Genomic DNA, 138,983 nt, shown 5'->3' on the forward strand with positions numbered 1-138,983 from the left:
GTTCTATACTACAGCCCAGTGCAGTGAATAATGAGACAACTAACATAGCAGGAGGTCCCTATGGGTCACACACACACACACACACACACACACACACACACACACACACACACCAACCTATTGAAAGTACACGTGTCCACCCTTCCGTTATTAGTTTATAAAAAAGCCATAAAAATGCAAAAGCATGTCATAAAATACAAAAACACAACAGAAGAACAGATTATATGTCTGTATTTATTTTCATCAGAACACAATTTTAATCATTGTAGCATTAGTTTTCATACTTTTCGAAAAGATCATGACTCGTGTTTTTATAAATCATTTCATCAAAGTTGTTTGTAAAAAAATTAAAGAAGTTACTTGAACTAAAGCATCTATAATATTACAATATACTGGTAGTATAATAGTAATCATAATAATCATAATCGCAATGATACTTCTATATGACTTTGAACCTTTTTCATTTCTATAATCATAAATCTTTCGCCTCCACACACACACACGCACATACACATACACACACACATACACACACACACCCACACACACAGAGCCTCGACCTTTCACAATGAGGCTGCGAAGCCGAGGACGAGTCTATTGGTTTCGACCTCACCACATTCTCTTTTAACATGAATGATTTCAGACGCTCCAAATAAAAGAAAAATAATTAGAAGAAGAAGAAGAAAGTAACCGCATGACATCAACTTAAAATACACAAGGGGGAAAACCTGGATGCAAAGACACACGCCGTTCAGCATACTAACGTATTTACAACCAAAAAGAGGAATGGGCTTCTGCATAGATCCACAGGATGGAGAACGGAACTATTGGGGGGACAGAGAGAGGCTGGGAGGAGGGGGGGGGGGCGGAGACCAATAGCTGTGTACAGACCATTGGTGGTGGGTGCACCGGGGGAGGGGGGGGAGGGGCAAGAGGCATTCATAGTCTATATGTGCAGGGGAAACATATTAAATTAGCTTTAGTAGCTTGGTGTGTTATTGAATGTGACAGACCACCGTAGACGGGATTTAGACTCGATCTATCGGACCCCACAGCATTTCCTCTCAGTATGTTGCAGTAAAAAAGTGAGAAACCAAAACACACTTTAAAAAAAACCGAGAACCACCACAGCAGAGTGAGCTGCCGTGTGCATGCAAGGTGCATCCTCGGGTGTCAACATGTCTGCAGGGGCATGGTGGACAACACATACGTGCACACATGCGACCACAGTGAGGATGGAGGTCTGCAGGTGGAGCAGACGGGGTTCATCGTGCATGAACTGGTGACACGATAACATGAAGTCACATGTGTGTGTTGGATCCACCGAGGCCAACGCGTGTTCATGGTGAAGGCTGTTTGAGGAGATGGATTCTCTCTGTTGCTGACATTGCACATTCCTCGCACCCTGTTTGCCTCCAGTTGCCATCATTAAAAGTAGTGCGTCATATCAAATTTGTATTGGGCTTATTTGACTCAAAACAAGGTGTGCGTTGGAACCAGTTTCAGGTCGTTGTCAACATTCTGTGCACCATCTAATTTTAGACAATTGTGGAGGGAATATTCAAGAAGGTGAGTGCAGGTGGAACAATAGATCCACCCCATGTCTGTTATGACACAGTTGTTACATATTGCACGGTACAATGGTTCCATACTACAGCCCAGTGCAGTGAATAATGAGACAACTAACATAGCAGGAGGTCCCTATGGGTCACACACACATACACACACACACACATACACACACACACACACACACACACACACACACACACACACACACACACACACACACACACATGCCCATCACGTTCTCTTCTAGAGCTCAGCCTTCCTGACTCCTCTGTATATGACAGTCCTTGTGTGGTAGGTCGTCAGCAGCAGTCACAAAATAAAAGAATACAAATATCTCCATCTACTGGTGGCCTATGGAATAGCAGCATTGTTCTATATGACTGTGGTCATCCCAGATGGGCATGGGTGCACTGTGCTCAATGAGTAGTTATGTATTTCATGCAAGCAGGAATGGTCAAACTGAATGGGGGGGGGGGGGCAGGTATCAAACAGAACATGTGTCAAAATAAGCCAATATACTGGTTATATAGACATGGTTTGAATAAAGATGGATTTTTAAATCCTCATATAAGCTGTATAATAACATTCTTGACATCAGATATCTTATTGGACATCTCATTTAAGTTATCAACATACTTGAGCCTGGGAAAAAAAATGCATTCAACAGCATCTGTTCGTCTTCGAATACCTGATCTCACAGCCTGGTTCGTCGAATAGACAAAAGACAATGTAGAAACCATAGAAGAAGTCAGCCCTTAAGGTCACACCATTCCTTTCTGTTCACACACCGGTCAACGTATACAGAATAAACATGAGTGTCAGCTGACTTGGATGATTCTCAGGTTATGCCATTCCCTCAAACAGTGACACGCTCCTCTCTCTGGAGGTGTCCATGTTACTGCTCTCTAGCATCACCCAGTGGAAGTCATCAGTACTGCAGGTACGTGAGTTCAGAAAGAAACAGGAAATGAGCCATGTTGTTCCCCTTAATTGTCAGCTAACAATTTGGATGCTCATGTCGTCGAGTGTGTCTGACTGTGTAGAAGGTAATGTTTGTACTGTTTATCTTAATAAGCCCTTTACTTAATGAGACATTAGTTTGATGTTTTGAGGAGAAAGGTACAAGGACAGGGGGCATGCTACAGGAGCTGATTTGGGATCAGAAGTGGAGTGCGGAGTGGTGCTGAGGACAATAAACAAAAGAGGCGGTCGTCACCTTGCAGAGAGCCTCCACATGCAGTTCATGAACATTGACTCCATGTTTCAATTCAATAGAAACAAACTGATATTCAAACTAATTGTGTCTGTGTTGGTGATATGTAGATTCTTTGGAGCTCGGGGGAGGGGAGGGTGTAGTTGGTGGACAGGGTTTTTCTTTCTTCTTCACGCTAACTTTACTTTCCAGGTCACACCTAAAGTCCTTAAAAGTCTTTAAAGGTAAGATCCAGCCATCGTGTTTCCTGTGAGTAAAAAGGCCTGAGGTTTCAATGACTCTGATGAAGACGTCGGTATCGATTCAAGGGCAAGCTGTCAATTGATTTTATTTCTCTCAAGAAGTGATGATGGAATAACATGATTTATACTTGAACAGCATGGAGAGGGAAACATAACCAAGGTCCTTGAGGCGGAGGAGGCAAAGGAACCTTGCCGGCATTATTTTTGTGACTGGATAGTACCTTTAAAAACCTAAAATGACAGAAGCTTATTTATCTGGAACCACAACAACACATTGTGAGTGCAATAATCCTGATGTCAGCATCGTTGCTAGAATGTGACCACAATCTGAAGAGGGGTTCGGTAAAACATCTGGAACATATCATCTTTGGTTAAGACGAGCTTAACACAGTTTCAAGTTTAGTTCTATGAGATAAAATGATCCGATCTGGGCTTTCTTGAACTTGCATTGATTAACAAAGTTGCTAACATGTGGCTAACTCTGAAATCACTGATCAGAAGATCTATTGCAAAATGTTCACGCTACTGCCTGCAGACCTTAGATAGCTGACAGGTATAAACAAGTGCTTATTCAGACAGGTATACTCATTTAGTGTTATTAAAAAAGAAATTAAGATTTCCTGACCCTCCTAATTTTTTTCTCTCGGTGTGTTAAGAAAAGAAATTCTACAGGTTTGTTTGTTAAGTCAAATTATTTGGATTTCAAACCTTTACAATTCTAATTATTGTTTTTAAAATATGATATTGTAATATCTAATTATTTTTTTATAATATATTGTTCATTTGTCTCGGCCATAGGGTTTCTCTTCAATTTACAGGGTTATTCTGGTTTAGTCCAGCTTGAGTCTTATAGCTAAACCAACCGTGTTATTAATTATACATTTGACTCAACAAGCTGAGATCAGGCGACACGTCAACTTTGAAATCCAAGGGCAAAAAAATCAAGCCACATATTAAATATATATTATAAACAAGCTATAATTTGTTGCCATCTCGCTAAATCATTGTGTGTGTGCACCCAACATGTTTATAATAATCCCACCAGCCTTTATTTCATCTGCTATATAAGTTTTAAACATATCCCACCTATGTCTTCATTTCCATTCCCAGATTGACAGCCTGGTGCCTTGAAACTATAAAAAGAGGTCCTAAGTTGTAATACAATTTAAATACCCATGTGGTGATATGGGAGGAATGCTGCCTGATGGTTCCCGCCGTGTTTCACAGTTTAGCCTGCAGGTGTACGCTGTTTACTGAGAGTCATTACAGAAAGGTGTTGATCCTGGAAAACAGATTATCTCACACAACAAAGTGTTGGAACAACTATAAACGTGTGTTGACCACAGAGCTTGTTATGGATATCAGAACCACATTCAAAACCCAGGGTAGTTTTAATAGAAGTGTGTGTGTGTGTGTGGCCAACATGGCGGAGCAAAGTGACATTTGGGGGCGGGGAGGGGAGGGAGGGGAGGGAGGGGGGGGAGGGGCTCCATAGAAACATCATCGCTGCACCTGCCGGTGAGCTCGACTTTTAAGGTAACAGACACTCATCCTCTCTCACACACGCACACATGCACGAACACGCACACACGCAAGCTCGCACACATACAGTACATTCAGAAAGACAAACCATCGCGTGCACTCACACACACACACATACAGGTACGCGCGCAACCATGCAGCTCATTTTTCGACACGTCCTCTTATTTAGGGAACACATTTTCTTCCTGTGTGAGAGAACCAGAAACACAAAGGATGGACATCAGAAATATGATTGTGTTATTCCATAGTCAGCCAGTGCAACAGAAACCATTAATTTTGAACACAGTGTAAAAAAAGCGCAGTGAGAGAAAAACCCGCCACGGGGAAGCCGACCTCCCCCCTCAACAAAGGCTGTGGCATTGTCCCCTTTCTATTTCAGGGACGGGAGGAGTCCCTTAGGATGTCTGTTTGTTTACTTATTTATTTGTTTTGATTGATTTGTGTGTCTTTCGTCTCAAAGCGTCCCACATTTCCCATTTATGCGTTGCAGAATATCCACAGGCGCACAGCTCCCGCCGTTCGCTAAAAACCGTGGCTGTATTATTCCACACCGGTTGCCATGGCGAGGGAATCCCCCAACCCAACAACCTCACCTCCTACTACTCCTCCTCCTCCTCCTCCTCCACCTCCTGGCAGCTCTCTCACTCCTCGTTGGCAGGACTCTCCTCCAGAGGTGTGATGGCGGGGAGGCCCAGTCCTGTTGCATTGTGGGATGCAGTGAGGCTGGCAACAGTGTGTAGGAGGACGAGGACCAGCAGGCAGAGTTTGAGCCGGCTGTTACACAGTCTGCAGGCCGCCGAGGAGCTGAGGGAGGTGCGGTGCTGGCACGGCGCATGAGTTCTTTTCAGGGTCCCCCGGGATCGGTTGTCCACTTTCACGTCCCACCGCACATCACAGCACTCTGCATTTGGGTCAACTCCTGATGGATAGTCCTCCAGCAGCCCTGGGGGGGGGGGACATAAACAGTGAGCTGACACTCTCTTAAAGAAGATGCTGCAGGTCGCATGTTTTATAGATCATGTACTTGCATTCTGTCACAAAAAGAGCATTGCTGCTTTGAGAACTACAAGACATGAAATACAACAACAACAACAACGGACCTCAGTCAGAATACATTTTTATGAACTTGATGTTCCTTGAGATTAATATCAGAAAACAGAGGCCAAGTCACTGCACTTCAATGTAAGGAAACACGAGCAGATGCACATCTTTTAGTGTGTACTGTCTCTTTAAGAAGTGTTTCGTCTGAAGCTCTGTCTGGGTTTTGTTTGATTTTCAGTGTTTCTTCATTTGTTTGTGTTTTATGTATTTGCAGTTGCGAGCTGAAACAATTATTTGAGTAATTAACTTACAGAAAAGGAATAGAATCAAACAGTTTTGTTTATCAAACGTCACTTTTCAAACACAAACGCAAAACTTTGATTCGCAAATATAATTATATTAAGTATTCTATTATTGTAAAATAAACGTCTTTGGTTTTTGAACCACTGTTCAGACAAATATTCTGACATTTTATAGACAACATTAGTATATGATTAGTTGGTATTTTTTATAATAATAATGATTGTTAGATATAGCCTTTTTACAATACAATAAATGTAAGGGATGAGAATTATTTAATTTCCTTCATTTATTGTGTGCAGTGCTGTATTGATTGTGTGATTTATTTATTCTACATGCTGCTGCAACCCTAAAGTCTCTTTTCTGCTCTACACAGCAACATTATTTCCATTACTGAATACTTATAGGCCTCCAGATACACTATAGAAGTGCTTTTGATGTTTGAATTTCGTTTACAAATTGTCCAAAAATATACCGGATTTTCTAAATTTCTTTAAGAAACACGACGACACGAAATACCGATTAAAGATAAATTCAGTATAACAAAACGCATGATGTGTCTATTGCACTGACATAAGGACTGAAATCACTCTACACTGCCATTATAAGCAATGGGGTTTGTCACAGTCGGTGTCAAGCTCATGTAAATAAGCGCGTGCCCACTCAGCACAGTTTGACTGTGAACACTTAAACTGTGACAAGAGGAGCCACGTCATTACAGTCATATTGTGACATCTGCATTTAGACTCTTAGAGGGACCGTGTTTGCAGAGACACAATACACATAAATGCAGAGGTGAAAGACGCAACCTGCGAGGGCGGCCATCACTCTTCTCATATCACTCGTTTACTTTATACTAGTGCTGTGAAAAATAACGCGTTAACGCGTTATGATTAAATTACAGGATTAATTAGTTGGTTTTTTTAACGCATTTAACGCATGCGCAGAATGAGCTTCCAATATACCTATTCAATCTGAACTATTTCCCGCTCTAATGCAGACGGTCGTGCTGTTCATCGGTAATGATCCTTCCGCAGGTTCACCTACGGAAACCTTGTTACGACTTTTACTTCCTCTAGATCAGGGGTGCTCAATACGTCGATCGCGGCGACCTACCAGTCGATCGCGGCGTAGTGTTGGTAGATCGCATGACATTAAAAAAAAAAGTGGCCCGCCCCCCTGAAATCTCCACCCGCACGTCTTTGTTCTTTTATTAAACTAAACAGCCGTCTGTTGTTGATCGTGTCTCCACAGCAGCATGTCATTTCTGTCTCTACGTGTCGCGTTCACACTTCTCGGCTCTCCGTCTCGCACGCCGCAGAGCTGTGTGCGCGCATCGGGACGGAGCAAAGAAAAAGTCATTCCCCTCGGAACACAAAGACTTTGGTTCCCCGGACGCTGCCCGGCGGGTCATAGGAATAACGCCGCCGGATCGCTAGTTGGCATCGTTTATGGTCAGAACTACGACGGTATCTGATTGTCTTCGAACCTCCGACTTTTGTTCTTGATTAATGAAAACATTCTTGACAAATGCTTTCGCTTCCGTCCGTCTTGCACCGGTCCAAGAATTTCACCTCCTGCGGCACAATCCGAATGTCCCCGGCCGTCCCTTAAATCATCAGTTAATGGTTGACAAAAAAGAGAAACATGTTCTGTTTAAACATTCTGTTTAGGATGAAGATATATTAATGTTCCATATGGAAGAGAACTGCTAAATAACTGCTGAGTTGCAGCACCATTGTTTATTTTTTTATGAATAAAAAAAGAATGTATAAATGTATATATCCGTCTTTTGTCATAAATCTTTATGTTCTCACAAAAATATACCGAGAATATCGGTAATATGTGATTAATCATGATTAATCCACAGACACCTGTGATTAATTTGATTAAAATGTTTAATCGTTTCACAGCCCTACTTTATACCCAAACACTTGATTAGTGTCGCGTACACACAGCAGCATGTACACTGAGACATGGCTAGAGCTTACTACTCGATACAAAGTGCTTCCAGAGTTAGGCCATATTCTACATTTCCCATATTGACTGATCCAAATAACTAAATATGATCTGTGTAGGAAGTCAAAGTTTCTTTAGTTACGACGGACATGGGCGCTGTAGTTTATTTTGCCTTGATCAGAAGGATGGATGCCCCCTTGTTGCCATACATTTCATTACACAGCGGATTTTTATTATTATCGACAGCTGAAAACAGTCCCTGACAACAAATGTGCTCATCGCTCCATTAGAGTAACATTACGTGTTGCACCCGATGCTCAAAGTGAACACCAGGGGGCAGCATCAACATGTGATGGAAGTGTAACTTTGCATTCATCATCTAATCCCCCGCACACACACACACACACTCACGCATCTTCCATGTATGTGGAGACAAAAACCTGGTCCTGACATGGATAAGCATTTATTAGGATTTAATGTGTGTGTGTGTGTGTGTGCGTGTGTGTGTGTGTTTATGGCTGGAGATAAGCACATTCAGTAACAATAACACCGCTATTAGCTGTTCAGTGAAGACAGAACATGCAGACGTATTGTGGCAGCCCACCAGTGGACAGATGTGCTCGGTGCTGTGAGTAATTGGCAGAGTTTGTTGTGATGGCGTATCATCGCCCTGTTTGTCTGGTGAACAGAACATCCCGTAACTGGAGAGTCAAGTGTTTACTGTGCGACCACCGCAGGTTGCGTGTCCTATTGCGATCCTCACGATTCACTCCTGTACAATAAGTCACTCGGACCAAGAGCATGGCCGACTGTGCACTCGGTCAAATAAAACTAGGTCACGCATAGCTACCAATCTCAGGATTATTCCTCAAATAGTCCACAAAGCACTTTTCTCCAGCTCCTCGGCGGAGCTGTGTCGTACACTGGGCAGCTGTATGTACCGAGGGCAATCTTTAACAAATAAAAGGTCACGAGACTAAAAGGCCAACAGAAGAAAGCACAATCTATAGAATGATTTGTTGTGTGTGTACCTGTACATATAAAACTGGGGCTGCCTCCATAAATGAGATCATCATTGTCGGGCAGGACGAAGGGGCACCGCTGCTGCACCTCCAGGCAGTACTGACCACAGGGGATTCGCTTGCTGCAGTGCATTTGGGTGGTCTGGAAGTGCTGAGAACACAGCCAGGGCTTATAAACCATCTAGGATAGAGAGACAGAGGGGAGGGGACAGGGGAGGGAGAGAAGACAGGTGGAGATGGGGGGGGGGGGGGGCAGAGAGAGGAAATCAATGAGTTAGGGAGGGTTGCATTGGATGAAACGCATGTCCACTCACGCGCATCATCGATGACCTCCACAGCTATTGATTCGCACTCAGCCGACTCATCCTGCTGGTCCTCGTAGCCACTGGTTAATGAACGTGGCGGTTGCCGGGCAGTCATCACTTTGTTAGTCAACATACGGTGTTACGCAACATCCTCTGAAGGACCACGGAGCGTCAATGTGATCCTCAAATACACAGATGTTTCATTAATAATTGATGATTCACAATGTGGAATGTATAAAGGAAATGTATTCGTACTCCCACCACTGGCATCGATCTCAGATTAATGCAGGATGAGCACTAGTTGCAAAACAGTTTTTCGGAAACTATTTTTTTATTTGATTATTTATAATGCGAATGACACAAAGTTGTCTGTATAGAAACTGAGCAAAGTCCATCCACTGAAAGAGACCATGAGATTGTTTGTGGTTGAAAAGTTTGGAAGAAGTTAGTAAGTGTCAAGTATCAAAACACGGAATTTGGAAGACATATTAATACAATATCAAAGGTATAAACAGTATCTGATGCAAACACAGCAGGACACATATATATATATATTTTTGGAATTATCGTCATTCCACTATAACATTTAATAACACAAACATTGGTGTTGTGTTAAAACAAATGGCCTATTATATGTGAGATGAGCTCAGATACACAGTACGTGGTTAGAACAGTTGTTATGTAATGTGGAGTTTGTTTGTGGTAATTTATCCAAACGTTCTCACCCATCTTCTCAACTCTACAAGTGCACAAGTGGGGACAAATCATTTACTTAGCACTTCATTTGCCTCCTCTCATTTGATAATCTTGCCGCCTCATGCGGTGTAATCACCTGCAGTGATCTGCTGGTGTTTCCCGTGAAACACTCCGGGGACGGTGGGGCCGGCGAGCACCTGCTACGAGCTCGTCATTTTTTTTAAACACACAACCACAGATCATATCGTTCCTCCATAGATCCTTACTGTGCACTAGGGATGGGCATCGAGAACCGGTTCTGTTTTAGAACCGGTTCCCAGTGAACCGATTGTTTGGGATCGTCAGCCAAATTCTTTAACGGTTCTGCTAACGGTCCTCTGTGGCGTTGCGCATGCCCACATTTTTTTCAGACTGCAGCAAACATGGCAACTAGGCAGAAGCGTTCTAAAGTTTGGCTCTATTTCACAAGACAAAATGACAACTACGCCACTTGTAACGTGTGTAAAAAGTCTATTTCGTCGAAGGGAGGAAATACAACAAATATGAATAATCATTTGAACACAGCATGGAATTAAATTACAGGAATGTCGTGTTCGACGCAGCAGCAGCTCAGCTAACGTCGGCGCTTCATCTCTTTCTGTCCAAGGTAAACTCCTCAAAAGTGATCACAACCACTCACTGTGTGAAGCCATTTGCCTTTATTGTGTGGAGTCGATCAAGTTATCTTCTGTCCCTTCGTTTGAAGCATACATTTGAGCTCCGGCATTGGTCTCCCATTATTGATCACTTCACGTTTGGATTGAAAGTCCAGTTTTGAGAAATGTTTGATCGTAACGGTGTTAATTATCGGAGGGCGTGTGTTATCAGCAAATGTTCGCGTTATCGTGTTAACCCATTATTAAACTGAGCATATCGATTTTTAATCCATTATTAAATTTAGCATATAGCTACGCTAGCTTAGCTATAGAATCTTCTATTTTCAGCCCCCTACATTGAGGCAGAGGTCGTGTTTGCCTCCCCTCTTAATGTGGCTTTATGTCAGCTCAGCAAATTCAGCGATTTTGTTAGTGCCATTTGTTTCATTGTGTAAACCAGCTTTCACTATATAAATAATCTCCATTGCCATCCAATTTATCTGATGAGGTTCAGAGTCAGACCGGTTCAGAGGCTGGTCGTCTGTCTGGGTCACAGGCTACAGCACGTCTTGTACACCTCGTCATATCTTTGTGTTCAGGCATCCTCCACCCCATCTGAGAGAGTGTTCTCCACGGCTGGAGACACAATAAGTCCTGAGAGATCGCGTATCCTCCCGGAGAAAGCAGACATGCTTATTTTTCTGCACAAGAATTGTTGATGATCCATACAATTGATGGTTGCACACTTGGTATTTGCCACTGCTAGTTTCATTTTTCGCAGCTCAGTTCATATACCCTTTAAAAAAAGGAAGGAGCACTGTAATTTCTCGGAACATGTTTAAATTAAACAGAATACATTTTATTTAAGTTATGTAAGTTTTATTTTAAGTTCAAGAGGAATATGTATAAATGTTTTTGGTTATTTAAAAAAATGTAAATGTGTATGTATACATACTGTATATGGTGTGTGCAGCATTATAGAAAATTATATAAAAGAAAATTAATGTAAATAAACCCGTTTGTGCTCTTTTTTTCACCCCTTGCCCAATAAGAATCGATAAAAGAATCGATAAGGAATCGAATCGATAAGCAGGAATCGATAAGGCATCGGAATCGTTAAAATCTTATCAATTCTCATCCCTACTGTGCACGTTGCTATTATGGCTGTGAGACAGAAATAAAAAATAGCAATGTGGGAATCATGTGGATGACACGCGCATATTTACTGAAGAAAATCCCTGAATGCATCAAAGAGGAAATATACACCTGGGCACACAATTATTTTTGGCAAAAACATACGAATCAAACAAGCAGAGTGACGAAAATAGACTTCATGGATGTGCAGTATACAATGTTTTTCAATTCAGACAAGATGTAAGTACAAGAGAGGAGAGTGTGAGAACAAATACTGATGGTAGAAACATTTCATTAAAGGGTGAATAACAGACACGGCATGCTATGCTTTTGTGATAACAGAGCTAGTGTTGATAATGGTGTGTGGACTTCATCAAACATCATATTAGTGGACTTATTATTTAAATAGATGCCATCGTTTTCTTTTGCATGACTATTTTTGGCATATTCTAAGTCAGGGGTGTCTCATGTTCACCGTGGTGTGATGATTCAGTTTAGTTATGGTTTTGTTGTGTGCCTTTTTGTGTTTTTCTTCTGTCTCCTCCTCCCTTCTCTGTTTTCCTCTGCAGGCCTGGTGTGTGACAGGGAGTTGGCTGGCTCCTCCCAGCAGCAAGCGAGGCACACCTGTTTCCACTCACCTAATCACCTGTGTATAAAGGCCCAGTCCTCTTGCCACTTCCCTGCCAGATAATTCCTTGTGTTCGACCCTACGGTGTGTCTCGCTGCTATCCTGGATTTGTGCCTCCTGTCTCTGACGTCTCCGTGCCAGCCAGCTTCCTGCCTCCACTGCCTTTTTTCTTTGCCTCTGCTTATCTAAGAATAAACTTTTTGCTTTTGATCATCTCTCTAAGTCTTTTGCTTTGGGGTCCAGTATCTCTAGGGCGTAACAGAATTATCTGGCCACAGTATGGACCCCGCAGAGACTGAGAGAATTAAGCAGGCTCTTTCCTCACAAGGAGCTCGTGTGGGGCAGCACGAACGAGCTCTGCAAGGAATCATGGAATCCCTCCAGAACCTTGATGCCGGTGTAACTCAGCTCAGCAGCCGCCTGACCCAGTTTTCCACCCAGCTCAACGTTCTGACGGCTCCAGCTCCTGCTTCACCGCCTCCAGCTCCAGAGATTCAAGTCATTCATCCCGGCCAACCCCGTGAACCATTCATCCCCACCCCTGTGAGGTATTCAGGTGATTCAGGGACATGCAGTCAGTTTCTTCACCAGTGCTCCCTAGTCTTTGATCAGCAGCCTTTAACTTACTCCTCTGACAAGACTAGGATAGCTTTCGTTATGAGTTTGTTATCGGGTAAAGCGTCTGCATGGGCGGTGGTCATAGCCAAGGGTAATCCAGCTATCTATAACTCCTTTCCTGTGTTTGAGACCGAAATGCTTAACGTTTTTGACCACCCGCTTCAGGGTAAGGAGGCAAGTAATCGACTCCTTTCTTTACATCAGGGTTCAGAGTCAGTCTCTACATACTCCATTGATTTCCGCATTCTTGCAGCAGAGAGCGGGTGGGGTGAGGCGGCTCTACAGACAGTTTTTTCCCGTGGATTAAACGAGGAGTTAAAGGACGAGCTAGCTGCTCGAGATGAGACCTCGTCCCTTGAGGAATTAATGTCTTTAGCCATTCGCTTAGATAATCGCCTTCGTGAGAGGCGTAGGGAGAGAACAGGCAAGCAGAGATTCCCTCTCCCCTTTTCCCAACCCAAGTCACCACGTCCGGCTGGACAGTCTGCACCTCCTAACCCACGCCTGGAGCCGTTTCCCTACCGGGACCCACTTCCATCAGCCTCCTCATCTCTAAGCCCAGAGGAGCCTATGCAGCTTGGGAGAATGAGGCTCTCACCTGCCGAACGTGAACGCCGCTTCCTCCAGAAGCTCTGCATATACTGTGGCCAGGCTGGCCACATTCGAGCCAACTGTTCCGTCCTGCCAAAAGAGCAGGCTCATCAGCCAGGGGAGAGGCGCTGGTGAGCCATACATCCGTCTCCCCTGCCCTCGTTAATCGCCTCCAGTTAAAGGGTACTGTTTCCTGTGCACAAGTTTCCCTTCCCCTCCAAGTCTTAGTGGATTCAGGGGCTGACGAGAACTTTATTGACTCTGATGTTGTTTTCCAGTCAAATCTTCCCTCAGAACCCCTTCCCGAGCCCAAGGACATTTTTTCTCTTGATGGTAGACTTCTAGCCCGTGTAACTCACCGTACTGCCCCAGTGTCACTGTTACTCTCAGGTAATCATCATGAGACCATTTCCCTTTATCTCATTCCCTCACCCCTTGCTCCGCTTGTGTTAGGTCTCCCCTGGCTTAAACTCCACAACCCACACATAGACTGGACCACCTTATCCATCATCAATTGGAGTTTGTTCTGCCACTCTCACTGTTTGCACTCTGCCATACCCACCACTGTTACTTCCAAACCTGTTCCCCCTAAGCCTGTTGACCTCACGTCAGTTCCCTCGGAGTATCATGACCTCCAGGAGGTTTTCAGCAAGGATCGTGCCCTGTCTCTACCACCTCACCGACCTTATGACTGTGGCATTGACTTGCTCCCCGGTGCTCCCTTGCCTTCGAGCAGACTATATAATATCTCCAGGCCTGAAAGGGAAGCCATGGAGACTTATATCACTGACTCTGTTGCTACTGGTCTCATTCGCCCTTCTCGCTCTCCATTGGGGGCAGGGTTTTTTTTTGTTGCCAAGAAGGATAAGACTCTACGCCCCTGTATTGATTTCAGGGGCTTGAATGACATCACAGTGAAGAATAAATATCCTCTCCCGCTCATAGATTCAGCTTTTGGTTGCTTCCATCAAGCCACCATCTTCTCAAAGTTGGACCTCCGAAATGCCTACCACCTAGTAAGGATAAGGGAGGGAGACGAGTGGAAGACTGCATTTAAGACTCCCCTGGGACATTTTGAGTATCTTGTTATGCCTTTTGGGTTAACTAACGCCCCTGCTGTGTTTCAGGCACTCATTAATGATGTCCTTCGTGATATGCTTAACAGATTTGTCTTTGTTTATCTTGATGATATCCTCATTTCTCTCGTGACCCCAAGAACATGTCCAACACACGAGGTTGGTGCTGCAGAGACTGCTAGAAAACAGACTTTATGTGAAGGCTGAGAAGTGTGCATTTCATGTTTCCTCTGTTTCATTCCTGGGTTTTGTGGTCGAGAAGGGCAGGTCAGAGCCGACCCTGCCAAAGTCATGGCAGTGGCCGAATGGCCCACTCCTACAACGAGAAAGCAACTCCAAAGGTTCCTTGGTTTTGCCAATTTTACCGCAGGTTTATTCGTGACTATAGTCGAGCAGCCGCCCACTCACCAAGCTCACCTCAGTTAAAGTTCCCTTTGTGTGGTCATCTGCAGCTGAGGCTGCTTTTGCTAGGTTGAAGTGTTTGTTTTCCTCTGCTCCTGTGTTGTCTCATCCTGATTCTTCAGCTCCTTTCGTAGTCGTAGTGGATGCCTCCGACACTGGTGTCGGGCAGTCCTCTCCCAGCGCTCAGCCTCCGACCAGAAGTTGCATCCCTGCGCCTTCTTTTCCCGCCGGCTCTCCCCGGCAGAAAGGAACTATGATGTGGGCAACCGGGAGCTGCTGGCAGTAGTCTTAGCCCTACAGGAATGGAGGCACTGGCTGGAGGGCACGACTCACCCGTTTGTGGTATGGACTGACCACAGAAACTTATCGTATCTCCGTTCTGCTCGTAGGCTCAACTCTCGCCAGGCTCGGTGGGCGCTTTTTCTGGGCCGGTTCAGCTTCACCCTCACCTATCGGCCAGGCTCACGGAACGTCAAGGCGGATGCCCTGTCACGTCAGTTCGCTCCTCCGGTTGAGGAGTCCTCCTGTGTGGTGGGAGCAGCCAGGTGGGAAGTTGAGAGGGTGGTCCAGGAGGCACAAGAGGACCATCCAGCTCCTGAGGATTGTCCACCGGGTCGGATGTTCGTTCCACCGCACGCCAGATCTTCAGTGCTCCAGTGGGGACATGATGCTAAGATAGCTTGCCATCCAGGAGCACTTCGGACTCTAGGCCTCCTCCAGCAACGCTTCTGGTGGCCCTCCATGTCCTCTGACACCAAGGAGTATGTCGCCGCCTGCTCCGTCTGCGCCCGCAGTAAGGCATCCCACCGCGCCCCTGCTGGCCTTCTCAGTTTCTTCGCATTCCTCATCGGCCTTGGTCTCACATCGCCATGGACTTCGTGACGGGTCTTCCCCCATCGGAGGGTAATACAGTTATCCTGACTATTGTTGACCGCTTTTCCAAGGCCGCACATTTCATTCCCCTGCCTAAATTACCTTCTGCTCTGGAGACTGCTACACTAGTCACCCAGCATGTTTTTAGATTGCATGGCATTCCTCAGGACATTGTTTCAGACAGGGGTCCGCAATTTACCTCTCGAGTTTGGAAGGCTTTTTGCCAGGCGTTGGGGGCGTCGGCCAGTCTGTCATCAGGTTACCACCCGCAGACCAATGGCCAGACTGAGCGTGCTAATCAGGACCTGGAGGCAGCCCTTCGCTGTGTCTCTTCTCGCCATCCAGTCTCCTGGGCCTCCCACCTGCCTTGGGTTGAATATGCCCACAACTCCCTGGTTTGCTCCGCCACAGGTATGTCTCCATTCATGGCTTCTGTGGGGTTCCAACCCCCTCTCTTCCCCACCCAGGAGAGGGATGTGGCAGTTCCCTCAGTGCAGGGGCATCTTCGGCGTGCCCGCAGAGTCTGGCATGAAGCCCGGGCAGCTCTCACTCGCACTGCTGCTCGCAACCAAAGACTTGCAGACCGCCATCGCACTCCAGCCCCGGACTACCAGCCCGGCCAGAAGGTCTGGTTGTCCTCCAGTGATCTTCCACTCCAGACTGAGTCCCGCAAACTGGCACCCAGGTACATTGGGCCGTTTGTGATTGAACGGATTATTAATCCCGCTGTGGTTAGGCTCAAGCTGCCTGCTGGCTTGAAGGTCCACCCATCATTCCATGTTTCACTGCTCAAACCAGTTTCCTCCAGTCCTCTGAGTCCTCCGGCCGAGCCCCCTCCTCCCCCCCGGATTATTGACAATCACCCTGCTTTCACCGTCCAGCGGTTGTTGGATGTGCGTAGGCGAGGCCGGGGGTTCCAGTACTTGGTGGATTGGGAGGGATACGGGCTAGAGGAGCGTTCGTGGATCTCCCGCTCCCTTATTTTGGACCCTGATCTCCTTAGGGACTTTTATATTAGGTACCCGGACAAGCCTGGTAGGACGCCAGGAGGCGTCCGTTGAGGGGGGGGTACTGTGATGATTCAGTTTAGTTATGGTTCTGTTGTGTGCCTTTTTGTGTTTCTCTTCTGTCTCCTCCTCCCTTCTCTGTTTTCCTCTGCAGGCCTGGTGTGTGACAGGGAGTTGGCTGGCTCCTCCCAGCAGCAAGCGAGGCACACCTGTTTCCACTCACCTAATCACCTGTGTATAAAGGCCCAGTCCTCTTGCCACTTCCCTGCCAGATAATTCCTTGTGTTCGACCCTACGGTGTGTCTCGCTGCTATCCTGGATTTGTGCCTCCTGTCTCTGACGTCTCCGTGCCAGCCAGCTTCCTGCCTCCACTGCCTTTTTTCTTTGCCTCTGCTTATCTAAGAATAAACTTTTTGCTTTTGATCATCTCTCTAAGTCTTTTGCTTTGGGGTCCAGTATCTCTAGGGCGTAACACGTGGGCCACGTCAGCATCACGGCCGCCCTCAAAGGGTTGTAACTGAAAAACTCACTAACATATTGTTAAATTGCTCTCTTTGCATTTGATTATTGTTTATTTGAGTGTCAAAATATTGTACATAAAAAATGTCTCCAATATTATAACATAAATGACCCCTGTGGTCTAAGCCCTCTCACATTGTGTCTGCTCTGTAATATGACATTGGTAATCTAACTGTATCATTTTACAAATAATTCCTCATATAAATACGGAAAATTTAAAATTCAATGAGTCAAACGTAATGCAATATATTTGGAAACTATTCTTAGTCATGGTCTTCGATATATAATTGCCCATCTTGTCCGGGCATATTACTGTAAGTTAACGTGACCTGAAATAACAAACAAGTTAAACAATTTGCATTACTGTCACAATCATTTACCAAAATGTGTACGACTGAACACGTGCACACACGGACATTCTGCACACAGACGCTGTACAGTAAATTGCTGTGCGCTAATAATCAGATTTCCAGATGAAGATACGGTTGGTTCCCGTGGAGACCACACATACACACACACACACAGTGCCATTCTCTCTAATCTACCGCTGCATGAATGTCACAAAAGGAAATGTTTCCGCATTACCTAATGTCACATCTTGTACATCCAGCATTAGATTAATACGTCTAAATGACGTGTGTGTCGATGTGCGTCGGTGAATCAAAGTGTGTGTGTATGTGTGACATTCTGACATAAGTTTTTTGTCAGTGCTCCATTAGAACGGCTTTTACAGGGAATATGGCAGAAGAGGTTTTTAATGTCGTCATTGTCAATCGTCGTTTTGTGCTTTTTTTTTTTAAAGTATTGCTTCAGGCACCGGTATCGTTTTAAAAGTACCTAGCATCGGTATCGGGAAGAAAAAAAAAACGATACCCATCCCTAGTCCTCCTGCACCCGGTGTTTGGACGACTTCTCAGCATGTGCTTGTCAGTAAAGGGGACACGAAGACAAACTAGGTGAAATTCAGCAACGTGTCACATTGCACCAACAATGTCACATGCAATGAGTGTCAAGGAGTGTCAGTTTAGCTATTCATCAGACATTTCCCCAGCGAAGCAGAATCTCAGAAAACAATGTGAGCGTCAAGGTCTGACCGATTATTGGCACCGAGGCTCAGACAAAAACAATGAAAAATGTAAAACACTGAATAATAAACGACGTCACAACTGAAGAGATTATCTTTAAGCGGCCCCGTAGCGACGCCTCGATCTCCGACATCAGGTTCACATCAGAATTCAAGTCGGTGTTGTTTGATGCTAATGCTTATTTACAAGGACAAATAACTACAGCAGGTTGAATCAAGGGGACACAGAGACCATGTGACGGCAACGACACAGGCCGGGCGTGTCCTGTGAGCTTCTGTAGCGGCCTTTAGCTCATTTGCATTGTTGGGTCTGGTGTCTTTCAGCTTCTTCTTCATAATACCCCACAAATTCTCTATGGGGTTCAGGTCAGGGGAATTGGCAGGCCAATCGAGGACAGTAATGCCATGGTCAGTACACCAGTTACTGGTGGTTTTGGCACTGTGGGCAGGTGCCAGATCATGCTGGAAAATGAAATCCTCATCTCCATAGAGCTTTTCAGCAGAGTGCTCTAAAATCTCTTGGTACACAGCTGCATTTACTCTGGACTTGATGAAACACAGTGGACCAACACCAGCAGCTGACATGGCTCCCCAAACCATCACTGACTGAAGAAGAAGCTGAAAGACACCAGACCCAACAATGCAAATGAGCTAAAGGCCGCTATTGAAGCATCCTGGGCATCCATAAACCCTCAGCAATGCCACAGGCTGATTGCCTCCATGCCACGCCGCATTGATGCAGTAATCCGTGCAAAAGGATTCCCAACCAAGTACTGAGTGCATTAATGGACATTTTCAAATGTTTGATTTTGTTTTGCTGTTATAAATCTTTTTTTTTACTTGGTCTGAGGAAATATTCAAATTTTATGAGATAGGATTTTAGAGTTTTCTTAAGCTGTAAGCCATAATCAGCAATATTAAAAGAATAAAAGGCTTGCAATATTTCAGTTGATTTGTAATGAATCCAGAATGCATGACATTTTTGTTTTTTTAATTGCATTACAGAAAATAAAGAACTTTATCACAATATTCTAATTTTCTGAGACAGTCCTGTAGATGCTTGAGTTCAGTTGCAATATCTCTGCACAGTGCAGAGATATCTAGAGGCAGCGTGAACGCAATCAAAGTCAATGGGAAGAAGACACTGGAGATAAACAGGCGCAGATAGGACAGATGGTTGAGGCACTTTCGGTGAAAACACATCTGCTCAAGTTTAAAATGACTATAACAACTTGAGTGAATATTTGAGGCGGTCTGAGTTGCATAAAGAGAGATATTCACGGATAGGAGAAGGAATGTGTCCGCTCAGCACAATCCCACCGTCGGTGCTTGTTGTAACAGGAGAAGTGAAGTTGGGAAACGGGTCCATTGTTTGTGGCTGGAATACTAAAAAACACTCCTGTAGTCATTTTTTATTTAAATGTGAAAATTTGAAAAAAAATGTTTTTCAAATATAAAAAGCAAACTTTCTGCCTGCTTTTTAAATAGAAAAATAATAATACTACAAACCAATCTGCAACTCGTTAATGGATGGTATTTTTCTATTTAAATATGTTTTATTTCTTATTTTATTTTACATTTATTTAACCAGGAAATGCCTCATTGAGATTAAAAATCTCCTTTACAAGAGAGTCCTGCATGGTCGAGAGAGCAGCAGCAGCACATTACACAAAGTTTCAGACAATACAACATAAAACAGTGACAGACAATATAAAGAAAAAAGAAAGATAAGTCATCATAACCCAGTTCACACAGGTGCACACACCTCAGTCAAAGAACACATCTACAACCAGATGAACCTGCCTCCAACTCTTTTAATCTATTTTTAAAAACATCTAAAGAGAACCGGTTCCCGTGGACCCAGATCAGTCTGCAGCAAAACCTCTTTTTCCCATTTCTAGACGGACGTGAGGGACGGAGAGCAAGAGGAGGCCTTGTGCATCGGTCACAGAGCGAAGACGGTAGCTACATCCCGCTCCCCTCCCTGCTCTCCACTGGTTTGCTTGCCTGTTGTTGCCTTGAGTTGAGTCTCAGCTGTCCTCTGGATTGGATTATCTCACAACGATTAGTCTAATCAGGTTGTAATTGATGGAAGGCCCTCTCCCGCCCTGTGGTATTGGTTCTAAGTGGCCTCGGATGGCCCTGCCGTGTCAGAGCCTCATCTTTAATGTTGTGGTTGTGGCGAAAGCTGCTGACAGAAAGCTGAGGGAGCAGGTAGCAACACACCAGATGACTGCAACTCTTTTCCTCTTCAACAGGCGGTGCAGTAGAGCAGCGCTACAGAGAGGCACAGACACACCAACACATGCAGAGTCTCATGAGCCGCCTTGTCAATTACATGAACATAGCCATTCACCGCTCCACTGCGTTGAGGCGATCCGCTATTCTTATTTAAATGTGATCCTCGGCTTAAACAATGGACCAGGGCAAGTGTACAGCACGATAGCCTGGGATTAGCATACATTTAAATAGTGTCACAAAATTGGGAAAAATCTGTGAATTCAGGTTAAGCCACATTGTCTTTTGCTTTTTACCTATTTTCACAGGAATGTACTCCTAGATTTAGTCTGAGAGCATTTCATGATGTGAGATGTACTTCACGGTCGACAAGCACAGAGAAGTGTATTCTATGTTAAACACTACCAATGGTTATAAGAGAGAATCCTTTTGGATCAGCTGAGATGAGCAGTCCATTCAAGCAGTCCAAGATGTAAGGGGTCAGATAGAGGTCATGCTTTAGTAGGAGCCAGCATGTAAACTATCACTATAATTCCTACGGCAGCAGTAGCTGCAATACCCCGAGGGATTTCCACTACAAGATGGGTGGGCTGAAGGGTCAAATTGCAAAGGTTACACCAAATATAATCGAGAAAAAACAGCATCCACACTCACATATGTAAACAAACGAGTGTGCGTGACTAAACGCGCCAGTGAGTCGAAGAATTTAATCAAGCGTGAAACTCAAACGGGAAGAAATACAAACCGCTGGTCGCTGCGAGGAAAGCGCATGTATAATAAATGTAATATCATCGCAGGAGTACCTTGCTGACCGGGGAGATAACGCTCCATTGGCGGTCATGTTGTTATGCGCCATGCCTTTTATGTCCGGCTATAACATGCATGTGAGTGTGTCGATGAGCTCGGGGCGACCCGCACCTGACGAGCATAAAAACACCGTCAACTGCAGATGTTTAAGAGAAAATGTAACGTGAGCTTCATGATCTAAGGCACATGTGTCAAACACAAGGCCCGTGGCCCGATTCTGGCACGCCACGTCATTTTATGTGGCCCCCTGACGATTTGAAAGAAAATATGATCACCTTTTCTTTAAGAAATTGAAGAAAAATATCCTGGGCTTTTATTTTGAAGGTTTCAAATAAAATGGATTTACGTTATAATCTTAGAAAAATGTTCTTATTTATTTCTACACTCAAATAAACAACAATCAGATGCAAAGTGAGTTATTTAACATTTAATATGTTCGGCAGTAGTTTATACGTTTATATGTTTCAGCTACACCGGCCCTTTAAGAGGGCAGCCATGAGGCTGATGTGGCCCATGGTGAACATGAGTTTGACACCCCTGATCTAAGGTTTAGCCGAGGTGGTGAGGGGAGCCAATGAGGAAACAAAAAGGACCGACAAGACTGCAGGCAATATTACTACTGGGTAGCAAATATACAGAAAATAATATACTGGATCAAGCTCCCTCAAGTTAGTTGGTGCCTAAATGAAGCTAAATCTTGCCCGTCATCTTCTCTTCTAGCATTGGTAACCTCTAGACTACCATTCTCCCCCAAAAATATTCATCCAACCCGATAGCAATCACAACATTAAAAATTCTGGCACAGTTTTGTACAAAATTTGGCTTCACAGATCTATCTACTGTAACCCCTATTCATGATAATCACCTCTTTCCCCCAGCCAGACTGGACTATGCATTCTCGCTATGGCATAACAATGGCAGGTTTACAGTCATTAGTCAACGATAACCGACCAACTTGATCACATGTTAGGTGGACTTTATGACTGATATGTTCATGAATCTGCAGCCTCTGATATGATTGTTATTGCTGGAATAGTGTCTGTCGGGATCGTCTGGTATGAACATGAATGATTTCAGCAAATCGATGTCTTTTCTATGGGTAATGTCCCTCTGTCCACCTGTCTTACTCCATGTCCCGTGAACGCTCTGTGGACATTCGGAAAACCACATCCTGCCCCGTGTTCTGCTGGGAGAGCGACGCTCTGAAAGAACACCTCGTAAACGTTGAGAAGTAAACGCTCCGCTAACGTTCTGGAAACAACGACCTGCCTGTGAACGTTGGGGAAACCATAGGTGAGAACAGTGGATGTAATATTACCTCATATTTTATGGGAACCAAAGAGGTCCGGGAGGCTGGCCTCACGCACCGGATCCAGTAGATGAGAGATATCTCAAATCAACTAAACGTCAACTGAAACTAAAACTACAAAAGGTTCTTGGATTTGGTAACTTCACAATCAAAGTTAACGCGAATCGCAAGTCCCCATCAAGTATTATCCAGGAAACATTGTTTTAATGTTAGCTCTGCTAACGTGGCTCAAAGGTAATGTTGAGAGAGTTAAAACAAAGTTATGAATATAACCTCAACATTGATAGACAGTTGGTTCCATGCAAATTAAGAGTTCATAATAATAATAATAATAAACATAGAACGTGTTTATGACAAGAAGAAGTGCTTGTCTTCACTCCTTTCAGAATATGTCAAGACACATCTATAAAGCCATCATTACATTATATTAAAGGTCATTTAGCAGATGCTTTTATCCAAAGTGACGAATAATAAGTGAATTAAACCACGAGTACTAACTCAGAACAACAAGAATCAAGAAAGTAACATTTCTACAAGAAAGCCAAACTACAAAAATACCATAAGTAATACCATAAGTAATACTATAAATAATATAAGTAATACTATAAGTAATACTATAAGTAATACCATAAGTAATACTATAAGTGCCATTCAAGTGTCACTGAAGTGCTCATCTGTTGTCATAAGTCCAGACAGGCCCAGGCAACATGGCGTTGGCGTGTGTGACAGCAACACGGAGCACTAACCACCACTCAGACTTTCACACTCTGTGGTGTTGGCACTCTAAATCCTAAAACCTCTTCTCTGTAAAAAAAAAATAATAATAATACATAGCGAAGCTACAACAATGAGCAATTAGGGATGTGAGGCTGGTGATGGATGAAGAAAGAACACATATTCTCCAGGGAGCACATACAAACACACAACATGTGCCCTTCAACTCCTTCTGTTGATCGATCGCGGTTATCTGGATGTAATCCATCGACTGTAATTCATTAGTCAAAGATAGTTATCGGCAAGATGGAGCCAGTGTGAGCGAGAGCGGTGATTCAACAGCCACTGCAGTCGCACAGCCTGCCGTTAGCGTCACCGGGCCACGCTCGTTTTTCTGCATGTGCGTGCACCTGCTGTTCGTCTCGCTCTGCCTCCGCCGGGCCACGCTCCTGCACCGCAGCCACGGAAACCCCGTTTAACGCCGTGAGTTATCAAAGCGCCGGACGACTGTGCAGCCGAAACGGCACGATTTCACGGGGAATTCCCCCGACCCCATCCCGCTTGTCTCCCTCTGCAGTGTGTACTGCAGCAGTTGGATGAGAAATGGCCCAGAAGGGGGGGGGGGGGATCGACAGACACAAACACATCGTAGCTGACGGGAAACTGACGTCGTTCCTTTGGGGTATTTTTAGAACAACTCAGGTCAAACAAAAAGTGCCTCGTCAGCAATGCGTCTGAGGAGTTCAATTTGGAATAGCATTATCCCACAAAGGAGGAGCCGACTCAAGGGCACTGCTGCATGCTACGTTGATGTGTGTGTGTGTGTGTGTGTGTGTGTTTATGTGTGCACACGCTCACACAGATGTACAGTAGGGACACACACAGACACACACATGGAACTCGGGCTCTCTGCAGTTTGAATCAGCATCTAACCTGGAGCTTACAGAGCATGGGCACGGATCAAAATAAGCTCTCCATTGAAATGTTCCCGATGGCTCAGGGGCTCCACCCAGAGAGGTTAGTCGTGTCTGTTTTGACTTCAAGGAATCAATAACCTGAGTCCCAACCCCCAAATCCCTCAGTGTGCCTTCTCTTGTCACTCTGCCTCCACCTTCCCTCTCACTCCCAGCTTCACTGGCTTCTCTGGCATCTGCTAAAAGATCCCTGATCTCCTCTTCTTCACACATTCCTCTTCATCCGGGGAACATTTGCATACCCTGAGACAACGCGTGTGACTCTTTCTAGCAACAACAGCACAACAGCACATACAGGTATAGAGCTTTTCTTCTCTGCCATTCACACCTCTTGTTTTACTCGAAGCGTTCCCTCTTTTTCACGTTCTCTCCGATGTTTTCTCATTTTTGTCTCTCGCTCATACGGAGCGGGAGAGTGAGACGGGATGTGGCCAAGTGTTTTGAAATGCAGGACAAGATGAGAAAGGAATGGTAGAATCCAATAGGGTCACATTGTCTGGGCCAGGCCTGAGAGTCAGCTGCTTCGCTGAATAAAAACTACAGGCAAGGAGTCTGAGTCCGATATATTCAACCGGGCCACATTCCGTCCGCGTGCTTCGATATGACAGAGAAAAAGAAAGGAAGTCAGAGAGAGCGAGAGAGAAATGGGGAGATGCAAACATTGGTGTGTCGTGTCCCCCCCCCCCCCCTCCCTATCTCGGGACTGCTGTGCGCGAGACTGCAGATAGATTCTGAAGTTCTCATGTATGTCTTAATGATCGGGTTAGTATGCAGCTTGTGCTCTGCAATGCTGCGCTTAGACAGAAAGCAAGATCACAGAGGCACACACGCGTATACATGGGCGGCGGGCGCTCCAACACACACACACACACACACACACACACACACACTGCTAGATGAAAGGATTATAACAGCGATCTAATGCATGCAGTGGCACATATGTAAATGTCTGTTTCAGTGGAACCAGAGAGTACACTTGGTATTTTAGCATTAAGTCATATTTCAGGGGGATTACTGCAGTATATTTTGGACTAAGGGGAAAGTACAAGACATACGTACGGACGGCCTGAGAGTGAAATCGAAGAGCGCGTGGAGGTAAGAGAGAAGGCGGAAGACATGTTATATGACACCATGGGTGGTTAATGCTAGAAAGGCCAGGTTAAGTGTCCCTTTACTAAACAGCCGTATCATTTGAATATGTCATGGAGGACAATTGCTAGCTTGCTTGTGTATTAATGTGACTGCTGCTGCAGCTCTGTATCATGAGTTTGCGAGCGGAGGAGAGCCGAGCGGAGCAGCCCCCACACTGCTGGAAGGCCGACTGCAGGGAACAGCATCACATTTGCAATGAATTCTAATGACGGCGTGGAGAACATTATCATGGTCGAGTTCAGCGTGTGTGGCCTGATGCACCTCAGTGCAGACGCAGTGTGTCTCCATGACCACCATGGGAGGAAAACACGGAAAGCACAAACAAGCTGCCCTCCTCTCGACCTCCTTTTGTTTCATCGTGGAGGTCTGCATCGTGGTCCATGCCTGCTGCCAACTATTCAAACACTCTGTCACACTCATTGAATGTGTTTATGTAACTCTTCTGGTCACATGACGTCTATTCTTCTGTCCATCCTGGAGAGGGATCCTCCTCTGTTGCTCTCCTGAAGGTTTCTTCACTTTTTTTTCCCGTGAAAGGTTTTTTTCTATTTCTTGGGAGTTGTTCTTGATCCGATGTGAGGTCCAAGGTCAGGGATGTCGTACGTGTACAGATTGTAAAGCAAATTTGAGGCAAATTTGTAATGTGTGACATTGGGCTACATAAAATAAACTGAATTGAATGAAAAGCAAACCTTTGACAATCGCACAAAGTATCAGAGCATTTGCTAAAGCCCTCCCACCAAGGAACCCTCGTCCAATCATAGCTGAGCAACTGGAATAGGCACGTTAGGCCTGCCAAGCTTTTGGTTTCTAGGATTAAGTGTATCAGCTCTGCCCTTTGACCTTAGCAGTTAACCCCTCAGCATTTGATGGGCAGTGGGCTGCTGTACATCTGAGTTCAGTGTCTCACTCGAGGACGCCTTAGCATGCAGGCAGCAGCAGCCAGGATCCATCCACACACACTCTCTGGTTCAATGCACTGACCTACAGCTGACCTCTTGACCTCTATTAGATTCGGGGAGGATCACCAAAATGACAGATGTAGGTCGTTGGTCCGAAAAGCCTTTTCTCATGCAAATTGAACATTTAGTTTCGAGCTTACATCTAATATATTGTGTTGCTTGAACAAGTATTTTGGTATTTCTGTATCTTAGCAACACATGTTAACAATATTAAAGCGAGCCGGACTAACAAGCTGCACCTTTATCTCTGTGTTTTACGCTTGATTTATCCCCGGAAGACACGTTTGACATGGAACTGGTGTGCTTTAGTCTTTTTGCATCATCACACAACACATGGTTAACATAGCCTGGTTCTAATTTTCATATTCAGCTAGAAAACATTACAATGAGGGGTCCTTGAGGAGTGTACTGTGTGTCGCTAGTTGGTGTTTAGGTGTTAATGCAAGCGTGACTGCAGTTATCATCACAACTGGCAAAATCAACAGTCATCTTAAACTATTTATTCTATGATCCGGGACCTATTATCACAAAAATAGCCTCCTACTAAATGTTGAGTGCTAAATGTACAACCGGTGGTAAACTGCAGCCTTGCCAGCAGTAACGGCAGTAATAAGGCAAATGCCGTATTTCGTGGTCAAAACAACAACTGAAAAACGGGATGAGAAGCAGTGCAATATGTTATTTTCCCAAAACAGAGATTTTAAAGATCAATCCGGATAAATCAACACGTCGAGGGTTGATCACCTGTCTCTGCAGAACAGCAGGAAATTATCAAACAAAAAGCTAAAATATCTGACTGATGAATATATCCAAGCTGCGTATGCACAGAAATTCATAAGTCTCCTATGAGTGTGGAGCATATGTTCAGACCAACCAATGACAGGTCCGTTCATCTAAGTTATATACCCCCTGACAAAGAGCTGTGGAGCAAACATGGCCGCGTCCCAATACCTGCTGGCTTATTACAACTCAAGGGTCCACTCAAACCACCTCTCCTGTCGTCTCACGTCACCTCCACCGTGTTATGTAACCGAATACATATTTCACACTCGCATACAGGGAAAAAGTGAGATAATGTGCGAGGGTGAAAGAGAACGGCGCGCTGTGCCGTTTCAAGGCTTCTTTCGTCACATCCAATATTTATCTGACGGCATTGGCTGTAATTCCATCGGGCTGTGATAACAAAATGGACTATCTAATAGCGTCATTGGCTGGGAAAAAGCGAGCCCGTGGGCCCGGCTCACTGCTGCTTAGGGGAGTTGATGTCGGAGAGGAGGAGAGGAGAGGAGACGAGAGGAGAGGAATTTTGGGGCCGCGGCAGTTTCCCATAATAGTAACACTGCAATAGCTATGATCACTATGATGTGTGTGCAGTTTCAGGTTCTACATAAATGGGGGCGAGTGGAGCATGCGTGTAGCGTGTGTGTGTGTGTGTGTGTGTGCATTTGGCTCTTCATAATCCAGATATTTTCCACTCTGCTGCCTCTATTGTGAGGAGGAGAGAACACAGGAACTCTTGGTGCACTCTGCTCCATTTCCAAACACAAGCTCCTCATAACAAAGCCTAATACTGCACTTCAGCCTCATTGAGTATATGTGTCCTCTTCACCGCTAATCACTGTCACCCACTCGGAGAGGGCTTTGCTTCATGAGGAATGTTCTTCTCACCAAATGTCTGCAGTGATAAAAGTGCACAGCAATAATAGATACCCCCATATCTGGCTTCAATAATTGATGCGTATCATGCCCGCGGTTCAAGGTCCGCTCAGCTGGACATTTGAGCTCAGGGCCCCGTCACATGAATCATCCAAGAATAAGGGTTTGTGGCGAGCTGACGTGGGATAACCAGTCAGCTCATGTGGCTGTGTTCATTTCAGAATGAGCTGAAATATTCTGCATTTCTATTATTATTATTATTATGTATCCTACTTGAGAGCAAAGCCCTTAAATGCCTTTGTCTGTCTCTGCTTTCTGACTCACTGTGTCTGCAGCTCTAAGCCCTCAAGTCCATTGATCTCTACCGTGTGTGAAACGGCATACACTTTCATTACAAAATATGAACACAGCAAATGTTATACAAGCAAAAGTAAATACTGCCGGGGACTATTTTCAGCTGCACGAGTATGTACGCACTGTTCTGTGTGTAAAATGGATATAAAATACACAACAGTGCCCAGATTCTGAAGGAAGATGTCACCCAGAGCAACGTTGTAAACGATCAGGCTTTGGAAACTACTCATGAGTACCATTTACACGATGCACCTTATTTCTCATTCACACTGGCCTGTTGATGGGTCAATCACAGCAAGCATTTGTTTGCTCCAAATGTGGGGTTTTGTATAAAAGCAATTATTTATGTCACTTTGATCTAGTTGAGTTAATATGTTGAGTGTTTAGCACCAATTATAAATCTCTCTCATTCCAGTAACCTCCCAGTGTTGCACTCATTGCTTTTACCTGTTTTATTTCTCACCTCGGCTATTCTTCCGCCCTCTTATCATATATCGATTACATTTTTCTTCCCCATTTGCCATCTATTTGATGTGGTTTTACTCATTCGCTCCCTCTAACTTCTCACTCGGTACAATCCTACAAATAACAGGGAGCATAAGAATGATAGATTATTGTGCTGCGGAATCTGACACGTGGAGACAGTTTGCTGAGTCGTGACAATGTGTTTCGTGAAATAGAAAAATTTGCAGCGTGTTACCGACGAGTCACAATCTCCAATAAGTCTGTTCTATTCGATTATGTAGATGAGTGTGTACGAGTGTACACACACTGTGTCCGCCGCTAAACTGGTGAGCTTGTGGAGGACAGTAATCAACGGCTTCTGCATACGGAACAACGCTGCATTTGCTGCTGTTGGCACAAAGAGTGTGCTGACCTTCTCCAGGTCATTTTCTGGCAGCTACAAGTCTTGCCCTTCGAGATCCTTCCTGACAACAACCAATCATGGGTAATATACTCAGTCCTCGAAACATCCCTCTACAAACACACAAAGCCCGCTCTCCTCTCCACTCCTGGTGTCTTTGGACTATCCGAGGAGCTCACATGCTCAACATTTGCATTTAAATTGAAAACAGGGCAAGTAATTCCTTAATTCCCTGAGAATCCGAGGTTCCAGGTGACCCCACTCCAGTGTCCTCCCACACGTATCGACAAGAACAGAACAATCATTTCCTGGATACCACTGTGTGCTCGACACCTCCTCTTCCTCCCCCACATACGATGCACAAAAGGGTGTACATGCAAGTGCACTCGTGTACACACGTGAATACAAAGACGGAAACACGCTCGTCAGCCAGCGTCAGAGGAGCTTGTGAGAGGACGTGTGTGTGTGTGTGTGTGTGTGTGTGTGTGTGTGTGTGTGTGTGTGTGCACGGTGACTCCTGTACTGCTGTGAGCTCTTTGCTTTCTTAGTGATGAGTCTGTTATGAGGACACACTCTGTCTGCTGCGTTCCATCGACCGGAGGAATAATGCTTAGGAAGACACACTTAACCAAATGTAGGGAGTCCCTTTCTCCTGAATGGATTGAATCACAGAGCTACTACTTTTAAAAGTGTGCTGTATCCTCATTTAAAATGTTTCATAAGCAGCTTGCATTTATTTTTGCCTGACACCTGTTTACTGATGGATCCAAGGGAAGACTGTAAGCAATTGCTTTTTTTGCATGTGTCATTTTTAATGCGGTGCACTGCACAGAGGAGATGTGCAGTGTCAGCAGTGTCGTCGCCTGTGTTTCAACCCTGTTCCAAGCAGAAATTGTTTGCCCCCACTGACTGAAATCCAGGAGCATTTAAAAATAAACTTTTTGAAACTTGTGAAATAACAGTTTACCTTTGTTCAAAAATAATAAATATTCTTATTTAGGAATACGATATATGAGCAATTGTCATACACATGGCAATAATAAGACTATTGGGCAGTAGTCTAAGATTCAAAGTGTTTTCTTATTTTTTTTAAACAAAAAAAACCCAGAAAACATAAATCAGACAACCATATTACATTTTTAAACAACTATTAACAATTATAACTTATTTTAGTTTTTTTAAAATTAGAAATTATATTTATTGATTTTGTTGTTGTGTCCCTACTTAGTTCAGATAAGACACATAAAACAAAAACAAAATGCTATTAAATTATCATAATAATTAGAGGAAGTTATGGGAGCATTTTTGCCCCTCTCCTCGTAAAATCAGGGGCACAATTATATTTCTTAGGGGCAGTTTTTCCCTTTTCCCTCGTATATTTCTAACCCTGTCTTTAGTTGTACCCTTTCAAACTGGCCACATCAGGATGTGTCACGACCCGCTGGTGTCACTTTAGGGTAACGACAACTACTTGGTTGTGCTTTGGGTTCAAATGAGTACATTTCAAGTCATTTTTGACACCATGGGAATGAAACATCAAGCATCGCATGGTAGGAAACGTAGAGCAACATAGCATACGTCCCCTTCAAAGGCATACTCAGAGCCTTTGGGTGGATGCTGGGTTGGTGATGGAGGCTTTCAAGTGCTGTATGAACAGTAGCAGTGGCTCTGGGTAAAGGACACTTCCATTATCAAAAGTGGGCCTCGGGTATATGTGAACTAGCTCGCAGGCTTTGCAAAATTTGAGCATAATATTGCATTTCAGCAATTGCATAATACCTACCCAATTATTGATCGCGCTCAATTTAATATCTCGCGATCATATTGAGTTACGGTTTTTCTTCAGTCCGTTCTGATTTTTGTAATTACCTTCGCATTGAAAATGCGGAAGGTAATGTTTTGATCGCCGTGTATTTATTTATTTATTTGTATGCGTGTTCCTCGCATAACTCAAAAAGTATTAAACCGAATCGCATGAAATTTGGTGGGATGATCGGTTATTATCCGGGGACCATTTGATTAGATTTTGGGATCAAGGTCAAGGTCATGAAAAGGTCAAAATCTTCTTTTTACCATAGTGCGGTCAATTTTTATCCAATTGGCATGCTACTAATGCCAAAATGTTCATAATTCAATGCCCAATCTTGTGATATGCGAAGGTATGCGCTCTACCGAGTGCCCCTTCTAGATTCAGTCTAGAATTGTGTGAATCTGTGACCTAAATGTCTGATATCTGGTGGACAGCCAAGCAGGTCTATGTATGTCTATGTTATGGTGCTGAATCCGGCTAAGAGCAACCACACCTTGCTGTCACATGACACACCAGAAACACAGGGCCTCAGGTGCACCAGGGCCTGACATGTTCCACAGCATACAAGCAGTCTTTGCCAGTGGCAGCTTGATGGCATTCCAGTGGATTGTGTCATCTGTGCGTGTCTGGCTCCCTTCACCATATGTGCAACTTAAAAACTGAGCAAATTATTATTATTAAGTGCCTGCAAACTCTCTCAACCTATATGTGAAAGATCAATTTAAAAAAAGAAGAATACGCAGCACGTGAGCCTTTTCCTAAGGACTATAAAAGATGCAGCGATGACTAACATGTATGATAATGGGACAAACAAGCATGTCTCCAGTGGATTCACTCTAATCCACATTATTGGGTTTAATATTATGACTTTGTTCTGCCAGTTTACAGCCATGTTTTAATGTCTCCATCATCGAAATGAGGTCCCCTGAATCCCCGCTCAGCTAAATGTCATCAGCATGCGTATGCGGTAGCCACAGACCTCCAGTAAGTGGCTCCTGCCTCTAAGCCCTGAATGAAAAGGGTCCTGCCTTAATATGCGAAGTAAAGATGAACACCCCAGTGCTCCTGTGGCCTGTATCAATTATTAATAAAAGAGCTCAGAGGGTCACTCTGTGGAGTACTGATCAATGCTGAATCGCTTAATGTAGCTGTGTGTGTGTGTGTGTGTGTGCAAGTAGAATATACACTTTTATTAATCCCCAAGGGGAAATTAGTTCTCTGCATTTAACCCATCCTTAGTTATTATAAGCAGTGGGCTGTGTGTGTGTGGGGTTCAGTGCCTTGCTCAAGGACACTTGACTGCAACTGATGGGGAGAGGCGGAATCGAACCCAACCCTGGCAGGCAGGGGGCGGCCCTCTTACCCCACTGAGCTAAAGCCTCTAAGTATGTCAGTGTAGGTGTGTGTACATGCTAACGTGTCAATAAAAAAAGGCTTTTTCAGATTTGTTTACTTGACAGATGAGTGCTTCATCGATGATGAGGAGGATGATGATGTAGTAGCGTTTGTGTGTGTGTGTGCGTGTGTGCAAGTATGTAAGTGTAGGTGTGTGTGTGCATGTTAAAACGTGTCAATAAAAAAAGGCTTTTTCAGATTTGTTTACTTGACAGATGAGTGCTTCATCGATAAAATGATGATGATGATGATGATAATGAAGAAGAAGAATATGATGATGCTGATAATGATGATGAAAATAAAGGTGGCATGCCAAAAGAGATGGTGCATACACATGTAACAGACGTCGATTAGCCTTACAATGCAAACAAAATACAGCTTCAGAATCTTGATGAGATGTAAACATTATATTAAATTAGTCGGGCTGTGAATCTTGTAACCTGAGGTCATTTTTTGGGGGGGTTATTGCGGGATTGCTAATATTCTAATATTGCAGACTCAGTATTTTTCATTTTAACAACTTTTTGGATGAACTCAGTTGTGAAATGGAATGCACTGTCCCCATCGTGTGTCTTCCTGTCCAAAGGTCTGGAGGGCTTCCATCAAGACCTCCACCATGAAGCATAATGTTTCCCTCGGGACAAAGGCAACATTTACTTTTTTTTTTGTTGCTTCTACTAAATCATGACTCTTTTTTTGTCTTTATTTGGATGGACCCACAAAGAAAAAGACACACCTGGGGACAAAGTCGCGAGTATTCAGTTTGGAAGATGTTACTAAATGTAAGAGTACAATGTCCTTGATTGAGGTGGTTTTGGTATCATGATCACACAATGATAGTAACTGCAGCTCTTGAATTGTCCCTTTGGGTTCTCACAGTACGATATAAACAAGTATGTTGTGTGTTGTGTATTTTCTTCAGTCAATCATTGCAATACAATACAATATTATTCTATATAATATACAAAACAGAAAGACTGAAACGGTATAGGTAGAGGCAATACAATGCTTATATAGTCCTATCCTAAATTAATATAATCAAATAAATCAGAAAATTAATATAAAATAGAGAAAAATAATAAAGAAAATAAAAAATAATATTTCTACATACATCTTCCATTTACATACATTTCAATCACATTTATAATCCTCAAATATTTTTTAATAAATAATCCCTTTGAAAAACCAAATAAGTATTAAGTCAGGTAGCAAAGAGGGGTTTCCTCAGGTAACTCAAAGGAACCAACTCCATGTCTCCCCAAGGATACCTGAGACACCAACTTTGGACTGTTAAGATGTCATGTGAATGAGAAGAGGATCGGAATGCAGCATGGTCAAAATCAATAAACCCATGGGTGTTTTTTGCTGACTAAGAGACCAGCTGCCGAGAAGACATCTCTCGGGCCAAACATCCAAACACAACCTGCCCGTTCATTTTCTGAATGTGATCTGCTGCTGGAACTGTTTGTAAATGTTAGCTCCGGTAGCAGCTTATCACTCCCTTGGCACAGATAAACAAGCCAACATCACCAGCTACATCGCTCATATCTCCTGGAGGTGTTCAAACCAGGTCTGTGTATATATTAGTGTGTAATGATTATGAGTCCTACTTCCCTTTTCAGTCCTGTCCAATTCATCTTGTTAATTTATGTACATATTTTTATTTCCCAGTTTTTTTTCCTCCTCCTTATAACCCTCTTCATTATTTCAAATGATTTATTTCCTCGGGTCAAAATACACACAAAGGAAACTGTTTGAATTATTATCCCCTGTGTAGAAGAATACATTTACATTGTTACCTGTGTGTCTTATCTTACGCACTGAGATAAACACGCAGCCATCGTAGATGCTGGGCCATGATGTAACCAGTGGGTTTCCTGTTGTTTGGTACCTCGGCCCGTGCCACTGCCCTCGTTTTATTGTATCTTTGGCACAGCTACAAAATCACTAGTATCAGTGTGAATGTGCCTTGATTGGTAAAGTATTTGTTTACTACATCAGTTCCTGAGGTCTGAGGAGATTCCGCTATCTAAACGATATCCTTCTTTTTTTTAATTATGGCAACAATCTTCACAAAAAAATGTCAGTTTCCTCTTAAAAATGTATTTCAACCAATTTACATGAAGCTAAAAAAGATTTGACATTAGAAGGTGTGAAGCAAATATACTACTTTATGTATGTATATATATATATATATATGTGTATATATATATGTGTGTATATATAAATATATATATATTAGGGCTGTCAGCGTTAACGCGTTAATCTATGCGATTAATTTGGCCTCGTTAACGCACTAAAATATTTTAACGCAACTTTGTTTACTTCCGGTGTTCGTTGAAGTTTTTACACTCAAACCGAGTGTCAACCCGCGGCAGTACGGTTTAACACTGTTTCCGTTTTTAAAACAATTATTTCTCCGCGAAAATAAGGAGCATAAATCAGTTTAAACTCGTGGTTGAATCAGTCGGGTTTCCTCCTGCTCCTCCTTCCTCCCGTCTCCCCCTCTGATACACAGAGGAACGTGTCGGGTGACGCGGCGCGGAAAGAACTCGTCACACGAAACCTTCACCGTGATTGGTCAATCCGTTTGTCTGTCAACATTTTGGGGAAAAAACAACCAATGAACACTCAGTAAATCACAAAGGACCTACCACCTCACAGGTAAGGCTCTATAGCAGCCTGTCAGTCAGAGAGCAGAGAACACGGAACCAGGACAACTGAGCCTCATTGAATAGAGCTGAGATTGTTCTGGAATGTTTGATGTATAACACGTGGGGGTGTGTCATATGCAAACGCCTTTAAAAGGTGGATTTAATTTTTTGTGTAAAATGTATAAAATGCCCCCAGCCTCCAGAGGGTTAACGTGACATATGTGAATGTCAGTCAGTTCCCAAGGCCACTGGTTCTGCTGTTGTTCAGTGTTAAAGATGACAGGACCAATGGGGTCTCAATATACTTCTTTTTTTTTTACTAATCTGATGTTTCACTGAAGAAACAATTTATCATCCACAATATTAAATACCTCGCTGGCACTTTATAGGTAGGAGCCTCTTTGAAACACAGCTCTGTGTGAAGTTTGGTCTTTAAAAAGAATGAACTTTGAACTTTTAATTGCGATTAATCGCGATTAATGAATTTCAAAATGTGCGATAAATTAGTTAATTTTTTTTAATCGATTGACTGCCCTAATATATATATATATATGTGTATATATATGTATATATATATATGTGTGTATATATATGTATATATATACATATATATATAAATATACATACTGTATATATGTATATATAATGTTGTTGCCACCTCAGACAAACGGTTGTGGGTCAGCTGCTGCTTGTTTATCTCGGTGCTACAGGTGTCGTAAGAAAAGACACGCAGGTAGCAATGTAAATGAATTCTTCTTACAACACAGAATATACTGTATATATATACAGGACTGTCTCAGAAAATTAGAATATTGTGATAAAGTTCTTTATTTTCTGTAATGCAATTAAAAAAACAAAAATGTCATGCATTCTGGATTCATTACAAATCAACTGAAATATTGCAAGCCTTTTATTTTTTTAAATATTGCTGATTATGGCTTACAGTTTAAGAAAACTCTAAAATCCTATCTCATAAAATTTTAATATTTCCTCAGACCAAGTAAAAAAAAGATTTATAACAGCTGAGTGTTTGTCAAGGCTCAGGAAACCCTTGCAGGTGTTTCGAGTTAATTAGACAATTCAAGTGATTTGTTTAATACCCTACTAGTATACTTTTTCATGATATTCTAATATTTAGAGATAGGATATTTGAGTTTTCTTAAGCTGTAAGCCATAATCAGCAATAAATCAGAATAAAAGGCTTGCAATATTTCAGTTGATTTGTAATGAATCCAGAATGCATGACATTTTTGTTTTTTTAATTGCATTACAGAAAATAAAGAACTTCATCACAATATTCTAATTTTCTGAGACAGTCCCGTATATATATATATATATATATATATATATATTCATGTTTTTCATAAGTTGACACAATACATGAACTAAATCCGGTAAAGCAACAACAGATTGTACCCAGCATACACAGGGCTGACTGTATTCAGTACTGCGTGTTCCAAATGTAAGGAAACCTCTCCAGTGGTTTAATGGCACTCAAAACACGCAAAACCATTATGAGAACACGTCCAAAGATTTACTGCAAACCTTTAGAGAACTGACATGTTTTCAGGAATCAGAAATCAGAATCATGTATTAGCTACGTGTGTTAGACACACAAAGAATTTGACTTGGCGGCTGGTGTGAACTCATTAGACAGACAAATAAAACAACAACCATCAAAAACAATCAACAGTCAACATATAAGATAAAATAAACCAAATAAATCTGTTCATGAGGGTCAGTGGGGGACTGGGGCTCTGTTCATGAAGGTCAGTGGGGGTCAGTAGGGGTCAGTGAGGGGTCAGTGGGGGACCCGGGCTCTGTCCATGAGGGTCAGTGGGGGACCAGAGCTCTGTCCATGAGGGTCAGTGGGCGGAGGTCTTGGAACCAGCAGCATGGCGCCAACGAGCAACAAAGCAACGTTCCACAAGTTATTTTCAACAGAAGCTAGTGGCATGAAGGGCCACACTGAGGCCCTCGTGATGGGCGTGACATGCTACAAAACAAGGCCGCCGCTCTCTACTTTTTCACAGCACTCCAAAGACGTAAAGAAGCGTCAACACATTGTGTCTTAGTTTCATCCTGTTGGTCGGATCCCACTGCGACTAAAATGGAAAAAAAACGACGTAAATGACCTCTTGAGCAACACCTCAATGGCAACTTTCCCACAATGTCGCAGGTAGCTCCGCCCCTTTTACCACCTGTGTTGCTCGTGGTGTGAACACAGCATCCATTGTAATCACCGAGTTCACCTGAGGTTTCATGAAGCACCACCACCAGGTCGACACATCCGGCTCAGCTGTGCTTTGATTGTAGTGCCAATTATTAAATATTAGCATACTAATGTTCTAAACTAAGAAAGGTTTTAGTGACACCAAGCTCTGCCTTCAGTTTGTTGAAGGAGAGACCGACATTGTGATTAACTGCTGTATTAATAAATCAGGTCACATAAATAGGGTCAGCGCAGCTCATCGATGCATCCTTCAAATACTGTTCGGTACAATCATTGATATTTGTGCCCATGCCTGTTTTAATGTGTGCGTTTACTTGCTGTGTTCCAGAGCTGAGAATGAGTGTAATACGTCTGATGCTTTGTGGAGAGGGAGGGGGAGAGAGAGAGAGAGGAGAGAGGGGGAGAGAGAGAGAGGAGAGAGAGCGAGAGAGAGGGAGAGAGAGAGAGAGAGAGAGAGGAGAGAGAGAGAGAGAGAGGGAGAGAGAGATAGAGAGAGAGAGAGGGGAGAGAGAGCGAGAGAGAGGGGGGGAGAGAGAGATAGAGAGAGAGGGAGAGGGGGGGAGAGAGAGAGGGACAGCTATGAGACAAGAATGTCAATATACCCAAAGAGCGTTGCCTGGAATACCTAAACGTGGTAGCAAGTAAAGACACAGTAGGACAGTCTCAGCCTTGAGGTGTGTGTGTGTGTGTATGGCAGCAGCATATTGTCTGTATGTGTGTGTGTGTGTGTGTGTGTGTGTGTGTGTGTGTGTGTGTGTGTCAACAGCTACCGGCACTGACGGCACTTCTCAGACACACAAGACGGTGGAGTGGCATTCAACACTCTCCCAGTAACTGGCAAGGTCAACTCACAATAATTTCCTTGTCATCGAAAAGGTAATAGATTAAAATTGCAAGACAGCAGCAGGTCACATGACCAGTAAATACAATCAATACACTGACACACACACACACACACACACACCAAAACACACGTGTGCAGCACTTGTGCAGTGACTGAGTGAGGGTGACAGATGGTGACTCATATCCCACTTTGGATTGCCAGCACTACATTTCCCATGAGGCCACTCGTAACGCCTGCTGTCAGAGGCAATGTTCTTCCTGTTTTTCTGTGATTGGAGTGCCGCCTCACGGGAAAAGGTCAGATGTCAAAGCAAGACAGGGTGACCACCAGCGACACGTCACCGAGGACGATTACAAATAGCATCAATTAGTTGTATTCATGTGAAGGCCAGACGGCAGACGGTATGTTTGAAATGAAGTGGTCTAATGAATGTGTCTGACTGCCTCAAGTCGTTCCCATGCTTTCGTTTCTTACATCGCCCTCAATGACTTCCAGTAACCTCAAAAGAGAACGGGCCAGCGTGTCCCACTTTGCTGCCGTGAGCTTGATGTCACACACAGACGATGGTTTCACATGTTCATCAGGTATTTATTATTTAGATGTACCTTTGTTTGTGAGTCAAGGCCTTTGTTCACAGGATGTCTTGTTGATGTTCTGAGGCAGCTGACCCCTGTCCCAGTTCCAGCCGGTAACTTTAAGGAACGTGGAGGTTTCTTGCTGATGTCTCCCCCCTCGTCACTCTCGTTATTTTGCCAAAGCATCCCGGTCCTCGCTCTACGGTCTCCTCTCTACCGGTTAATACTGGACCAGCACAAGGCCGCTGTGTCTATCTATGGGTTCTTGAACCTCATCTCAGGGAGAGAGCTGTGTGTGCCCTTTAACCCTTGTGTTGCCTTAGGGTCATTTTGACCCGAATCAATATTACACCCTCCCCCCGCTTTAGGATTAATTTGACCCCATTCAATGTTTAATGTCGGTGTTCTTTCGGTAGTCAACAAACAAACATAAAGTGCCTCACACTTAAACTTGGAAAACAATATTAATTCTAATAATTTTCTGGAGGTTTTAATTGCTGGCGTCAAATTGAACCCAAAGGGTAAAATATGTTAGTAAATATAAAGGTAACAGGAGGGTGAAACATTGAATCGGGTCAAAATGACCCAAAGGCGGGGGGAGGGTGTAATATTGATTCGGGTCAAAATGACCCTAAGGCAACACAAGGGTTAAGTCATCTTTGTAGATGTAATTTAAGCCTAATATAACACAACGGAAAAGTTTAACACACGCTATATATATATGTTGTGGAAGCAATTTGAAACATTTTATCCACCACACAGCAGAGAGATTAGTGAGACTTTAGAGGCCTTTTCCCTCTTGGACCTTCAGATATCATATGAGCAGAACCAACCCAGTTAAACTGTCATTTATTCCGATGGGAAGTGCAAAATACATCTAATTTGTGAATGGTTCATTATCATGGACTCTTGTTGCCGTCTCTGTTGTTCTGTGTTTTAATTGTCTCAAAAGTATTTATTATTATTTTATTTGTTAAATTGTTTTGCTCTCCTGAAGGGTTCTTCCCTTTTTCCCCGTGAAAGTTTTTTTCTATTTCTTCAGGTCAAAGGTCAGGGAAGTCGTATGTGTACACATTGTAAAGCCCTCTGAGGCACATTAGTCATTTGTGATATTGAGCTATACAAAATAGACTGAATTGAATTGAAAGAAATCAAATTATTAAAGTTTGAGATTAACAGAGTAATTGATGAATTGTTGCCCACTTGACAGCTGTGAGTTCTAACAACAGTCATGATTTACTCACGATTACCATCCTTATCTTTAAATAGTACTGTTCATGACATATACGTGTTGTTGAGTCTGTACCCTGATGTAAAGGCGTCCATCACAAGTCACTTTGCCACTTTCATAAGTAAAACGGTTTGTGTAAAAATTAGGATCCTGTAAGTCATAATTATGAGATACTATCTCATAGTTATGACTCACCGTCTCATAATTATGAGATGCTATCTCATAATAATGAGATACTATCTCATTATTTTGAAACAATTCCTAATTATGAGATGCTAAGTTACAGAATCCTAATTTTTTTCTCACAGTGGCGGCAATGGGCTTCATATATATACATATTTGGTCCAGTCCTACAGTTTTACAATCTTTTATAACCTGTCTTTTCACTTCACTATCCTACTTTATTATGTCACAACACAGTTGTTTGCTGTACGAGTTGAAAATCAAGTCCAACATATGTGATGTCATCTACATTTTGCCCATTATGAGTGAGAGCAGAAGGTAGGAATGTTGCCATTGACTGTTACTTTAACAGTTTTACAACGTGACGGCTGAATGACTCTTGAGTCTTATTTAATGTTCTCTGATGGAGTCATACCGGCATGTCGGTTATGGAGAAGCTCACGGCGGGCTGAAAGGTCTTTCTAGACGCCGTTGCTTAGAGCTATTGTACATGTCCCTTGAAGTGAGAGCAGCATTGATTCACCAGGAGCATGAAGAAAGTGTGTGTGCTTGTGAATGTGTGTGTGTGTGTATATGTGTCAAATGTGTCTAGAGGGACAGACATAGGCTACCCTCAACCTCAGAGCTGCCAGATACCGTGAGCGCTGACATCATCCGCCTCCCTCCGTGAAGGAAAGAGAGCCGAGTGTATGCACGTTACATTTCTAGCTGTTTTAAACTTAGCGCATGCTTTATATTTTTTACATTTGGCCTTTTTCCAGGCGATCAACTGAAACGTCGAAGGGCGGCAGAGCAAACAGGAAGCAGTTGTATATCACCCGGCATGAATAGGGAAGTTTCCATGACAACCAGCAGACCTAGTTCCACCAGAGGTGAAAAGTGTTTTCCACGGTTACACTTCTCTGTAAAGGGACGAATTTAGAATCTATTAGAGTGTTTAATAGTATGGAGACTAAATATTCACATTAATATAGCATAGCACATTTCCAGTGTTGTGGTCTTGTGAGGGAATAGCTACCAAACGACAATGTCAAAATAATATGCAACAAAGTGATTGTATAGAGAATCATCACCAGACATCAACATTTGACATACGGCCTTATCGTGCATGTCATAAGCACCTCAACACAGAACATGTGATTATTCAGACAGTAAATGTATGCAAGCACGCCGTGGCAGCCACACAACTGGATCGTCCTGCAATCTGAGTGAAGTTTGAAAAGGATTCGGAGAAGACGGGTTTCACTTAAAAGCAAACAATTAAATTACGACGGAAGATTCCCGAACAGGTTGACAGACTTGTGCAGATTTGTGCCGTTGAGACATGAGCCATGTGCCAAGTCGACAGTTTTCCAATAATGTGCATGCCCTATTCCACTGATCATGTGATGGTGACATTGACAGTAGAGCTAAACCAGGGGTCACCAACCTTTTTGACAATTTTTTAAACCCTAGATTTCCATTGTTTGAGAGCGAATTTCAGGGTATTTTATGCTCATTTGGACTTTCTCACTGAGATAAAGATGAACTAGTTCAGTGTCTAATATCATTCAATGGAGAAAAATATTACACTCATTAACAACTACTGACATTCTGTAACTACCTGGACAGTTCACTCCGTGCATCATCTACTTTGAGCTCACCTCATTGGCTGTAATCCTGGCTGTCTTGGAGAAAGACTTTACTTGCAGAGTGAGAAAGCCAGCACAACAGCCTCCCCAAGGTCCTAGTGCCTTTAAAAACAATTTTATTTATGGAGCTGAATGTTGACTATTTTTAGAACATGCCCTGCGGGCGACTCGCGTGGTCCCTGCGGGCGCCCAGGTGCCCTCAGGCACCGTGTTGTACCTCTGAGCTAAACAACGCAGGTTTGAAAATAGTGAAATCATTGGAAATGTTTCATGAAGAATGAAAAGCATTCAAGGCGGTTGTGAGGCCGATATAATGCTCTTAAAATCACCCAAAACAACACAAATAGAAAACCATGCAAGTCAAGACCTACAGGTTTGACTTTCAAAGAGGATTTTTAAAGAGGATTAGCAATAAAACACCAACTCTGTATCCAGGAAGCACAGACCAATGCCACATGCTGGCGATCATGTTAAATGGAACAGTAAATGAGGCACATTTTTCATTAAATATAAAAAAATGAAAAACCCATTATAGCACATGTGGTATCCTCTGCTCGGTTTTCCTTATTTAAACCGTTTTGTTGTTGTTGTTTTTTGATTCTTCAATTGTGTTAAGATTCCTAAGAAAATATATTAGTTTTATACAATGTTAGGATATTAACTGCTGACAATAAACACTGTAAACTGTATTTTTAAAGCTGCGACATGGCTTCAGGATGAGCAGTGTGTAGGGTGCGGTGCACGGGTTGAAATAGGTTGAATTACATCAGATCGAATGAGTCAGCGCTGACACTGAAGCGCACATGTGTGCCCGTACAGTAGCTCTCACTGATAAATGAACAGAGGGCTATTTATGAACATGTGATCAATCAGCTTATTAGGCTGATCTGATAACATGACTCCGCTAAAACACAAGTCCACACACACACACACACACACACACAAACACACACAATGCTGGTGAGGCTCTCTCCAGCATTCTCCTCTCAGATCAGTCTTCTTGATTCTTCTCCTGCAGCCTCTTTTAATAACATGTGATCAATCAGCTTATTAGGCTGATCTGATAATATGGCTCCTCTGAAACACAAGTCCACACACACACACACACACACACACAAACACACACACATACACAATGCTGGTGAGGCTCTCTCCAGCATTCTCCTCTCAGATCAGTCTTGATTCTTCTCGTGCAGCCTCCTTTAATACCAGTTCACAAACTGAGCCCAATCAAATGCAACATAGCATTATCTCATCCCCCCCCCCCCCTGTGTGTGTGTGTGTGTGTGTGTCTTCAGGGGGAAGAGAGAGAGAGAGATATTGAGAGCAAAAAGGAGTGCCAGGCTTGTGTGCCGACATAATACAAAATATTTTCACAACCTTTTTTTCCCGTTTGCTGGAGATATGGAGAGAATTGTGGCTGTTTCTCTTCTTCTAGACCAGGGTTTGGGCCCCGATGTTAAATCCCTTTTTTAAAACTTTTTTTCATATACATGCCTTTATTAAAAATGTATGCAGCGGGCTACGTTGGAAAATTCACGTCAAGGTTTATTACGTAAATATCTTCAAGTGATGTCACTGACTCACAGATTGCTCAGGTACACTATAGGCCAACGGCGCATGAAGACTAGCACTGTGTTTATGACCGGCAGAGTTTCAGCAGTATGGTTGAATTAGGCGTATTCTAGCACTGTTGTGACTTAATAGTTGGCTTTTTTTCCGAATAAAGACTGAACATTTACATGATCGGACTGGAGGTGAAATACTTCCCCCTATTGCTTTGAAGCATGTGGCTAATAATAGCATTTAGACTGTCTTTTGATGGCTATAAACCATATATGGAGAGACAAAACAAGTACAGAGAGAGAGAGAGAGAGAGAGAGAGAGAGATGGGTTGCTACATATGAATACTGAAGGCACATCGGTTCAGTCTTTAGCAGGATATGTGTCTTTGTGACATGAACCTAGATAACTGTTGAGACCAAAGGGATTTGAAACAACCCATACCTAAACGTATTGTTATAATATCCATTGATTTGATGCAAGCTTCATTTTGGGTCACAATAAGGCAGCTGCTTTCAGTTTGAAATCTCTAAAAACTTGCTGTGCACAACACTAAACAACAGACGGACGCCATGCTGGACTAGTAGGATAATATAGTGGAGTATTCAGCGGCTAAAGATCCATATTATTTTCTCAGGGGTTGGTGAAGGCCACTCCAGAACTTAAAGGAGAGAGGAAATTGGACTTGCAGAACAAAGATCTTCTGATTAATATTCTCAAAGTCCAAACTACCACAACAGTGGTGAAGCGCCGATCCGCCCGACCCGTAAAAATCATACGCAAATCCCGTTTTTTTCTTAACGGGATGAGATCATTCTGCTTGTGTCTGTGTGAAGTCGGCGACTGACAGCAAGGCACGCCATAATGGCATTTGAATTGATAACGCATCATCTCACACCACGAGCACAACCTTTTTGAACACTTCAAGACTAATTGAATTAGCTCTGAAAATGATTCGTTTGTTTGCAGCAAAAAACACACAAACTCAAATCAGCTGCACAGACAAACACACACTCATCCGAGTGCACACAGGTGCTCAAACCGGTAACTGATTGAATTTGCGGCAGCCTGAGCGTGGAGAGTGGAGCCCAGAGAGCATCCATGGCTCGGTTTAGAGGTCCCCCAGGACTATTAAATCAGCCCAGAGTACATCAGGAAGTCATCGCCATAGCGACGGGGAAAGAGAAGGAGTTTTATTTACAGTAGGCCCACACCAAATGCTCTCAACACATTCCACTAGCATGACCAGTCACACACATTATGACACACACACACATGCACAAAGACACACATGCTGGACCTTTCTGCTTTCTCTTTAATGTTGCGGATGCTGGGTCCTGTTCACCGGCAGAGCTCCGGGGTTAGAGGTCAGGAGAGCATGGCTCAGCTCCAAAGGAAGGCCAAGACCTTGTTTTACTGAGGAGGACAAACTAAATGGTCTATTTCATGGCCTCCGTCGTGCAACAAGGGTCGAGGCCATGTTGGTAATGTGTCCTGTCTAACAAAAGATGAGGGTGCACCGACTTTATTTTATGGGTCTTTTACACAACAGCAACGTATTGTTGTGGAATTTGACGTGCAGCCATCGTCATAGTTTTTTTCAACCTATCCAGAGGTGAGCTATTTTTATTTTTTTTCATGTATAATTGTGACTAAACCAGCTGCATCAGATTCAGGAGAGAAAAGCACAGATCAGCCAACCTCCTTCAACTTTTCAAGCCTATCCAAAGAGGTGTGACCATTTCAATGTCAAGCATTTTACTTTGAAAAGCACACAAGTCAGAGCCAAGAACCACAATCTCACAGGTTCATAAAAGTTTTCGGCAGGCTCCGTCTTTCGGGCGGTTAAGTTCCTGCAGTGGAAAAAATAAAATAAAAAAAGCCATGATGTCCCCCGCGGTAGATGTCTGTGTAGAATCGTTGCTGACAGGAGGAATATCAGCCTGCATCCGCCCTGAAGTCAGCCCACACCTGAGCACAGTGAATGAAGCCCTGCAGTGTTTACACAGGGAGAGAAAGAGAGGGGGCGAGGAGGGGGGGACGGAGAGAGGGAGGAGGGAGGACTCCAGATCACTGAATGTGTAGGACAGGAGATGTTAAGTTGGAGGTGGAAATAACTGGTGCAATGCAGGTGAGTGAAGAAGAGGTTTCGCGGGGGGGTCGAGGGGAGTCAGAGAAAGGCCTCTGCAGTGTTTTTCTATGGAGAACATCAATCCAGAGTCCACTTGGTGGGTACTCTCTGCCTCTAGATGGCAATGGGAGATTAGAAGGACACGAGCGGGCCCTGCAGCACTGGACGCTAACTGCACAATGCAACATTCCTCATTCTTATTACTGACCCTGTGTGTGCATTGCAGTAAATACAAGTATCTTGTAATCCGTCCCTTAATCAGCCCGGCAGTTGTATGCAAGTACTGTGACATCTACTGGACTGTGGCAAGGGGAGGGAAACAGGTGATGGAGCTCCTTTCTCATCCATATGTCACCACGCAGTTTACAAATCATTGTGCGGTTGGGTTTTGCTTATGAGGTATATTTTCAGTTTTCAACTGTTTCTGCTGTAATGACCCTCTGACTCCTCCCTCCTCCCTCCTCCTGAGACCGAGCTGCAGCCTCTAGATTCACATTACGATTGATACGGTACAGCCTCTTTACACGGAAGCTATATATCTCAAATGTGACACATAGAAAAGTCCACTCCAGCTGTCCAATGCAGAGCATCATCTTTTAAAATATATATCTTTATTTAAAGGGGACCATGCACAGTTAAATAATAAATGCACTTTACCACCTCGTAGCTTCAGCTAATTTGCATCTGTAGTCCTTTGAAAAAGGATTCATTACCAGCATTACTCACAATTCTCCAAACATTGGTCCGATATCTATTTACCTCCGTGTATTTTGTGTATACTCGTGTTCCCTTCCCGCCGTGCTGTTTGGTTTGCCTCCCATTAAAATGTTGACAGACAGTGGATGCTCCATGCTGTGGAGATGCAGAGAGCGTGGGAGTACATGCCTGCATCCTCACATTTAATTATCATGGAGAATGCATCTCAAAGAATCGATATACAGTTTCAAGCACAATGTATCCTCTTTGATGATTGTTTATTTTAATTTTTACTGTTAAAAGACATTTATTAATCCTTGTTGTGGACTGTGATTTTTGTGTGCATTTCCAATAAATTGAATTCTAAAACACAGATATAATATGAATGAGTCCATTTAACCAAATGTATTTTACCTTTTGTTTCTGATTTTTATTGTGTTTAATATAGAGAGATATACTGTATATATACTGTATGCATACATATATATATACTGTATATATGAATGTATATATATAATAATAATTATATAATACATTAATTGTCACATTAAACTGCAGTGTATAATGATTAAATACTCACACCAAACATCTGTCTGTTAGTGGCTGACTCAGCTCACACATATAGTGCGTCTCCCTGCTCCTCTTCATCTCCCACTCTGCAGATTAACTGAAGCTTCTTCTTTTTTTTAACCTGTGCCTCCTCTGTCCTTTGCCTCTGTTCTGTTTCTGCTCTCCTTCTCTCCTCTCTCAAAATCTCATTTCTGTTTATCTCATTCTCTTAATAAACAGCACAAATAAACAATAACAAATGTACTGCCCCAGGAAAAAAGTATAGCATCTAAATTCTATAATTCATTATTATTTCTAGCCAGCATGTCAGGTTCACGTGAACGGTGGCTAAATGAAGCCCTAGCCCTAGGAAAGACAAAAGCTCCTCAACCATGAGGCTTATATTCACGTATCAGCTCTCCTTTAGACGATAAGAAACTTAAGAATATAAATCCAGTGTAAGTAAACCCATTTGTTTGAGTAAATGAAGATTTAATGAAGACTAAATAAGATGTGTATCTTGCCTTGTATATAATTTAAATTTCAAAGGCAAATCACCTTTACAACCAAAACAATGATGCACCTGAATGTCCTGATTTACACCATTTATGATCCATATTTTGTTCATGTTGATTGTTTAGTGGGAGTTTTATTTACAAACACTATTAATATCCATATAGACAGGTTTTTAAAAAAAAACAGAGACAAATTATCTCAAGGAGGATTACAAAGTGAAATGTAAACCTTTATGAAAGATAAAAATTGACTGATTGTGTGATGAATATTGTTGTTTTATAAAGGTTTAGTTTCTCTTTTGAACTCATACAAACCCAACTGTATGGACTGATCTGACAAAAGAAGAATCCCCTCTACAAAACATTGACTCATGCTCACTATTGCGTGGTGTCTTCAACCGATATTATTTGTAATGAAAATTCAATGACAACGTTACAGCAGTGATCTCAAAAGGAGGAGAGAGCTTACATGCAATATATATGTCTACTAAAGATGGCGCGGCTGTGTCCAGACGCCGTCGAGGTAGCTCCGCGGAGATTGTGCTTTTTTTTTTTTTTTTTTTTTTTTTTTTTTTTTTTCACACAACACATCGGCATCGACTAACACCACCACAGCACACTTTTTTACACAAAACTTTAAACAAAAAAAGGGTTTTTGTTTTTCCATCGATCAGCGTGGCGGCGGCGGCAGAGATGCGAACAACAAACAACAGTGGACAACAGGGCCGCTACTACGGGGCGGAGGCGAGGAAAGACAGCGGAAGAACGGACTGAGAGAGAGCAGTTCCCCACACCCACCTCTGCTGCCAGCATCCTTCTTGCATAACGTCCAGTCTCTGGAAAAAGATGATGATGATGTTGGAAATCCAGATCCAACGGGACATGAGGGATTGTAATATTTTTCTGACTGAAAACATGGTGAACTGAACTGCCTGGTGCCGGTATATTCTGCCCGAGGTCCAGTCCTTCTGTTTGTCTGGTAGATCTAAAGAGTCTCTCTAAACGTGGAGGAGGGGTTTGCTTCTGTTGAACAACAATGAAACAGAACCCAAGAACATTAAGACTTCCTCTCGCCTCTCGTTTCAACCTGGAACATCATGCCGTCTCTCATACCCTCCATACTACCCTCCGGTCATCACCACAACCGTCTACATACCACCACAATACCCACCACAAGGACACCGGCGGACCTGGCCACCATAGGACATCAGAACGAATATCCGGCATCAGGCGACAAGTATCCCAGCGCGGCTTTGGTGGCTAAAAATAAAAATAAGAATTTTCACAAAAACATTAGCTACGCGGGCTCACCAGAAAGAACGTTGGCTACCAGCTATAACCATTCAAGGCATTCAAGAGGCCATTCTCTCCTCTCTCTCTCCTCCTCCTCCTCCATTCCCATGCGCCATTTTCTGCTTCGGGATACTTCTGCATCTGCGGGAAGCGGTAGTTTTCTGGTGCGTGAAGCCGGTGGTCTCAAGTGGAAGCTGAGCTGGGGAGCTGAGGCGCGTGGTCAGTAATCTCGGACATGATCCAGTGATCCAAGCGCGTCGCCGGTTCTTGAGCGTTGTTCAGCCTCACGTAGCAATGCATCGTCTCTAACCAAAGCCGGACACCTTCCGCCCCATAAAAAAAAAAAGTGGCGTCCGATGAATCATCCGTGACGCCTGTGATCCCAGTGACTTGTGCCGGTGCCTCGTTCCGTCCGGCTCGGGCAACGGCGCGCGGCTCAAGTGGACTGAGGAGCGGTGAAGGAGGCCATGAGAGAGGAGGAGGAGGAGAGAGTGGAATCACAGATGGGAACAGCAGATGGAGAGGCCTATGGTAGGGCGCCTAACTATCACAAGACGACAGAGCAGCCCTATCGCAGCAGACCCCTAGCAACCATCCCCCGGCTTATCACTAGCGGACGACTTATTTAGCAACAACAGCGTCAAGCTAGGCAACAGCTTAGCGACAGCTCCTAACAACAACATTACAGTTGAGAAGGCAGAGTTCTACCGCCGAGGGACAAGCACACTCTCTGAAGGGCCGTCTGTGAGGAGGGAGAGGTGAGGTGTGGTGGTGGAACTGGCAACAGGTGCAGGCATATCTGGGCGCTCTCTGAACTGACCCCAAGTTCAGCTAGCTCCAGCATATTCTGGCTCCAGTCCGCTCCTGAACCTGCCCCCTGAGATCCACCTGCTTCCCCTGTCCCCCACAATGAAATGCCATGAGTATGCCCTCGCCAGTGACCATGAGCCTCACCACCTCACCTCGTGGCACATGCTGAGTCACTGAATGCCATGATGATCTCGCCTTCCTCCTTCCTCCACACGACCTAACCTCCTGCTTGCTGATAAACGATCATGCAGTGATGCTGTCTCCCCTTCCTCCCACCCACCTCTCTCTGGCTGTCCAGAGGGGGCAGCTGTGAGACAATGTTCGTCAGCCTTGGGAACACTTTCACCACTCAAGCCCCTCAGACTGGCCGACAGCTGATTGAGTTGGGACCTCCTGGACCCCTGTGTGGCTGGGCCAGACACCCTGAGGCCAGGCTCCACAGTGGTGCAGGTGGTTCCCACCACCAAATCCCCCTCACCCTGAACACAGGATCCCCCCCCCACATCAGTCCCAGCACCCCCCCTACCCCTCCTGTACACACACACTGTGGCCAGGTTCAGCTCAACACCATCATCAAGTTTTGGGGGACACACAGGTGGGTGGATGACAGAGGGACACAACTGACTCTGCTGCCTACTGGAGACAGGTGGCTGATGGCCTGGTCTGAGGACAACAGCCTCATCATGAATGATGCATGAAAAACGAAGGCTGCATGATTGGGTGGACTTTGGGGGCAACAACAGGGGGGCGTGGGACGCAGAGGACTGGTCTCTGGGAGGGCACTGAGGGTGTGGAGAGGCTGGATAGGAAGGATCACACATCAGAGATCTGACATGGTCATGGACAACAGACACTCCAGGGAGAGAGAGCAGTGCAGCGCCCCTACTCTGGGGCAGCACTTCCAAAAGGATCCTCAGTCCCAGAGGCTCCCTCCTACTCTGGGAGGGTGGAGGAGGCCTGACCAGAAGCATCACAGCCTGGTTTGGCAACTGCTCCAGGAGTTGCAGAGAGCTGGCAGAAGGCTAGCTGAGGAGCTGTGTGAGCTCCTGGCCCACCTGCAGGACTGGACAGCACTAGTGCAGGACTAGAAGGTGCAGGAGATGAAGGGGGCGGACCACAGGCCCCAACAACACTGTTTCAGCTGAAGCAGTCAGGCAAGGAAGGCGTCACGCACCAGGCAAGAGAGACGACAGAAGAGAAGAACTGAGACTCTTGACAGAACCCATTTCTTTCCCTCACCACCTCTGACTCCACACTGACCTCCTGGCTCCCACACACACTTACTGTAAATATTGTGTTTTTTTTTTATGTAAAATGTGTGTTTGTGTTGCACATTCCTGCTCCTGCTGAGCATTGCCACTTTCATTTCACACCACTGTGTGTGTGTGTATGTATAAAACATCTCTCTCCTCATCAGCAGAGCTCCGCCTCTCCTCGCCTCTCGAGCTCGCTCATCCCACTCATGCCACGTTCTCCCCATCGCCAACACATGGGCAGTTGTCCTTCTCCTAACTGAATTATCAGTTATCCATAGTAATTATTGGGTGGAGCTGCACTGGCTTATGACTGGTGTGTGTGTGTGTGGGGGGGTGGGGGGGGGGCATGAGTCAGTAATCAGTACAACAGAGGGCTGGAGGGAGCCAGTCTTTTCTCAGCCAAATAACAACACTGTCAGGTCATCATTATCTTCTGAAATAATCCCAGTTACTGTACCAACTGACACACACACACACAAACACACACACACACACACACACAAACACACAGATAGACAGCAATGTATGCAGTCCTTTAAAGAAATGGGAATTTCATCAGTAGACAAACTATATGTATTGTAAAGCAGCAGGTATGCAAGAATATTTGCACACACACACACCTACAGTAGATCACACGTAGTACCTGGAAGTAACGGACTGATCTATTTATAAAAAGAAGGATCAACGTGAGTTATCACTCAGGGTTATTTTCTGATACCCTGAGGCTTCCTTCATGCCATAAAGACAATAAGTATCCCTGAGTCATAACTGGCTCGAACCAGGAGTGTAGGAGTGAGCGCTGCTAAAAACAGCAGCAACAACACCTTGATCTGAGGGTGAAAGCTACTGAATGCTAATGTCCCAACGTGAAACGGTTTCTGCTCAGGGAAACGTTGCCGGTCGAGACTGCACACTTGAGTAGAAATGCATGTGAAGTGCATAATGGGGCTCAAGTTCACGCTGTTGCAGCCATTTAAAATGTTGAAGGTGTGATGCATATGAAAGTGTTGCCTGGGATACTGTAACAGTATGGTAGCCTGGTTGCATAATGCCCTCAAATCTCACAGGAACCATGCTTTGCCTTTTCCTTTGACTGCAGCGACGCTTCAGGCTCACAACCAATGCATGGGAATTCAGAAAATGAGAATATGTGTGGAGGCCAGTCGTACGCCTCCTCATAAGCCATATTAGGTTGCAGAAATTCGTTCACACAATCAAATCATGTACATCACAGGCGTTAAACACAAGGCCCGTGGGCCGGATCTGACCCGCGACATCATTTTATGTGGCCCCTGACGGCTTGGAAGACATAAGATCACCTTTTCTTCAAGAAATTGAAGAATATCCCGTGCTTTTATTTTGAAGGTTTGAAATTAAATGGATTCTTGTTATAATATTAGAAACATTTTCTCATGTACAATATTTCTCCACTCAAATAAATAATTAAATGCAAAGAGAGTTATTTGACAATAAGTTTGAGTAGTTTATACAGTTGCACCGGCCCTTTAAGAGGCAGCCATGATGCTGATGTGGCCCACGGTGGAAATGAGTTTGACACCCCTGATGTACACTGTTGGGTTTTGTTGGATGCACTTTTAGATAAAATTAATTTTATCCATGTTTTTTTTTTAATTCAAACTATTCGGAAGTCAAATATTTAATTTCTTCTGTAATTTTTTTTTACTGTGGCACATTTATATCCTTTTGTGTTCAAGTCTGTAAAACACAAAGACTGATTGCACATTTAAGATGAGATATATGATATAATTATGTTATCTTAATAATGTGCTTTCTTTGTTATGACACTGGTATTTGCATTAAACAAGCAAAATACTTTAAAAAATGTTGCAATGATGATTATTATTTTGTAACCATAGGGGGGTGTTACTAAAACCTTTTTATTCATGAAGAGAAATCACAAACCACAGCAAGCTCATAGAGACAGAAAACCCCCCAAGGTTGTAAATATAAAATCCATTATGATACATAACCTTCGATTCAACACAGGTCTTTTTTTCTGAGGAGGCCATTTATTTTTGAATTAATTACTCATATTCTTCAGACCTCGATTAATACTAGATTGTGGGGTAACGATTGAGTACACATACACGTTGCCCTCGGGCTTATCTCATATGTCTTGTAATTATAATGAAGACCTTGGTCCCTGCATTCTTTGTTTTTTTTCTTCTTCTGGTCTTGAGTTGGAGAATGAGGTTTTTCTGTTGCCCTCTGGGTTGATGAGCTCATTAAACCATCAATCACAGCTCATGTGTATTAGTCTCTCTCTGCTGTGTGGAAAACTTTGTTCATGGACCGGCAAGTTGCCAGAGCACAGGGGACTCGCAAGAGAAAGCTCTTCATCTGTGTTACTATATTTGTGGTGTGTGTGTGTGTGTGTGTGTGTGTAATAATAATAATAATACATTTATTTTATAAGGCGCCTTTCAAGGCACTCAAGGTCGCCGTACAACACATTAAAACAGTTACAGTTAAGACAACCGGAGAGCAGCGGCAGCTAAACACGCCAGCGTTCACTCCCGGAAGAGACGTAAAGGATGAAAGTTACAGCACAACATGAGGGTAGAGAGGCGAGGAGAAACACCCCTCAGACTAAGCTCCTATAGGAGGACAGCGTGTGTGAATGCATATCAGTGTGTTGAAAGTTTGTGTGTGAGTGGCCTGTGTTGTCGTCTTCCCCCAGGCCACAATCAGACAGTTCTCAGTTCGCAAGATGGTCGTTGCCATGGAGACAGCCTTGAAAAGGTCCCGTGAATAGTCAACAGTCCACAGGTGTCTGTGGAGAGGGGGGAGGGAATGCGAGAGATTCTCACTTTAGCGAATTTCAGGGGAGTTGTTGTTCCAGTAACGGACCCAAGGCCGAGCTGGTTGAGGGAGCCGAAAGGAGATCAGATTGGGATTGTTTGGTCGTGTAAGTAGCTGCATTCAATTTGCGCAACTACTATCCCACCATTTTCATCCCATTTTCCAATAGGTTTTCAAATCGATTCGGGCAGCCTTACCGGGCTTTTAACAGCTGTCACTGTTTCATTAGTTTCCCGATGAGCCAGGGCAGCGCCAAATCCAAACAACAGAAATCCTGTAATCATAGTTCCGAATAGGTAGATGTCTTCAACGTCCTCCACGGAAAGGGCCGCTAGGCACACGACCCGCCAACGCTCTCACGCGTCCATCGTGTAACCAGCTGCCCACTGTCCCAGCAGGACAGACAGGTTCCCCCGAACCCGAGCTTCTCGTGGAGAAGATGGTTTCAATTGCGTTGAGAGTCCAGTTGATCAAATCCATGCTTTTTAGTTCGAAGAGCGATGCGGAGAGAGTCTCTCAAGCAGGCACGTGCACAGATAGAGCCCTAGTGGTGCTCAAGCACCAGCCCTTTTGCCCTGGATGAGTAAAGTGCCCTTTTTGCTGGAGCCCACTTTTTCATTCATCAATATTTAAGAATAAAAGTTACTCTCTCTGTCATCAAGTCCCCCTAAATGTGTTTTAATATCCGACGGGGCATTTATTTGAGTTCTTGTGAGAATTTCGCCCCGACATGCTCAGCGACGCTCACGAGCCCCCCCCCCGCCCGTCTCCCCCGCCCCTCTCCCCCCGCCGTGCCCCTCCCTCCTCCTCCTCCTCCTCCTCCTCCTCCTCCTCGTCCACTTCCTCCTCCGCGCAGTGCTCCTCGCGCTACTAAACGGCTGCACCTCCTTCTCCTCTGACCCGCAGCATCAGACCAACAGGTCCTGACGGTGTTTGTCCCCTGACGTTTTGTGATAAATCAACCACAACATTAGCGCTGCTGAAAACATGACATCACAACTGATCCGACGTTTCCTAAAAAAATAAACAAACAAAAACTCACGAAATCCGTGATTTCAAAGTCTTGTCCAGCTGTTTACTGACGTTAGTTATGTTTAGAGAACAGAGAGAGGAAGAGAGAGAAGAGAGAGAGGGAGAGAGAGGAGAGAGAGAAGAGAGAGAGAAAAGAGCGAGAGAGAGAGAGAGAAGAGAAGAGAGAGAGATAATTCTTATTCCGTTCTATTTAACGGGCTAGTCTAGGATTTGCGTGGTCAGACTGAAAAAAATAATCATACGGCCTCTCTTGTTCAGAGGGCCGGGCCAAATGTGGAGGCGGGCCGTATCCGGCCCACGGGCCTTAGTTTGAGGACCACTGCTCTTGGCTGTTGATGTCTATCAATATCGCTCATTTTGAAAATGACGTCAGAGGGCGATACAGATCCGTATCAGACCAAGAGGGCGATACGTGGCTGGCATGACGACCCATGAGTCAATCAGAACGCTTGTACTGTTGTTGCTATATAATAATTCATCTTTATTCAGAAATAAAATGAAAGCTAGTGGTCTGATGCTGCCAGAGGAAACGCAGGTAGAGGACAGCTTCATCAGTGTATTGCTGCTCATGCTTCAACTCTTTCAGATTTTTTTTTTGGCATTGGGTGCCCTTTTTTTTGGTTTGAGCACCTGCCCCCCAAAATGTCTGTGCACGTGCCTGCTCTCAAGTATAAGACAAGACAAGACATGACGATAGGAGCCAAGCAGGGAAGGTCATGGGGAGGAGAGGGAGAGAAAAATGCGACCGCCTTCGGAGAGAGCCGAACGAGAGAGTGTGTGTGTGTACGTGTGTGTGTGTAATTATTAGTTTCCAGGACGTTTTGCAGAAAAATATGCCAATAAAAACACTCATCACCTGGAGGAAGACCTGTCTACCTGCGCACACCCACCAAGAGCTCCTTATTCCAACAACACACACACACACACACACACACACACACTCCATTGTGATAACTATGACTCAACGAGACATCTGTATCTTTTTTTGGACGCAGAGTGACACTCGCATCACAACATGCTCGTTAAAAAGAGAAGACACATTCTCACCTCTGTTTTAACGAAGATCCTGAAAAAGCAACAAAACTTAATTAAGAATTGGCAATTGTTCAACAGCAAAGTCTTTTTTTAGCAACCGCTCATCAAAAACTAAATCTCTCTCTCCAAATGTTCCTCTCTCTCTCTCAGTGCTGCTCTCTAGAAGCCTGAGGTAACTTGTGGCATTTCTATGGTTTCTCTCCGAGGGAATCAGAGTCTTTCCCTAAATGCTGCCCTTGTGCTCTTGATTGTTCTCATCTCATGTCCTCACTTCTCTTCCCTTACTTGGGTTTTCTGGCCATATTTTGGGCAGAAAACGTACAGCTTGACAGACAAAGTTGGATCAGCGTTAACTTTTTCTTTATCATGTATTACTGATTTAAGCTTTGACTGCGTTTTGAATGCTAGGAGACGGCACAACAGTGTTTTGTGCTCATTATTAAGGTGGAGGAACACCTATGTGTATGTATATTATGATATTATTATGATTTGGATACACCTTAGCCTTCCAGTTTAGATGTATGTACTATGGGAGACGTCCTCAGAACTCCCATCATGGTGGGGCACTGCTTTTAAGGAGATGGTGTGACTGATACCAGACTGTAACCACACTCACGCACGTCTTCTGACAATATAATAAAGGATTACATCATATTCCCGATCCGTCCATGTTTGCCTGAGTGTGTGCTGCATGTTTACTGCACCTCAAGTCTAAATACCTTTAACTTCACCTTTCTGAATCCTCATCCTAATCCCCCTCGGGCGAGAACTACTCTACTCACGCTACTGTATTTGTTTTGAAGTGGAGGCCATCGGAAATAGGCCGGAACAGTAAGTGATGACTGCGCCGGCCACAATGACACCCAGGAGCCTAGAGCTACGGCACACTCCCTCACAACGGAGCACAGTCTCTAATTAACTAATGAAATATTAAGCACCTCTTCATTCTCCTTCTATTCTGTCTGCTCCCTTGGACACTTTTCTTTCCATGCTTCTCATTACCCATCCTGCTCACCCCATTTTTCACAGATGTTACCTTGTCCTTATATGCTGTAGCCTCTGCAAAACGGGGCAGAGTTAGAAGTTGTTCATGTGTATGACGGGTTCCCATTTTCCAGGATATTGATTTAACATAATCATTATTCAGATGGAATAAATCATGACATTTAATAATGAGAGGGAGCCGTATGAGGAACAAATAAATGACTCTCTTTCTATATAGCATATGAACAGCTACTTCCAATGCAGGCCGATCCAATGTTAGGCTCCTGTTGTACAAGAGTGTGTGAGTCTGTGTGAGTCTGTGTGTGTCTGTGTGTGTGTGTGTGTGTTTGCAGGAAGGTATGTGAATTTTTTCTTTCTTCAATGTCATGAAACACAATAAAAAAGACAAGAAAAATGACACAATAAGAGTCGCATAAAGTAGACACACACACACACACACACGCACACATACACACACTAAACAACAGCCACTTGGTTCATGCGCTGCTGTGATATTGGCAGCTCGGCTCGGTGCCTATCAATAAAGCTCTGGAACAGGCCAGAGGCCCAGGACCCCACACTGTTCTCCCAGGTGCCTGATCTATATTAAGGTGGGTTTCCAGACCAGCTGAGCAGGGGGTGCACAGCGAGGGGGGGGCGGTGAGACGGCCTGAACAGTAGTTGGCTACCACCTGCCATGACTCTCTCCTAAAGAAAAGCACTTATTAGCCAAATACAAAAGAGCAAGCCGTTTCACACAAACAGTCCAAAAATGTTACTTCTAGTGACCGAGGCTCGGCTGAGGGAGGAGGGAGCATAACAAAAGCAGAACCTCTTGCATGCCCTTTCATCTACTCATGTGTATTAGCGAAACACTATATTTAAACACCGTTTTTTTTATTATGTCGAAATTATTTTGGCAAAGAGATTGCCATCTTAAGCCCTGCAACCCCCAAATTCCGGGCCTGTGGGGCTTAAGAGATTCCTCTTAAGACGTTATACCTGCATCTTGGGTACCATTATGCACTAGTTTGGACTGGGACATACAATACAAAAATTATATTTCCGTATCTTAATATCAGGATCAAACTAGCTTTACTATCATTATTTCTGGTTGGTGATTTTTAAGACCTATCAAGGGATTTTTAATGACTCCCAGCAGAGTATCCCTTAATCAAACTGCAGGTCAAGCTTCAGAAGGCTTCTTACAGTTGTAAAGTGCAAAAACATCTTTCAACCCACTGGCTTGCTTAACAAAAATGTAAAGGAGAAGGGAAACAGTGATGTACACATCTTTGTACCATACATAACTTGACAAACTGCCTGTTTCCAGTGCTGCAGAGTGACATTTGGTCCTTTTCTGCCTTACAGCTTACTGAGTATATCCTCCCGAGTATCAAGGTATCACTGGAATATTCAGCAGAGGCTTCGTCACCTGATATACTCGGTGTCCTGAGAAGTAGCGCAGTGCCCGTGTATTGTGTTGTTCTCACTCGGGGCCTCATACGTCACGCTTACTCGACGCAGACTCGAGAAGACGGGGAAGAGAAAAACGCAAAAACATGCCGGTCTTCTCCGAATAAAAAGGGAAGACAAGGTGACAAAGAGGATGAATCATTTGAGGATAAGTGTGGTCGGTGCGGCCCTGTTTGAACCAACCGATTCCGCCGGCGCTCTTCAAAGGTTTGTTTACAAAACTGAGTGTCAGCGTGAGATGAATGGGGGACGGGCCGCACGGCTCCAACTACTCAGCAAGGTCACCGGCTTCACTGTGTCCTGCTGCTGTGTGGGAAACTGAGCGTGGTTGCAATTGTTATTGACCAAGTTCTTTAATAGAAAACTCAAAGTTTGTTTGGCTGCACTCTAAACAGATGCACCAATTGTATGTGTGGTGATTTAGATGCTCAGGGAGCTGCTATTGCAGGGGTTAAACCACACTGCAGCGACTAACCAGGAATATTAATATGTTTTTGTTGCCTCTTAATGGCCATGCAAATCCATTTCTGTACCTGACAGGACTGATTCATTAACTTGTGCCCACAGTTTGAAAAGGTGGCCTGTGGTTTTAACTTTAGGCTCCGTCCTTTGCTGAACTCTGTGGGCAATACCTTCCTCCAATCCAGCGTCGGAAATACAGGAGGGCAAAGGGCAAAACTGCACAAAAGAAATATGATTTTGCCCCTGATATCACAAGGAGAGGGGCAAACAAATGCCCCCATAAGTTCGATAATTTAGTAGCATTTTGTTTTTGTTCTGTGTGTCCTATCTGTATTGACTGTACGTAGATACATAAAGATTATTATTATTTTTAAATGAGTCATAATTGTTAATACTTGTTTTTTTTTGAATTAATAAAAATAAATAACCACAAAGAAATAAGAATAAAATTGAATATGATTGTCTGATTTATGTTTTCTGTTTGTTATTTTGTTTAAAAAATCTAAGAAAACACTTTGAATCTGTAGACTACTGCCTAATAGTCTTATTATTGACATTTTTGTGACAATTGCTCAAAGACTGTAAGCTTAATTACGTATATTTATTATTTTTGAACAACGGTTAAATATTATTCCACAAGTTTCGAAAAGTGCCCCCAATTTCTTTTGAAATGCCCCTGGATTTCAGTCAGAGGGGGAAGAAACTGCCCCTAAAAAATATGTAATTTTACTACCCTGCTCCAATCACAAGCATGCATTCGCCCACTGAAAATCTCCGTCAGCCTGACCGGCCAATCAGGAACTTCGTCAGTGCCCACGTGTCCTGCCCTCATCTCCACGGCCGGTTATTGTTCTTCTATTTTTTTACATTTTTACTCTGACATTTATCTTAACCCTTGTGTTGCCTTAGGGTCATTTTGACCGATCAAATATACACCCCTCCCTTAGCATTATTTTAACATTCAATGTTTTATGTTAATTGTTCTTTGTTCTTCAAACAACAAACAACACAAATAAAGTGCTCACAATTAAAAACAAAAAAATTAATATTTAATAATAATTTTTTTTTTTTTTTAATTGCTGGAAAAATTGAACCCAAAAAAAATAAAAATATAAAAAAAAATAAAGGAGGAAACATTGAATCGGGTCAAAGTGACCCAAAAGGGGGAGGGAGGGGGGATATTGTTCGGGTAAAACCCTAAAAAAAACACAAGGGTTAAGTGAGAAAATGTTTCACAGCAGTGATCAAATACAGGTTAGCACCGAACGAGTATAATTATAGTCATTGTTTTATTTATATCATAAGAATTATGGAGAACCAAAGGGGTGTAAATGGCCTGCGTTTATGGAGCGCTCATCTTAACAACCACTCAAAGCACTTTACACCACAAACCAGCATTCACCCGTTCACATACACATTCATACACAGAGGTTACCATAAAGGGACAATAAACATTCACACACCCTCTCAGATTACACTCTTGCACAAGGACTCTGACATGCATGGGTCAGGGATCGAACCATCGAGCCTCCGATTTATGCACCACCACTTTACCTTCTGAGGAATCTAATGGGTTTGCTTATTATTTTTGCCCAACCTGGCCACCTAGGGTAAATGTTAAATCAGCTTTAATCCACCAAAAACTACAGCGTAAAGTGAACAAAGGGACTATCATTTGAAAACCTGAAAAACATCTTAAAAAACACAAGCCGTAAAGTCTACATTACTCAGTCTTCAGACACAAGGTGCTTCATTATGACTGTTTGAGGCACTTGGTCCTGTGAGAGATTAAAATGATGATAATAAACCCGAAAGGATTTAAGATTTGATTCAGACAAAACTCAGCTGAGATTAGCATAAAATAGTTTAAAACCAATGCCAATCGTGCTTGTTCAGCAAGGCCCATGAAGGACTCTCTCCTCCTCTCTTCCTCATTCAGGGACACCTGGGAAGGGAAAATAATCTACCTTTCATCACCAGAGGTTGATAACATCTGGCCACGCTGACACCAGACTAAACATACGCAGGTGCACAGCTGATATTGACTCTCTTTCCCTCTGTCTGTGAGTGTGCAAGGCAACGAACCAAAGCACACACACACACACACACACACACACACACACAGGCCCTATGGGCAAACCTCTGACAGCTAAGGGGGAAACCTTACAGTAGCTGCCGTGTGATTTGTAACCATATAGCTGCTCTCATCTAATCTTTTATAGAAATGTCGGCATACACTCTATAAAAGTAAAACCTTTAATCTACTATTGATGCTGCAATATTTGCAGTTGCTCTGAAATATTCTCTGTTAGGTTTACGTACGTTAAAACCTTTAACATTTAAGATGTACAAAAAGCTTCATACGTCGATGCCCGACTATGTCCAGGCAGACACGTTAGAAAATATTGAAATGGTATTAGGACTATGCATTCTTGGCAGATTACCTTGAAATATCAATATGCACAGTGTGTCAAATTATCAGAAGAGCGTTGAAACTGTCACTTGTCAGTTGAACAACATGCATGGTATCAGAATAGTGAATGCAATATGTATAGTTTAACAATGATTGTTGAATTTAGTAGTTTGGTTTGTCCCGACATTGGAAATAATTGATACCTTTTGTCGAGATCCGGAGTTTGTGTCTTATTTCCTGTCTTATTTTGAAGTCCCTGTCTCTCGAGTCATGTTTCTCTGCATTTCCTGTCCCTGTGCTTGTCTGCCCTGTTCCTGATTGGTTCCCCCTATGTGATTGCTAGCCCCGCCCTCATTGTGTCCACCTGTGTCTCGTTCCCCGGTGTCCAATCACCTGCACCTCCCTGTGTATTTAAACCCTGTTTTGATCATTCACTGGTGCTTCATCGTACTGTTTAATTCGTGTTTGACCTGGTTTGAGTAAAATATTAAATGTTCAGTGGAAAGTTGTTTGCACGTTGGTCCTATATCTCTCTCTCTGGCTACGACAGCCATCCTGACACCTTTTTCTCAACCTTTACCTGCAGTATGTCTTCATTATGTAACATTCATCCAGTATCTTGCATCCATTTAACTTGTTATATATATTTTTCCTTCTCCCTTCACTTCAAGCACACAATGAAAAGACTTAGATTTTAAATCCGTTCTTTGTTTCTGTCTCATAATTCCTCGTTCATGAGGCACAAAGTGAACTAAAGTAATGTGTGGAGTTCACTGCATACAAATGAGGCTGTCGAGGGTTCACTCAAGGTAATGCAAATTGAGCTGAAGACACATTCTGTATGACTCGCATTGTGAAATACAACAATAGAAAGATTTGTCACTGAAACATGGGTTCACATCACATCTATGAAGAGAACAAAATCATTGTGTGGTTACTTCAGTCAGACACAGACTAAAATTGTCTGGTTGACAGACAGTTGCTCTTCAAGTTTCTAGAGACCACCCAGTGCCTAACCCCTCTCATTATGAAAGTGCAATCTGTTAAACTGAATTTACAAACATGCATACATCATGGAGCAGTGCAGGAATACTTAGAAAGAAGGAATACATTTTGTTATGTAGAATATGAACATTATCCACCAAATACAACACGGTAAAAGACATGATGTGTGCTGTAGTTTGAATACCCTTCAGCCTGGATGGTCATTGGTTGATATGTACTGTAGGAAATCCCTTGTCAATCCACTGTTAAAGAAGGTTTTATGCCTTCAACTATATTTCAATCAGGAGAGACGGGTATTTAGAGTTGAACAATCATTTATTACAAAAAAATATTGCAATAGTGCAAAGTCTTTTTTGGCGATTGGACTCAAAACCTGTAGGATAACCAGGGGTAGGAGCTGCTGATATCTGCAGGCAGAACCCCCATGGAGTCCACACTGGACATGGGGTGTCGAAGAAGAGTTGCCACCACCTGGAGGAGGAGGAGCCTGGGGGTCGAAATGGTCGAAATGACGAAAGCTGAAACGACAACAGCAGCAAGAGAACACAACTTTAAAGTGTACCAACGACTCTGGTGATAAACATCCAACTGGGCTGGTCTAAAAATGGTTGGTTCATTCATCGGCCGCCAATCTCATAATGGAGTAATCGCTGCAAGACTTTGTGAAATGAACAGCTGCATCCACTGTCTTTCCTGTGAATTTTTTTTCGCTATACATTGGGACGCTCGCCTCGCTCTCAAAACATCGACATCGGCCGAAATGTGTATTACTCCTGAACCAGAAAGCCACCTGTGCTCAAACTAGTGGTGAAATGCAGAGTAAACATTGTTCACATGCTCCATATGTGTATGCTTGAATTATTAAAGTATTGGAGGAAGAAGTACAACATGCTGTATTCCCTTGAAGAATACGGTTGGTAAAGAAAGGCCTGGAAAGACCATTTTTAATTTTTCATTCCTTTTATACATTAAATATTGACGAAACTGATATTAAACTCACTGAAAGCGAATGTTCAACCAAATGCCCTTGTATGGCAGGATTAAGTGTTCCATCCTGAATGCATTAACCTTTACTAATTAAGCAAAAGTTTTGCAGTGGTCCATTTATAGAACCACTCTGAATGGATTAGCTTAAAGATGGCTGGTTAAAATTGTAATCAGGCAGTGAGAAAGCATATGTTTAATGAAGTCGGTCCAACGTCTTACTTTCTATGGTAATAACACATCTTGCTTCATACATATACTCCATAGAACGTAACATATTTGAATATATATGTGGCAGATTGTGCATATGTATATATTGAAAAATATATATATTTCAAAATCATGAAGAAAACATTCAATAGAATAATAATAAATGAGTTACATCAAATTACAGTTGTACTAAACAAGCGATAAGTGATACAGTTCAGTTTGATACAACGTTGGGGGGACTGCATGGTGGTGTAATGGTTAGCACTGTCAGCTCACAGCAATGGGGGGCCGGGGGTTTGATCCCCGATCCCGGGCGGTCCTTCTGTGTGCACGTTCTCCACGTGCACAGCGTTCCCTCCGGGCTCTAAATTGCCCGTGGGTGAATGTGAGTGTGAATGCTTGTCTGTCTCTATATGGGCCCTGCTTTAGCAACCCTAGATAGGATAAGCGGTATGGATTATGGAATGGAGAAAAAAAACTATGTTTGTATTATCTATGCCATTAGGATCTAAAAAAATATAGAACATGGACACACCACCGGTGAGATCACATTTGTGTGTGTGTGTGTGTGTGTGTGTGTGTGCATGAGCAGTGATCACCGCTTCCACTCAGAGAATTCACACAGTGAACATGTGGTACCAAATATGTCTTGTGCATGTGACAAAGTAATTAATAAGAATAATAGTAATAGTCATAAGACACCTCATGTTATTCGGTGGTAATAAAAGTATATTGAGAAAGAGCCTATCAATAATGCATTAACCTATTAAATTATTACATATTTCTCTCTCTCTTACATGATAGCACATTAGCAACTTTTTAGGGACAAAAGTATCATTATTGGTGATCATGGCCTTGGTCTAGGATCAAAACCTATTGTTGTTGTATTGTTCCACCCCAATAAGATGTTCCTGAACATATTGTAGTGTAGAGGTCCTGTTTATTTTAGCTACTGTTTTCCCTTGTGTTATAAAAGTGGTAAATGAAATGAAATGGGAAGTATGGGAACAAACACTGTTAGCAGTACAAATGAGCATGCTTAAGTAGAACTGTACATTGCTGAAGTAGCAATCTGCTGCTGTAACAAGAGCAGCACTCAGCAGGTGAGCATAGTAAACATACTCTGCATGACTAAGTGAACCTGCTATTTACCTTGAAAGCAGGAGAATACACTCATTGAATATCATTATTAAGCTTGCTGTAGATAATAATTCTCTCTATTTGATGACTGGATCAGGCTGTTTTTATTTCATAGAGGGGGAAGTCGAGTCTGCAGCTCAAAGTATTAGTAGGCATCTTTATATGTTAGTAAAGTTGAACTGCAGCGCAGCACTTTATCTCCAATTTCTGACATCACTTTAACTTTCTGCACCCCTTCTTTAACCCTTGTGTTGCCTTCGGGTCATTTTGACCCGATTCAATATTTAACCTCCTCGCCGCCTTCCAATTTGACCCATTCAATGTTGTTTTCGTGTTTTGTTCTCGAGTCAATTTAATAGCTGGGGTCATATGACCTCAAGGGTAAAAATATGTTAGTAAATATAAAGGTAACAGGAGGGTGAAACATTGAATCGGGTCGAATTGACCCGAAGGCAACACAAGGGTTAATCTCTGTCGAAACTCTCTTACTCACACACACAAGTCAAGCCCAGCTACTGACGATAAAGCAGATGTTTGTCAACTTGGTATTTTACAGCAGAGTTGCCATTGCAGCGAAGATGCTGCAAATTGCAAATCATAAACTCCAGTTCCTACAGAATTCTTTTTTACTGCTGTAGCCAAGCAGACAATATCCCACTGCAGGTGCAAATGTTCACTACCCGAGCTTCAGGGTTTGTCTCAGCCCCTGACCCCTCTTTATTTACTAGATTTGCCTTATGCATGGGAAAAAATGAATACGGAATTAGGAGAAAAAAATCCAAACATCTGTTTAAAATCTGAGGCTATCAATAGAGAAACCTGGCTGCTCGCTACAACGCTAACCCTCCGTCCAAACACAGACAGCTGGAACTGATTCACAGCTGGTGAAATAGTTCCCACTACAACGCTCTTACACAGCAGAGCATGCTAGATGGCCTTAAATCACCAACAATAGGCACAACGTTTGTGCATAGCAAAAATTATTGTTAGCATGCTAGCGTTAGCATGCTAGCGTAAGCCTCTCCCCCATGACAAATGACGGGCAGCTTGCTTGTGCGTTAGCATTCAAGAGAAAGCAAGGATGCTAAGTGTTAGACACTAACACTTAGCATCCTTGCTTTCTTGCCCCGGCTAGCCTCTAACAGGCTAGCAGTTAGAGGCTAGCAGTTAGAGGCTAGCAGTTAGAGGCTAGCCGGGGTGCGTGAAATCGGACAGAACCGCCCACATCCTCGCTTGACTCACTTCTCTCTCGCTCTGGTTCTTTTACTTTAGATGCCTACTGCAAACAAGTCCGACTAACTTGGTGCAGAGCGCTCACAGCCATGCTTACTCAAGGAATGAGTAAAGAGACAGATATCTGGGTGACGAAGGAAAATAAGTGAACGAGGCTGCACATCCAGTATCTGAGGTTAGGCCTACGATAGGGAGACCTTGTGTTGTTGTGGCATCCACTCAGTAAACCGGTCTACACCACATCTTTTACTCAAATCCAGCCCGTTTCCTGTTACCATGGCGACATATCTCTTCCTTCTTCCCAAATATTCCTTCTTACCACCTCTTCTTTCTCATTCATCTTGTCTTAAGCTACATCAAATTGTGTCTATCAAGAGTAGGCCTACAATTAAGTTATTTCATAACAAGGTGGTGCGGCAAGAAATCATTCATCTCCTCCACTCAATCACATGACAGTATTATTCTCCAACTTTTTAATCGTGCATATGCTAATAAACAAAGCACTTGTGTACTGTTGTCATCAGATTTGATGAAAACAGCAGCCAAGAAAAGAGAATGAGAAGAGTGGGTGCAATAAATCACATGTAATGTTAGCTTAAAGCGCTTTTACTTTCTCTTTTACATGCATCCACACCCACACACCCACACACACACACACACATATATAGACGTACACACACGCAGGCATGGTGGGTAGATTTTGCTGCAGTGGATGTGTCATTGGTGTCTTCACAGTGACATCGGTGCTGGTGCTAATGAGAACTTCAATGTCACCCACACACAGACAGACTCCTGGCAGACAGATTCGAACTGTGATTACACTGAGCCCAAAGAACACATACACACAGAAAGAGACACACAATACACACCACGCAATGCCCAGATTACACTCACACACATGTCGACAAACTAACATAGTTGGGGTTGAAATTTCCTACTGTTGCACTGGGCAGTTAGTGCAGCTTGAAGAGTGAGAGACACATGCAAATAAAGAAAGAGAGATAGATAAACCCAGGCAGGCAAAAGAGATGGCAGACAACAATGTGAAGGTTCTGACGGTTTTCAGCAATGGTATGACTGATGTCATCGGGCAGATCGGGCATTGGCTGTTCCACATGCTTCATTTAGAGTGGAAGGCCAATCTAGGCTTGCACTTCCTGGATGCACTTCACCAAATGTATTTTAATGTGAATTCAGTTGTAGGAATTTTCTAAGAAACCAGAAGCGTTGACAATGTCTTCGGCAGTTAGCTTATATTACTGTTGGGACTTCACCATGCAGGTGGAACAAAGACAAAGGCCTCGATGGAAAAACAATACGAATGCTTCATTAGACAAGGCCCGCGAGAACCCCATGGGTCCCAGTGTCAAACGGATGCTTTGCCCAGTGCTGCCACACTTTAACCTGCAGAAAGAAGGAATTCAAGTTGACATTTGTTTTGTTTTTCCCGCCGTCAGACGAGAATCAGCACGCCGCTTAGCCTGAAGGTCCTGAGCTCTCTCTCTTTTTGTCTCCATCCCCTCTTCTACACATACACTCACACAGACTCCCCTCACCACGCTGCAGATTGCTTTGAGGTAGGATGCTTGTAATTGTATAATAGATGTTTGTTGATTTCTAATATTATTTTTATTTGATAAGTATAGTTAAAGATGAATAAACTCTGTTATATTTTAATAAGATAACAGCTGGTAGTTAGAGGCCGTGCTCAGAATGAGCCCTTCACTGTTCACAATGAATGTGGAATAGTACCTTGACTATTGATATTGTTAAATTTTCAACAGTTTGGTTATTGCTTCCTGAATACAGGGTGGTGTCCCGTAATTATGATTATAAAATCATAATATTCCTATTGATATTAATAATGTTACCGCTATCAATAATGACATTTTCATACTTGCTAATAACCAAACTTGCTCCTACCAAATATTTAGCCCATATAGTTTTTTTTAATGGTATCATTCTTGTATTCATTTTGAAAATGTGCATGATAAGATAAGATAAGATATGCTTTATTGTCCTGCTAGGAAATCTGTCTTGAGCTCCAAGCCGCTGCATCAAACAATGCGCGTGCCAGAGCCTCGAGCTAACCGGCATGGCACGCTCACCTCCACCAGAATCCACGAAATCCACGTGCCGACTATGTTGACGAGGCAAGTAGAAGCTCGGATCAAACAGGCAGAGTTCATTCTCTGCTCAGGTAGACTATATCTTTACATTGTACATAGTTGTTGGCTACTGTATTAATGCTCTGAACTTCTAGAATCTGCAAAGAATTACTGGAGAAGCAACATTTTTTTTAACACATCAGTTTTGGTCTGGTAAAAAAAAGAAAAAATCGAGCCACAGTCACCAAAGTGGTTTGGGGAAGAGATGTAGAAGCTGTAATTATGTCATTACGCTGAGGGAAGTCTTCTCTGTGTGGTCACAGAATACATTGAGCCAGCACCAGCTCTGATCCCCTCTGCTCACAGCAGCAGCGCTAACTGTCAGGCCGCTGTCTGTTCACGACAGTTACTCAGCAGCACGAGCTCTGGGGTTTTGGGAGTGACCTTTTCAAAACACAAAAAAACCACAAAATTGTACGGAATGGGTCAAAGAGCGTGTGTTTGTACCTGCTGCTGCAAAGGAGCAGTACTCCCCAGGTAACTGGCTCACTGCCTACAGCAGGGCTCTCAAGTGTCACGCATTGAGCGTGACACTCACGCATTTCGGTCTTAAGTCACGCACTCCCGCCACACATCGTATTTCTCACGCTGAAAAAAACTCTCGGCTATTTAATGTTTTAATGTGCCGCAGCGCGCAAACATGAGCCGCGCTGCCCTCACCGTGGAGGAATCAAGCGCTCCCCTGGAGTTCTGCCGTGAGGAGCCACTTATCAGCCAATCAAAAAAAAGAAATGGGCTACACAATAGCCAATCAGAAAAAACCCTGTATCTGTTGTATCTGGGTAAGATTTAATCCAGCAACCAATGAAAATAAAGCATCCTGGAATTGCGCGCAACTGACTGATATCCGAAAATTTCGTTCTGCAGAGGGGGGGGGGGGGGGTGATGGAAATGTCACTCTTGCCTGTCTTCAAAACTTGAGAGCCCTGCTACAGTAGTAACCATGTGTTATCATCACCAAAGCAACCACACTATTGTTGTGTGTTACAGTTCTTTACATTACACAAACACCTGTTTGGGACTGGAACATCCGCTGTGTGGGAGTCACAGTGCCAGTGAATCAGAGTTTAGAGAAGCGTTAGCAGCTCTGGCCTCGTCTGGTTTGGGGATGTTTACACACCATGACCTCGCAGCCAAACCTGTGATAGAGAATGTTACTCAATATAAACTTATTTTCTCTTAAAAGTAAAGCATACGGTTTCAACATAGGAGCAGAAATCCTACTGCTCTACTGTCTTGCATGGCCACGGATGTTTTTCAATAGTAATCAATCAAACCATCCAATTGAACCGCCAACATTGTATTTATAATTGCACTGATACAGTAATACTGTTCTATAATGTAAGAGCACCACCCTGCAAAACGTCAACAATGCTGCTGATTTATTTCCATGTCTTTTACATCTAAGAGCATCAGCTGCTGGGGATGCTGATGTTGTACCCAGGCCCTCTGTTCGGGATCTGACCCTCATCGTCCCCTATCAATCAATCACCATCATTTCCGAGGCCAGAGTTGCGCTACCACCATCTGTGTGCCTTGACTGGAAACATTAATCTTGGATGGGGGCGGGGGGGGGGGGGGCTTGTAAGATCAAGCAATATATTCCCCATCACCAGACCTGCCCCTGAGTGTTCACTCTCCTTCTACATGTGGGCACTTCCTCTCCAAGCATCATCAGTATTATTTAGTTGTCAATCTCGAGGCCCACCCCCTCTCTTTTTGTCTCGTCTTTCCACCTCATGCCTTCCTTTCTCCTGACGACTCCACCTCTCAATCAATCCCATCCAAAGCGTCACCTCCGCTTTCAAATGGGAAATCAATAAGTCAGTTTGTGAAAGACGCCCTTACTCTCTCTCTCTCTCTCTCTCTCTCTCACTCACCCTTTTCACCTTCTCACTCACACAGTCACACAAGCACAGTCATGTATATGCCTTTCCTTATATCCCACCAACACTACTTACACACAAAAAAGATAATTAAACCCTGAACGTTTAAAATGTGGAAGATCTGTCTGATGAGGTCACATCTCCTTTCCATCCTTTCCTATTCAAAGACACGGTACTGCTGTGAGACCGTGGGAGCGATGGCACATTATGTTTAAGTGCTGCAATGTCGACGACAACAGACTGACACCACGGGCATGAGGACACTGAGATGAAAATATGAAGTGAGGACAATCACATTTTAAAATGTGACCAATACTTCGTCGATTCCCATGAATACGCTATGGGAAGCTGTGATCTGCAGTTTAACAGAAGTTGTACTCTAAGCCAGATGTACAATCATCAAACAATCTTCTAAGTCCTCATCCTAACAGTCGTTTTTCTCTTAAAAGTTAAAACATATAGTTTGGAAACTCTTTCAATTCAGTATAACTTTCTATCGAGAAAATAATCTTCAGCAAGTGACACAAAGGAGAGATTTATGCTTCTCGGATAAAGAGTGAGTCTGGTTCCCATCTCTGGTAAGGAGCGACACGTGGAGACCGAGAGCAGCTAAAGAGCAGCTTTAACTCAGATTAGTACCGTAACGTTGATTGCAAGTCTTGCATTCATAAAAGTAGGCCAACAAATAATAAATTAGCCATTATAACCATTTTTAAGCTAGCTCGTAGCTAGCGCTAGTGACTGGGGGGGGTGCTAGTGACTATTTTTTTGCTCCGTCCCGATGCGTGCAGACCGGCGTCGGAGCTCTGCAGCGACCGCGATCGACCTATCGATCGGCGTATTGAGCACCCCTGCATTCAAGCATTAAATAGCCGAGAGCTTTTTTCAGCGTGAGAAATACAATGTGTGGCGGGAGTGCGTGAGTTAAGACCGAAATGCGTGAGTCTCACGCTCAATGCGTGAGACTTGAGAGCCCTGCATTTTAAAAGTACCGGTTTAGCATCGGTATCGGAAAGAAAAAAAACGATACCCGTCCATAGTCACAAAGCCAGTTAAGGGTCAATGTTGTCCTCATTTTGAAAAATGACCTCCCCTGACCTTTCTGTTTTAAATTTCAGTTCAACGTAGGCCTAAGACTTTTTAAAAGTTGCACAATTAAGTTCTTCAATCTTTTCAATTGAATTGACCCCTTTCATGTTGAGGTTAGTTGGGGCTTTTCAGACACCTCGGAGGTCTCCACAGGGATTTCCGTCCCTAACCGAATCGTATGCTCTCTAAAGTGCACTGCCCTGTAACAGTGGAAGCCACCGTAAGAGTGCTAAAAGAGTGCTATGAAGGGGTAGCGTGACATGTAGCCACCTTGATGAAAACGGAGAGAGGAATGCAATGAGGATTACACCGGGGATATGATATCTACAGCAAAACACATGCACGCCCTCCAGGTGAGAGCAATGCAAACATTGCAAACAGTGGCAGTCTGGACCCTATAAAAAGCCTAATTTTATGTAAAGCTCATCCCTTCTATCTCAGTACTCAATGGCTGCTGTCTCAGTTGTGGGAGTCTGGTCACATGGTACTGCAACACTGGGGAGAATTTGTGATGTGGCACATGAATTTCGACATATGTGCATGATACATCGAACCGAATGACACACTTCTGAACAAATGGTTTCTGGGTGAAATCTCGCGCGACTTAAATTGACATGACGTTCCAATATCTGCACAGTACAAGGCATCAACTTTGAGGTGGGCTGTTGAGTCCTTTTTTCATTTACTGTTGAGTGCCTGTGATGTTTGTGGAAATATACTGATAAGAGGAAATGAAGGGGTTGACATTTTTATATGTTTACAAAAAAAAGGTACAACAGTGTCACAGGGGTGTGGGAGCGAGGGAAGAAGTGCTCCACTTCCTTCTCTGTGCTTTTAAAAAGTCAATGAAGGATGAATAATTTACAGGGAATCAGTCAAGGGCTGCTATACCAAAGAGACAAAGCAGGACAGGACTAAAGCACCATGAATGGCCGTTCCAAGCGGGTTCAAAGGATGGAATAAAAAATAATTAAAAAAGAAGGATGAAGCTTACAACGGTGGGAAAAACGGAGTAATAGAATGACGGATGAGTGACACAGCGGCAGATGACGAACGGCAGACGGAGGGGCTGAGGACAAATAGACAAAACGGTTTTAGACTTCGGCAGGTGGAAAACCACTAACCCCTCCGCCATCCATCCTTCCACTTCCAAACCACTGCGAAGAGATAAGACCCTCATCATCAAGTCAAACTCTCCTCCATTCCTCTTATGTCTTGCTTTTTTCCCTTCCACCATGTTGTGTTCCCATCAATTCTCTCCCTCTCTCTCCCTCCCTCTTCCCCTCTCCCTCTCTCCCTCCCTCTCCTTCTCTCTCTCTCTCTCCCTCTCTCTGCACCTCCGCGCCACATCCACAATCAAATTACTGTCAGACTGGAGGAGGTGTGGGGGTGAGAACACGACTTGCTGAGCTTCAGCCCACTCATAAAATGGGCCCACCTGACACTGTATAGGTTCCACATACTTTGAGCCTGCACCCCGCACAAGGAAAGGAACCTCAGGTGAGGCGGTTGCCAGGTGCTGCTGGAATAATGATGTGAATAATAATCAGCCTCTTTGGCTTGATAATGAGGGCTTTGAGGAGGACAACACAAACTCATTTGCATTTGTTTTAATGGAGGCATTAAGTGTAATATTGCCTCAGTGCTAAAAAAGAGTTTGCTTCATTATTGCTTCATGTAATTCTCATCTAACTCTCGGCAAGAAGCAAACATCCTCAAAACTATTCCTCTGAGACGACTTTCAATCTTCATTCATTAATGCCAAAAAGCTGATGGAAACGACTACAGCGTCCCCCCTACGCCGCGCACTCAAGCACGCAAACACGCGCCGCCCTCACTCAACAGATTCACTCACACTCATCCATTGAAAACACAAGCCTGATTCAAAGGATTAGGTAGGACCAGGTGCTTAAAATAAATTGTTTGTACAACACCCAGAAAAAATACAGTATGTCAGGAGATGTGACACGAGCCCGTCATGCTGCACACATCATGGGGGGATTCCCCATGGACCCATTCATTTGTCAGTCCCCCCCCCTGCCTCTCTCCCATGTGTGTGGTGTTGTTGGTTATGCTACATGTGTTGTGTCTGCTCATGCCTGGAACTGCATGTGCAGTACATGTGTGTGTGTGGGTGTGTGTCTGTGTGTCTGTGTATGTGTGTGTGATTGTGTGTGATTGTGGACCATGAGAAAACGGCCATGCTGTGAGAGGCTGATGATGAGGGTGACTCAGTAATGTGAGCTTTCTCGTAACACAGCGTTTTTGCTGCTTATCAGTTTCTTGATGGTTTTTTTTTCCCATTTCATGAGTCCTTCAGGTGGTGAAATCCAGATGCAACGTCTTAAAGTGTCACTGACGTGTTGACACATCTATGAGTTTCCGCCAGATTGCAAATCCAAGTTTTCAGCACAATATTCCTGAAACTGTTGTGCTAAAAACACAAGAAGAAGAAGAAGAAGAAGAAGAACTTGTGTATGGCTGTTTTAGGCTGTTTTTAGACTGTATTTAGGCTGTTTTTAGGTTGTAGTAGTGTCGTCATAACATTAGCACTTTAGCCAGCTAGATTAGATTAGATTAGAACATTTAATTAATCCCCAGTGTGGAAACTCATTTGCCGGCAAAAATTCATACTGACAACAATAGACAAAACAGACAATAAACACACTACAAGGAGCAAACAAAACCAGAAGATACCCCATAAATGAATCACTGTATATCATAGTGTGCATTATAAATAAAGTATATATATACATACATGTATATACATTTTAAAAAGATTTAGAGATGCAACAACTAAATCTAAATAAAAAGCAACCTAAAGGTGTTCATTAAAAAACAAAAGAGCTCCTGGGTGTTTCAGTGGATCACCGAGGCATCCGGAGTCGCTGCCTGAATGAAGTTCTGAGTCCATTACGAAACACGGTGGAGTGGAAGGCCTTCAAAAGAATTGATTGTTTTTAAGGCCAATCACTGAACCGGCCATTCTGATCGTCTTATTGATCCCGTTTCAACTATTCATAAACACAAACATTTTGCTGTGGTCATTCCAGGCTCTCGCTCACACGTCCTCGCAGATAACAGATCAATGCTCTCTCCCCATCACAGATCATTCAGTAGTTACACTGATCAGGGATCAGATACATTCCACAACAGCACATTATGACTAAAGGTGACACACCAAAAGAGATTTTTTCGCGCGACCGTATCCCATCAAAAGTCAACGTACCGACGCGCTTGGCTGCGATAGACGCTACATTTTTCCTGGCGGCGCGTTTCGGGCGACGCGTTTTCAGCGGCGACAATTGTCGCCGCTAGTTGAAATATTTCAACTTTGAGGCGATCATTTCACAACTCGGGCCAATCAGCTGTCGAGTTGCTCCGCGCGTCATCGCTGTCCCGCCGCTAACAGCCTGAGAGTAAGTGCTGCCTCAGATTTCAAGCCCACCAGAACAAAATAACCTTCTAATCGTAAACAGGAAGTGGTTTGTGATTTGATAAAATAGGCTTGTTTAAAATCAACCCCTTCTCGCCTGGTGGCCTGGTCCGGTACTGTTGCAGCATCAACAGTACCGGACGTCACACACACATATTTATAGAGATCCGGTTAAAAAAAATATTAACTACGAACTTCGTGGACATGGACACATCCACGTGACTTAGCAACGGCCAGCGCCAGTGACGTAGTATTAGATATTGAGAGAGACTATCTACGGTGTGTGCGTCAAACAAACAGGACTTTCGACTATGAGATTAGTGTTTGAGACTACGTGTGTCGGAGTGTTATGTGATACCAAGCTCCGCACCATGGGCGACCGGGCCTTTTGCTCGGCAGCGCCACGCTTGTGGAACAGTCTCCCTGACCACCTGAGGGAAACTCAGACACTGAACTCTTTTAAAACTGGCCTAAAAACCTTTTTATTCAGGAAGGCATTTCTTTTACCTTGAGTTAATTTATTGTCAGCTATTACATTCTGATTTTTTTTCTTTTTATGGGTTGCTTTAACTATGTTTTAATCGGTTTTATTTGTTTTTACTATATGTGTGGCACTCTGAGATTCTTTGAAGGAAGAGTGCGATAAAAATGAAATGCATTATTATTATTATTATATCGTGACGTGACAGTTTCCCTAAACCTAGATCTGGTTTTGTTGCACAGTGTCGTGGTAATGGTACGAAAGATACTTCAATTAAAATACATTAGTTTGAAAAATGTGATGAGTAACACACACAAAGGAATTGATGTCCACATCCAAGAATCACGAGATTCAAATGTTTTGATAATATCACATAATGCCGTGACTGTGTTGATGCCACCAGGTATTAAACCAGTTTGGATGGAGATGTAGGTGTCGTTCTAGTCGCTGCTGATGTCACGCCACTAGCTTTAACCTTTTAAGCCCCAAGCTTTTTATATAGGCCTCTGCTCCGAAAGTGGCATACCCAAACTAAAAAGGCTGTATCTCTGCAACCACTAGGGCTACTTTAATCATATTTACCTTTAAAAAATATATATTTTGTTCAGAAGTGTACATATCAGTATATATGTAAATGGATAAGAGTAAATGAAGATGGCACACAGAATTGAAATAAAGCACTTGCAGGATGATTATATGTTTGGAATGAGGCAGTTGAAAGGTTTAAAACCCTCACAAATCCCCACATTTCTTTATTTTTCTTTAGACTTCCTCCCGTTTATCAGATTTGGCATCTCCCTCTGGACCCACAAAAGGCTGATATGCACTCGTTTTTCCCGAGACCTGTAAACACACACATAATCAGTGAATTATTTGACTGGGAAGTTCCATGTAAAGACCCCGTTTGCCTCCAATGTGTTCCTGCTTCAGGTGCCTCGAGGAGAAATCGTCAATAAAATGCTGTTCTATTCCGTTTCTCATCCATTATGAACGACACCATCAAACTGCACGCTGACATCACTGTAATAATATTGTCTAAACGGCTCCTACTTGCACTCTCTGCTTTACAAATGCAATGCATTTCATTTCACTGAAAGGCGCAATAAGTGAATTAACATTTGCATCTCAACACAAAAGAGGACATGAGACCAGAAATGTGAAGGGCTTTCACGGTGGCACCCGGCTCCACTCATTATTGTTAGATGTTGTTAATCCATTTGACTTCTTGTTTTGCTCACTACCAACTAACACTGGATACAACTGAAGTGTCAGATATCAGCCTCATCGCGGGAAAAAATTTCAACATCTTTTACTATCGTTTTATCTCCATTCATCGCAACAATGCTGATTTGTTTCATACAGATGGGAGCTGAAAACACTTAATATCATCAAAAGCTTAAACAAATGAATGATATCTGAGAGTTTAATACATTTAGTACAGAGTCAGTTATCAAAAGCAGCCATTTCCGCTCTCTCTTGAGCCTTCTCTCGCTTCACTTTGTCACAGAAAATCCCGAATAACACATCACCCACTCATCAAGTCATTCAACTAAGCACACCAGTGAGACAGAGGAGAGAAGAGACAGATAGCAAGTGTGCATTTGTAAAAGTCATAATTTGTTTATGCCACAGATCGGATTGAATTTGATGCCTGAAAAGGACTCATTGCGGCGTGTATCTCGTGGAGTAGAGCTGATGCACGGCCGACAGCGACAGGCTGGAAACATGCAGCTTGTCCTTGCGCACCTCCACACATTAACTGAATGAGGGGCAGGACTCTTTTTACCAGAGTAGACGACTGCAGCAAAGAGGGAAATATAAGGAGGCATGTATATGGGGAGAAGGAGACGGGATGTGCTGATTGGAGCTGAGGCCCAAAGCAGCATCAGAGGGGAGATGAACATTGTGCTGCGTCAACGGGGGAAGAGAGGAGGACGAGGAGGCGTTTCCATGGGAGTGCTGCTGTGGTTTTTTTCTTCCAACAGACGCATTCCCTTATCTCCTGCCTGGGGAGAGACAAACACTGGCAGCTCAGATGAAGGGGAGTTTCCCCGGATCTATTTAAGCTGCGTAGAGAAGCAACAGAGCCCTAATTGAATTTAAGGGAGCGAGAGAAAAGTGCAGAACCTGCAGTGAGGACATGCTGTCTGCGCTGGAAGCAGGACTATCTCGACATTATGGGATGTGTCAAAGCATGCTTTCTATTAATTTACATTAAAAAAAGATGTCCGGTTGAACAAATGTGTAGCAGAAGATTCATTTGTAAGAAAGTTAACAGAAACATATGATGAGTCAGTACAAGAGCGTAGGTTTGGGAACTTTATGAAAATGTATGAACGTTTGTGTAACTTGGAAGTTATTTAAACATAACAGGAAAAAAACCTTAGTTTAAATACAAAACAGTATTCTGCACTATATAATTTAAATGAATGAATAAGAAAAATGCAGCTAAAAAGCTAATGTACAGGCACAGAATATTCTATACGCTGATTATATATAAACAACTTTCACCAGCAGTTGTGTCGTGACAAAAGAAATGGGAACATTATAAATAAATTATCATTTTAATTAGACAGTGCCTTGCCTCCTGCTGTGTTTTAACCATTGAACTAAGTGGGTGTGAACTGTTGTTTTCTCCAATGTGTGTGTTGTAGCACGATGCTGTGCTTTACTCGCTCGATGGCGATTAAAGCTTGAATGGCATTTTTCCAATTACTAAAAACATTTAAGCAGAAGGCTGGGTCATTTATTTCCGGAGTGATCTTTTTGATGCTTTGACACACTAAAAACAAAGTACCTTTTTTAATGTAGGGCTAAAATGCAGTCACAGTTACTGACTGTACCACTTTGCCTGAAACCGTAACTTATTGTGCTGAAGTTACTCTGGTGAATTTTGGATCAGGCTGGTATGGCTCACTCCTCACGTCATGACGTCACCGTCACTCAAACTGACTGTTCCCTAAAAAAGCAAAGAGAACGTCGCCTAGTCAGCACATACATGTTTTACAATGATAATAATTCCCTTAAAACAGATGGACACCATGATGTTACACCTCAACACAGAGTCGATGGAGACCTCACCTGCAGCCCTGACGGTCCAGCTGCTGCTCCTCAACCTGCACTACATCCTGAATGCATTTGAAAATAATGCCCTAATGGATATATGTAGACCGTATATGTGTAGAATATGTATTTATTTAGTTTTTTTATTCAACATCACTGTGGCAGCTGTCTCCAATCTGGCCTCGGCTGCTGGCTGGTTGGTAATCAGTCAGCAGCCGATGCTGCTCGTATAAAAGGGCAGCAGAGCTGGAGGAGAGTGAGCGGAGGCGCAGGCGGTCTGCTGTGTGTTGCTGAAATAAAGTATGTTCATGAATCCAAGCATGGTGTTGGTGGCTGATCCTTGGAGCTTTTGGGGGAAACCCACGGGTAACGGCAATGGAGTTGCCACAATCACATAATTCACAATCCAAAAGTGCTGACATGAGTTCAGATTCCACAAACTTCCTTCAGTTCCATTGCATGGTAATTATTAACGACATGCCATGAGTAAGACCTCACCTGAAGGCCTGATGGTCCGGCTGCTGCTTCCTCGGCCTGCACTACATCTGCACCGAGTGTCTGAGTTTCCTGATTACATTTCAAAATGATGCAGGTTTGCACTGTGAGGGAAGTTAGCCTGCTAACGTTACTAGCTAACGTTAACTAACAACAACCTGGGCTTCTTGATAGCTTACCCTCTGGGTGGTGAAAACACTTAGGATATCTTTTTTGGTGGCATTGTCCTAACTACAAACTACAACAGGGTCAACCATATCAATGCTAAGACCAAACCAAATACTTATATGAGGCTTTATTATTTCCTGGAGTATTTACTGCCAGCTCTCTCTCTCTGCAAGTTACGATTCCCGGTGTTTCTGACTATTTAATTACAATTAAATGACAGCATCTTGTCTAGAAGGCTCGAGGGCGCATTGAAAACGTGTACATGTATTTTTCTTCTGAGCAATGAACATAGTATAGATAATAATCTGAATGAGTTTGCAAATATATTGTGCAAAATAATTTTTCTAACAGGGAATTCAAATTAACAAAATATTGTTGGGGACACTTGTTTCTTTCCCAAACTTTGGTTGTGACTTGTCCCTCGGGACCATATGCAAACACCCCCTTGAGTCAGTATCTTTTCTTATATCTGTCTACTTGTCCCAAACTTAGGATTGTTTTCCTGTATACCTATAACATATAGCATGTTACTTCTAGCTAAAATATCAGGGTCCTTCTTTTTTTTGTATAGGACAAAATCCATGTCCCCACACAATTCTTTGCTCGCTGTTGTGGACCTTTCCATCGTTTCCCCCAACCTGAACTTTAAAGCCAACGGGATACATGGTCCGTATAAAGGATTCAGAAAAATGTAAACACCTGCAATTCTTTTACAACTACACAATCTCCATCTTCGGGGTAAAAACACTGATTGAATCTCACTTCTTTTAATTTCAATTACTTGATAAATCTCTATGCAATTTGATACATATTCAAGTTCCTCTGATGATTATATTCACTTTGACGATCCCTTCGACCATCATCAGGGTCAATCAATCAATTATTTGGTTTATAACTACCTGCATTAGCTGCACTTTGTGTTGAGGTCTAATTTATGAATTTGAGCTAACACACTAAATTAAGACAACTGGTAAACAAATACCTAAACATCAACATTATTATGTATGTATAACATGTATTGCCGCGCTGACATACGAATGCCTCTGTGCCTTAGTGCGGCCTCACGGAGCGGCTAGCATCCCTCTACACCAGCTGTACTGTATCCCTGTGGTGCTGGGTTTAAATGTTTCCCTCCTGGGTGTAAATAAAAAGCTATCTCACCTCTTGTTCTCCTAATTTCTTGCTTTGACGTGCTGTAATTCTCCAGGAGGGACTTTTGGGGATTCTGTTTTGTCTAATGGGAAACACAATCCTCCTATCCTCACTGTCGAGTTAAAACATAAACAGCTGAATCTAAAGAGGGGCTTAACTGAATCGCCTCGAAGAAATAGAGAGTGATGGAGGAGACGCGGTGATTGAATAAGCAGAGGCTGCTGTGAGGGAGCACACGTTGGGATTCGTGTGGACAGGCCTGTGATTCAAGGGAAGCAAAGGACCTTAACCTAGATCAGTATCTATCACTCCAGCAGGGAAGGAGAGCTCAACACCCACATGTTTCTAGGAAGGGAGAGGGAGAAGGAAACAGAGGTCCCTGAGCTCGATGGAAGTACGCCTGTGATGGGGAGGGGGGAGAGGGGTGGAGGTGATGTAGAGACGGATACTGGGCACATCTGTACATGTGATGTCTGCTCCTCAGAGGTCTGACACAGATGGGAGGAAGACAAAGAGGGAGAGGATGTGAAAGTAAGAGAGAGACACTAACAGTTAGATGGATGAAGGAGATCAACATGGCAAGACAGAGCCCTGGAGACGTAGCCACCAGAGAAGCAGAGTGCAAATTAAATTACACCGGAAGGGACAGACAGGTCTGGATCTGCAAGAAACACGGCACACTGCACATGGGGCTCTTTGTACGAATGTGTGTGTATGAACACACGCATCTGTGTGACAGAAACAGGTACATAGAGGGATCAAAAGCTGTAAATAACACAATAATAAAGAGTAAAGAAAGAAGGCATGACATATATTGCACTTCTGCCCATCCTGTGAGAGGGACCTCATCGGCTCTGGCTGAGGTCTCTTCTTCTTTTTTTCTGTTAAAGGGTATTTTGGGGGAGTTTTCCATTCTCCGATGTGACGGTCCAAGGACAGAGGATGTTGTATGGGTTATGAAGCCTTCTGAGGCAAATGTGTGATATTGGACTGTACAAATATAATTTAATGGAGTTAAGTTTCATTGGAAATAACAGGAAGCAATAAGGAGGTACATAACATCACATCATCTTTTCACAGAGGACATTTTGACATGTTGTTATGAACAGAAACGATGGCTGTTTTATTCCCAGTAAGACATGATCGTGTGACAGGGAGCCAGGACCCTGAAAACGAATACATCGTACACCTCGAGGACACCTCAGCTTTTCCCACGTCAAAATATATTTGGGGATACAAGCCGACCAAATGATCTCGTTGAGTTTGAGTGTCAGTTAAAAGAAGAAGTTGCCATGACGAGGGGATGATGTTTTATCAAAAGGTGGCCAGATCTGTGCACACACTTTCAGGAAGTGGAGTCTGAAAGCCACAAGTCAGAACAAACAAGAACCCACCTCAGTCAAAGGCAGCACCTGGCACTCAGCAGCAAGCCCATGTGTTCCTTCTGGAGTTAAAAAAACAGGTCGCACATCTATAGTTTATTTCTTTTGGTTGAGACTATCTTCAGTACACGAGCGAATACATATTGGAGGACGAATGAGTATTTACGACAGCGCGACGGGGTATGTGGATCCACTATACGGTGTCTATTTTCATGAAAATGAAGAGCTGTGTCACCAAATGAAACAACGTGGTTCAACTGATTTGTTTTTGATAGTTTTGGGAGCGACGATGGAGATCTGTGGCACCGATGAATAAGTTATGATTCTTCAGCTACACAGCTAACACGTCATTATATGACAGTAAACAAGGCCGGCTCAGTGACACACAGTGGTCAGGGGAGGACATTTGCATATTTTTTAGAGGGCAGTTTTTGCCCCCACTGGCTGGGGCATTTAAAAAGAAATTGGGGGCACTTTTTTTTAAAGTTGGGAAATAACATTTAACCTTTGTTCAAAAATAATACATATACTGTACTTATTTAGGCTTACAGTATATGAGCAAATGCCATCAAATGGCAATAATAAGACTATTAGGCGGTAGTCTACACATTAAAATTGTTTTCTTAGATTTTTTTAACAACAAAAAAACAGAAAACATAAATCAGGCGATTATATTCAATTGTATTATTTAATTGTTATTACATTTTTTTAAACAACTATTAACAATTATACATTATTTCTTAGTTTTTGTAGAATTCAAAAATATATTCATTATTTTTAGGTGTACCTATAGGCAATACAGATAGGACACACACAACAAAGAACAAAAACAAAATGATATTAAATTATCTAAATTATGGGGGCATTTTTTGCCCCTCTCCTAGTCATATCCGGGGCACAATTATTTTTCTTAGGGTCAGTTTTGCCCTTTGCCCTCCTGTATTTCTGACGCTGATCTTGGTGAAAGCTATAGTTTGAATGATCTGTCCATGAAGATTACTAGACTGGTTATGTCCCATTATATTTTGATGTATCCTGTAAATACATGTTGATATTGCCGCCTTTGAAAGAGTTTACGAAGTTATTATTTCCGTGACATTCGCCTCAGAACCGTACCCCACGTGTCCCCCTTTCGCCTTTCTTCCAATCTCACTGCTCATCTGTTCCCCCATGCCATGTAACTTATAAAACACTAACAACTTACATCTGCACTCACGATACCGAAACATAGTTTGTGTATACCATTTGAAATGGAGCATTGAGCAGTCGTTTAAAAATGTGGATAAGGAAGTGGAAGTGGTCTGGGACGAGAGAAACACCAGAGATAAGAGCGAGCAGCAAAAAGTATTGTTTTAAGCTGTCAAATGTCTTCTTATTTGTCAAGCAGATAGAGTGCTTCCTCGAGGAGCGGTGGTTTGTGATGCGGGCCCGGGGTGCTGTGCTTTGACAAAAGGTCACACGGACACTGGAGCAGATTAGCAATTCAGATTGGGCTAAAGGGGCTAAAAGGCTGCTGTAGCGCGGCCTGAGTCTGATTACATTACAAAGAATAGGAATGCTAATGTCCCATAGTGATTAGGTGGCATGAGAAGGAAGCAGCTCCAAGATGTTTTATGAAACCTATTCACATAAATACAACACATACATTACATGCATGCACGCACTCTGACAAACAGGCTCTATAAACTACGGCTCATAATAAAACCTCAGTCTATCCTCCCACTACCTGGCCTTCCTCTCTCACACACACACACACACACACACACACATGGATTATTAGCACTCCCAGCCCAGCCTCCTGACCATCTGCCCTTGGACAACATCCATCTTGTATATTGTTTTGTATTTTATTTAGTCAATCATTGCAATACAATACAATATTATTCTATATAATATACAAAATAGAAAGACTGAAAGGGTATAGGTAGAAGCAAAAAAATGCTTATATATTCCTATCCTAAATAATCATATAAATCAGAAAAATAATATAAAATATAGAAAAATAACCAAGAAAATAAAACATTATTTATATATATATATATATATATATATATCCACATACATCTTCCATATATATGTTTCAATCACACTTATAACCCTCAAAAATTGTTTTATAAATAATCCTTTTGAAAAACAAAAATGAGTTGACCATTCTTATATACATTTTAAACTTGTTCCATAATTGTACTACTACAATATAAATACATCTTCTTTTAATCCCTTTTTTAGCCTTTTGTACAGTAAACTTACAAACATCTCTCAAATCATAGTTACACTCATGTATTGAAAACAAACTGAACCATATATCATGGGTTTGTCTAGCTGTATCATCCTTAGGGAAGTTTTGCAAGAATACGTCCTGCTTTCCAAGGTCCACTCCCTGACCGGTGTTAGACGTCGTTGTGGTGATGCTGCAGCTCACCTGACGTTGCACAGATTGTATAACAACTGTCATAATAATCTTAATATTCAAGACAAGAAAATTGGTTATGCCACGGTGCATCAAACACAAGAACATGTTACAGCACAGGTGACAATTTCAACTGCCAAGTATAAATAAAGCTTACTGTGGATACAGAAGATACAGATGTACTGTTCTGAACCAGAGGCCGTACAAGCCAGACTGACATCCCCCCACACACACATATTTCCTATCCATCACGTGTGTTCAGCCAAACAGAAACTCCTGAACCCACGAGATTCAGCTAATCAGGTTTGGTATAGGTGGGTAAGACGCAGTGTAGCAGTCCGCTTTGTTCAGGAAATGAGATCGGTCATGGTCTTTGTGCCAGATTAATTTAAAAATTATTCATAATTGAAGTACACGGCTAACGAAACAAACATGTCTTCCTGAACGAGGGCCCTGCACAATGGGGCCGTGAGCACAGGAGGATGCACAGCTGCTGGGAGGAACTCGCCTCTGCAACGGTGCACAGCAATGAACCAGACTGAAGTGAAATTCAACCAGTGTATGCCCACCATGTAACTCTTTACAGGCGCGTTACATTCGTTCAACCCATGAATGGGCCTTGATGCCGAAACTAACACGAGAAACAGTGTGTGTCTCTCTTGTGTGTGGATGCTGTAGCCATCGGTATGCTATGTTGCTTACATGCACAGCAGGTACTCAACAGTCTGAGGGACACGGCTACCGTGTTGTTGAAACAACACACACTGGGATCAACACAAAGCTTGGATTAGGTGCAGAAATCACTCGGTGCTATTACGTTATTGAAATGAGCGCCACTCAACAGCCCTCGCTCCCCTCATCTCAGAGCTTCGGTGCAAATGTCAAACGGCACCTCCACAGTTCACAGTTCACAAAGTAGAGCATGTTAAAAGATTAGGTTGAGAGAGAGGAACAACGAAGAAACAGAGGGAGAGAACATGATGGTGGACTGTAGGGAGTCTGATGCCATCCTCTAGTCCACCATGCCATTGTCATGTGGCGCAACTGTGTCTGTGTGTGTGGGTGTGTGTGTGTGTGTGTGTGTGTGTGAGTGTGTGTGTGTGTGAGTGTGTGTGCAGACCCTGGCAGGCCAAATGATGACTAGTGGTAGCCTGGTCTCTGCAAAATAATAAATACCAGGAGGCCTATACTGACAAATATGCCCAATGGTTGCCATGACGACTGTGATACCCACCCCCTTAAATGCACGTGTACGTGCATGTGTGTGCGCATGTAGGTTCGTGTTTGCATGTGTGTGTGTGCGCGCGCGCGCGCACGCGAGACCCAACCTCCTTAGTCCTACCTTGCATTCCTCCATGCACGTCCTGACCGAGTACGCGTCGATCTCGTATTTCTGAACCAGCAGTTCAAACTCCCGGTAGTTGTCCTCCGCCAGCTGGTCAATAAGCTGATAAGCCCGAATACACTGGGTGCATCCCAGCAGATCCACCCCCATGGCCATATCCAGGGTGCAATTTAAATTGTCCGGACTCGTAAACCCGTAAAACAAATCCAAAAGTGAGTAGGAATTACAAAAAGAAAGGTACAAATCGCTCAGATTCACGTACGCCAACGGTGTCCCCTTCTCCCCTCCACCGGAGAGGGCCAGGCACACGGTCTTCGCGTTCGAGAAAGAAAAGCAGTCTTTGGACAGGCTGTCTGGAAGACAGGTGTCCATTCGCCACAGAGGCTTGGTAGAATTCTCTAGAAAAATAACGTCTTGCTTTCTGGCGAGACGGCTGGGGTCAGGTGATGGAGGGATATGCTGTCGGTGGAGGGAGTTTGGGTCCTCGTCCGTGTCCGTGAAAGCAAACCCCTTGTCCCACCGCTTGTCTCGGGTTCGCGTCAGTTTCGCCTCGGCGCAGAACCACAAGTGATCAGAGAGCAGGACGGTGATGAACAGCAGAGAGGCCAGCGACAGTCGCCATCTCTGGGCCCGCTCCGACTCGGTAAATGGCTTCTCGTTCTCTCGGGGTGCAAACCAGTATTTTAAGCGCTCATCATGCTGCCGACGCATCCAAGCACCCCTGGTCATATTTTAGGAAAGTGCTGCCCTGGCCGACTCCACCGCGGGGGCTGCTCTGCCACAATACTCATTGACTTGACGGACTCCGGTGTGTTCTCCTCTGTAAACGGTGGGGTGCCGTGCCTCCGCCGGTCCAGGGCGCTCCTCTTATCGCGCCCGCAGCAATCGGTGCTATTCCGATCCAATTAGCGCGCCCGCACAGATTAAGCTTCGCGCTGCCGCATCCTGGCTCTCCATGGCTCTTCGGGGGGAAACGGCGTCCTCTTTGACCGCATGCCCCCCCCTTCTCCCCGGGTTTGTTCTGTCGTCGGGGGGCGCAGGGAGACCAGCTGTTGCGAGCCTCGCGGTACTGATGCTGCGCGTCCGCCGCCGTTCGGTTTGAGGATTCGCTTAAAGGAGATCAACGAGCCCTTTCGGTGCACGCGCACTGTCCGGTACCTGGGTGGAAAGCCTAGAATCCTTTCTCCCGCTGGCCGTTGTCATCTTGGACCGCGGTTAAGTTGTTCGTCTTGAAACACTTTTTCGGAGAGCTGGGTCGGTTTGCGTCATCTCCATCGTTGCGATAGCTCCATCGTTGCGCAGTGGCGGAGCAGCTTATTACCTATATGCACACACATAAACACACAGCAGCACACACACACACACACACACACACACTCACACATACACGGGGAGGGAGGGAGGGAGAGAACAGACAAACAGAAAGGTGGGTACGGGGTTTTAGGTATATCCTCTCTGCTCTTCATGAGTGATATTCCCCAAAAATGGTCTTGGCAGGGCACACACACACACACACACACTTTTGGCGACATCTTGCTTTTGGTGCAGGATAGACGCGAGTCCTTTCCCGAGACCAACAATGCAGGTAAGACATCACTCTGACTGTTTCAATATAGTCATTTGGATGTATCGATCTGGTCCATTTCATACACTCAATGGAGGCTGCACATGTTGTAAATCCTCACATCGCATTGCTCCTTTTTTTCTCGCTCAGAGGAAACGCTGGTGAAATATAGATATTAAGACAAATGGGGCTTTGACAACACGACTGAAACCTCGAGGCAAGTGGAGAGCAGCTGAACAAGCAATGTTTGAACTTGTCGGTTTAACAATACAACCTGTACCTGCTCCCTGCAGGGGGCCGATCTTATCAGGTCTGTTGTGTTTGGTCAGTGGCTTTAAAACCAACAAACACATGACAGTATGGCCCTGTGTATGTGTGTGTGTGTGTGTGTGTGTGTGTGTGTGTGTGTGTGTGTGTGTGTGTGTGTGTGTGTGTGTGTGTGACAGAGAGAGGATGAGGAGGGCGGGGAAGATAGTTGCTCTTCAGGTGCTGAAAGTAAATGACAGTATTTATGCTGGTCCGTAGAGCTAATCATTGTCAGCGTGGAGTGCTACCAAAGAGACTGCTTCATGTTAATGCTCTGTAAATTTGGGGATATGATGAGATGATTACCTGATTAATTTCAGTTCAAGGCAGCGTGATCTGCAATTTGTTTGTCGAAGGTGAAAAGTGATCATCTAACACCGATCCAATTAGTTTTAGAGCAACCATTGTCTCTCTGCCGCGAGAATATGCAACGCCATATCTAACAGTGCAGGGAATTAAATGAAAAGGTTTTATATTGTGTGTAATTTCTAGCAGCACTGAATGACATCACCATAGATCAGCACTACTGCTGTGCATGAGCTGCAGTTTACATCCAATCACAGAAGTTTACTTTGTAAAACTGCTCTCAAGCGCATTATAAATGTATGTTTACTCCCTCTTGCTGGTGGCGTTGCACCTCATGGAGAGTGTGCTTCAGAGCTCTTTAGCCTTAAAAATCAGAAACCCTCTAATGTCGGCCATTATGTTCCGTGTGGAGGAAACAAGTCATGTCTACTACATAATTTGCTGGCTTATCACCAAATGTCAACAGGGGCTTAAGGAGATTCAATTGGCTCGATGTTTTTGGACCCCTTGTTCTCGGATTCGAGTCCAATCGTATATATTGGAGAATGAAAATTGACCATGCAGGGCATGAATTTTGGGGAGGAACGTCAACAGAATTTGAAACGGCGAAATGTGTCATGGCAAACATCTGTTGTGTTAGTGCTCTCGCATATAACGTCACTCCAGGATGCCGTGATCATGCCTCGCGGGGGAGATGTCCTACTTTGGCTGGGATTGTGTCTTTGACCCTAAATGTGTGTGTGCATGTGTGTGTCTTTGTACATGTGTGCTTGCAGACATACGGATACAGGGACCATGCCAGGAGTTTCATAATACCATTTTTCATATCTGCAATCTGATTGGTTTGAGCTGAACACCTGACTTATGTCAGCTCCTGAGAGGTGGCCAACCAACAAATACCCACTGTGTGTCTGGCGCAGCAGAGAGTTGTCAGTCTCACACCACTCAAACGCTTTTCCTACCTGTGTGTGTGTGTGTGTGTGTGTGTGTGTGTGTGTGTGTGTGTGTGTGTGTGTGTGTGTGTGTGTGCCAAAGTAGCGTGAGGCCAAGAGTGAGAAGAGAGGCAGCGTGAGAGAAAGTGTGTGTCTGTGACATGAGTGCAGATAGCTGTCCATTACATCTGGAGCTGTTGGGGTAACAGTGAGAGCTGGCAGGCATGGCTCGCTATCCATGATAGTGAGTGTGTGTGTGTGTGTGTGTGTCCTCAACTGGACATACATGTGTAGAATGTATTTTATTTCACTCATTGTGCTGACAGCACTCATCTCATCAAAAGTAATGTGCGCTCTTACCTCTTTTTCTTTTCAAGTGGGAAATCAAAACAGATTAACTATCAAAGTGTGTTTGCATATTCAACATCAAATCAGCAAAACGCCTTGTATCTATTTTTACATAATTGTTCTGTCTGGCTTGACAAAGCTAAACCATCTATTTATGAATATCTATTTAAGAAATATTAAGTCAACAAATCAAAAATAACAGAGTTCATTACATTTCCACTCCTCTGTTTGAAGCTTTTGAAGGCCGCAGCTCGGTCCATCGGGACTTGGCTTGGGAACAAGAAGGGATACCAAATGAGAGCGGATTGAGCACCTCCAAGGGGATCCTGCTCATGGTGCCGAACCCCCAACGGCTCAGGTCAGCCTCCTCACTCGGACATCTCTCCATGGCCTGTCTGTGCATTTATGATGAGTAAAAAGTAACAGTTAACAGTTAAATTCACTCTTGCCGATACCTTTTCTTCCCTCTGTGCCTTTGGCGTTCCTGATGGAGGGAAAGGGGGATGACGAAAGATGTGGCCGGGACTGGACCTGACGGCAATCACTCAGAGTGAAGAACGGGCTGAAGGAATGTCGACAGGTGACATAATATCCACCGCCGTCAAACTTCCTGAACTGTGTCAGCGTGAACCTATTTAAGAGAACCTGTCACTCTGTCTCTCTTCTAGATGAACACTCTGTTTGCTCTTTCTCTCGTCTTCTGTCTTCACTTGTTCCCCTTTTCCCTCATTTTTAATTGTCCCACAGCATTCTGTTCCTGCTTCTCCCTGCCACTATTTCTCTTCATCTTTTTCTTCCTTCTTCTCAAATTCAGCTGACCCTATTGGACTGTTCTGATACGACTCCTCCTTCAGCTCTCATTCACCGCCAGCCTATCCTCCTCTTCTCACTTAGTCTCCCTCTCTTTTATCTGCCTGAAGTCAGAGAGGAGGAAGAGAGGCTCAGCTTCTCTGATTGGTCAGAGAAGACAACGCCCTCAGCCCTGGATTCCTGTCCTGATTGGATGTGACAAAATTGACAAGAGATGTGAGATTTCTGGTTAGTTGATTATCCCACTCAAGAACAAGTATAGTATATGAACCTTTAAATATATATAGATATATATATATCTATATATATTTACATATATTTAAATACTTATTTAAATGTATATTTAAATATATTTTTGTATATATTTTGTGTCCTCTGTATACTTAGTATTTTAGTATTAGTATTTAGTATTGTTATTGTGTTTTATTTTGTATTACTGCTCTAATGTGCACCCTCTGCTGTGATCCTGAAATGTCCCCACTGTGGGACTAATACAAGAATATCCAATCTAATCTAATATTGTGTCCATGCATTCTGCTGCTGAGTGTGTCCCACTGTGATATTATTATTATTTCAATGCCAAAGTTAATTTTAGACCGTCGGAGTCATAGTTTGACAAAACTTAACATGATGACAACTCCAACCGCATCACAGTCTCCAGTGAATTGAGTTTGCTCTATATCAACATCACTTATATGACACTTTGCTCATAAAATAAGTAAACATTCATTTACATTAATGTAATAATTACTGTAAATAACATTTGTTTTCTTTTTGAAGTATTTTGCTAATTTTCTTTTTTTTTAAACCAAGTGTGATATAAATAACTGCCTTAAATGGTTTCATGAAAAAAAGTGTGTTTGTCAAATGCAATGTTGACTTACTTAAAACCATTGATTTTTAATCATTCTTTTAATTAAAACCTTCTTGAAATTGTTTTGACTGATTTTTTTTTGTTTTTTGTAAATGTTGATAACAAACGAATGCAATGTTGTTGTATGATGGATAGCACAACCAGAGAAATTGAAAATGTTGATTTCCAACCATAGATAAACAAATGGAAAGTGAAAGAAAATTCATGAATCAATATGAAACGCCTCAGGTTTGTCAAATAGTCATGAGTGATATAAATTAAACATGATTGCCGTAAATAGAATAAAAATATGTTACTTGTTTACTGGTATGGTCCTTGCATGTATGTGATAAAAGTACATTGTTCAGACTTCTGAATTGTTCCCTGCACTCAAAAAAACGATTCAAGCCCTTCTTAGAGGTGACACATTTAAATATTGTTTGATACATTTAAATAAATCAATTACAAAACGAAGATATTTATATTGAATGGGTGTAACACAAAATGTAGGAATACTTTCATTTATTAGATTTATTTAGGTTATACTCACAAAAGCGATTCAAGCCCTTCTTCGAGGTGACACATTTAAATATTGTTTGATACATTTAAAACAATCAATTACAAAAATAGATATTTATATTTAATGGGTGTAACACAAAATGTATGAATACTTTCATTTATTAGATTTATTTAGGTTAGATGGTGTGCATATCAACTCAAAATAAATGTGTTTCATTGAGGACTACTCTTTGCGCATGCGCCAGCTGAAAATCAGTTGTTTACATGAGGTGAAGACACTTTCATGGCTCTATGGTGGTGTAGTGGCTAGCACGGTCGCCTCAAAGCCAGAGGTCTGTGGGTTCAATTCCCAGTTGGGGTGTTCCTTCTGTGTGGAGTTTGCATATTTTGTTCGTTAGTTAGTTTATATTTTGAGTTGGACAAACACAAATTAATTTAATTTAATGAATATCTTGATTTTATTTGAGATGTATTTGATACAAATGAGTTGGACTAACTTAATTACATTTTATTGCACTGATGTGCTAAATTTGAGTTGGAGTGGCATATAATTATTGGATGGAAAACCTGCCAACAATTTAATTGAGTTCATCCAATGAGTCATTTATTTGAGTGTGGCAATGAGGGGGGTTTAGATTGATGATGGAGATAAAATCATATAATTCAACCTATACCAACCCATTCCGCACTACCCCTGCTCAGGGATTTACTCTCCCGATCGATTGGCTCGGCTCATTTACATTCCAGGAATCCCTCGGCGGCATTTCAACACAGCTCACTTTCCCAAGGACACTGCCTATTCCCATACTCATGATCCTGGATTCCTGGCCTATATTCCCACGTGCAACCTGGATCTCTGCGTTTCACCAGCCTCCAGCTTCAAAGGAAATGTGCCTGTCAAGGAAAGAAGCTGCTATTGCCCTGAAAGGAATGCAGAATATAAATACACAGCAGAGAGGAGACATGGTTGTGTTAGATCAAAATCTACTGATGTCACCACGTGTTATTCTGTGTAATATTAGCATTGTTTGACGAGCCATTTAGAAAGCTCATGTTTCCCCTCTTCGTGCCCTAGTGGTCAACATCAGATTTTTTTATATTGCACGAACCACAACATTTAAAACATTCATGTTTAAAACATGTTACGACATGTGCATAACATGGTTAGTTAGATGCATGTGTGTTTCTTAGATGTCATCCTCTCCTACTCTGATGTTACATCATTGATGTCCTGAGACTATATGCACTCACAGTCTCAATCTCTAACACGGGGATTGTTCTCTGGAGTGGACCGGAGGGCTCTATAGAAATGATAATCACACAGTGGGTTCACCTCTTCTTCCTCCAGTGCTTGTGTCTTTAAGCAGCAAGCAATGTGCCTTTTAAGAATTGTGATTTCTCTTTTTCAGAAAAAGATATTTGTTAGAACTATAAAGAATTGATGAGGACCATATGACACGGATCGATTAAGTGCTCATCATATTTGAGTTTGGTGTGGAGAGAATGTTTGAATGTTAGGCAGGGGCGTGGTTAGGCCTGTTTTAGGGGGGCTTCAGCGGCATACATAGCCTGTCATACAACTGCCCTTGTGGCTTAGCCCCCCCTTTCTTTGTATCCTACAAACACCCCTGATGTTAAGCCATGCCAGCGGCGCAATGCATTCTTTTGGGAACACGTTTCATGGAAAAATATTTTATTCTGAACCAACATGACGGGAATATTTATGTTTATTTCCGAGGACTTTGATTTCATAAAGCCACACATATTCTATTTTGAGACCGGACGTAGCGAGCTAGCGAAAGCCGCGGCCCTTTAGCCTCGCTCCGAGCTGCCGTGGGAGATACTTTGCTCGGCGGAGAGGGAACGTCGGCTCTAGAGAAAGACCTTTTGTGAGTGGGAGGGACTGTTGGCTTGCTATTTCTGGCCTCATTTGTTGTCTGATAAATAATATACTCATAAAAAAATCCAGTGTGAGATAAACACACCCCATTCTTTTGAATATAACAGATGGAAATGAAAAAGAGATGGGAAATAATTGCGGAGCTTCTCGCGGGGGTTTATTAATTCTGAAAAACTGAATAGTGTTATTGTTATTAAAACTTTTAAATCGTATTGTTTTAGGAAAAAGGATCTGTCTGACGGTCGGTCCCCCAGAGTAAAATATATATTATAAAGATATATATATATATATATATATATATATATAATTAAACATATATTTAATATATTATTTTAATATTTTATTTGTATTTGTTATATATATATATATATATGTAAAAGAGATGGCTACAAACTTCCCTCAAGATTAATTATAATTACTTAGTGATGCCCTGACTTTTCATCTAGTTCAAACATTAGGTAAGAAATACTTTGATAACATAATAGTTAAGCTTCTTAGCATTTTAACCCTCTAGTTTGGTTGATTTTACATCATGGGGGGGGCACCAAATATTATAACATTCGACATAAAGTGGCTTCAGGGAAAGTGATGAAGCAAAGCGATTTAACTTGCTTCATTGTGTTCAATCAAATCAGAGATATGCACACATTTCTTTTCTGAGGAGATCTTGAATTCAAGCGCGGTGTCGATCAACACCAGAACCAGGAGCCTGCCTCCTCCAGATGACAGGAGCGGGTCCCTGTAACATTAGCTTCAGCCTATGTAAACAACAGAAGGCCGGATTTACAGGAACTCCGGGGCTGAGACGGAGGCTCCACACTCCAGCAGAGAGAACCCAACGTGTTTCTGCCACCAAGGACTCCTGCTGTCAACACCAACCTAAGCTTCACCCACAGCACCACCCATCTGTCTCTCTACCCGCTTCTCATATCCTCCGTTTCTTTACATTGAATTCAACTGAAAATATAGAGATCAGACTGATTTCAAGTTGCTTCTGCACACAGTATCACTTGAATTTATTATTCCTTGAGCTTACATGAATATGGTATATGCTGGGACAACATAGAAGACCTTGAATGAACCATTTGTGAATGCAATTCATGGTAAAGGCTCAGGAAAATGAGGCTGACATTTCTAAATGCACTGTCAGAGAAAAGCACTTCCCGATGAAAGGGATACGTCTGCCCCTGGATCCAACAGGAAAAAGGAGGGGGGGGGAAATGCACGTTGAAGCCTTTGAAGAACTGGAAGTGAAGTCAAATCCTGGCTATATGGAACCTGAGAGTCCCCTCTCATCCTGGAGAAGTGGTGTGCTCACAGGAATAAACATATAGTTAATACCAAGATAGGTCAGCGCCGCTCTGCTCCGTTCCCCAGGCCTCTCCTCTCCTTCAGTCCCTGTCACTGTGTTACAGCACAGCTCCAATCACACGGGCACAGAACAATGGCTCCTCTTCAATCTATATGTCTCACTCATGTTATCTCGGTCTTAATGTGCAATTGCAAAAAAAATGATCAGCAGTGGAAATGTCTTTGATCAGATATGTCATCAAATGTTAATTATTTTCCAGTAAATGTGCTCTCGCTGTCTTTTGGTAACCTTATTGCATCTCAGAAGCTCCACCCCTTTGGTCCAGACAAGTACACGACTGTTCAAAAGTTTGCAGTCACTTAGAAACTTCCTTATTTTTCAAAGTAAAGCACTGGTTTTTTTCAATGAAGATAACATTAAATCATAAACACACTTTATACTTAGTTAATGTGGTAAATGACTATTCACTGGTTATTAATGAAGTCTCTACAGAGGTGTATAGAGGCCCATCTCCAGTGTTCTAATGGTACATTGTGTTATCGCCTTAGAAGACTAACAGAGGGGTAGAAAACCCTCGAAAACCCTTTTTATGTGAGCGCAGCTGAAAACAGTTATGCTGGTGAGAGAAGCTCACTGGCCTTCCTTTGAGACACAAGTTTGAACAACATTAATAGTTCAAATAAAAATCATTGTTTCTAACCTTGTCAATGTCTTGACTATATTTTTTATTCATTTCATAAATAGAAGTGTGAGTTTTCATGGAAAACACCAAATTGTCTGGGTGACCCCAAACCTTTTGAACGGTAGTGTAGCTCAAGAACTATCGACTGGAAGGCCCTTACATTTAGTTCATAAACATCGACGGCCCCCGGAGGATGAATCCTATAACTTTTGTGGTTTCACAACTTTTGCCCTATTGCGACACAAGCATCATTTCTGCATTAGTTTTAAATGTCTCCACAACGAGAGACATTTGAGCGGATTGCCATGAAATTCAGAAGGCCCACACACACATTCACGTTCCCCACAGAACACCCTCGGTGACCCCATGACCTTTCATCTAGCGCCGTCATCGAGCCATCGTTGTAGGCCTCAGCTGTACTTTGTGTTTAGAGCTAATTTGCAAACGTCAGCATGTTAACGAAGAGGGTTGAACATGATAAACATGACACCTGCCAACAGAATCCTCATTGTGAGCATGTTAGCATGCTAGTCACAGAGCCGCTATTGGCTCTCTTCTTTGTAAATAAAGGCACATTTAAATGGCTTTTCAAATCTCGCGTGCCAAGTTGTGCGCTCTGTGTGTGGGCCCGGACGCTGCACTCGGCCTAAGCCCTCTCTCTGCGTCATCCATCTCATCACGCCGACTGGCCGACCTCAGATGACCTTGCAGACACACTCTGCAGTCTGCCGGTCACGTGTGAATCCCTCCCCCTCTCCCTGTGGTTGCTTGTTCTACTTCTAATCACAGCACACATCTTTGCTTCTCCTGGCTTTCGGGAAAAAAATGACGCCTATAAGTGACCCAATGAAAGGAGGAGTGCCGTCCATTAGCAACTGTTCACAAGTTGTTGTTTTTTTTAGACGCTCCACTGTAAACTCACTTAACCGGGGGCCGTGTTGAATGTAAAGATAGTGTCTCTGTTAATTGTGTTATCCGCTTATTTGAAGCTCAGCTAATTGCTGACTAAAAGCTTCTTTGATGTGCAGGATGCTGTAGGACGCTACGGCACACACACACACACACACACACACACACACTACTTGTGACTCTGATTTCTTCCTTTAAGAAAAAGCCTTTTTTCCTCCCTCGGACACTTATCCGTCTTCCTCCATCAGTCATGCTCCTCTCTGTAAGGCTCTGTAAATACCTGCCGAAGACAGAGTAAAGTTCAGGAAGAGGTCAAAAGTGATGCATTCTGCACTGCTACTGTGTGTCACTGTAAAACCAGAGTTTGAGAAAGTGCCAGCTCGGGTCACCTAGTTTCATCAGCTGAGAAGGCGCATGATCAGCTCAGAATCAGAATCAGAATCAGAATCAGAAACAGGTTTATTGCCAAAGAATGAATGTTTTCACAAACAAACGAGGAATTTTTTTTGGTGGAAGGTGCAACATTTGGACACAACACAACAATCAACGCAAGGAGGGAGGAGGAGGGAGGAGGAGGAGGAGGAAGAGGAGGAGGAGGAAGAAGGAGGAGAGAGGAAGGTGGAAGAAGAGGTGGTAGTCCTGGGGGTGACAGTCAGTCAGTCCATTGGGGTCATTGATGAGCCCGACCGCCGGGAAAGCTATTGGTGTGGCGGGAGGTCGTGGTCATGATGGACGCAGCCTCCTCCCGAGGAGGGACTCTCGAACAGGGAGTGTCCAGGGTGGCGGGTCGGCGACATCTTTCTGGGCGCTTCAGTGACCTGGAAGTGAACAGGACCTGGAGGAAGGCAGAGGCAACCGATAACCCTCGGCCTCTCGATGATGCTCTGCAGCCTGCGCTTGTCTTTGGCTGTGGCTGCAGGGTGCCAGGGTGATGGAGGAGCAGATGATGGACTCCAACAGATGGCCGTGTAGAACTGTACCATCATCTTCCTGGCAGGTTGAATTTCCTCAGCTGCCTCAGGAAGAACATCCTCTGCTGGGCCTTCTTGGAGATGAGCCGATGTTCAGCTCCCACTTGAGGTCCTGGGAGATGATGGAGCCCAGGAGGTAGGACTCCACAGCGACGGCAGGAGTCACACAGGATGAGGGCGGGTGGGGCTGCATTCCTCCTGAAATCCACAACCATCTCCACTGTCTTCAGAGCGTTGAGCTCCAGGTTGTTCTGGCTGCACCAGGTCACCAGGTGGTCAGTCTCCCACCTGTGGCGGTCTCCCCCGCCAGAGATGAGTCCAATGAGGGTGTGTCATCCGCGAACTTTGGGAGCTTGACGGACTGGTGACTGGAGGTGCAGCTGTTGTACAGGAGAACAGCAGAGGGAGAGAACACAGCCTTGGGGAACCCGTGCTGGTGGGGAGCCTGAGAGACGTGTTTCCCCAGCCTCAGCTTCCCTGTCGGTCAGAAGTCTGTGATCCACCTGCAGGTGGAGTCGGGCACGTGCAGCTGGGAGAGCTTGTCCTGCAACAGGGACGGATGATGGAATTGAAGGCAGAGCTGAAGTCCACAAACAGGATCCTGGCGAGGTTCCTCGAGTCGGGAGTCCAGATGCTGGAGGATGTGAAGAGGCCATGTTGACTGCATCGCCTGCAGACCTGTTGGCTCTGTAGGCGAACTGCAGGGGTCCAGGAGTGGGTCGGTGATGGTCTTGGTGTGATGGTCTTGAGGTGTGACAGACCAAGCGTTCAACTTCATGACCACAGAGGTCAGGGCGACGGGCCTGTAGTCATTGAGTCCTGTGATCTTGGGTTTGGGGACGGGGATGACGGCGGAGGCCTTGAAGCAGGCTGGAACGTGGCATGTCTCCAGAGAGGTGTTGAAGATGTCGGTGTCGGAGACAGCTGGTCCGCACAGTGCTTGCTTCAGGGTGGAGGGGAGACGGAGTCCGGGCCCGCTTTTTGCGGGGTTCTGCTTTTAAACAGCCTGTTGACTGCTCTCTCCAGGATGAGGGTCGCTGAGTTGATGGAGGGTGCTCCAAAGGTGTGAGCCCCTGATGGGCTGGGGGAGGGTGGGCTGATGGTCTGTGGCTTGGTGTTCAAGCATGTAAATCATGGCTTTAACCATTACACAGAGCCTCTAGGCAATGATCCATGGAAGAACATCAATCCTTTTCGTCGTGGTCCTCAAGGCTCGCTGCAGCTGTGATGTATCGCACCAGCGAGAGGCTTGAATTTACAGGAAGGAGACGAGGGAGGAATAAATGATCGAGTCAAATCAAATAAATCAGCTGGAGCAGATCAGGCATCATCTGATTTTGCGATCTCCCATAATGCAGTAGGGCCAATTTATGGGGTCTCCGTGGGGTCATGGCTGTAGCTGCAGTGATGCACTGTAATCAAGCCGGGGTCTGCAGAGCGTCAACCGGGGGAACATCAATCAGCCTCGTGAAGCGCCACTATGCACTGCTGGGTGGTGAACTGGCTCACACGGGGGCACCAGTAAGCCATACCTCACTCCTCCAGGTATCTCACACCGCCGTCCGGACGCACACCTCCACACGCAGATATAGGAACACCCGGCCTTCTGCTAATTCATCCCATTAACAGTGACATTTACAGATGTCTCCCGAGTGCAAAGCCGGCAGTGTAAAGAACCTTTTCATTAAGCGCGTATTGTGTGGGCCTCAGGGGTGAGCGGGGGGAGGTGTCGGGGAGAGACTGTCTCCATGGGTGTGTGTGTAGGAGAGGTCTAAAAAACGAGAGAGAGAGAGAGAAGAGGGGGACGAGATAGAGAGGAGAGAGCGAAGAGAGAGAGAAGAGAGAGAGAGAGAGAGAGAGAAGAGAGAGGAGAGAGAGAGGAGGGAGAGAGGAGAGAGAAGAGAGAGGTGAGAGAGAGAGAGAGGAGAGAGAGAGGAGAGAGAGAGGAGAGAGGAGAGGAGAGAGAAGAGAGAGAGAGAGACAGGAGAGAGCGAAGAGAGAGAAGAGAGAGCGAAGAGAGAGAGAGAAGAAAGGAGAGAGAGGAGTGAGAAGAGAGGAGAGAGAGAGCGAAGAGAGCGAGAGAGAGCGAGATAACGAGAGAGCGAAGGGAGAGAAGGGAGGAGAGAGAGAGAGAGAGAGAGAGAGAAGAAAGGAGAGAGACAGGAGAGAGTGAAGAGAGTGAGGAGAGAGATGAGAGAGTGAAGAGAGAGAGCGAGAGAGAGCGAGAGAACGAGAGAGCGAAGGGAGAGAAGGGAGGAGAGAGAGAGAGCGAAGAGAGAGAGAAGAGAGAGAGAGAGAGAGAGAGGAGAGAGGAGAGAAGAGAGGAGAGAGAGAGGAGAGAGAGAGAGAGAGAGAGACAGGAGAGAGCGAAGAGAGAGAAGAGAGAGCGAGAGAGAGAGAGAGAAGAAAGGAGAGAGACAGGAGAGAGTGAAGAGAGTGAGGAGAGAGCGAAGAGAGAGAGAGAGAAGAAAGGAGAGAGACAGGAGAGAGTGAAGAGAGTGAGGAGAGAGAGGAGAGGGAAGAGAGAAGAGAGAGAGAGAGAAGAGAGAGAGAGGAGAGAGAAGAGAGAGAGAGGAAAGAGGAGAGAGAGAGAGAGACAGAGACAGCTTGAAACTACTAAGAGCCCGTATGGAGGTGCGTAAGGGAACATGTGGGGGTCGGCAGGAATAGATTGTCCAGATTCACGAGGTGAAACGTTTGTCTTTAAATCACAAGGCTCCCTGAGTAATGTCTGTTCCGCTGGCTTCATACAGGGTCATGTGACTGAGGGAGAGATGGAGGAAGCCAGACACATATTTCATCCCATGGACTTGTATGTTGGCCCTTCCTCTCAAGGGGCCTCATTCACCAACCGTTGTTAGGCAGAAATAACTTCCTCAAACCCACTTTTCATGAAGATTCTGACATTCACTGATGTTCATTTGTTTATTTGCTATAAAGTAAGGTTAGGGCCCAAACACTTTCTGAAGATTATACAATTGTATGTTAGAGTGACCTCAATATCATCCAAAACAACCAAAACCAATGTGTGTAAAATGTTGATATTTCTTATAGTTTTACAAAGTGAAAAACAGCCTGGGGTCAAAAAGAACCCCAAAGAACACCGATGCGTACGAGATGTGTACAAGACATTGAAAACATATCATCATGTGAATTTCATGTTTTCCCTAAATTAGGAAAATTCATGAAATATGAAGCAAAAAAAAAAAGATGTCAATCATTTAGTTAGAGACGTTAAACATTGGGGTCAACTTGACCTCAAAGGTAATAGGAGGGTTAAGTAAACAATCCAAGCACACTCAAGGACACACTTATACTCATATTTGAGTGTTGATGTTTGTGCAAAAATAATTGGTTATTGTATGTTTTTTTAAAACAATTATACAGTTGGTATAACATTAGTATGGAAGCCCGTTTCTGCCACTGTGAGAGAAAAAAATTAGGATCAAAATAAGTCAAAATAATGAGAAACTATCTCATTATTATGACTTGATGATGAATACATCGGCTTCCATACATAGGAGTCTAATAAAAATAATATCTTAAAATATTTCATTATCGTCCGATGTACATGGGAGCTATTCGAGGATAGACTATTTCTGCATGTCAAAGAGAGACATGCATCGAGTAAAAGAAAGTGCAATCGGACCAATTGCAATTTCCGACCGTTGCCCAGTCGTTATGAACATGAATGCCGGTCTAGAGAATCCCTTTAGATACGGGAGGATCAATGTCTCATTGTTGGCAGACGCTACAATCAAACAAGAAATACAATCCGGTCTATCTGAGTACTTTCTTTGTTTCTCCCTCAACATTATGTGATGCAGGGAAGGCCACAAAGAGGGAGAACATTATTTTTAAAGGATCTAGAATAGAGAAACAAAAAAAAGATTAGAGTGAGAACACAAGGATACATTGAAAATAAGTGTATTCCAAAAAGCACTATAAAAATGGAATGCATTATTAATATTATTATTATTAAAATGCTCAAGGAAGTTGGGCTATACGGTTGGATGAGGCACTATCATATAAGGCAGAAGGAGCTTTCAGGTATATCAATATGACATAATATGAAATGGGAAACAAAGCTAGCAGGATGTTGGCTTTTCAACGACATAAAGCACAATCGGACTATAATTAAAAACTCTGAATCTAACCGTCTGGAGACTGAGCCTCAGGAAATATAAGATGCTTTTGCAAAATACTGCAAAGAATTATATAAGAGTCAAGAACAAGAACCAAAGAAAGAGAAAATAGAAGAGTTTTTGAAATGCCTCAAAATGTGATGTAACTCTGGAATGATTCCTTCTGGTCACATGACGTCTATTCTTCTGTCCATCCTGGAGAGGAATCCTCCTCTGTTGCTCTCCTGAAGGTTTATTCCCTTTTTTCCCTGTGAAAGTTTTTTTTCTATTTCTTGGGAGTTTTCCCTGATCCGATGTGAGGTCAAAGGTCAGGGATGTTGTGTGTGTACAGACTGTAAAGCCCGCTGAGGCAAATTTGTAATTTGTGATATTGGGCTATACAAAATAAACTGAATTGAATTGATTGAAAAGGCATTTGAAAGAGTTGATTGGTTATTTCTGGAACAAACTTTGATAGAGATGGGATTCGGCGAAGAATTTAGTCCCTGGGTCAACTTGTTCTACAGAGACCCAAGATCAAGAATCAGAGTGAATGGTCAACCATGGGCGACTATGGGTCAGTGGGTAGCAGGTCTGTCAATCAGGGGGTTGGAGGTTCAATCCCCACCATAGTCGATGTGTCCTTGAGCAAGACACTTAACCCTGAAGTGCTCCCTGTATCTGCGTCTACGGTGTATGAATGTAACAGGAGTGTAAGTCGCTTTGGATAAAAGCGTCAGCTAAATGACATGTAATGTAATGTATTGTAATGGTCACTGCTCAGAATGTTTAAAGGTGGAGAGGGGTGTTAGTCAGAGGGATTCACTGTCAGCCCTCTTTGTACTTAGTATTGAACCTCTAGCAGAAGCTATACACCAAAATATAGAAATTCGAGGAATAGTGGATGAAAGTGGAACAGACAATAAAATAGCTTTGTTTGCAGATGACATTTTGCTTTTTATAAAAACAAACTCTTCTCTCCATTCCTGCACTTGTGCAGTGTCTTTGTGACTTTTATTTAACCAGGTCAAATCAATTGAGAACCAATTCTCATTGAAAGTCTGCACAAACACGGCTCAGTATCAGGGTCTAAAATTAATGAAGACAAATCAGAGGCGATGATGATATCTGGAATCTGGCCCGCACAGTTGAATGAGGACGTTTCCTTTCACTGGATTCGGGAATTTATATTACACCTAGCTCCACACAGCTGTGTGATGCCAATTACAACAAGTTTATCAAACAAATAAAAAATGACATGACACGTTGGGAAATCCTTCCCCTCTCATTGTTTGGTAGAGCAGAGACGGTGAAAATGAACGCATTACCCAGACTCCTCTTTGTTTCAGTCTCTACCCGTGGCAGGACCAGTTTCCATCTTCAACTTGCTAAATAAACTACTCTAAACATTTATCTGGCAGAATAAAAGACCCAGGATGAGACTGAAAACACTGCTTCTACCCAAAGATGAAGGAGACCTATATATAATTATATTATTGGGCAGCACAACTAACAGCTATAGTGGCGTGGACTGGAAACATCCTGATTGACCCAGATAGAATAAAACACAGCTAAGTGTCTATCTATATCAAAATTGCCTTTTATTGATATCAAATCCAAATTTAAAACTTATGGATAAAACACACACACTGAAGATTTCCACAATAATGAGAAAAAAAACACACTTGAAGGACCCAGCTCACCCTCAAGCGAATGCCACATGGAGGCAACATAGAATTCCCTTCATCTATGTGGGAAAGTGGATTTAGACGGTGCGCTGATAGAGGTCTTGAAACTCAAATCCTTTTTTCAGCTCTCGAAGAGCAAAATACACTTCTATCAGGACTTGTAGAGGTACCTTCAAATGAGACACTATATTACAACCAGACACACAGTTAGTGAAAAGAAAACCTGATTTAATGATAGACTATTTTATTAGTACAGCAGAAAACTGTTTTCCAACTAAAAAACACGTTTCCCACATTTATAAAAGGTTTACAGCTGATAACACAAAATACATTGAACATCGAGGAAAAGTGGGAATTGGAATTAAATGTTATAATTGAAGATGCAACATGGTAAGATCTGTGAAACAAATATAATAAAGGAATCAATAAAATAAATGGAAATTAAATATCCGATATTTCAATAAACCTCTTATAATATCTTCATAAGTGAAGGATCCTTCAGCTTTCTTATGTTGGAGAATAGGTGGAAAAATAGGAGATCACACGCATATCTTTTGGGACTGTCCAGTAGTCAAAGGGTTTGGGTATTTTAAGAGAAATTGATAAAAATTGAGGTACCCTTGTGCTGGGGTCTATACCGTAAGATTTGGGGACACCGATCTGAGGTATATGTTGCGTATACTTTTAATGATTGCCAGAAAATTGATAACTCTGAACTGGAAGGATGCAAAACCACCAACCATAACTCAGTGGAGACAGAGATTATTCATACAATGGAAAAAATGACTGCAAAATTAGGGTTGAGGTAACAAAACAGAGCTGTATCCATAGAATACCGCCGCTAAACAAATGTGTAAATCCGGGTCAGTGTTTTTTAATTTTTTAATTTTGATGTCTTTAATTTTTTTTATTTTTTTTCATTTTATATTTGCTGCTTATATTATTTAATTGTATTCAATTTAACTATTCAGTCCTTCCCTCCTTTGTCATCGAACCTTCCTTGTGGAGTGTATGTGTAAAAAATATACATGTGGGAATGCTATGCAGGTGTGTATGTGGATATGATGGCTGTGTGTGTGGGTGTTTGTGTGTGTGTGGGCATTTGTTGATGTAGATGTTCATGGGCTGGACTATGGATACACATACTACTATTTTAACTGTATGCTGTTTGTTTTGTTGTGTTTATTTATTTAAATGTCAAGGATTGCTCTGTTTTGTTAAAAATGCAAAATCAAAAGTTTAAAAAAATATTTCACTGGAAATTATTTCGTTATTTTACAAAGCAATATGGCCTTTACATAAGTTCATTTGCATCGAATGACCCACGCCTTCAAATAACGAGGAAAATGGGATTCACCATCAACTTGGCTTTGGACCTTTTCTTCAGATCAAATCAGCAAAGAATGAAGATATTGGCAATTGAGGCCAAATCATTCCTGACTCTCTCTCTCTCTCTCTCCAGTCCCTTTCACACAACCTCCTTTCATATTTTGAAATTCACATGCTGTGCGACATTACTCCTAGGGGTCATTAACTCTGATGTTATGTCAGCTATACTTTCTGTGACTCGCTGTCTACTTGATGGACGTATGAAGGGCGTTGGTCAAACCAGCGTGTGTGCAACAAGATCTTAATTGGATGGACAGCTATGCTTTTGCAGCATGGTTTCAGTGGGAGTAGACTTAACTGGGCTATTAGTCTTTATTTACAACACACTGCTGCAGGAACTCTTTGGAGCATGACCCGCTGACACGATGATTAAGTCCCTTCATCTCCAACTTGCATCACACAAAGCATTCAGTTCAAGGCAATGTTAATGTGTGTGTTAACCAATGTCAAAAGTTGTACTGGTTCTTTGCACATTGCCGTGCATGTAAAGCAACATTCTTGTGTCAGTTTTTATTCCAGTGTGACTAGGTTCAACAGGTCGTTGTTTAATTGAATCTTTAACAAAAAATAAAGCTTCATTTTGGATTATGACACCAGAGAGTTTGACAAATCAGTTTACTCCAGGTCAAAAAAACTCTTTCATTTCAAACCATTTTCACCATACCAACTTGCATGTACACACACACACATGCACGCGCCTATTAAATGAGAAATGAAAGATGGCCTTTCTGTCCACACAGGATAAAGCGGTAACCTTTCATCTGGCCCATAACATGTCCTTTTTTTTTTACTGACCAAAGTCCACGTGGCCTCTGGTATCAGCTCAGTCAGAAGTGATCTCCCAAAACAACTCAATAATCCCTTCTTGTGCCTACGGTCTGTCTGACCTTCACAAAGTGACTGAGCTTTCTGTAAATTGAGTGATTTTTTTGTTTAAGTGGATAGAGGTTAGCCACATGGCCCCTTATGCACACACACACACACACACACACACACACACACCCCCAACACACACACACACACACACATATTACTACGGTTTACCCCACCTTTAGACACCTCGTGACTCCCTTGAAAACTGTAAATGCGGCTGCATTTTTCAAGGACAGTGGGTTCTACTTCTCTGCAGAGAGGGTCGTCTCCACAGCAGTGTTGCCAGGTCCGCGGTTTTCCCGCGGAATTGGGCTACTTTTGAAGTGTTGCCGCGGGTTGAATTTTTTGTCCGCTGGTTCGGGTAGACCTATTTTGCATGCAAATTATATGAATATCTTAAAATAAAAATCCATATTTTAAATGAAATAATTTATTTATACCCAAATCCTACCAAACTGACTCCAGATCAGCACGTACACACATGGACATGGACTTTAAAAGCAGTGTATATGGTTTGCCACGGGCATATTGTGAGTTCTGATATTGGGCTGGTTTTATTGGCCATTGGGCTGGTTTTTTCACACAGACCTGACAACCCTGCTCCACAGGCTAAATTGAACACATTGTAATTACAGCATGCCCTTGATATTGCACTTTTTCCAAATAGAGCTCGATGCTGACACTATTTCATGGTTGCACCTCCTTTAAAAAAGAAAAAGTCCTTCACAGAGAGACGTGTTGAGTATTTTCCCCCGACGTGATGAGCTCTGGGCACAAATGACCGCAGTATATTATTGTAACAGGGATTTTTAATGATGGTAAGGATGATGAAGATGAGCGTTATTGTGGTGGCAGCTGAAGTGGTTGGGGAATTGTTTGACATTTGACGAAATATGATTAGTCACTTTTCTGCTAAGAGTGGGACGAGGAGATCGATAGCGGGAATGAGCAGGTGATTAACGCCACATGAAGACTGGAAGCAGCGGGGAAAGAGCAAGCCCGTCTCAATCCAAAGATCATAAACATGGCTACCAGCACTTCTTAAATTCACAATGTGTCATAGAGTGAGTTTCAGAGGTGGGGCTAGCTGTTCCCTCCTGCTTCCAGTCTTTATGCTAAGCTATCTTAATTGTCTCCTGGCTAGCTTAGCTAGGCTACTCATTGCAGAAGATATCAAAGCTCTACCGATCGCAGGTGTCATAGATTGTGAACCCCCCCCTTGAGGCGAATTAAGGATTTGAAATCTTATAAATGCGATATTAGACTCAGAGTTGATTTGATTAACACTTAGATGAATTGCAATAACAAACAACTGCTTTATTCAGCAGCTCTGGCAACTGATGTTACCACTGCGCAGGCTGTTCACGGCGTCTGGAGAGCCAAAGAGAGCTTCTGAAAGTCATCTTGTCATCTTTATTTTTGGCACAGTGCTAATTATCTATCTTTAGCATCAAGAGGAGGTTGGACAACGAGTGGGAGATTAATGACAGTTTAGGATCAAATCATTCGCACTCGAAAGATGCTGCATGTGTGATAGTAGCATTTTAGGGCAGAGTGGTGACCGCTCTTTTAATCTCCTTTTATTTAACACAGGGAGGTGGGAACAGGAGGAGTTCCAGACTCAAGGGCCACAGTGACTAAACACTGATGTGTTCATGTTGAGATCCTTGGGACAATGAGGAGGCCAGCAAGAGATCTAAGGGACCTGCAGAAGTAGGTAAATATCAGAAAAGCTTGTCTGAGAGACGGTGCCAGGACATTCAGTATTTTAATACTAGAAAGAAAATCATCCTAAATCCTTGAACTGAGAGGCGTTCAATGCAATGACTTTAAAATAGTTATAGTGTATGTGGTCTTTGTCTTGTCTTCATCAGTAGGACTATGGTTACTGTGTTTTTTTATTGATGGCCAGTAGTTTTTTTTGGATCAACCAAAGAAGAGAGCATTGCAATACTCATGCCGAGAGGTTATAAAAGCAATAATTAGATATTCTGTATCAGAGAGAAATGGTCTCACCTAATCGATGACTCTAAAAGGATAAATTGAGACTACGGTGACATTTCTAATGTGGCTTCAAAGCTGTGGTCAGAATCAGAAGTTTGTTGACCTGCTTCTTGGTGTGACGGGCTAATGGCTGAAGGCGTGCAGAAAGTTGCTGACTCAGCTGCAGTGGGAAGATGTGACATCCGTACGTCTGTGTCTCCCTGCACATTAGTAAGACATTTCACACAGGAGAACACACATGTTGACACAAACCTATATCTGCAGGTTGATTAGATTGATAGGTATCACCATAGATGTGAAAAAAACCGGCTTATATGCGAGGGGAATGAGGGAAATGTAAGCCTCGATTAAATCTCTGCTCCTTCGCCACAGGGGGCCGCCTAATTGCTGCCCGAGACATACAGCAATTTCCACCCAATTTATTCTTGGCATGCTTATAGCATTCAGGACGCTCGATGCAGCATGCACACAATGCCAGGTAGGCCTGTCTATATGTCACTTAGCTGATGAGGCCATCACTGTTCAATGTGCAATCTCATTAAACCTTGTAGCTGAAGACTGACACAAGAGCCGTAAGAGCCACAGCAGCTCTTACTTTGATAATAATGAATCTGCATGGCCAATTAAAAGGCAGTTTAATGTTGTACTGCAGTGACATTCCCTCCCGGCAAGTATCTGCCCCCTCCCTCTGTGATGTGTTTGAAATGAGGAGTTGTCGTTATGTAGCCGTCCTCTCTGACTCAAAGCAACACTCTGTCTCCAAGGTGACAACACATTTATCGTAGCCATGGACACCACATCTATCACCCGGTGCGAGGCATTCGGTGACTTGCAAATCAAAGAGTCGTCACTCATGATGATGTCAAATGAGTTCGACTATGTCTTTTCACAAACCCCGCAAAAATGCACTGACAGCAACTCTTACGCTTGAAAATATAAAGTCAGAGCGCCGGTCAAAAAAAAGATGCTGACTGACGGAGAAATCAATGTGTGTCAATTGGTTGGCTCTCGGGTGCACGGCATGAGGTGAATGACAAGCATGTCCCTTGACCCGATGATATGATATTCCCACTGAGGTCATCACATTCTCTTCTCGTCCAGTAGCCGCTCTGCATTTTGCATTATTGAGCTCAGGCCCTCCAGCTGTTTGGAGAGCCATATTTCAAATAATTGAGTTGTGGAGGCAAAGAGCATTTGTGTGATGTGAGTGTATGAGAGTTTTAGTGTGTGTGTGTGTGTGTGTGTGTGTGTGTGTGTGTGTGTGGGGGTGTAGGATATGTTTTGACTGGCATGTCAAAGGTAATTGAGTCGTAGATAAGAGAGAGTGAATTCGCCAGCTTTCAGTCACTTAAAAGCTGAATCCATCAGAATGCAGCGCTCCATATACCCTTAAAAGACGATTTTGTGTGTGTGTGTGTGTGTGTGTATTGGGCTGCAGCCAGTAAAAGGGCCACAGCACTATGATTTTGTGTAATTAGCTTTTCCCCTTTTTTTTTAAGAGTGAATAAATAATGGTGTTGAACGTCGACATCATCTTAAAGTAATAGAGTCCCCCATCCTCATGTCTCCTTTAATTCAAAAAAAAAACCTTTTCTCATTTCCCAATTGAGCTATCTGAGTTCTCTGAGTGTTTTACTTAAAGAAAAGAACAAAAGAACAAAAATCTTCATGCCAAAACCTTTTATGTGGCTCCTTGTGCACAAATGTCAATATGTCAAAATACAACACACCTCTTCATCAAATCCTCCAGTCTGCCCACAATATACAGATTCACATGTTTCTGTTGAGAAAGCAATTCATCCAGCAATGGCCACATCATTGTTTACCTGTGGATAGAGAAAGGTTCCTCACCTGCATGTGCCGCAGCTATGCGGCTGATTATTGCCTGTGTCAGCATTTCTGCCTTAACGATAACTACATTACGCACAGAGTTCATTTCTGGTTACTTTATTTAGCCTTTGAAGTTTTCATAGGAGGGGGATCCTTCTGAGGTTTTGATGCTGACTTCATCGCCACAGAATAAAATAATCAAACCTCAAGGACAGAGCTGACTGGGCAACAGCTGTGCTAGTCTGCACATAATCTGTCTGCATCCTCCAAGGTCACACTGAGTGTGAGCTCGATGCTACGGCAATACCAATAGTCAACCTGGGAAGAGGGAAACACCACGCCGTAGAGTATTCAAATGTGTATCTGACGAGCCTTTTGGTCCTTATTCCCCACGTCGGGTTGCTTTTGTATCTGATGAGTTGGATGCTGTGGATCTAGTATAAGAATACATTAAATATAAGTAATTGCCAGTCAAAAAGAGTCGGTTTAAATCCTTAGTTATTAGATTTTTGTTCATTTTGTTGATCTCAGTGGCCAGATTCATGTTAGACTATCAAGATCAACCAAACATACCAACTTCCTGCCTTGGATGGAAGTCATTGATAAATCATCTTCAGTCTTGTGTATATTTGTATTCCCTAACACAGCATTTAGGATTATTCATGATAGATGCGTCCCACTGATTTTAATTTAGGGATTTTACTTATAACCTGTACAATTAGCCAACATTTAGTGAATGTGCAGATTTATATTCTTGCCAAGAGCAGCACCCAGTGGGCAAAGATTGAATAACATCCAACTTCAGATGAGACCACGGTTGATGACGCCCAGTGTTGATGTTGTACAGTAGAAGTGGTTGCTGCTCTTTCGATTATAGTATTTCAAAAAGCTGCAACGTTGTTTATAAAGAATGGCTGCTCAGCGAAAGTCTCTGGAAATAACGTAGAGACAGTTTAGACTTTTGTTTCTTACTCCTGTTGATGTGATGAGAAGCCCTGAAGGATTGAACAGGGGAGCCGATTTGCATTCTTCAAATATGTGCAGTGTAATTACATCAAGGTTAAATTATGGGAGAGGTGTTTGTGCATTTGCATAAGAAACTGTAACACTGATGCTCCAGGCTCTGAGACAGGAGCCGTAAGAACACCACACATGTGTGCCCTACAAGTTGAGACTGGACAAAGTTATTATAATTGTGCAGAAAACAACGACTGAACTATTGGATGAATTTGAGAAGCCTTGGAGATAGTCAACTAATAAAAAAGTGCTGCAAATGAGGGAGAAACCACCTACCAGTGATTGAGAGACTTGGGAGTTTATGAAAATGAGTTGCAGCTATAATGTGGCCTTTAATCCCTGAGAGATTTTTTTTTTAAATCATGTTGGTAGATTTTGAATTGCTTCAAATTAAAGCAAGAAATCGAATGTAAATACACTGTATGCAGGTTCTACAACGGAAGATTCACAGACATGCAACCAATCATAAACTCCAAATAGAGTGGATTATTGTGATAAATAGTCAGGAAATAGAACAAACAGTCTTTTAGATCCTTGTCAGGATACAAGAGTATCGTTGGAAGTGGCCTCGAAGAAGAAGAAGAAGAAGAAGAAGAAGAAGAAGAAGCATCTTCCAATCAAAAATAATTAGAAGCACCTGACACACTGTAGTAATCATGCAGCGCCAGAAGATGGCAGTAATGCAACAATGTGCATGTCAGCTGCTGTATAGCTCCAAAGAAGAAGAGCAAGTAGGAACCTTTCCTGTGCTGCGGGGACGCGCACGGAACTCGCGGAGGTGACACACTCCAGCAGTGGCACCGCTAGCAAGGGGCGGAAGTAGCCTCGCGGGTCTCCTGAGTCCTGGCTGACTCGTATCTCTCGGTGTTCCCCAGTCCGCTGTCACTGTCACTCCTCTCACCGCCCACACAGCTGCATGTCACGGCGCCGTCTCCGTGCTTCTGCTCAGCGGACCTCCTCGTGCAGCTGAGGGGCGCAGCATGAGAGCAGGGTGAGTCTGTGGCTCCCGTGCTAATCACCCTAAGAGACACAGGGGGCTGAACGGTTGCGGTCAAACGGGCTGAAGGCTCCGGCGGCGGTTGGTGGCGGTTGGTGGCGGTTGGTGACGGTTGGTAGTCCGCGCGATGACGCGATGACGCGCAGCTAAGCTAACTAGCTATCGTCATTCTGTATTTTAAGGCCAGTCACCTCGCATTAAATGCTGTGTACATCGCCGCCCCGGAACCTGTTTAGTTCAGACAGTCCAGAAATGACGTCACGGTGCCTAGTGGGGATATATTGTTCAACACTGTCACGCATTAAATGTTATTTTAACGCGTTAACTTGGTTAACCGGCTCCTCCGGTGGAGTCGCGGCTCGCTGTGACGGGCTCTTCGCCAGGCAGCAGCTCTTGTCTGGGTGGGTCGAGACATGTTTCGGTCGTGTCATATTCATCCTGTGTTCGCCGTTTGTCCCCAGCCACATGAACACGAATGCATCGTGACGTTACGCCCTTCGTGGAGCCCCACCACTGCATACTTGCTGTAGTTACACACCTGTTGGTGTCCACGGTGACCCTTTGGTGTCCACCAGCCCTCGCTGAACACACCTGGTACTCTGAAACAATGACTGCAGTCGCAGGTCCAGCCGGGCAGACAGTGATGGTTCTGACTGACTCCAGCTGCTCAGCAGCCAGTCGATAAATGGTTTGAGTGACATTAAATAGTGTCAGCAGGGCTTCCTGGTTTTCAGGGGGTGAATTACGCTGTACAACAAACCTTTGACGATTGGATATACAAATAATCAGTCGTAAAAATACCAGATGTAGATTATAATCATTCAAGATTCTTCAATGTGATCATTTGTTGTTTTAACTATGACTATTATTTTGGGCTCTGATTGGTATGTTTGAGTTTCTCCGATTTAAATAATCACAAACTAATTGATGTGCATTCCTATACACTGATGGCCAGATGTTCTGTATCTAATGTTTTTGTATGTATTGTTTGTGTCCAGTCCATTTCTTTAAAGAATCACTTGATATGTACATTAAACCGCGTTCTCTTCTCTTTCTTTGCGCTCTGTGTTTGCAGCCTGCGTGCCGTGTGACTCAGCGCTCCGTCGCCATGGAGAAGCCCTGGAGGCTGTGGGCGGGAATAGCGCGTTGTGCCCTGACTCTGGCGTCCTGGTCCTGGAGTGCTTGTCGAGTCTCCCTGTTGGCCCTCATCCTCACCTTCCACCTGTATGGGGGATTTGTTCTCCTCGCACTTATCCTCGCCTCTGTGGCAGGCATTCTCTACAAATTTCAGGATGTGCTCCTCTACTTCCCGGACCAGCCCCCCTCCTCTCGCCTTTATGTTCCCATGCCGACAGGAATCCCTCATGAGAATGTGTACATTCGCACCAAGGACGGCGTGAAGCTCAACCTCATCCTGCTTCGCTACACAGGTGGTGACGCGCCTCCCGGAGTCAACCCCGGCAGTCAAAGCAGCCCCACTTCCTCTGCTCCGCCGACCATCCTTTATTTCCATGGCAATGCGGGTAACATTGGTCACAGGGTGCCGAACGCGCTGCTTATGCTGGTCAATCTGAAAGCCAATGTGGTGCTGGTGGACTACCGTGGCTATGGAAAGAGCGAGGGTGAGCCCAGTGAGGACGGGTTGTACCTGGATGCCGAGGCCACGCTGGACTACGTCATGACCCGTCCTGATCTGGACAAGACGAAGGTGGTTCTATTCGGCCGCTCTTTGGGGGGTGCCGTGGCCGTGCGCTTGGCGTCGGTCAACCCTCACCGCGTAGCAGCCATTATTGTCGAGAACACTTTCCTCAGTATCCCCCACATGGCCGCGACGCTCTTCTCCGTCCTGCCCATGCGCCTGCTGCCCTCGTGGTGCTACAGGAATAAGTTCCTGACCTATCGACAGGTGGCGCTGTGCCGCATGTCCTCTCTGTTTGTGTCCGGCCTGTCGGACCAGCTCATCCCGCCGGTCATGATGAAACAACTGTACGAGCTGTCTCCCGCGCGGACTAAACGTCTGGCCATCTTTCCAGAGGGCACGCACAACGACACGTGGCAGTGTCAGGGCTACTTTGCTGCTTTGGAGCAGTTCATGAAAGACCTGCTGCAGAGCCACGCCCACGAGGAGAGCGCTCAGCCCTCATCGAGCGTCACCATCATCTGAGAGGAACAGCCGGGGACTGACTCCAGATTACGAGCTGGAGGAATTGACGGCTGTCGAAGGCTTGATTTTATGGACTTAATTCATTTTTTGGAAAGAATGTACTTTTTCTTTTAATGCTTTTGTCTGGGTTTCTATTTTATTTCACTCTTTCTACATTTTCCCTTTCTGCAAAATGTAATATTTGTTGACACGATTGACTCGTTCAAGGTTTTAAACGAGGGTAACAATTCCCTCAGGCCGTCTTCTCTGTTCCAGCTGTGAATGTGTATGTGTGACCTGAAACGAATGAAGCCAGAGCACACGCCCACACTGCAGGACATGTGACCACCGCAGAGACTTGCTGTGAGGGGTCTGATGGAAGGAGTTACTGAGACACGTGCTCATCGTCTAAAGACCAATGACCCGACAACATTTCAGAGCAAACTGATTGTGACTAAATACACTTCTTCTGGTCACCAAAATGAGACACTGAAGATATGTTGACCTAAGCTGTATATATCTTTGTTTATACATAATTGCACTTTCTTTTTCTGATTTAGCCGAGTAGGCTAACGTCTTCTGAGCGGTCCTTTGAGGGGCATTCAGATGTTTGTTTTCTCTCAAACTGGTGAGGATCATCATCGCAGCAGCTTGGCATGACGTTGTAGTGATGACTATTTATATATATATATATTGATAAGCTACAAGATATTCTCCCTGTTTCTGGGTCCCGTTAAAATACATCGAGCCCATTTTCTACTGTTGACGACTCGAGTTGCTCCCGATGCCTTTGGGTCCTGTCGGCGCGTTTCCTGTGTGGTGGTGTTAATAAACGGTGGGTGCAGATCTATTCAAGTCTATCGTAGTGCAACAGCACATGCCCATGTGTACACCGACATGTTACTGTCCGCTGTAACTATCCTCACTGAGGGTGAAGATAGGTTTATAATGTCAAATGCAAAAGTAAAAACCAGTCGAGCGGAGAATAAAATGAGGCTTCAACAGTCTCAGAGGAATCTAGGAGGTCATTTTCAAAGTAAAGTCTGGAGTAGGAAATGCTCATCGCCCTAGATCACAACAGTCTGGTTAATAATATAAAACATATTGTAGAGGAAAGGAACATTTAATCTCACTGACTTATCTGTGCCCTGTCTCTGACACTCTTATATGACCTGCATTGGATTTATTGATGTCCAGTAGAGACTTTAAACAGGGTTAAAACATTCTGTGAATTTTAAAAGTTGAAACTCCTCGTGAGATTTAGCAGGAACTTGAATCATCTGGGATTTCATTTACCATGTCATAGGTGCAAAACCTTTTACCACATCATATATGCAGATGTAATCCATCAATAAGAAACATTGGTATTCTGATAAAAGAACTGTACATATGACCTTTAACCAAAACATGCCATAAGACCCAGCAGGACACACTGAGCCTTTGCCTCCACAGGCGGAACGATGATAGCGACCAATTACTATCAGTATATATATATAGATATATATGTGAGTATTGTATTCAGATAGTCTTGAAACAAAAATGAACATATTCTTTAGAGACTTGAGAAATAATGTGAGTATGTTTGATCAAATGTAATTGTTTATTTGCTGTTGTCGGCATCATGATCCTTTATTGGAAGGTGTTCTGTTCTCGTCTCCCCCCTGAGATGATTTGGCAAACGGGCCGTTAACGAGCCGGTTAACGGTTCCTCGTGTCTTCCAGGGAGGAGAGGGGCGCCTGAAGCCGTGTGTCCTCTGCTGTCCTCCTGCAACTCGCCGCACTGCAGTGGCGTTCACGTCTGATCGTGTTTCTAAAACGTGAGCTAGACTATATCCAAAAACCAGTCAAACACTTAATTCGTCTCAAATTAAAACACGGTCAAAAGGCTCCTGTGAATGTAAACGGTGTTAAATGAACGTGTGCTTTACAAGAAGCAAGGTATCGGTGGTCTTCTCTTTGCTGTGTGACCTTTGCCTCCTGTGGGACAGAACAATGTCACACATTTGTGTTTTCATCAAATCCATAAACTGAGTTAGATTCGTCCCACCTTATGTGCGAGCACAAGGTGAGATCTGAATGCAGCCCCACCAGGACGCGCTCCTGAAGCTCCGCCCACACTGCTGTTGCTCTGCATTCAAGAACAAACCCATCATTCACTTGATTCATGTTCTGGTGGCTGGCCTCAAGTTTAATGAATGAAACCTAGAATCTGGTGTTTTTGTCCTCGCCACATGTGATGGAATCCAACTGAATGTCTTTTCTTTTTTCTTTTTTTTATAAAGAAAATCATTTGCCAGGTATTTTGCAAATGCACTGTAGGACATATTATATATGTCCATATGATTGTTGATAGAGTCAAATGAATGCCGTTGAATGTGTTGGCATACTTTTGAATTCGCCTTTGCAAGCTGGCATGTGATCATGTGGAGTCCGCATGGTGGACAGTGTTGACAATATGTGTGTACGCCTGCCACGACGCACACACACCGGGACGCGTGGAGCTCGTCTTTATCTTCAGTTTGAGGGATCTTTCCATTTCACTCATGTTTTTTTTTTTTTCTATTTCAAAACTGTGTCGACTTCTTTTGTAAGCACACATTTTCACTTTCTACTTTATGTACTGTAACATGCAATACATTGATACATTAAAATTGCTTCTCCGGCTAGATTGCTGTTGTTGTCCAGAAGCTTTTTGTTAATTTATTGTCACAGTTCTAAACTCATTTAACTTCTGTTTTTATTCTGGGAATCACAGTTATTTTAGTTTTACCGTTTTATGCTGCCGTTCAAAGTTGAAGTCTTTTTTGTACTTTCTTCTTTCTGTGCGTCTTGGCTCTCACTGTCAAATTATAATGTGACAGTGTCATTCATGATGGTGGAGGGAGGCTGTCCTGGCCGGTCCTCCTGACTTCACCTCCTCCTCTCCTTCGGCCGTGTCCCCGTACCAACTGGTGGCCCTCGGGGCCGAGGTGGAGGGCCTCACATCCGAGGTCGGGAGCAGGAGAGAAGAGGGACGAGAGGCTCGGCATGCAGGCCAGGTTAGAGAGTCCATGAGGACTTCTTCCTCTGCCTGGATTTTTAAAGGCCAGCATTTTTCCAGCATGTATTATATTGTTAAAATTTTTATAATTTAACCCTTTGTTGTGTCTTTTCAGACTGAGAATATCAGGAGGAGAAGCAGCCGAGAGGCCGTGCACCAATCTGGCTTTCAACACGCTTTCCCTCCGATAAGAAGGAAAAGGTTGGTCTTTGGATCAGAGGCATCAGGTAAGAGCGTTCACTATATCTATAACTATATTGCATGATGTTTGTTTTTTATACAAATCCAGCGGTCTACTTGGGAAAACGTGATAGAGTGTGACCGGTTTCATTTCCAGTGTTTACGGGGGTGATTGAGTTCTTCAATCCATTCCTTGTTGTTGTGATACCTCGTGTGCCGGATCCCATTTGTTTATTCATATAGTTCAAATGGGCTTCGTAATATGATACCGGTGATTCAGAAATGAAGTCGTCCACTTTAAAAACAGACTCAGCCACGTGTGGATGACACGTCGACTCTGCCGATAACCACTTAAAAGCTGAAAGGTCTGATGTGGGGAGACACTGCAGAGCCTCAGCTCGAGCTCTTTAACAATCCCTGAGGTGTGTACAGGAGTCCAATATTTACCGTGTGCTGCTGCCAAGTGCTGACTGGAATGTGGCCCGGGAAGAAGAGAGACGGCCTCGGGGAAAGCAATGCGCGGGTTGTAAGGAAACCTCTGACCAGTGTGAACACGTCGAAAATCAATTTATGTTTTCTCTGTGTCAGAGCCTTGCCTGCAGTTGTTGGCAAACAATAGCAGGAGAACCTTCCAGAAAGGTAGTGCGTGCCTGGGCTACAACCGTTATACAATTTACAATATATATTTTAATAGTTTTTTTTACAAAATGTACCCATTTCAGTAAAAATGTATAATATGAGCATAAATGCCGAAATGCAGACTCCAGGCACTGATTTTAGTTATTTGAGTGTTGCATTCGGTGTTGCACTCGGTGCTTGTTTTCTGATGTCTTGCTATTTATTTCTCTCTGTAACAGAATATAACTCTGGCAGGCCGGGCTGAGGGGAGGCTCGGCCCTGGAGGCGGACGGAGGCAGCATGCTGGTCCTGGAGGAGGGCTTCTACTTCGTGTACAGCCAGCTAGATCCGAGTCGGGTGTCATGTCACAGTTCTTCCACCGGGTGGCGCCGTTCGTCTGTTTGGGAAGTGTGTTGACACTGCAGAAAAAAGAAGAAAAAAACCCCTCTATGCGTCGATGTAAGCATGCAGTTGATTAACAGACCTTGAAGAAAGGTCAGATGAAGAAGAGGACATGTTAATGCCGCATGCATAATGGATAAGGTAGCACATGATATCCCACCCACCTTCTTCGATATAGATTGAGCTGCAGTTGTGTTGTATTTGCTCAGGTCGACTACACGGACAGCACCTTCGCTATGGCGGTCACCTGATCCGCAGGAAGAGGAATGTGGTGGGAGACGAGCCCGGTATGTGGTCTCGTTCCGCTGCATCCAGAACATGAACCCCGTCCACCCGTACAACACCTGCTACACGGGAGGCGAGTCCCAGTAATTGTTTATAACAGCTGTTGTGAAAGGTCAGGCTCGGTGTGTGTGTGTGTGAGAGCTATTTGTGGCAAGAAAAAATGTCAGTTTATACATCTGAAGCGTATACGTTTGAACTTTGACCTACGTAGGCGTCGTGAAGCTGGAGGTCGGGGCCCGCTTGGAGCCGCTGACCCCACGCTCCCCAGCCGACGTGTCCCTGTACGGAGACACCACCTACCCGGGCGCCGTCAAGCCGGCTTGAAAACGTGTCGCCTCGTTTGGGACTCCGCGGTGGCGGGAAAAGAGGGTGTCATAACGGGAGCGGCATAGCACGGTGGCGCGGCGACCTCTCTGGCCGGCGTCATGATGTGACGTGGGGGGGGGGGGGTTGTAGTTCCTTTGTTGGCCACTAGAGGAGGGAGAGAACATCGTGCCAGGCAGCAGAGAGGAATAAGGTGGAGCAGGAACTGGTACTCACGGTAAAAGTGACTATTTTTAGAGTGAGGCAAACACGTTCAGGCAGATGATGTTCAGAGGAGCGCCCGCTCTATGAGGGCCTACAGACCTGTGCTTTTAGGGGCGTCCACAGATCCTCCAGAGAAATTGTTCTCCCAAATTTCAAGCATTTTTGACCTTTTTTAGGAGTTGTGGATTTTATAAAGAATGACCAGTAGGGGCGAAACTGAGCGTTTTCTCTCCTTTTAAACGCCTATAACAGGGCGATTCTGGGGGCCACGGAGACATTGAATACATGGTTGGAACCGGGTGGATAATGACTATCATCCGGAAAGAGACCGATACTCTGGCATGTTTAATTCGAAATGACCCTGAGGAGCCCGGAGGAAATAGAGATAATTATGTCCTCAAAGGATGATTATGTATGTGAAGCTAGTGGGAGAGAGCGAGAGAGGGAGGGGTCACAGCTGGGATTCAGACACATGCTGACCAATGGATCTCCACGACCTCATACTCATTTTACCGACTAAGCTTTCTGTGAAAATAACATGTAATATGTGGTGATAGAATTACCGTCCATCATATTTAGAGGACATTCATTGGACAGTATAGGACTGGGATATAATGTGTTATTATTTTTTGAATGGATTTTCAGTGCCATCATATTCAGGGAGTCGCATCAAGTTATTGTTTTATGAAGTTCTGTTGGTCAAATTAATGAAACGGGGCAAATGGTTATTAAAAACTGAACGACAAAATCAATTTCTATAGGAGTAGTTTTGACTAATGAGAAGCAGAAGAGTGGAACACAGTGGAGATAATGGGCCAATATAAATACTGTGGTAGTCATCACCGAACCTTCGGATCCATTACGTCTTACATACGCACAAATTAATGACAGGAAATAAAGTTTGATCCATATTTCTGGTTATCCGTTGCCAGGGAACTGAAATAACTAACACACTGTACATTGTTTGATACACAGGGTTGTTTGGTGGCACCTCGCCCACGCAGCCTTTGCCCAGGGTCAGTTAGCTCCACCTCCACACACTTTTGTGTGGGAATTCTGTCACTCTTATTATTCTTTGTTGGCCTGGAAGCAAACACACATTTTCTGATATTTAGGCACGTGTGAAAAAAAATTCTTCATCTGGAGCTTGACACCCCCGAGAAGTTTGGGACAATAAAGAGTTAAAGGGACATCCTCCCCATCACAATACTGTTATTATTGAAATGTAATCATTCTCAGATAATGCTAGTTTTATTTGCTTATTTGCCAAACTGCTGACTACAATTAATATTCAGATGCTAAATTATTGAATTAATAATAATTTGGTCATAGACCTCCATTTAAAATTGAGGTAATACTGACATAATTGAACATGTATTTGCTCTTGTTAAGGTTCAGGCCTCAACCTGTTGATCCAAAAGATGATCCAAATGAAATGACCCCATTCAAATTAACTTTTTAAAAATATGTTATTTCACTCAGTGAAAGAGAAACATCACAACATGACGCTCCATATGCCGAGAGAGGTTTGCATTTGTTTGTTTTTAACCAGATATGTTCTAACTTGTTAATTTGGAAGAGATTGATGTATAGCTTACCACCACCGGTATGACTGTGTGTGTATGACTACTGGACTCTGGACTGTAAAGCGACTTCGGGTGTCTTGAGAAGCGCTTTATAAAATAAATGAAATAAAAAATGATGATAGTTCTGCCTTGGGGTTCTCACTTAACTCTGTGTCAAAAACACACACACACACACATACAGGCCATCGGGGCAAAGAGTTAGACAATGCCCAGTGGGTGGTCACTTCTTCACTCTGCATTTTGCCCTTGGAGTCATGGCTCCATTCGACCAAAAGAGGGGGGGGGGGGAGAAGAAAGTCTAAAATAGAAGGCTGAGAAAGAAAAGGTTTCGAGTGGAGCTAATGGAGGGCAGTAGCCATTAGTGGAAGAGAAGAGAGGCTGTGAGGCTACAGAGAGAGAGAGACGGCCATGGAAGTCAGAGACGCTCTTCGATGATCTAGTGAACAGAGCAGGCGGCTGTACACACACAGGTCGAGGAGGAGGAGGAGGAGGGGTCGGCGAGTAGAAGAGAAGAGGGGTGCGCGGACCCCTCCTATAAAAGTGTCAAGCGTGATGCTCCCCCTCCTTCTGGGCCAGAAATGTCTTTTGTGTGGTGCCATGGAGACGGCTGGTGTGTTGGCGGAAGCTGATGTCATCGTGGGACTCGCCTCTCAAAAGAGAAACCAGTTTCTGGCTGGAGAATCAGGAAATGAGACCTGCTGTGTACACATGCTGGCACTGTGTGTAGTTCACACACTTGATGTGAGTGTACACAGGAGTACACACATGATGTGAGTACTTATAGAAGTACACACTTGATGTGAGTGTACACAGGAGTACACACATGATGTGAGTACATAGGAGTACACACATGATGTGAGTGTATATAGTAATACACACACACACATCAGTATTTTTCTGCTTGATTGTAGGAGATAAGGATAGATTCCTCTGTCCAGGGGCGTTTGTAGGGTTCAAAGAAGGGTGGGGGGGGCTTAGCCCCCAGGGGGAGTGGGATGCCTGGTTATGTTTTGGGGGCCCCGGATATCCGTTAGAGACCGAATTTTAGCATTATCGTGATATTTTATGCTCATTTGGACACTATCACTGAGATAAAGATGAACTAGGTCAGGGTCAAATATACCATTTAATGGGAAAACAATATTATAATAATATATATTTATGCAAGGAATAGAAGCCCCCCCTAAAATGAACGACGGCCCTGCCTCTGTCCCTTAGAGCCTGTCTCCATCCGTCTCCCATTTTTCAGGCAGGTCATCATTTGCATTAAATGAGGACCGTAGCGTCTCCGTGTCCACATCCCCGAAAATCATGACTGGCCCAGCAGAATGAGGAGTGGTGTATATGTGTGACGGAGCTGGTTTAGTTCCCTCTCCCCTGACTTAAACTCTTTTGGAATATAAAGTGATCTATAATTCATAAAGTTCTGCCTCCGCCTGGAATCGAGCCTTGATGAAATGCCAGGCGGGCAATCTGCATGTGCAAGAACAGTCGTCTGCATTCAAGTAGATCTTGATTAATCTTTCCTTTATTCGTAGGCCTTGTTCTCAAGGACAAAATGAGTTGTCATGAGTTGTTTTGTATCGTGTCTCACACCTTGTGTATTGGCTCCTTAGATTTGAGAGAATTGAGCCTGGAAAGTCCTGGAATGTGATGTTTAGGAAGGTGTGGGAGCCCAGTACAGGCCCAGTATACTGAAGCACAGCGGTGCTTAAATGATTGAAGATCATAGTATTGATAAGCCCCGATGCCTCTAGTGCTTTTTAGTAGTACTGTGTTATTTATTATCACGCTGCAGCGCCGATCTGCTCTGCAACTCCTAAAAACACACACACATGGACAGAAAAACGGGAACGCCCGAAGCACGAGCGGCTACGAGCCGCCGAGGTGAAGTAAACCAGGCGGAGTGAAGGATACCCCAAGCTGACGGCAACGATACGCTTGTTGCTGTACTTACAATGAAATATTGGGCAATATCAGCCAATATATCAGAGAGCATGTCAAACAAAAGTGGAACCTGATTCTGTCGGCCACCACCCGATGTACACACAGGCTCCTCGTCAGGCGAATGAGGAAGTGGCATCCCAGGCCGCCCCGCTCTTTACACCATATTTTGCAGGTTTAGATGGTGTCGACTTGAAGAGGCATTGGCCCGAACGTGAGATCAGATGCTCATCAGCGGTGACATCAGGCCCAGGGTCGTCTCGGTTTGTCACGTGAAGGTTTTCCAGGGATATTGTTGCATGGGAAAAGTTCTCTGCCCGTTTCTGCATCCCAAAGGAATGCTGTGGATTCATTCCCCCGTTGGACCTGAACACTCCAGCAAGGATAATAACCCCAAAGTAGGCATATAAATGGATTTGGTCCATTTTCCTTCCACCTCTTTTCAAGAACACGCCTTTCTTCGTGCGATTCAGAATCATTTTCTGGATGGAATCGCGGATGAAAAGCTCAAAAGAAAACTTGATGTCCTGCACAGGAACTGCCATCTGTCTGGGCCCGGGTGGCAACACATTGGCAGCCGCGTGGGGCGGCTCATTTGTTGATCAAGAAGACCCTTGAAAATTATAACTTGTGGGGCAGAATGTCTTAAAAATCGCGGGACATCTGTGGAATGTGTTAACAACCAGTGTAGAGTTTTGAAAAAACTGTTCTTTTGCTTTGAGAGCATCAAATCTGTAAGATTTAGCTTTGAAATTATATTTGTTGCCCAGTTGCCATAATTAGTTGAAAGTTGGGGAAATAAGCCGAGCTAACTTAATTTTTTTCTTTATTTTTTTTCAGTACTCTAAATTAGGTTTCTGAGATGAAAAATATGGCACCGCAGTACCAGAATCTTGCTCTGATTGGTTGTGGTGGAACCTGATTGGTTCTGTTGGAATCTGATTGATTGTGGTGGAATCTGATTGGTTCTGGTGGAATCTGATTGGTTGTGTTAGAATCTGATTGGTTCTGGTGGAATCTGATTGGTTGTGGTGTAATCTGATTGGTTCTGGTGGCAGCTTGACTGACTCTCGAGCTACAATAAGAAGCATGCTCATGCTCGACACATCTGCTCTGCTTTGTTGTGCTCGTGTTTTCACTTCGAGACCTTTCCTGGAGGGTTGGCTCTCTGCTGCCCCGGACACAAACACAGCATGCAGCCACACCACAGTGTGTGGATGAAGTCCTGTGTCACTCATCCCCACCAGCTGCTCATGGGCTTCTGGTCAGTCGTTGTAATTAGAGATTTAAACTCCCTCACTTTATCCCACCCAAACACACACACTCATTAACTGACATCTTTCTCTCACTGACTCATGCTCTTTCCCCCCACCCTTTAAAAAAAAAAATCCCCCCCATATTTACCCAAACTGGCACACTCCCTCTCTCTCTCTCTCTCTCTCCCCCCTTTTCTCTGATGGGATGTCAGTGGAGGATTTTAGCCTTTGGTGTTGAGGGAGCTGGGAGTGGATTTCTCTCTCTCTCTCTCTCTCGCTGAGTGTTTAAGATCTTTGCAGCTGAGCTCAGATTGTCTCTGGATGTTATTTCTTGGCAGGAAAGAAAGCAAATCAAGAACTACGGGGTGAGTGTTGCAGTGAGGTACGGTGCCACTTGTCTCCTGTCTGACGCCGGGTGTCGTTTGGCTGTGTGTGAATGTGTGTTTGAAGTTTCTCTGTTTATCATTCACACACAGCCCCAACGGCACAATGTTTAGCCATTGGCAGTACGTTTGCATTTGTTATTTTTTTGAATGCTTCATTCTTCACGTGTTTCCGTAACTGAACAACCATCTCAAGAGTGAAACGTCTGCATCGTTTCCCAATGGAAAGGCCTTGTCTTCTTCTTTAATGCCCACCGTCTGTCTGTAGAATGGCCTTTTTTGTGTTTCTTTCTCCACTTTCCCCCCCCCTTGCGTGCTGTTGTTTGCCCTGAGATGTTGTATGTGTGCTGGCTGGCAGCACAGAAAAAGGAAAAAGCAGGTTCGTTGGCTCGATCGCTGCAGACACTGCACACGCACTCCTCCAAAAAAGCCTCTGGGGGTAATGGATGTCGGTTTGGGGATCGTTCCAGATTCAGAGGACCTCTGGACCGCCTTCAGCCAATCGCCGTGTGGCTGTGTGATGTGTGCCGCGTCTGCCGGTGGCACCGTATGAGAGAAGGGCGAGACAGTCGAAGAGACCCAATGAAAAGCAGGAGGAGGCAGAGAAAAGAAAAGAAAGTAAATGAGGCATTCAGGGACACGGAAACGGAAGCATTGTTGCGGGGGCAGCCAGAAAAGAGCAGCGAGGAGGAGACGGAGGGAGTCTGCAAAGCCTTTTCTGCTCCCTGTGACAGAACGTCGCCGAGTAACCGGCGAGAACATAACTCCGCCTGCATGGGTCACGCCACGAAACTCTGCTTTTGTTTCACAGGAGCTCACAGATGGGCTCATTCATCAGGCGGCTGAGGGCGTGTGTGTGTGTGGGTGTGTGTGTGTGAGTGTGTGTTGATGTTGTTGGTGTTGAACCCCTGGGAAGCAGAGCTGTAACTGTTAGACACTGTGTACAAAATCAATCACGTTAAACCGATGTTCAGGGAGGACCAGCCACATGGTTCCATCATGACATTTTCCAGCAGTTGCCTTCCGGCTCTTGGTTCTTCTTGCGCGTGCTTCGCTGGTCTTTGGGTGTCGCCGGCGAGAGGCTGACGTCTGTCGGCCCGTGTTTCAGGACGCAGCCCGCTCCCCCTGCGCTGTGGTCAGCTGTTGAGCCACATGGGCTCAAGACTTGGCCACCACCCTCCCTGGTAATTATAGTTTGATTTACGAGCTGAAGAGGTTGATGACGACGAGCCGAGATGACGAGGAGGAGGATGATGATGATGATGGGGAGAAAGGGATGTCTGTACAAAGACTTTCACCAGCCAGAAAGCTTTTTGATGGATCTGCTGCTGTCAGAACTCCAGAGGTGTTCAAGGAAGATACAGCCCCCCCCCCCCCACCCCTCACGGTTTCACTTATGTAAAGCAGCCCGCCGGCTGTGTTGCAATGCCGAGGCCCCGTGGCTTTGGCGAGATTTAAAATGACATCTTTTATGCATGATTACGGAGCGGAATAGTTATTCTCACGGACTTCCACGGGGAAAGTGTGGCGATGTGGTGAAGTCACAGCTGCAAACAACTCAGAGAGGAGAAACTAGAACTGACAGCCACACCGGCGGACCGCTGTCGTGGCTGACTCCTCTCACTGTGGGCCCGATGGTCAGAAGTCTGTCTCGATGTGTCATGTCGAACACTCGGTGTGTCCGCCAGCTCGTCTATTCTTAGATGGGGCTGGCTGTCCCCCCCCCCCCCCTCCCCCACCACCACAACCTCCACCAGCACACAGTGCATGCATACAAACACTGGATGTATGGATGCATCTGATGTCAGAAGGCAGACAGCTGATGAGGCAGACCGTGTGGGGGGTGGAGGGGGGAGGGGGGATTATGGGGGGTTAGCGTTCATCTGGGGAAACCTCATATTAGTTTCACCCTCAAATCTGATTAGGGCCCATTGTAATCCACACAAATGTGCTGTTTATAATTAGCAGACTGCGACTTGAGACGGATGACTGTGATGTGTGAATGGAAATGTTAAATATCTAATAAGGCCTGCATGTAAATGGCAGCAAAAGGCATTTTATTTAGGACTGTATTTATCAACTTTAATATTTTAATAAGGATTGTTAAGTCTATAGTATGTAATTAGCACTTCCTCATGTATAAAGCAGTATTCAATGAGCATAGCATGGCGGACTAACAATGGAGGGTTTAAAAATCTGTGCAGAAACAAAAAGTATTTTGTATTCCACATGCCCTTGTCAAAAACATCTTTTCACACACACACACACACACACACATATTACATCTCGACCAGCAAAATGTGGGTCAGAGTTTATTGTAAGCCGTCAACATGCAGGTTACATCACTTGAGGCAATTCATCCGATTTTGCGCAACTCCCTGCGGAGCCAGAAAAAGGCTGTATATGCAATTATCCGCTTCACATACGCAGTGGTACTTACAATACTTCTGTACGTATTACATCGCTGGAATCCCCCTCTAAGAGACCATGTCAGAAATGAACATTTGAAATAACATAACACACTATATTAGCAGAGTTGTTTTGAGTTCATCTTCTGTTGATCAATCACTTTTTTGAAAATCACAGATTTTCAGAAATCCGATGGAGATACTATTGATTGAGTCAAATTGCTGTTAATGTAATATATAAAAGTAAAATAAACAGAAGGCTGTGTGTATGATTGGCATTTGTTTTCTTCTCAATTGAATGATCCTGAGATGAAGATGAAATCCCAGACTATTCTTACTGCTGAGGCCCATGTGACGGGGCAGTTGGCGGCCTGCCGGCAGCTGAAGACAGGTGGTGGGAAGCAGCAGCAGGAACGTGTTCTTTTGGGGCGTGGACCACTTCCAGCAGCCGAAGATTAAACCCAAACCGTTGGTCTGAGTTTCTCAGATGAAAACCATGTCACCAAAGCAGAGCAGGACGGCTCTCAATACTAGACGGCTGTACCGGTTGACCAATGTGATAGTAGTCTTTATCAGAGGAGAGGGAGGCTCCTCCCCTTTGAGCTCCTTATCATTCTATAGAAGACTTCCTCATATTAATGCAGGCCTGTAGCCGCTGGCATGTGACAGGCAGCCGTTGCAGACTTTGTTTCCCTTCTAGGGCTATTATTGGAAACCCCGTCAATAAGGGATGTCAGGGTCATGTCTGGACTTGCTATGGACTTCCTTCTGGTGTGTGTGTGTGTGTGTGTGAGTGCATGTGAACATGTATGGCGTGCCACCTGTTCGTGGTTGGACGAGTGGGACAGCTGTATTTTCTGTGAAAATTGAAGTGCTGGAATGTCGGGAGCGGTGAGAGACGAGCGGCCCTCCATCGCTGCTTCAGTGATAGGAAGGTTATTGCGGACGTAGGAGTGAAAGCTGGAAAAGAGTAGATTGTGAGACCTGACACAGGTGGCCGCGGGAAGATAATAAAGGGCTCTCTCCGAAAGAGGTGGGAGGGAAGATGAGAGGAGATCATGAAGCCGCTCGTTGTCTCTCCTCCCTGGAAGGTGTACGAGGCCAGGTGCATGACATGTAACCGCTTTACTGTTCCCATCACAATCAGAGCCCTCTCTCACACACACACACACACACACCTGCCCACACGAACGTGTCCACCTCCCAGGTCCTCGTGCCTGCAGTGAGACAGTGTATAGTATGAGCTCAGCTGCAGAGCCATGCAAATGATGTGCACACATCTGGTTAAGCATTCCCTTTTAAAAACCGTTGCTTTGATCTCTCCAAGAAGCCACGGGGGGAGTTCACTGAGATGAAAGACAACGTCAGCCTGGGACATGCGTGTGTGTTTGATTTCAAACATCATCGCTGACATTCAAGCCAAATCAAATGAGGTCAATACATAATGGGGCATGATACCACCCCCCCCCCACACACACACACACACACCCCTTTTACTATGCTGTGATACTCCCTCATCCGAACCCACTATCTCGCTGAAGGATGACGTGATGAGGAAGAGACGATAAAGGAATGTCGTATATCATATTCTGTGAGAGCCGATAAGCCTCCTGAGGTAACATGTCTCTGTAAAGCAACATCTCTGCGTGTGATTTGAACCACTAATCTGGTCGTTCCATTCCCCAGATGCACCTCCATTCAGTCAACTTTCCCCACCTCTCTTTCTGTGTTCTTCCACCGTCTCCATCTTCCTTCTCCGTTCATGCTTCTCACTTCCCATCTGCCTGTTTCCAGAGTAGCTGGGGTTTGGCTCAACCAGAGCCACGGCCTTACTTGGCATTAATGTTAGTATTTGCACCCGGGTATTTCTTATAGATTCAGAAACATTAAGAGACTTCTGTATGTTGAGTTTTAGCAGTTTAAACTAAACTATTCATTAAAAAAAAGTATGAAATCAGCCCATGTGTGAGCAAGTACATGTGGGATCAAATTCCTCCAAGGGAAATTGCCCCGAACGCAGATGGAGCATCAAACTAAAACTTGTATTTGACATCACTTTATGATGTCAGAGTGCATCCGTCACTTATTTGACATGTAAATAAGGCTGAGATGCCGGCTGGGTATAGAACCACGATTAAGGGAGAAGCAACAGAGAGATTAGGAATGACGAGCGCGAGATTGATGCAGACAGATGGAGAGATTATCCCGGAGGAAAGGAGGAGAAGCTCATTAAAAAGCAGATGATCCGTGAAGAGCTGGGCCGAGAGGAGAGAACCCGCCCTCTTTCTTTCCTCAGGCTTCTTGGTTTGCTTGTCCTTCATCCCACTCCAGACCGTCTCGTCTCCTCCGTCTGACAAGTGGATGTTTGAAGTTCTCCTTCTGGTTCTTCCTGTTCCCCCTTTTTTAATCTGGCCCTCTTCCACGTGGAATATCTTTCAGTGGCTTTCTCGGTCCTGCAGGTGAGGATGAAAGTAGGTAAAGGAGGAGGGATGCAGATGGAAGACTTGAAATGTGAAAATAGGCAAGACGGGGTTTGGTAGGAGGGGAGGAGGAAATGGGTGAAGTGAGGCGGAGATGGACGTCTGACGCCTGAAAGAGAAGACTTGTTGGGCGGCGGCTCCTCACAGGGTGGTGGTGTGTGTCTGTTTGTCTCTCAGTGACCACGTTCTCCTCCCCCCCTTTTCCAAGGTCAATATGGGGAGTATTAGCACAGAGGCGCGCCATAGTAATTATGGCGCTGGTCATTAACTATTCATCACCTCACACCACACTGCTTGGCTAAGTGTGTGTGTGTGTGTGTGTGTGTGTGTCACATCTCTGCCTCAGCATGGAGGCTCCGCGTTGTGTTGTTTTCCTGTTGTGTTGTTTTCCTGCTGTGCAGATGAGACAGCTGGCTCATATCTGAACGAGAGATTTCCAGACGCACCTATTCAAGCTCCGTTGTGTCTCCGTTGTGTCTCCGTTGTGTTGTGTCTCCGTTGTGTTGTGTCTCCGTTGTGTCTCCGTTGTGTTGTGTCTCCGTTGTGTCTCTGTTGTGTCTCCGTTGTGTCTCCGTTGTGTCTCCGTTGTGTCTCCGTTGTGTCTCTGTTGTGTCTCCGTTGTGTCTCCGTTGTGTTGTGTCTCCGTTGTGTCTCTGTTGTGTCTCCGTTGTGTCTCTGTTGTGTCTCCGTTGTGTCTCCGTTGTGTCTCCGTTGTGTCTCTGTTGTGTCTCCGTTGTGTCTCTGTTGTGTCTCCGTTGTGTCTCTGTTGTGTCTCCGTTGTGTCTCCGTTGTGTTGTGTCTCCGTTGTGTCTCCGTTGTGTCTCCGTTGTGTCTCTGTTGTGTCTCCGTTGTGTCTCCGTTGTGTCTCCGTTGTGTTGTGTCTCCGTTGTGTCTCCGTTGTGTCTCCGTTGTGTCTCCGTTGTGTCTCCGTTGTGTCTCTGTTGTGTCTCCGTTGTGTCTCCGTTGTGTTGTGTCTCTGTTGTGTCTCTGTTGTGTCTCCGTTGTGTCTCCGTTGTGTCTCCGTTGTGTCTCCGTTGTGTTGTGTCTCTGTTGTGTCTCTGTTGTGTCTCTGTTGTGTCTCCGTTGTCGTGCGGTTCTCATTGTCTGCCAGCTCTGCTCACCCGTCTGACCACGAACTCTTCAGGGCGAGTTCTCTCCATGAGGTGGATCCAGGCTCCTCCTCTTTCTGTGTTTTTGTTCCCTCCTCCTCCTCATTTTATTGTTTACACCAGCATTGTGATAGTGAAGAATGGAGTGCTTTCGAAGATGGGGGGGGTAACTGTACCCCCCCTCAGATGGAGCAAGTGGGGCTGGGTTCACTGGGGTCTGGAGAGGGGGAGGGACGTTGACAGACAGACGGAGAGAAGGAGAGAGAGACATATGTAAAAAGAATTAGCTGCTCCAAGCGGCAGAGTTGCCATGGCTACGGGGGGGAAACGGATGAATGAATGACGTCACAGTGGCGGGGAGGTGAGAGAGTGTGAAATTGATTTGGTGGCGGCGCACGGGGAGGCAGTTCTCGTTGGGTTTTCGTTGGGCAGACACATTTCTCTCTTCTGCGTTCCGGAGAGTCTCCTGTGGACGAGCCAGTACCGGTAAGGCTCCGCTTCTCTCTCTCTCTCTCTCTCGCTCATCAGAGGGAAGGATGCTTGTGAGGATGATGACGAGTGTATGTGGGATTCTTCACTCTGATAATTGCCTTGACAACATGCAAGAGAAACATAGAGAAGACGTGCGTGTGCGTGTGTGTGTGTGTGTGTGTGTGTGTGTGTGTGTGTTCTAAGTGTGCATGGTTGTGATGTGTTGTGCCAGCGTGCCACTGGGAATGAAAGGAGGGGCAGATGTGCTGTGCAGTTGTCATGGGTATATGTGCGTGTGTGTGTGTGTATACATATATAGATATACCATGACATGTTTAGTGTGGAAGAATGTGTGTGTTTCTGGTTGGGAATGAACAGCTGATTGTGCAAGAATTATTTCAATAATCGGTGAGATCCTCCATAATTATTATCTTTTGATCTCTGATCCTTCCCCACTTCGGAGCTGTACATCGTGAATTTGTTGTGACTGTGTGTGTGTGTGTGTTGGAGAGAGACACACACACACACACCTTGTTGTCTAGCAACTTGGAGTGCTGATGCCCCGCTCCACGGGGAGATCGGAGCACATGATCAGTCATTCCACGGCTCCCTGGGAGCCGATGAAGTCTCGCTAAAGAACACTTGAGCCCGGAGAGTGAGTCCGGCTCCTCTCATTTAAAGAGCGGTCCAACTCCACGTCGCACAACCGGGCTGCGAGTTCACGGGCATGGCCTGTACACCCGTCGTCTGGCTGTGTGATTAAATACAAAGTTGACCTGTATTGACCCCTGCGGGACAAAGCGGCTGGAGGTAAAGGGTGCTGGAGGTCACGGCACAGCCGATCAGAACGCTTAGCTCGGTCACTGGGCCGGCACCCAGAGTGCATGCAGATTACACCGGGGGATCAAAGGCTCAAAAATGTAGGATGGATTTTGAAAATGTAATCCAAACTACATTTATCAACTGGTCTGCACATCTTTTGGAAAGCTCCCAGTGAATCTGGGTTGGCTTTCCATCTTTTCAGTGGCTAATGGCTACCATCAAGGCGTGTGAGCTTCAAGGACACGATGCTGCAGTCAGGCAATCGATCATCGTGGCCTTCGGTGGCAGGTGTATTAGAGCTATCTGTTTGGTTCCAGGGGGAATATGTAAATGGTACATTTACATTTGGATTTGCATCATTGAGCTGCCGTTCCTAATTAAACTGTCTTGTTCTATCAGAGAATCACAGCAGCCGGGCACGTATAAGGTCCAAAGCCTTTTTTACGAAACATATAATCAGCATCAGAAATACACAAACTGCCCCGAAGAAATATAATATAATATAATATAGATTTTGCCCCTGATGTCACGAGGAGAGGGGCAACAGATGCCCCCATAATGTCCTCTGAGAATTTAATAGCGCTTTCTTCTTTGTTGTGTGTGTCCCGTCTGTAATTTCTGTACTGTAAGGTACACAAACAAATATCAATAAATATAATTTGGAATTATTAAAAATAATAAAGAAATGAGTTATAACTGGTAATAGTTGTTAAACAAATTTAATAACAATAAATAGCCACAAAGAAATAAGAAATAAATTGAATATGACACACACAAGTTGGCTTGTTTTTAGTATTGTAAAGACATTAAAAAGGCTCCAGTATACAGACACTGCAAAGCAATGCCGGCATGTCTTTAGGTCAGCGAGTGAAAGGCTGTACGTCTCTCAGCTTTTGGGATGGTTGGGGGCACAAGTGGGTCAGCCATGTTGGTCTCCGCTCTGAGAACAGAACTGCCCTGTAGTCCACCGCTACTCAACTTAAAATATGGAGGGGTTTCAACCAGGTTGATAAGCTCCGCGAGGAGTTGAGTTTCCACGATAAAGCCTGTGTGTGTGTGTGTGTGTGTGCGTCCTCCTTGGCGTCAGCTGGTTGACAACGCTGTGGTCTGACATGGTTTCTGGACCGTGACATAAGCATCCCCACATACCCAGCCTGTGTGGAGGGGGTTGGCATGTCTGTCAAGGAGTGACTTACCTACAGAGACTTTATTACACATTATGCTTGTTTCAGTCACCTTCACTGTATGTACCTGTTGAAAGGAAACCAGATGGGTCTGGTAACATCATTGCTGTGGCACGACATGAACTCAGTGACATGAACGGCCCTCAGATGAACTGACTAGCGCTCTCCCTCCCTCTCTCTTTGGCTTGTAATCTCTATTCTATGTCTGTTTTCTGTTTCCTCATGGCCCCTTCCACTGCACGTTTACATGCTCTACCACCACCAAGCAGACAGAACCCTGCATGCTCTGTTTTATTATGGAGTAAAGGAGCTGGAACGCTTGTGACTGGAAGGCTGGAGTCCAGTAGTCCCTCAAAAAGGCAGAGACAAACAAAGGAGGTGCCTGAATGCATCGTCATGCACATGCACGTTATACGTGTAGAGATTTAATTACCTTTCAGTCTTCACTTGGCTGGAAATATCTTGATCGGAGCATTCAGTCAGACTAATCATATCCATAACATAACTTTGTTATTATTATTCTATTATAAGTTGATGTCATTGTACGGTACTATTTATACTTCTGAGTTGTGATCAATTGAGATGAAACGTACTTCTGTTTACATGCAGATCTGTACGAAAGTAGAACAATAAGTTATTCCACAGATTTCTTTTCAGGCTCCCATTTCTTCCCTTTCTGCACGGCAGCTTTCATAAATTCGTTTTAGAAATCACGCAGTGATGCAACATTAAATTATGAATAATAATAAATGACTCCCTGCAGTCCTTCTGCTTCAAACGTATCTATCAGTTTGATGCTGCTCTTCTCAGTTGTTTGATGTGTGGTTCAAATGAACTCTTTGTCAGGAGGCCTAATGAAGCGCGGCCACTCTTTCTGTTTTGCAAAGGTTCATCGTTTCCAGGAGGCTCCAGTAGCTGCTCGCTAGTGAACAATACACCAAAAACCAATCAGCATCCCGGTTTAGGCTTCTCACATTTTACTGAACATGAATAACTGTGATATCGACATTTGAAACTCTCGCGCTGCTCATAGGAAACTCAAATCACGTGACAGCCGGCCACCAGGGGGCGATCGAGTCGTCTCGGCCCCACTGGGCAGCTGCCAGGCTGCTGCTGCGGTGGTTTCCTGGACGTTGCCGCTGCAGCCCGGCGTGTTCAGGTGAAGAGCCACCTGATTTGAACTCTTTTCATGCTATCTTTTGTATATTAGCAGGAATATAACCCAGCATGGAAGTGCAAGTATTATTTTTAATCAGAAATTTATAGTGTCCCTAAAAATGTTTGAATAATCATAATTTACTAATTTAAAAATAATTGTGATAATTATTTTGGCCAGAAGCGTGCAGCTTTTCTTTAAGAATTGTTTTCTTCAGATCATTACGCTTATTATTCCCAAAGGTGTCGATGTTACATTAACTCGGTTATGTCCCTTAACTTTCAGTCTCTTTTCACTTGTGTTGTTATGTGATGTTTGTAACTCTGTGTTTCTTATGTTGCTGCCTGTCTGGGCTAGGACACCCTCAAAAAAGAGATTTTAAATATCAATGGGACTCACCTGGTTAAATGAAGGTTTAATATATATATATATATATATACATACATATGTATATGTATGTATACATGTCTATATATGTATAAATATATTTATATATGTATGTAGCCTATATATGTATGTATATATATATATATGTGTATATATATGTGTATGTATATATATATATGTATATATATACATATATATGTTTATATATGTGTGTATATATATATATATATATATGTGTATATATATGTATGTATATATATATATGTATACATGTGTATATATACATATGTATATATGTATACATGTGTATATATATGTTTATATTTGTGTATATAATATATATACATATATATATACTATATATATGTATAAATGTGTATATATATATGTCTATATATTACACTGATAATTCTGTAGACGTTGTAATCCGGCTCTCTCCTCTCTACCTTCAGATCGCTCTGAGAGTGTTGCTTCATCAAGGATCTCGCCTGTGTACAAGCAGATGGTTAAGTATAATGGTTCAGTGTGCTTGTGCTCACTTGCTCACACACACAGCAGGTATTTTAGGCATCATTAGTACTTGAATTGGAGCAGCTGTGACGGCATGGCACGATAACATGAGCAGAATGGTGATGTGGGTTCAGAGTGTGACCCCACTGTGCTCGTGCATCTGCTGGCGCTCGACAGCGAGCGTCACGCAGCACTCGTCGTGGCGTTCGCTCTCGGTCAGCCGAGAGCAGAACGAGGCGAGAGGACGCCGCCGCCGCCGCCGCCGCCTCTGTGCCGTGTGGCGCTTTTTGTTGGCATGCAGCACCGGGCTGCGCTTTTGTGTGTCTGGTTATTGATTGTCTCTCGCGGCCGTCCTTTGTGTTCCCGTGCCGTCCATTGTGCCATGTTGCTTAAAACTTGTGAGCTCCGGGAGAGGGGGGACAAAAGGCCGAGCGAGAGAGAGAGAGAGATCGGGATGGGCTTGACGAGTTGAGCGGCGGTGATTTTAGAGGGAGAAACATAATTATAGGAAGATAGTAAGTCATTTATGGACGTGTGTGTGAAGAGAAACTCATAAGTTATTGATTCTCCCAGCTCTCCTTTGTCTCACGCTGCCGTTGTTCGATTCTAATCGACTTCATTTGTCTGTGAAATTGTCCTGACCAATTTTCTCTGTGCTTTACTCCCCCTTGCTCCTGATTCCATCATGTCCCTTTTCTTTTCCTCCCCCTGGCAGCAGCAATAATGAGCTATATCGGTCTTTTTCGTGCTCCATTTGTAGCAATCTACCGACTGGAAGATGCCACATATGTTACCCCCCCCCCCCCCCACCCCTCACCCTTCTTCTTCCTTCCAGCCGTTGACTCTTGAACTATGTAATTACAGAAGTTTATCACGACTTCTCCATCGTCCAGCCGATTCATGCCTCAATGTTAGGAGTATGTGCTTCCATCTTATCTTGTTGTTGTTGTTGTTGTTGGCGGCGGCAGATGGGTTCATAACACCTCTTCAAAGATACAGGAGAAATTATGATTGAACATTCTTCGGTTCTTTTCTAGCCTTTCTGTTTCTTTGCTTTCGGGAGTCTTGGTAATTCACCTTTTTTCTGTTTTAGATTAAAGTAAGTTTTTGATAATTAAAGGACGGTTCGGGAACTTTTTGCCACGTTTCCGCGTGCATGTAGCAGACCGGTCTGGGTTGTTCCTCAAGTGACCCGATTGGAGCTGACCGACGTCGGCGGTCCCAAAGCAGATCGCCTACATCTTGTCCCACCTGGTGGATGACAAAAACAAGTTTATATACATATTAAGATGATATTATATTTACAATGGTCTTTACTATTGAGCCAGTGTATTGTTTAGTATTTCTCAATACTATTGCCAATAGAAAACATTTATTTTTCATAATTTTTATTTTTTTCAAGGATCATAATGACAAAAAGAAGCCAAACTACTGAAATGTTAATGATTGTCGTAACACAAAGGAGCCTAAAACTAAAATTAGATTAGATAAGATAAGATATTCCTTTATTAGCCCCACAGTGGGGACATTTCAGGATCACAGCAGCGGGTGCACATTAGAGCAGTAATAGAAATATAACACAATAACAATCTAAATATACAGAGGAAACAAAATATATACAAATTATATACACAAGGCAGAGACCAAAGTGAGTTTCCATCAGGTTGAAATACAATACAGTCTAAATGTTTGACTTGATCCTAGCTTGTAATAGTTTGCTACACAGAAAGTAGTGAAGTTAAATCCCCGTAGTGGCTTCATATCTACCTGCACACAGCTCGTTGCGATTGAAGTGTCTCTTTGCAGCAATAGGATTAACAAGTAGAGTTTGTGTTTCTCTATTTGAACCAAATGGCACGCAGCGGGAACATCGCCTCCTGCCGCGTTGTCCTGAAGCACACGCGTTCCATCGGTGCCCGTGAGCACTTGAACGCAACACTCGACTCTTTAACGACGGTCTGCGAGTGAGCCACACCGGCAACGCTCCAAGTATCTCTTTCTAGAGAAGGCTGTTTTTTTTTACATGGACATGTATTTCTTCCCTTCATCCGCCCCCCGGTGTTCCTGTCATGTTTCACTTCTCGTGCGTTTAAATGCTCTCTGCTAATGGGAGTGACTCAACACTGCGACATGCTGTAGCTGGAGGGGGAAGACGACTCCATCGGGATGTCGCTGCATTTCCTTCTCTCGAGTCCCCAGGATAGGCAGTTGTTATCTGCCCACTCCTCCTCTCTACCTCCATCTGCCTGATGGATCGTGGAGGTCTCCATCGTGGAATATGCCTCCTACCAACTATTCATACACTCTGTCATATTCATTGAATGTATTTTAACTCTAAATCTGTCCTTCTGTACACATGACATCTATTGCACCTGTCCATCCTGGAGAGGGATCCTCCTCTGTTGCTCTCCTGAAGGTTTCTTCCCTTTTTTCCCCGTGAAGGGTTGTTTGGGAGCTTTTCCTGATCCGATGTGAGGTTTCGGGACATGGATGTCTGTGTACAGATTGTAAAGCACTCCGAGACAAATTTATAATTTGTGAGAATGGGCTATACAAATAAACTGAATTGAAACTGAATTGAATTATCCATAAGAAAATGAATACCGTGTCTAGGCTATAACTCGTTTGTGAGTTTCTCTCATAGACCGCATCATCGCAGCTTCAAGTTCCATCGATATGGACGTGGGTCTGTTTGATTCTGTGGAGTTTCTCGGTGCTCTGCAGTTTAGAAGCTTTTAAATCTTCACAATCCACTGGACTCCACCAATACAGCTGCTATTAACTTTTAATATGAATATTAGGTCGTAATCCCTGCTGCTCAAGTTAAACCTGGATTGAGCTGCTGTTCTAGATGGATTGTGGTTGGATTACAGTATAATCCATTATAAAGGGTGATACACAGATTATTAATAGATTGTGCACAGAAGAAAAAACTGTATTTGTAGTTTTTTGTATGTTCTTTTGATTCAGTCATGTGATTTAACATTTAGGATTGGGGATATGTTCAAATTAACTACTTATATGCCAATACTTTTGTGTTTTTTAAGATAAGTATACAAAAGCAAGAGGCCATAGTAATAATAACTATAATTGAGCCTGAGACAACTGGCAAGGTTTGGTTTGATACCGTACTTTACGGTGATGTCATGAATCAGCGTCACAGAATATGCCGTACAGTTAAACTTCCAATTAGTTAACGCCTAAAAAGAAAATGAACAATCTTGCATCAAGACATAAAACAATGGTCCATTTCAAAGTGTTTCGTCAGGAGCATATTTAACACAAACAACAATTGTGTTATTGGCAATGTAACAATAAAACCCAATGTAGTGACTAAAAAACACACACAAGCTGCCACCACATCTTAACAACCGCATCACTGTGAGCAGCACGTTGCATATAGTGGAGTATAAAACACACTGCGAGTTTAAAGGAACAACATGAAACCATATAAAGGTAACGTTGTTCCTCTAAAATCAACAAATTAGGTTTAAGTGCGGCTGGAGGCGTCAATCAAATGACTGGATACAGCGTGAATAGCATTATTGTCGTACTTGAGATCGGTCTTGTTCTCGAGACCAATAATAATAATAATTCATTTCAAGATTAAATCCAACAATACATTTAGCCGTCACAGTAGGAAGATGACACTGGATTTTATTTAAACAATAGACCACAACTTTTATCACTAAATCTCCTGTCATCGTCTAATTTATGTGTTATTATCATTAGTGTGTGTGTGTATTTGTGTGTGTGTATGTGTGTGCGCTCCCTCATTAACACACTATAGTAACCACATAGTCTTACTGTAGCTCATTGCGACCTCTTGTTATTTCTGCTGTGTGTGTGTGTGTGTGTGTGTGTGTGTGTGTGTGCCGGCGATGTAAAGCATTATGTAATGAATGCAAATAGCATTCAACATCTTTTTTTATTCATCTTGTAAAATAAATGAATATATATTTGTGTAAATATCTCACGTTTGATGAATAATTAATCCAAAGAGATCTCTTTTCATATTTAATGCATCACACTGCAAACTCTACACGTGCCTTTGGCTTTGCTCATAATTGGGAATATTTCATCAGTGCCACATTATCGCCGTTGGTTCTCTTATGCACACACACACACACACACACACACACACACACACAGCAGAGCGTTAACCCCGATACTCCCAGCGGTAACGCAGTCGTACTGGCGACTGACACCGGAGGGTGTTGATGGCAGAATGGCGGCTGTGTCAAAGCGGGTGACGTGTCGTCTCCTGTGGGACAAGAGCTGCTGTAATGAGTTTGTCGGTGTGGAGGCAGAGGCTCAAGCTACCAGCGACCAATCACATCATTACATCTGACCCTAACGAGCACGCACAGATAGTGTTCCACACGCTTCCAGAATGAAATGAATGTCGTTCCACCAGTAATGGTGGACCACTTCCCTCTATTCTTTAACTGGAGTGTCTTCAGCAGGCACGTGCACAGACATGTTGGGGGGCAGGTGCTCAAACACAAAACACCTGAAACGCATCGTGTCGTGAGAAGACATGAGAGCTAAACAAATTGACTTGTTTTCTCTTAACAATTACAATTTATTTTTATTTACAAAATGATAGGAGCGAAAAATGACATAATAAACGCGCGAGGAGGAGGAGGAGGAGGAGGAGGGGGGAGGGGCCAGATTCTCACAATAACTCAAATAAATGCCAGATATCAAAACACATTTGGGGGGAATTGATGACAGAGAGTAATCTCGAAATGTGTGTGTCTGCAAACCGCGAGTGGTGTTTAGCAATGACTTATTTATTAGTACTTGGTATAGAGCAGTTTGTTCATGCATGCACACACACACACAAACACACACACACACAAACACACACACACGTACACCTGGCATCTTACTTCCCTCAGGTAGAAGCTGAGTTGCTCCGGCAGGGTTTTTGCTGAAGATGCTTTCGAGTTGCTACGGTGACCTGATTTCCTATGACAGGAATCACAGACGAGCACATACACACACACACACACACACACACACACACACACACATCCAGGTCCCTCTCCCTGCCAACATTTCTTCCTCTGCTGCTTCCTCTCCGTTCAGTACCCTACACAAACCTCACACTGCTTCTCGCGAACCTTTCATCCCATCTCCACATGCCCATGTTTGACAGCGCTGAGAGATACCCCCCCCACACACACACACACACACACACACAGAATGTGCAGCGTGCTGTATAGCTGGCAGATGTGAGAGCACCGTGGCACAGATTTCTCAAATGTGTGTCACAATCTTGCTTCAGTCGCACACTGCACACATTCCTGCATCTCACTTGATCTTTTTCTCTTTCTCGTCCTCTTTTGTCTGCAGTTCTTTCCCGCTTCTCTCTCTCCTGCCTTTTTCCTCTTCTCCTCTCTCACCTTTTTCTTTCCTCCTCGTGCAAAAATCCTCTTTCCAACACAACGCTTTGGTATTCACACATGCAAATCGGCCTTCGAGCACAGAGATTGCCCGACTGACACGGCAGCCACATGATGAATGATGCGTCACTTACAGTGTGTGTGTGTGTGTGTGTGTGTGTGTGTGTGTGTGTGTGTGTGTGTGTCGGAGCATGATTAACGCATGATGGAGAGTGTGTGTCAGTGTACTGGTTGCAGCCCCTACCATTCCAGTAAATTACACTTATCTATAGTTAATTTGTGGCCGTTGATGAGCACTTAACCTGTCCCCGCTCCAAACGCCGCACTGCAGCAGCGTCTCATTTTCTCTCTCTCTCTTTAGCTGTCCTTCTATTCAATTTAACTCTCCCTCTCTTGCTTATTCGTCTTTCTCCTGCTCCCCCTGCTGTGTCTGCATTCACTCAATTTCCCCATCTTATCTTTATCCTTCCGTCTTCTCCAATGACCTCCCTTTCTCTCTCTCTCTCTCTTTTGATCCATGTCCATTAAATCTTGTATAGGAAGGTACAATGCCCCCCCCCCCCGCCCCCCTTCCTTTTTGTTGTCTTTTTGGCTGAGATGGTAGATGCCGGTAGT

General features: G+C 43.8%; 3 protein-coding genes across 3 annotated transcripts; 2 read left to right on the top strand and 1 right to left on the bottom strand.

Moving 5' to 3' along the window:
• Positions 1-214: 214 nt before the first annotated feature.
• LOC130205031 (NALCN channel auxiliary factor 1) lies at positions 215-86,005 on the bottom strand. The gene is made up of 3 exons (XM_056432128.1): positions 84,729-86,005; positions 8,901-9,072; positions 215-5,512 (listed from the first exon to the last, which is right to left on the bottom strand). The coding sequence occupies exons 1-3, from the start codon at positions 85,458-85,460 to the stop codon at positions 5,211-5,213; spliced, it is 1,206 nt and encodes a 401-aa protein (XP_056288103.1). The 5' UTR covers positions 85,461-86,005; the 3' UTR covers positions 215-5,210.
• A 23,857-nt stretch (positions 86,006-109,862) lies between these two features.
• abhd13 (abhydrolase domain containing 13) lies at positions 109,863-114,881 on the top strand. The gene is made up of 2 exons (XM_056428966.1): positions 109,863-110,059; positions 111,141-114,881. The coding sequence occupies exon 2, from the start codon at positions 111,174-111,176 to the stop codon at positions 112,227-112,229; it is 1,056 nt and encodes a 351-aa protein (XP_056284941.1). The 5' UTR covers positions 109,863-110,059; positions 111,141-111,173; the 3' UTR covers positions 112,230-114,881.
• Positions 114,882-115,081: 200 nt separating this feature from the next.
• On the top strand, positions 115,082-117,093 carry tnfsf13b (TNF superfamily member 13b; the record flags this gene model as incomplete). Its single annotated transcript, XM_056427003.1, is given in 9 exon segments — positions 115,082-115,246; positions 115,364-115,483; positions 116,019-116,067; positions 116,286-116,291; positions 116,294-116,403; positions 116,658-116,687; positions 116,690-116,732; positions 116,735-116,806; positions 116,945-117,093. Coding segments are annotated over 9 exon segments (708 nt in total), but the record flags the coding sequence as incomplete, so codon positions are not given.
• Between the last annotated feature and the right edge of the window lie 21,890 nt (positions 117,094-138,983).

Source organism: Pseudoliparis swirei, chromosome 2 (genome assembly GCF_029220125.1).
Source record: "Pseudoliparis swirei isolate HS2019 ecotype Mariana Trench chromosome 2, NWPU_hadal_v1, whole genome shotgun sequence".
Taxonomy (NCBI): Eukaryota; Metazoa; Chordata; class Actinopteri; order Perciformes; family Liparidae; genus Pseudoliparis; species Pseudoliparis swirei.

What these genes read in the sequence shown, in the direction of transcription:
- LOC130205031 (XM_056432128.1), bottom strand. Translation starts at nt 85,460, where the DNA reads ATGACCAGGGGTGCTTGGATGCGTCGGCAGCATGATGAGCGCTTAAAA. An exon ending in CGTGCATGGAGGAATGCAAG is followed by an intron (nt 9,073 to 84,728) that starts GTAGGACTAAGG and finishes TCTCTATCCTAG; the next exon opens with ATGGTTTATAAGCCCTGGCT. An exon ending in CCCCAGTTTTATATGTACAG is followed by an intron (nt 5,513 to 8,900) that starts GTACACACACAA and finishes CCCCCCCCCCAG; the next exon opens with GGCTGCTGGAGGACTATCCA.
- abhd13 (XM_056428966.1), top strand. Translation starts at nt 111,174, where the DNA reads ATGGAGAAGCCCTGGAGGCTGTGGGCGGGAATAGCGCGTTGTGCCCTG.